A 141723-nucleotide genomic window follows, 5' to 3' on the forward strand; every position below is an offset into this window, starting at 1 on the left:
CATCACAGGAGGTTCGGAGGAACGATCCTCTAAACCGCCGCCTGTTCAGCGACCCGCCGTCTTCGACTTTCCGATTCCCGAACCAGCACGTACCATCCGTACTAGCATCAGGGACGCAGCCTCAGCTGGGGCAATCCTCTCAGAGAGATCCGGCCACACCTTCCTGCCCCGAGCTGGAGGAAATGAACCTCAGGATCAAAGCTATGGGGTCCCTCCTCCACCGAGCTGTAAGCTCGGCACCTGAGATCGACAGAATGTTCGAGGCCACGCAGCGATCTCCATTCACCCAGCGCATCTTGGGAACATATGTTCCGAACGTAAAGATAAGGGTTCCAACTTACGATGGAACGAAGGATCCAGTGCAGCACTTGACCTCGTTCATGGCTACTATCGCAAAAGCTAGGTTCACCGAGGAGCAGAAGGACGCCGGCCAGTGCCAACTGTTCGTCGACAGTTTGATCGAGAACGCTCTAATATGGTTTTCCCATATCCCTCCGGGCACTATCGACTGTTTCGAACAACTGTCAACAGCCTTCCTGCGAAATTATCGGGTGTTCATAGAACGCAACGCTTCCAGCGCCGAACTATGGGAAATAGTCCAAGAGCCCGACGAACCCCTGCGAAAGTACCTCACCCTATTCAAGGAAAAATACGCCACCATAACGGTCGCTGAGGACGTCGCAATCGCTGCTTTCAAGAAAGGACTCATTCCCGGATCCCGACTGCACGTAGATCTCAATATCAGGGAAGCCACTGACCTGGACGAAGCCCTTCACCGAGGATCTCGCGTCGCTTACGTGGAGGAAGATGAGGAGAAGCGAGCTAACAAGCTCCCTCCTCCTTGCCCGGCCCTGGCCAAAGAAAAAAGTCGGGAAACCTATCAGGAACCTCGGAAGCATCACGACCAGAGGGACCCCAAGCGCGGAGTAGTCAACGCGATATCCGAGGACGAAGGATAGAACACCGCTTCTTCCGATGCACAAGAGGAGCTGTACTGCGATTTTCATATGTTCGGCGGCCATTCAACAGCCGAGTGCAAGCACCTGTCCAATTATTTATATGAGAAGTACCTGTCCGGTGAAATCAAAGCCGTCTATCAACCAAAAGCTTCTCGCGGCGGCCGCGGTGGCAGAGGTCGAGGAGGAAGGTTCGGACGATCCAACCCCGGCCGAGGTCAGAAGGGTACCAACCAATCCAATAACGCACCAGATACTCCGCAACAGCCACCCCCCACCGAGCAGCAGGCGCCGTTGCCAGGGACAGTGGAAGTCCCCCAGACACCGTCCAAACGTCAAAAAGGACAGCAGAGCGATCAAGCAGCACCTCGGGGTCGTATATCTATGATCATCGGCCAGACCGATGAATGCCCGGACTCTGTACGAGCCCTGAAAAAGCGAGCGCGTCAGGTCTTTAACGTCCAAGCGATTTCCGAAGAAGAAGCGCTAAGCACGAACCCCATCGCGTTCACCGCGGAGGACGCCAAGGGGATCCACCACCCTCATAACGACCCCCTAGTGGTGGAAGTCAGAATGGGCGAATTTGACGTAGAACGCGTCTTAGTGGACACCGGTAGCATGGTTAACGTCCTGTTCTCGCAAACACTGGAGAAAATGGGCGTCACGCCAGAACAAATCAAACCAGGGGGCAGAACGCTGACCGGGTACGACCTTAGATTGTTCGTAGATTTGTGAAATAAGAAATTCAAGTGTGTTAATAAGACCTTAGATTGTTCGTAGATTTTAAGTTGTTTTTTTGGATTCTGACTTTTCAAAAAAAAAAAAAGATTTATTACCCATTCAAGATTTCATATAATTTATTACCCATTCAAGATTTCATATAATTTTATTACCCATTCAAGATTTCATATAATTTATTACCTATTCAAGATTTTGCATTAGTAGTTTCCCTATAAAGGTTAAGAAATCTAACTTTTTTTTTTACTATTTATTGGAAAGAAAAAAACATAACCCCAATTTTATAAGTTTGTTTTATCAACTTGCCACTTGTTTTTCTCCTTTATTTTTGTTTACAAACTGACAAAAACTAACACATATATTATATACCATTCAAAACAACAATCGAATACCAAATAGCAAAATTCAAAAAGTATTCATGACCTTCCTTGAAACTTTCGGCTTAGGGTTGACATTCGTTTATTCAGTTTTCTTGGATTCAAGTTATTCTGATATTGGATTATTTCAGATTTCCGAAAATAGCTTTATTAGGGACTGAATTTTGTTTTGTTACAATCTGTTTTTTGGACAAAAGCTATAAGAAAATAAACATAACTAATTAATATTATATATAGATTTATTAGTATATTTAAATTTTCTTATATGTATATGGTATATCTAACAAAACTATTGATGTTTAATAAATTTCAGTCAAATGGTTCATGTTTATATATATAATTCGGATTCTCTTAAACCATTTGATTTTTTTTTGAATTTTCGATGCGGAGTTATTTCGTTTGGTAGTTTTGATTTCCAATTTGTATTTAACATTGGGTCAATCAAGCTTAGTCAAATGGTTCATGTTTTCTACGGTTTAAAAGACCAAAGAAACAACACATGTCTATCGAAACTACGTACTGAAAAGAGGGCAGGAACGAACGAGTTCATTAATTTCAAGTCTAGACACTTGTCATCATTGCATTTTTTGCAATGGCCTAATCCGCTTATCCTTATCTAGTCACAAGACGAGTCGTGCGTACGTTGTAGACGACGTACGTACTCACCCCTGATATAAGTATCTCACAACTTTGATCTTCTCGGAATACCGCTTCTCTAAATTCTTAACAAGTTTAACATTGAAGTAAAGGTGTCCACCACATAACTCAAGATGTAACAAGTTCGGAAAATTGTCAAATATGGCTTTTATGCCGGTTTTGGATAATCCGTTCCCAAAAAGCTGGAGGTGGCAAAGAACGGGTATTGTTTTAGCGATCGCTAGAGCAACGTCATCACCACTATTTACGTAACTATTGTCGTATGCCTTCAACGTTCTCAGATTGGGACAAGACTGACCTACATCTTGTACTCATTCTACTCTACTCTATCTTTTAATACAATGTCATTTTCATTCATTTCTGTTGCTTTGTTATTCGTTTCTATGTCCGAGTAGTGTAGTAAAGTTTCTAGGGATGGGATATATGATTTTGTATTCTTGATCGGTTAGGATGCCTTAGTTGATTGTAAATGATTGATAGATTTCCTTCTAGGTTGGTGTTCTTAATGCTGTCAACAGACCGAGAGGTTGAGATTAGATCTAGGGCGTTTACCAATGCTACAGGCTGAAAGGAGTAGATAAAATGCTTGATTTAGCCAATGCTAGAGGTTTACTTGACTCTGAGTAAGAAATTAGATGAGTTCGAGTCTACTGACAATAATGGATCGACCTTAATGCCTGCTTGTTCATATTGCTAGTGCGACAGTGTGGTAATGTGTTCAAGGTTGATTGTTGCTAGTGCGAGAGTGTGGTGACAAGGTTTTAGAGGTTCATTGTCTAGGAAATAATTGCTTGAGGCATGTAAGGAATTTGTACTGGTCTAGAACACTTAGGATTCGATTACCCCCATCCTTAGGAACTTTCGTATTTTAATTGTTTGCATTTTCTTCACTTACTCGACTATCTACCCAATCAGGTACACGATAACCAGTATCGAGTAATACATCGAGCTGTTCATATCTCACTTGCATACTCGATCACCCCACTCGATCATGTACTCGATTGCTTGCATCGAGTGCTTAGGTCATGTGGTTTCTTTGTTTATATTCTTTTCTTTTGTTTATTTTAGGACTGTTAGAACCAAAACCCTATCTGCTTGGCTTGACTTGTATTGTACTGATCATATCCTTCCTGCTAGCAATAAACAACCATTTGGATTGATAACCCTTTGTACTACAACTGCATAGGGAATTGATACTTTGGTGAAAACCTGTCTATCATCTCTAGAGACTCTTCGTCACGATCTACACACTTTACGAGCTATGCCAAGTATCTCTTCAACACTAAGACGGAGCAGAATCGAAGACATTAACTCCGGTGGAAGCTCCGCCCAGTTTCTGTATTTTCCGTTCTCAACTTTTGAGCCTCTCTATATATGAATATTCTTCCACGAAAGTTTCTCACCATAACATTCCTTTTTACTTGTTTACTTCTGTTACCAGGAAATCTTTCAATACTCGAAATCAGAACCAATACTGCTTCAGTTCCGTCACCTATCCCGTCTGAATGTTCAATTTACTAAATCTGATATTGAATTATTGCCACTCTTTCTTGAGAGCTGCCCAAAACTAGAATCTTTAGTAATGGTAATGAATAATTGTAACCCTCTGATTTATGCCATATTGTTTGTGAAAATCTTTTGTCTATATTTCTTCTCTAGTCAACTTGTTTTCTTCTGTTTTTGCAGGAATTGGTTAAGGACCAATCCATGCGTGGTAAGAAGGAGAAAGAACCAAAGGTGATGTTTTCAACAGTTCCCCAGTGTTTGGTATCATCGCTCAACTTTGTGGAATGGAAACGTTCGATCTCAGGGTATGAAGGAGAAACAGAGCTAGTAAGATACTTCTTGAAGAATTCAAAAATCTTGGAGAAGTTAAGGCTCGATATTTACTATACCGAAAAGGCTAAGTGTGCCTTCCTTCAAGAACTCCTTACAATGCCAAGATGCTCTAGTGTTTGTCAAATCCATTGCTCTGTGATTCCTAAAGATATATAGTTCATTCGTTTAAAAGGTTGATCATTTGGTCTTTAAATTAGTTGATTTTAGATATTAGGGTCTGAGCCACAAGCAAATATTGCTTTTTTAGTCTTTCTTATGTTACTTGGTGGTTGCTACTCATGTAACAGTCATTACCAGCTTTATCTCTTATTTGATGGATATCTCTACAAATTGTATAAGCACTAGTTAGGCCTTTGTGTATATGATTTTTTTTTTCTAGTTGTTGGCTTGTTAAAGGCACTAATTAGGTTGTAAGCTATGTGTCCCTTTCAGTACCTTTGCATTGCATCTAAATCGTCTCTTTAGTACTCGTACGATGAGCTCAAAGACCCATTGCTTTGACTCTGATTGAGTTGTCTTTTCTTTTCATTTCATTTTGTTTACAACTACATGAGTCGCTTGTTTAATTTTATATATTAAACAACTAGAAGATAAAAACAAAAAATGGAACCTCAGTACGTAAACTCGACAAAGTGTTTCTATAGTCTGGCTTTGCATTCTCAAGCGGTCAAGCAAAGCTCACTCTCTGCTCTCCCCGCGTATGAAAGTCAACATAAATATTGAAACTAGTTTATATGCTTACATGCGCTGATATATACAGATGCTTTAGGATTATGTAATGAACATCAACACTTGAAATATGTATCGTTGATGAGTAAATGCTAACAAAGTCTTCAAGAATGGTATGCACATAGTTCACCAAAGGAGTATTATGAGTTTATTTCCCAAGTCTTGGAAACTCAAATTCAAATATGTGAATGAGGGCATAAAAATGGATGCGTACTACATAACTCCTACATGTAAGAAGGTCAAGACACGCACTAAGATTGCAGCCTTCATTGATGCCAATCAGGATTATAATAATGCACCACTTGGAGATTTCAGTCTCACAGTCCCAAAGGTGATGGAAGACACTGTATCTAGTGGTATATTTTCAGTACCCGTAACCCATCCAAGGAAAGCTTCTGAGTATGTAAGCTTCTTATGATGTTGAAGTTGTTCTCAGTGTGATCAGGGATGTCTAAGTACTAGCTGGTTCAGTCTTTTGAATGGGGTTAGCTTGGACTTCTGACTTTTAGAATGCTTTTTAAACCCATCGTTTTCACTCTGATTGAGTTGTTATTATATAATGAAGAATGACATTTTTCTAGTATTTAGATCTAAGTTATAGCTGCTGCAATTCTTGGTGGTGTTGATAACATTTGGATCGTAAGTCACATCTATACACATAAACATATTGACTCTCTTGGCATGGTTGATGTCATATTCTCTTATGTTGCTCAATCAGATCAGGTTTGGTTCTTTATTTCATTCGAAGTTTATCTTTATAAGTTTACTTTATACTGCATTGCATCTTTTTGTTTTTAAAACCAATCAATACATGAAATCGGCAGATGATGATTTTACCTGGATTCCCCTTCAGAACATTATGAATGTTGCAAACTCCAAGTTCTGATGCTACTTTGAATCTTTTTTACCTTATTTTGTTTGTTTTCAGCCACCAAGTTGGCTGCTCCGAACTTGCAAATTTGTTTTTAAGTCCCAAAGTCCTTTTCACTCGTTTTCTTAATTTTCCTTAAAAGGAAGATCTTCAGTTTTACACTATACAAATTCTAGGAGTTTTCATATTATCAATGTCTTGAATTGGAGATACAGTTCCGGAAGGTTGACTCCTAGTCATGCACTACAAAATCCAAAAACATAAACTAAAAGAAAATAGAGGTTATCGAAAAACAAGAAAATTAAAACTAAATTTGAAAAATTCAAAAGAAAAATTCAAAGTATCTTAGACGAAAGTTCTTATCAAATTCAATGGGCAGCTAGTTACTTCCCGGCAACGGCGCCTAAAAGCTTGTGATGAGTGTGATTTTTTGCTTCAAAATCTTTTACCTTAAAAGACCACACGACTACTGCAAGTGTACAGTTAATCGGTTGAAGTATTTAAGGATCGATCCCAGAGAGAGTAATAGCTAACACAAATTGAATTATAAGAGAAAGAACTATGGGTAAGACTAAATAAAAGATTGGGATCGATCCATAGTTTTTAAGTCCCCAGTCTTTTATTTAGTCTTAGCCATAGTTCTTCAATTTGTGTTCGCTATTGAACACTATTATCATAGAATGAAAATCTTACACTAATGAACTAACAAGCTATTATCATATAATGAAAATCTAAAGTCTTCATACTCTGTTACTCAACTTACGCAGACAACGACGCATGTCAACCAGCTAGTAAAACAAGTTCGATACATTCACCGAGCTCCCATTCTCTATATCAGCACTTGGTGATCAATCTAAGCACATGCATTAAAATAAAGATGTCCCAAAAGAACTCTAATATAGAACCGAAAATAAGATCTAACAACCTAATTGAAGCGAACCATGAATTCCTCTTAAATCAACCCATAAAACCAAACAAGTAAAACTACTCGCTCATAATGCAAAGAAACGACATTGATATTATAAAGTATAGCATAAAAACCAAATGAAATATCAAAATACGTTCAAAGGAAACTTCTCTACGGGTTCAATTATGTCAAACTTTTCTTTCAAAAACGTCACATCCACTGCTATTACATTTCTTATAAATTCAAATACTCTTAAACATTGACCTAAGGCAAAAAAAAACAGGTACTTAAACCTTTGGTTACCTACAAGCTCTAGGTCAGCAATTGTACCAGGATTTGCTTTCTTTATCTTGTAGATATACTTGGGGAGTTGCTCATAATCACTTTTATGAGAACCTCTTAATAACTCACGAGATTGCTCTAAAGCATCCCAAAGTTGGTGAGATAAGTGAGCGTTAAACCATAATTTTTAAGTAATGGTTTCTCCAAGTCCCTTGGTTTCAGTCCATGGCTGATACCACCAAAAAGATCCAATATGAGTTGGCTTATAATTTTTTGCATAATTGATCCTAATGAAAAAATTATAATCCAAAAATACTATGTTGTTTCATCTTTTGTTGTTGCTCGCACCCATTATTTTTGCACACAATAACAAAACTTTTAGTATCCGACTTAGATACTTTTCAGCCAAACGTATATTTTACTGAAAGCGTCCATAACCTTTGTTGTAACTAGAGATGAAATCCGCGCGTTGCGCAGGGTTCTTTGTTATTTTATTGACCATTCTATTTTATTTTTGAAAAAATATCAATAAAAGCATGAAGTTAGCAAAAATATTAATTAAATTGTCAATTTTTATTATTTTTTAACGTTAAATCGCAAACTTTTGTTAATTTTGCCAAATAAAACACATAGTTAAGTCAACTGACGGATACATTTTATAGTATTAAGTCAACATCGGTAAAATCCGTTAAACAGTAAAATGACGTCGATTTGTAATATTAAAAGAAAAAACATGATATGGTGATTTGAACCTGCCACCTGTTAGATGAGTTAATCAATACTTAACCAAACACATATTTATATATTTTTTGGTAATCTCTTATTTGGACTTTCTCCTTCTCACGATCGATAGAACCGCGTACTTATCAGTAAAATTTTCTTTCTTCCTCATTTAAGCATTTCCATTAACCAATTCCAATATGATTTTTTTTTCTATTTCTCCATTACGATTTATCAAATTTTAATTCTATCTCACTTTCTAGATTTCGTGGCGGAGATCACCATCTCCTCGCTGAGACATTCCCAGGGATGGCGGTGGAGTTTAGATGACGATTCCCACGGAATCCATTGGCGGCTTAAATCTGAATTTGAGAAAAAGCTAAGGTTCAAATTCTTCGACAATATATATATTTTTTGTTATGTAAAATTGTCAATATACGCAGCGGCTCTGTTATTTTATTTTTAACTTACAAACGACGTTGTTTCACTGTTTAACAGAAGTTATCAACGTTGACTTACATTGTAAAATTCATCTGTTAATTGACTTAACTATGTGTCTAATTTGGTAAAGTCAATAAACATTTGTGATTTAACTGAAAAAATAATAAAAATTGACAATTTAATTCACCATAAGCAAAGTTGAGCCTTTTTAAAAACGTTTTTACTATATAACTTCATGTTTTTAATGTCATTTTTCTCTTTTATTTTTATACACATTTTATTTATTTTTCCTTTCCTATGTGTTTGTGTATGGTGTAAGCTGTTATTCTCTTTCATATATATCTATATTGTATTATTAAGGCCTCAATATATATGTGGCCAAAATGGGCCATTTTTACTTGGCGATTATCCAAAGATCATTTATTACCTTGTTGGGCAGTTCTTGTTTTATTATAGGATTTTACCGTATTTTGTGTTAATTTTCTGGTAGCTTTGTTCTGAAATGAGAGTGTCCGTACTTAATTATCTTCTTCATCCAGTCATTCTTCGTGACTATTTTTGTCCTTTTCCTTTGAATTCAATTGTTCATCATCCACATATGCATTTTTCTTTCAATTTAGGAGAGTGGTTGATTGTTTGATTGGTGATGCTTCTGGTAAGTCATGGGAAGACTGTTCATTGAGTCTATTTTGGTTTCGCTTGCTGGTGGAAGCTAAGTAGGTTGTTTAGTAGATTAGATTGTTGTTATTTTTATTTTGATGCTCGTTGATAGTGTATTATTCTATGTGTTGTTGTGAAGAGTTTCGTTTCTTTTTGTTTGGTTTATCTAGTTATTAAGTTGATTTCTATGAATCTAAAAGATTAAACTGTGTTGGTCCAACCTCCATTTTGTTTTAATTTTGTTTTCTATGAATCTAAAATATACATAGAAATACCATTTTATTTTCTTTTCCTGTATATTTCGAAAATTTTTTACTGGTTTTGATGTTTTGGGCTGATGGTTTATCTTAGAATCATGTCGATTAAAAATGTCTTGATAGTGATATTTCTACGTTTTTAATATTTTGTCATCAAAATACTTATGTTATGGAAAATTAAATAAAAAAGAGTAGGCTTATAAAACTGGATAAAACCCACATAATTTCAAATTAGAGACAAAGTCCACAAAATTTATAAAAAATTATGCTGAGGTGGAACTCTCTAATGAGAGAAAACTCTGCTATTATATATATGATTCATATTTGCTATTGAATTTTTCTTGAAAACCGGTTAGATTTTTTAAACTTGTAGAATCAAGGAATGTGATTTTGTTTTATGGGCTTCGTTACAGGCCTGAACTAAATTGAAAGCCCAAAAACAAGAGACGGTTATGTCCGAAAATAATAAGGTTAAAAGATAAATATGAATCGTACCGTAAGAAAAAAACACGAATCGTACCTTGTTCATCAATCCTAAAGCCCTAGATCTACAAAAATCCTTGTTAGCAGTCGTTCTTGTGAAATCAACCATGGACGAATCCGCCATCAAAGTAAGTAATCTTCTTCTCTTTATGGATCTCCCTATTTGCTTACGCTCCTCTGATTCTCTCTCTCTCTCTCTCTCTCTCTCTCTCTCTCTTAGATGATTTAGGTCTTCATATTTGAGGTAGTGGAGAGAATGTCTGATTAGATTTTTTTTTTTTGGGTGTACATTAGGGTCAGGAATCGCTGAAATTGAACAGTGAAAAACGGTAAATTTCATTCATTTGATTTTATTATTTTTGTTTTGTTTTTTTTGGGAACCATGAGATGTTTGTCATGTTAGCTAATAATAATATTATCTCCTGCAAACAAATTCTATTGTAGCATTAGCTCGATTTCCGTAGAGGGATATGAAACTAGGATTCATCATCAGTTTGCTCTCAGTCTCGCGTTGACAAAGCATTTCGCTAAATGCGGAAAGATCGCGCGTTTCTTTATTCCCAGAGACAGAAAGGGTATCCTCAGGAGTCCTGCCTTCATTTATTTTTGGGGAGAAGGTGCGAGAGACAAGGCATTGAAACTTAGTGGACGTGACCTGGGAGGATGGACTGCAGTCGTTAAGCCTGTACCCCAGCCGGAAGAACCTGCGGAGTTAAGCAACTACCCCTTGGATCGAGAATTAAGCAAGTAAGTTGATTAATATTATTATTATTATTTATTTTAATCTCCTGCAATGCTTTTAGTATCTGTTCTTGTGATCATGCGTGCTATTTATAATCTTCTCTCCTTGTTAATTAGGCTGATGGTTAAGGTAGATGGTTTACCTTCTTCGGTGCGTAATATTGATTACATGATCGGGTTGTATGAACATTTCTCTTCATGTGGAGAGGTCACCGATATTAGTGTTATTCCCACAGTTGATTTGGTCGACGGAATCTTTGTTCCCACTAGGTTGTTTTTCCCTTCTTACTTCCCCAAATTGGTGAATATTTTTCCCAGCTCTCCCTCTCCCTCCCTGTCTCAAGTTATTAAATTATAACTAAAGAATCGAATTTTCCAGACTTGCTGAGATTTCTATTATGGGAGAAGGATGTGTAGAGAAGGCGCTGGAACTAAGTGGACGTACCGCACATGGATGGAATATAGTAGTTCGTCGTCTTGACCCGCCAATTCTCCGTAAAAGACAGCGTACCGGCTGTGAACATCCATGTACGTAAATTTTGCTCTTTGTTCTTGGTTTTCTTTTTTTTTTTTTTCTTTTTTTTTTTTATAATTTTTTTTCCAGCGACTCTTGCATAATTATAACCTCTCTCATTAATTTCGTTGTTTATGATATTTGAGAAGGCTAAGATGGAGAAGGCTAAGAAGATGGAGAAGGCTAAGATGGAGAAGATGGAGAAGGGGAAGAAAAGGAAGAATACTGCGGAGTAGAAAGCTCTCTCCTTAATTAGGACAAGACAAAAGCTCTTTGGTTTTTTTAGTTTGTGTGATACAAAACCTTTCGTGTTTTTTTCTTTTTCTTTCTTGTTTTCATGTATGGCTTCATGAAATTATAAATCGAGCAATACTTTACATGTTTCACTGAAATATATTTGTACATGTATCTGATTTTAAAAGTTGTTCTTTATTGGTTTCTACTAATGGTTATCGATCGTTGTGTTACCACTTGTACTTTAGATTTTCTTTTTTAAGCACTACAAGATATATATATATATATATATATATATATTGTAATAATTTAGAGTCGGTGTACATTCAGTAGATATAATTGGATTGTTGTATGAATTTTACGATGAATAGGCGTATGGGGAATGAGAGAGAGAGAGAGAGGGGGGTATAAGAAAACCCATAGGCGAGGAGACAATGGCAAAGCTTTTGCTCGTTGTAACTAAAATGACTCGTGATGTCTACGTGACTGGTTCATACATAATGTCATCATCCTTTTTCTATTCACTCTTTCTAGAATGTCACACATACCTTAAGATTATGTACAATGGTTCTAAAATTACAACACCCACTTTTTCTTTTTTAACACTCCACATCACCTTTTCTCTCTTCCACATCATAATTCAACACCTACATTATTTTTATCTTCTACAATGGTTTTGTTTAACAAAATTACAACACCTTACCCCACTAATTTTATTTCATATTTTTAACCTTATTTATGTTTATTTTTGGTGAACACATATTATTAATCATAGTTAATATCAAATAAATTAAAATAAGTAAAAATTAAATAAATTTATAAAATAAATTGAGATTTTGTTTTATTTTTGAAAATATATAAATGATTAGGATCCATTAAAAAAACGGATAAACAATAAACAAGAGTTTATGAAGACTGATAGCAAAAATATAATAGAAAGTTATGAGTTTTTTTTTTGTGTCCAAATTAAATGAAACAAATCTTTATTTATAGAGAATGAAAAATGATAAATTTTGGTATAAAAATAATAAAATAAATTTTGGTATTCTATAAGATAATTGATCTCAAATAATTGGGTTGGGTAAATAATACTCCCTCCGTTTCATAATATAGGATGTTTAGAGAAATATTTTTGTTTCATAATATAGCATGTTTCCAACTTTCTATGCAACTTTTAGATTAAATTTATATTTTATATTATGCAGACTTGTTTATGATTGGTTAAACTTTTTAAAAGTAACTATTTCTTAATATGCGTGTTTTCACTAAAACATCCTATATTTTGAAACGGAGAGAGTATTTGAAATCTAACCATCCAATAGAAACAAAACATGTTTCTTCTAAATATTATTTTATAATTAAAAAAGTAAACCATTCACAATGTGCCACGTGGCGAGCCAACCCACTACTTTTGGGTTTCAACGGAGTTGAATGTTTTCAACTGTGTTGTCTCCACCTCATCTCTTTTCTTTTTTACAACACCCCATTGCATTGCTTCAACTGTTGAATTTTTTATTCAACAGCTTAAAAATACACCATTGTAAGTAGTCTAATAAGTTACCGTCGTATTTAATTTTATTTTCCTAAATGATGCCTATGAAAAAGCAACAGTTATATAATCATTATGAGCTGACAGAAATAAAAATGAAATCTATAACTACATTAAGATTATTAAATGAGCTACTCGATTTAACTATGCAAATAATACGTAACAACCCGCACATAGTGCGGGATAAATCGATTTAAAGAAAATTATCGTAAAATTATTATCATAAAACTAATATATATTTGTGTTAAATATAATATGTAACTAAAGTTTTTTATTAATTTATTCAAAGCTGCGTTTTTCGTGTAAAAATCATAATATATTTAAATTGCGTGATTAGAACATATATTCCTATTCGGTTATTAATATTTTTATTTTTAATGAATAATCACACTAAATATTGAGATTAATTAGTTTACATACTTAGATATATATATATATATATATATATATAAATAATCATACATCATGATATCCCCTAATTTGTTGTCATTTTTATATTTATTCATCTATATATAAATTGATATTTATTGGGAATTAAGTTTCTGTTAATGAGTTGGAGATAATTTAGGGGTAATATACTTTTTTATAATCAATTATAATAACTATTAAAAGCTTGTTATTTAAATTATTATGGTAATAATACTAACATAAAAAATAACATTTCGTTTTTATATGATTACGTTAATAAGTTATATGTTTAATAAGTTATATATTCTTTATTTTTATTAACTTTATATTAATTGATATGTTTTTATAGCCTTTTTCGAATGTTTAACTTATATTGATTTTAAGAAATCAATATAACTTTGACTTGTATATATATTTGTAAGTAAATTTTAGTGAAATTTTGCCTTAAAATAGTATGTAATTATTTAATTAGTTTTAATATGTGATTTTTATATTTGTGTGAACAATGATAATATATCTAATTATTATTCAATTAATTTTAAAAAATATATAATGGCATGTCAATGTAATTAAGTAGAAAATTTAAGAATATTTTTCTAAAAGGTACACAGATCTCTCTGGCGGTGACACAATAGCTTTTTCAAAAGTGTGCTTCTCTAATAATATATAAGGAATATAAAAAAGTTCATGTGTATTGGAAACTAATGAGAGATAGAATTTATTTATTTGTTTATATTTTACAATCTTTTTCTATAGTGAAACATCGATGTAATTTTTGTTTTGATGTATATTTATTCTGCAAGGATTTTTAAAATCTACTAGAAAATTATATTTGTTCTGCAAGGATTTTTAAAATCTACAGTACTAGAAAATTATATTTGTTCGTCGTGCAGCCAAAGTTGGTGTTATGGGTTACTAGTCAATGGTGAGGAAGGGTACTTTGGACAATGGTGTAGTTTCTGGTTACAACTCAATCGTAAAAGGATCAAATCAAGATGGTGGTAACTCCTGCAACAACTGAAAAACATTTTCAAATTCCCGAACCATAGAGATTTCACCCACAGCAACCTGTCCTACAGACTCCGTCATCAATATCGTAGCCAAATACACCTCCCGACCCTTCCTGTTCATCTTCTCTGCCTGCACAGCTGATATAACCAGACTCCCCAAGGTTGGCCTCACTCTCTCATAAAACCAACTCCTCACTCCTGGCCTCTCAAATACAACTCTACCCTGATGACAATCCAAATATACTCCATACAGGTGTAACCAATCCATGCCCAAAATCACATCATACAACTTCACTGGACTAATAACCAGGTTTGCCGGCATTGACTCCCCAGCCACCTGAATATCCCTACTCTCGCACGTCCATGGACCTGGATCATCCCGCCTCCAGCAATCTTAACGCTCCTGAACTGCTCTATGGGATCTCTATGAATGTTGCCCCTCTCAGCACACTTTGGGGTAACGAAGCAATGAGTAGCTGTGGAGTCGAACCCTATGCATTAAGAACCCTATGCATTCATCACAGACACCTATAATATCGAAAAATGACAAAAACCACAAAGTAAAGTTTAGAAATTATACTTGTGATCGCGTTAGATGATTTAAAAGGTTGATATGCTGGTCGCTAAATTAGATGATTTTAGATATTAGGCTCTGAGCCACAAGCAAATATTGCAGTTTCAGTCTTTCTTATGGTACTTGGTGGTTGCTGCTCATCTAACAATCATTACCAGCTTTATCTCATATTTGATGGATATCTCCACAAATTGTTCAAGCACTAATTAGGCTTTTGTGTATATGTTTTTTCTGCTAGCTGTTGGCTTGTTAAAGAATTTGATTAGGTTGCAAGCTATGTGTCCCTTTTAGTACCTTTGCATTGCATCTAAAAATAGTCTCTTTTCAAACTTTCGTTTTCAATTTTGCTAATTTCTTTCGTGTGTCTCTCTCTCCTCAACTTTTTATTATTTTTTGGTTTTTATTAGTTTGACATCCATTGGCGTATGATCAATGGAGATGGTCTAACGCTACTCCAAGGTAAAAGACCATAGACACATATTATGTCAATACAACTTGTCAATTGTCATCATTACATTCTTTACACTGATCCAATCCCCTACTTAAAAATGGATGTGTACTACATAACTCCTATTAGGAAAAGTTCAAGACGTGCAGCCTTTATGAGCAATCATGATTATAATAATGCACCGTTTGGAGATTTAAATTTTACAGTCTTAAAGGTGATGGAAGGCATTGTCCCTAGTGGTATACATGTCAGGACCCCCAAGCCATCCAAGGAAAAATTATGAGACAAAAGTTGTTCTCGAAGTTGTTCTAGACTTCTAGTGGATCTCAAGATTATAACTGCTTTAGTCTTTTAAAGGAGGTTAGGTTGGAGTTGGACATATGACTTTAGAATGTTTTTTAAACCCATTGCTTTGCCTCTGATTGAGTTGTGTTATATAATGAAGGATGACATTTTATTTTCTTTTCTTTTCATTTTGTTCACAACTACATGGAGTTGCTTGTTTAATTTAATATATTAATCAACTAGAAGATAAAAACAAAAAAATGGAACCTCAATATGTAAACACGACAAAGTGTTTTTATAGTCTGGCTTTGCATTCTCAAGCGGTCACGCAAAGCTCACTCTCTGCTCTCCCCGCGTATGAAAGTCTACATAAATATTGAAACTAGTTTATATGCTTACATGCGGTGATATATACAGATGCTTTAAGATTATGTAATGAACATCACCACTTGAAATATGTATCGTTGATGAGTAACTGTTAACAAAGTCTTCTCGGGTTAGGGGGTTCAACACCAGGTCAATCTCAAGAATGTAGAGTAAAGTGCAAAATAAACTTTACATGGAAGAATGGTACGCAGATAGTTCACCAAAGGAATATCTCTATATGCTTATTTAAACAATGTTGTTAAAAGTTTAATCCTACTATCATGTGACATATTACAAAAAAAATTGTTGTATTTTAATTAATTTAATAAGTAACCAAAGAAAAGTTTATATTGGTTTATAAAATAATAAAATAATATTTTTGAAATTATTTAACATATTCTATTTATTGTTTCAAAAACTTTAAGAAACTATAACAAACTATTTAGAATAATTATAAAACTTAATTTTATTTATAAAACTAAGATTAAATATATGCATCCCTAAATCTTTTAATAATGGCGTATTTTAAAACTAAGATACAACATTGCTTATGTTTTAAAAATATAAAATATTAGATCTAATTTATTAAACATTTTTTTGCACTGCAATTCAACGCAGTGACATTTTATTAAAATTTAAGAAATTACAAATATTATATTTTATTCATCATAGTATATATAACTAAAAAATCAAAAAGTTAAATCGAGATTTCTAAACACGACCGCGTTTCAATACGGATTTTGTTTTATTTTCTGGAATTGACCAAATTTATATGATTCACGGATTTGAACATTGTATCATATACCGAAGACGAGTTGAAATAAGAGTATGAAACTAAGTAAATTACATGTAAAATATTATAAAATGTATATAGTAACTCAAATAAAACTTCTATTATAATTTTATAACTAACAAATTACAGTAACATTTACGCTTCCCCGTGATGTACAGCACGGATAACTATCTAGTTATTAGTTTATTGTCTTGGAAACTCAAATTCAAATATGTGAATGAGGTCATAAAAATGGATGCGTACTACATAACTCCTACATGGAAGAACGTCAAGAAGTGCAGTAAAATTGTAGCCTTCATTGATGCCAATGGGGATTACAATAATGCACCGCTCGGAGATTTCAGTTTCACAGTCCCAAAGGTGATGGAAGACACTGTCTTAGTGGTATCTTTGTCAGGACCCCTAACCCATCCAAAGAAAACTTCTGAGTATGTAAGCTTCTTACAATGTTGAAGTTGTTCTCTGTGTGATCAGGGATGTCTAAGTACTAGCTGGTTCAGTCTTTTGAATGGGACTAGCTTGGATTTATGACTTTAGAATGCTTTTTAGACCCATCTCTTTGACTATGATTGAGTTTGTTATTATATAATGAAGAATGACATTTTTCTTCTCTTTTCATTATGTTCACAATCCAATCAAAGTCAAACCAATGGGTATAAAAAAACATTCTCAAATCATAATTCCAATCTAGCCCCCTTCAAAAGATTAAACCAGCTAGAACATAGAAATTCATGATTACTCCGAGAACAATATTAGAAGCTTAAAGACAAAAGATTTATTTGGATGGTTTGGGGGTTCCGACAAGTATATCACTAGGGATAATGTCTTCCATATTCTTTGGGACTGTAAAATTGAAATCTCCAAACTGCGCATTATTGTAACTCTAATAGGCTTCAATGAAGACTGCAATCTCAGTGTGTGTGCGTCTATAACTTCTTCCCAATAGGAGTTATGTAGTTTAAATCCATTTTTATGCCCTCATTCACATATTTGAATATGAATTTCCAAGACTGCAAAACTGACTGTTGCGTCATCATTATTATTATAATTAACGGGAGAGTGCGTGCGGTTTAGCATCAATGTATTCAGATTTGAACAAGACATGCATGCAAGTTTTAGAGACTCTCCTAATAATTAAATTTCTGAAACCTCAGGTCTTTAAGCAGTGGAAGTTTCACAACTGCTTGAGCAAATCCCTCGAATGTTAATTTCAGAGCACATTAATTACAAGTCTAATTGTTTCTCAGATTACTTGACTTTGTAAGATGCATTTCATATACAAGTCTAGAATTCCTTTAAATTCAAATCATGTTGACCGAGTTTGATTTTTTGTACTTACAAGGAATTAAACAAGTACGTTATGTTTTGGTTTTGGATTTAAAAAAATTCAGATTTTATTTTTTTCATTATTATCATTTTTTATATGGCTTTTCTTTTAAAAACTTTTCTTCTATCATCATTTTGAATTTTTGACTTAGGATTTAAATGTTTTTACTTAGGAATTAAACAAGTACGTTATGTTTTGGCTTAGGATTTAATTTTTCTTTAAATATTCTTAAAATATATACACGACTAGCGCTAAAGCAATTTAGAACACTGGTAACAAGTTGAAAACATATAATCTAACAATCTCACCCGACACACATATCTTATCACTTAAACCAACGATAGTACTAGATTTGCTTGCGACTGTTAAGGATAGAATTAAAAGAGTACCTGTCGGCGATCTTGTGCCCAATAGTGATCTGACATGGCCACAAGATCGATCACCTTTGGTTTGAGGTGATGTAGATCTTACGCCACATCGATGGGTCTTTAGAGACATGTCGCCACGGTCTGCACACCTTCTGAGCGTTGTCTAGTATCTCAGTCACGCTGAGATGTTGCGGAATCGAAGACGTCAAATCCGTCAGAAGATCCGCCTGGTTTCGGCTCTCCGCCTTTCATCAACGGTGGCATGGAAGTAGAAGACGGCGAAGTCATTTCTGAGGATCAAATGTCAAATCTGTGAAATAAGAAATTCAAGTGTGTTAATAAGACCTTAGATTGTTCGTAGATTTTAAGTTGTTTTTTGGATTTTGACTTTCCAAAAAAAAAAAGATTTGTTACCCAGTCAAGATTTCATATAATTTATTACCCATTCAAGATTTCATATAATTTATTACCCATTCAAGATTTCATATAATTTATTACCTATTCAAGATTTTGCATTAGTAGTTTCCCTATAATTAAAGGTTAAGAAATCTGACTTTTAGACTTTTAACTATTTATTGGAAAATAAAAACATAACCCCAATTTTATAAGTTTGTTTTATCAACTTGCCACTTGTTTTTCTCCTTTATTTTTTTATTTATTTACAAACTGATAAAAACAACAATCGAATACCAAATAGCAAAAGTCAAAAAAATATTCATGACCTTCAGACCTTCCTTGAAACTTTCGGCTTAGGGTTGACATTCGTTATTCAGTTTGCTTGGATTCAAGTTATTCTGATTTTGGATTATCTCAAATTTCCGAAAATAGCTTTATTAGGGACTGAATTTTGTTTTGGTACCATCTGTTTTGGACAAAAGCTTATAAGAAAATAAACATAACTAATTAATATTATAGATTTATTAGTATATTTAATTTTTCTTATATGTATATCTAACAAAATTATTCATCTTTAATAAATTCCAGTCAAATGGTTCATGATTATATATATAATTCGGATTCTGTTAAACCATTTGATTTTTGAATTTTTGCTGCGGATCGAGTTATTTCGTTTCGTAGTTTTGACCAACCCCTATTTCGGTTTTGGTTTTGGTTTCCAGTTTTGTCCTCGTAGCATATACGTACAGTATTTAATGTTGGGTGAGGGTCAATCAAGCTTACTCTGACAAGGAATTTACACGGTAAAAAAGCTACTTGTTGGTACGGGAATTAGCATCCCCGACATATCGATCACGACCCGTTAAAGAACCAGCTATCTAAACCGGGAATTCGACCTAGGATTGGATTTCATCCCTGAAAGCCCAATAACGTTAAGAAGCCCATGGATGAGGTGACGAATCGGCACTTCAGCTCGCCCTTCGGCTGACCTAGTGAGAAAGGAAAGACTTTCCTTATTAATTCGCCTGTAGTTAGGAAAGTCAATATATTCAATATATTTGATATATTTGAGTATATTGAGTAGATCTTTGAATACCTATAAATAGAGGGCAATCCTCTCATTGTAAGATCATCGAATCATTAATACAAAACCCTAAATTCTTCTTTGTTCTTGAGCAAAACCTATCTTGTTCCTCAAGAGATTTCATTTCTTCTTTTCTTGCTTACTTTGATCTAAATCCTCCAAGAGATTGTTATTGAATTTGTTTCCCTTCTAAACAAATTCATTGTGAGAAACCTCAGTTTCTACAATTGGCGCTAGAGAGAGGGGGGCCTAAGTTCTACAAAACACTTATCTTCTAGATCTCATCAAAAGCAAAAGCCAACACCATGTCTTCAATCCTCAACAACGGTGCCAACGCAACTGCCCCACGACAAGACGATCCAACCAACCGAGAGACCAAATCTCAGGACGTCGCCGCGGATCCACCTGTCGCCGCACCCACCACGCGCGTCTACGCGCGGACGGGTATTCGCCGAACTTCGGCCAACCCAGCAGATGAGTCCGCAGCACTTGCCGACGGGGTGGAGGAAGTTGAGATACCCCGCCAGGGGGATCAGGAGGCCGACGAGGTGCCACCAGTCAATGGAACTGTCGATGGACTGAGATCGCCTGCGCAAGTCGCCCAACCATCCCAGTTCGTCACGATGGACGACCTCCGTCATGTGTTCGGAACGGTATCCAGGGACCTCTTCCAGGCTATCTCCGCAACAAATCAACGGCTGGACGCGATGGGACACAGCGCACCCCCGCCACGTCAACAGAACGAGGCAACATCACAGGAGGTTCGGAGGAACGATCCTCTAAACCGCCGCCTGTTCAGCGACCCGCCGTCTTCGACTTTCCGATTCCCGAACCAGCACGTACCATCCGTACTAGCATCAGGGACGCAGCCTCAGCTGGGGCAATCCTCTCAGAGAGATCCGGCCACACCTTCCTGCCCCGAGCTGGAGGAAATGAACCTCAGGATCAAAGCTATGGGGTCCCTCCTCCACCGAGCTGTAAGCTCGGCACCTGAGATCGACAGAATGTTCGAGGCCACGCAGCGATCTCCATTCACCCAGCGCATCTTGGGAACATATGTTCCGAACGTAAAGATAAGGGTTCCAACTTACGATGGAACGAAGGATCCAGTGCAGCACTTGACCTCGTTCATGGCTACTATCGCAAAAGCTAGGTTCACCGAGGAGCAGAAGGACGCCGGCCAGTGTCAACTGTTCGTCGACAGTTTGATCGAGAACGCTCTAATATGGTTTTCCCATATCCCTCCGGGCACTATCGACTGTTTCGAACAACTGTCAACAGCCTTCCTGCGAAATTATCGGGTGTTCATAGAACGCAACGCTTCCAGCGCCGAACTATGGGAAATAGTCCAAGAGCCCGACGAACCCCTGCGAAAGTACCTCACCCTATTCAAGGAAAAATACGCCACCATAACGGTCGCTGAGGACGTCGCAATCGCTGCTTTCAAGAAAGGACTCATTCCCGGATCCCGACTGCACGTAGATCTCACTATCAGGGAAGCCACTGACCTGGACGAAGCCCTTCACCGAGGATCTCGCGTCGCTTACGTGGAGGAAGACGAGGAGAAGCGAGCTAACAAGCTCCCTCCTCCTTGCCCGGCCCTGGCCAAAGAAAAAAGTCGGGAAACCTATCAGGAACCTCGGAAGCATCACGACCAGAGGGACCCCAAGCGCGGAGTAGTCAACGCGATATCCGAGGACGAAGGATAGAACACCGCTTCTTCCGATGCACAAGAGGAGCTGTACTGCGATTTTCATATGTTCGGCGGCCATTCAACAGCCGAGTGCAAGCACCTGTCCAATTATTTATATGAGAAGTACCTGTCCGGTGAAATCAAAGCCGTCTATCAACCAAAAGCTTCTCGCGGCGGCCGCGGTGGCAGAGGTCGAGGAGGAAGGTTCGGACGATCCAACCCCGGCCGAGGTCAGAAGGGTACCAACCAATCCAATAACGCACCAGATACTCCGCAACAGCCACCCCCCACCGAGCAGCAGGCGCCGTTGCCAGGGACAGTGGAAGTCCCCCAGACACCGTCCAAACGTCAAAAAGGACAGCAGAGCGATCAAGCAGCACCTCGGGGTCGTATATCTATGATCATCGGCCAGACCGATGAATGCCCGGACTCTGTACGAGCCCTGAAAAAGCGAGCGCGTCAGGTCTTTAACGTCCAAGCGATTTCCGAAGAAGAAGCGCTAAGCACGAACCCCATCGCGTTCACCGCGGAGGACGCCAAGGGGATCCACCACCCTCATAACGACCCCCTAGTGGTGGAAGTCAGAATGGGCGAATTTGACGTAGAACGCGTCTTAGTGGACACCGGTAGCACGGTTAACGTCCTGTTCTCGCAAACACTGGAGAAAATGGGCGTCACGCCAGAACAAATCAAACCAGGGGGCAGAACGCTGACCGGGTACGACCTTAGATTGTTCGTAGATTTGTGAAATAAGAAATTCAAGTGTGTTAATAAGACCTTAGATTGTTCGTAGATTTTAAGTTGTTTTTTTGGATTCTGACTTTTCAAAAAAAAAAAAAGATTTATTACCCATTCAAGATTTCATATAATTTATTACCCATTCAAGATTTCATATAATTTTATTACCCATTCAAGATTTCATATAATTTATTACCTATTCAAGATTTTGCATTAGTAGTTTCCCTATAAAGGTTAAGAAATCTAACTTTTTTTTTTACTATTTATTGGAAAGAAAAAAACATAACCCCAATTTTATAAGTTTGTTTTATCAACTTGCCACTTGTTTTTCTCCTTTATTTTTGTTTACAAACTGACAAAAACTAACACATATATTATATACCATTCAAAACAACAATCGAATACCAAATAGCAAAATTCAAAAAGTATTCATGACCTTCCTTGAAACTTTCGGCTTAGGGTTGACATTCGTTTATTCAGTTTTCTTGGATTCAAGTTATTCTGATATTGGATTATTTCAGATTTCCGAAAATAGCTTTATTAGGGACTGAATTTTGTTTTGTTACAATCTGTTTTTTGGACAAAAGCTATAAGAAAATAAACATAACTAATTAATATTATATATAGATTTATTAGTATATTTAAATTTTCTTATATGTATATGGTATATCTAACAAAACTATTGATGTTTAATAAATTTCAGTCAAATGGTTCATGTTTATATATATAATTCGGATTCTCTTAAACCATTTGATTTTTTTTTGAATTTTCGATGCGGAGTTATTTCGTTTGGTAGTTTTGATTTCCAATTTGTATTTAACATTGGGTCAATCAAGCTTAGTCAAATGGTTCATGTTTTCTACGGTTTAAAAGACCAAAGAAACAACACATGTCTATCGAAACTACGTACTGAAAAGAGGGCAGGAACGAACGAGTTCATTAATTTCAAGTCTAGACACTTGTCATCATTGCATTTTTTGCAATGGCCTAATCCGCTTATCCTTATCTAGTCACAAGACGAGTCGTGCGTACGTTGTAGACGACGTACGTACTCACCCCTGATATAAGTATCTCACAACTTTGATCTTCTCGGAATACCGCTTCTCTAAATTCTTAACAAGTTTAACATTGAAGTACAGGTGTCCACCACATAACTCAAGATGTAACAAGTTCGGAAAATTGTCAAATATGGCTTTTATGCCGGTTTTGGATAATCCGTTCCCAAAAAGCTGGAGGTGGCAAAGAACGGGTATTGTTTTAGCGATCGCCAGAGCAACGTCATCACCACTATTTACGTAACTATTGTCGTATGCCTTCAACGTTCTCAGATTGGGACAAGACTGACCTACATCTTTCAAAAGGTCTTCTTCGATAAGCCGAAATGAAAACTCAACTTCTTCAAGCAATGGGAGTTTTACGACTGCTTCCAAAATCCCTCTTGTCGTTATTCCAAGGAAGTCAACAACTCTAAGGCGTCTCAGATTACTTGATCTGCAAATACTTACAAGTTACAATACAGAGTTATAACATGATTTGATCATGAGAACAACAAACTAAAGTGCAGAAATTTCATTCATAGAATCTTTCCAAATATATTTAATTATCAAACTAGACATAACTAACATTAAACTAGACATAACTAAGATTAAACTAGACATGAGTTACTCGCAGAACATATACTATTAAGGAAAGAATATCATCATATCACCTATGATTACTCAAATCCCATATATCACTCTAATATACATTAATTATATTATTCTATGTAATCCCTTTAATTATATCTTTTGATTATGGTTTGTGCTTATATATAAGTTGTATCATTCCATTTGATAATACACAACACAAAAACTAATAATACAATCATATTCTCTCCATTCACAGATACCACCAAACAAACCTTATTGAACACTGCGAAATAGAATGCATTAAAAATGTTGAACCGTTCAACAAATTTTTCACCTCTTAAACTTGCAAAGCAAGTAATAGTAATTAAATGTTTCAAGTGATATATAGGAAGAAACAGTTATAATCTTGATAAGTTTGGCTCTAATCCTCACAATTTAGGGGCAAATCATATCACTTAAAATATTAATGAAAAAAACTAGAAGATATATTTAATCAAGTCAAGGTCAATTAATCAAAATATTTCAGGAAGAAATTTGCATAAAACCCTAGAAACCTGTTGGCGGTGTAAGTGAGGAGAGAATCGCTCCCTATGTTCACAAAGTTGATCTCCAGCAAGCCGCCACGGCTGAGATCGATGGCCTGGAGATCGTAGAACCGGGTGTGGAAGTATCTTGGGAGCAGCAAGTCGATTTTACGCCATATCCAGAGGTCTCTTGATAACTCTCCTTTTTATATGTTTTTAGCATCTATTTTGTCCATATTTTGCATTGTTCATACTTCTAACTTAGCATTTTTAGGTCATTAACTGCAAGAATTCACTTTTAGAGCATTTAGGGTGTTGCATTTCTGCATTTGCATATTTTGGATGAAAACAGGTGCTAAAGAGCCAAAAATGGGGAAAAACAAGGACAACTCGAGCATTTACCCGAAAGAGCCATCGAGCTGCAAGAACAAGTCTGAACCCCAACACGATCGAGGAGGATCCAAGAGCATGAAGAGCAACCCGAAGATCCACCCGAGGAGTAACCCGACTTCACCCTCTTGTACCCCATCGAGTAGACCATCGGGCAGGTCTGGGAAGCTAGGTCAAAAGGTTTCCATATATAAACCCCCTCTTCCCCTAGCTCGCAAACGAGCACGCCGCAGACCCTCAAACCAGAAAAAGCGAGAGCTTCTGTGAGAGAACTGAGCGACTCAAACATTTTCTTTTCGTTTTGCATTTTTATTTTGTAGTTTTCTTAGATTTCTATCTTGTACTCATTCTACTCTACTCTATCTTTTAATACAATGTCATTTTCATTCATTTCTGTTGCTTTGTTATTCGTTTCTATGTCCGAGTAGTGTAGTAAAGTTTCTAGGGATGGGATATATGATTTTGTATTCTTGATCGGTTAGGATGCCTTAGTTGATTGTAAATGATTGATAGATTTCCTTCTAGGTTGGTGTTCTTAATGCTGTCAACAGACCGAGAGGTTGAGATTAGATCTAGGGCGTTTACCAATGCTACAGGCTGAAAGGAGTAGATAAAATGCTTGATTTAGCCAATGCTAGAGGTTTACTTGACTCTGAGTAAGAAATTAGATGAGTTCGAGTCTACTGACAATAATGGATCGATCTTAATGCCTGCTTGTTCATATTGCTAGTGCGACAGTGTGGTAATGTGTTCAAGGTTGATTGTTGCTAGTGCGAGAGTGTGGTGACAAGGTTTTAGAGGTTCATTGTCTAGGAAATAATTGCTTGAGGCATGTAAGGAATTTGTACTGGTCTAGAACACTTACGATTCGATTACCCCCATCCTTAGGAACTTTCGTATTTTAATTGTTTGCATTTTCTTCACTTACTCGACTATCTACCCAATCAGGTACACGATAACCAGTATCGAGTAATACATCGAGCTGTTCATATCTCACTTGCATACTCGATCACCCCACTCGATCATGTACTCGATTGCTTGCATCGAGTGCTTAGGTCATGTGGTTTCTTTGTTTATATTCTTTTCTTTTGTTTATTTTAGGACTGTTAGAACCAAAACCCTATCTGCTTGGCTTGACTTGTATTGTACTGATCATATCCTTCCTGCTAGCAATAAACAACCATTTGGATTGATAACCCTTTGTACTGCAACTGCATAGGGAATTGATACTTTGGTGAAAACCTGTCTATCATCTCTAGAGACTCTTCGTCACGATCTACACACTTTACGAGCTATGCCAAGTATCTCTTCAACACTAAGACGGAGCAGAATCGAAGACATTAACTCCGGTGGAAGCTCCGCCCAGTTTCTGTATTTTCCGTTCTCAACTTTTGAGCCTCTCTATATATGAATATTCTTCCACGAAAGTTTCTCACCATAACATTCCTTTTTACTTGTTTACTTCTGTTACCAGGAAATCTTTCAATACTCGAAATCAGAACCAATACTGCTTCAGTTCCGTCACCTATCCCGTCTGAATGTTCAATTTACTAAATCTGATATTGAATTATTGCCACTCTTTCTTGAGAGCTGCCCAAAACTAGAATCTTTAGTAATGGTAATGAATAATTGTAACCCTCTGATTTATGCCATATTGTTTGTGAAAATCTTTTGTCTATATTTCTTCTCTAGTCAACTTGTTTTCTTCTGTTTTTGCAGGAATTGGTTAAGGACCAATCCATGCGTGGTAAGAAGGAGAAAGAACCAAAGGTGATGTTTTCAACAGTTCCCCAGTGTTTGGTATCATCGCTCAACTTTGTGGAATGGAAACGTTCGATCTCAGGGTATGAAGGAGAAACAGAGCTAGTAAGATACTTCTTGAAGAATTCAAAAATCTTGGAGAAGTTAAGGCTCGATATTTACTATACCGAAAAGGCTAAGTGTGCCTTCCTTCAAGAACTCCTTACAATGCCAAGATGCTCTAGTGTTTGTCAAATCCATTGCTCTGTGATTCCTAAAGATATATAGTTCATTCGTTTAAAAGGTTGATCATTTGGTCTTTAAATTAGTTGATTTTAGATATTAGGGTCTGAGCCACAAGCAAATATTGCTTTTTTAGTCTTTCTTATGTTACTTGGTGGTTGCTACTCATGTAACAGTCATTACCAGCTTTATCTCTTATTTGATGGATATCTCTACAAATTGTATAAGCACTAGTTAGGCCTTTGTGTATATGCTTTTTTTTTTCTAGTTGTTGGCTTGTTAAAGGGACTAATTAGGTTGTAAGCTATGTGTCCCTTTCAGTACCTTTGCATTGCATCTAAATCGTCTCTTTAGTACTCGTACGATGAGCTCAAAGACACAATTTCTTCAGGGAATTAAGCGAGATGTCCTTGGTCAGCCAGCGACGTGGACGAACAAAGGGTAAAAGAAGAAACCTCATTGTAAAAGACTATATTTTGTCAATACAACTTGTCATCATTACATTCTTTACGCTGATCCTATCTCCTACTTAAAAATGGAATGTGTACTACATAACTCCTACTAGGAAGAAGTTCAAGACGTGCAATGAAATTGCAGCTTGTATGAGCAATCATGAGTATAATAATGCACTGTTTGGAGATTTCAATTTTACAGTCTCAAAGGTGATGGAACACATTGCTCCTACTGGTATACATGTCAAGACCCCCGAGCCATCCAAGGAAAACTTATGAGACTAAACTAATTATGTTGTTAAAGTTGTTCTCGAAGTGATCAAGGATCCCTAGATTATAACTGCTTTAGTCTTTTAAAGGAGGTTAGGTTGGACATATGACTTTAGAATGTTTTTTAAACCCATTGCTTTGACTCTGATTGAGTTGTCTTTTCTTTTCATTTCATTTTGTTTACAACTACATGAGTCGCTTGTTTAATTTTATATATTAAACAACTAGAAGATAAAAACAAAAAATGGAACCTCAGTACGTAAACTCGACAAAGTGTTTCTATAGTCTGGCTTTGCATTCTCAAGCGGTCAAGCAAAGCTCACTCTCTGCTCTCCCCGCGTATGAAAGTCAACATAAATATTGAAACTAGTTTATATGCTTACATGCGCTGATATATACAGATGCTTTAGGATTATGTAATGAACATCAACACTTGAAATATGTATCGTTGATGAGTAAATGCTAACAAAGTCTTCAAGAATGGTATGCACATAGTTCACCAAAGGAGTATTATGAGTTTATTTCCCAAGTCTTGGAAACTCAAATTCAAATATGTGAATGAGGGCATAAAAATGGATGCGTACTACATAACTCCTACATGTAAGAAGGTCAAGACACGCACTAAGATTGCAGCCTTCATTGATGCCAATCAGGATTATAATAATGCACCACTTGGAGATTTCAGTCTCACAGTCCCAAAGGTGATGGAAGACACTGTATCTAGTGGTATATTTTCAGTACCCGTAACCCATCCAAGGAAAGCTTCTGAGTATGTAAGCTTCTTATGATGTTGAAGTTGTTCTCAGTGTGATCAGGGATGTCTAAGTACTAGCTGGTTCAATCTTTTGAATGGGGTTAGCTTGGACTTCTGACTATTAGAATGCTTTTTAAACCCATTGTTTTCACTCTGATTGAGTTGTTACTATATAATGAAGAATGACATTTTTCTAATATTTGGATCTAAGTTAGCTGCTGCAATTCTTGGTGGTGTTGATAACATTTGGATCGTAAGTCACATCTATACACATAAACATATTGACTCTCTTGGCATGGTTGATGTCATATTCTCTTATGTTGCTCAATCAGATCAGGTTTGGTTCTTTATTTCATTCGAAGTTTATCTTTATAAGTTTACTTTATACTGCATTGCATCTTTTTGTTTTTAAAACCAATCAATACATGAAATCGGCAGATGATGATTTTACCTGGATTCCCCTTCAGAACATTATGAATGTTGCAAACTCCAAGTTCTGATGCTACTTTGAATCTTTTTTACCTTATTTTGTTTGTTTTCAGCCACCAAGTTGGCTGCTCCGAACTTGCAAATTTGTTTTTAAGTCCCAAAGTCCTTTTCACTCGTTTTCTTAATTTTCCTTAAAAGGAAGATCTTCAGTTTTACACTATACAAATTCTAGGAGTTTTCATATTATCAATGTCTTGAATTGGAGATACAGTTCCGGAAGGTTGACTCCTAGTCATGCACTACAAAATCCAAAAACATAAACTAAAAGAAAATAGAGGTTATCGAAAAACAAGAAAATTAAAACTAAATTTGAAAAATTCAAAAGAAAAATTCAAAGTATCTTAGACGAAAGTTCTTATCAAATTCAATGGGCAGCTAGTTACTTCCCGGCAACGGCGCCTAAAAGCTTGTGATGAGTGTGATTTTTTGCTTCAAAATCTTTTACCTTAAAAGACCACACGACTACTGCAAGTGTACAGTTAATCGGTTGAAGTATTTAAGAATCGATCCCAGAGAGAGTAATAGCTAACACAAATTGAATTATAAGAGAAAGAACTATGGGTAAGACTAAATAAAAGATTGGGATCGATCCATAGTTTTTAAGTCCCCAGTCTTTTATTTAGTCTTAGCCATAGTTCTTCAATTTGTGTTCGCTATTGAACACTATTATCATAGAATGAAAATCTTACACTAATGAACTAACAAGCTATTATCATATAATGAAAATCTAAAGTCTTCATACTCTGTTACTCAACTTACGCAGACAACGACGCATGTCAACCAGCTAGTAAAACAAGTTCGATACATTCACCGAGCTCCCATTCTCTATATCAGCACTTGGTGATCAATCTAAGCACATGCATTAAAATAAAGATGTCCCAAAAGAACTCTAATATAGAACCGAAAATAAGATCTAACAACCTAATTGAAGCGAACCATGAATTCCTCTTAAATCAACCCATAAAACCAAACAAGTAAAACTACTCGCTCATAATGCAAAGAAACGACATTGATATTATAAAGTATAGCATAAAAACCAAATGAAATATCAAAATACGTTCAAAGGAAACTTCTCTACGGGTTCAATTATGTCAAACTTTTCTTTCAAAAACGTCACATCCACTGCTATTACATTTCTTATAAATTCAAATACTCTTAAACATTGACCTAAGGCAAAAAAAAACAGGTACTTAAACCTTTGGTTACCTACAAGCTCTAGGTCAGCAATTGTACCAGGATTTGCTTTCTTTATCTTGTAGATATACTTGGGGAGTTGCTCATAATCACTTTTATGAGAACCTCTTAATAACTCACGAGATTGCTCTAAAGCATCCCAAAGTTGGTGAGATAAGTTAGCGTTAAACCATAATTTTTAAGTAATGGTTTCTCCAAGTCCCTTGGTTTCAGTCCATGGCTGATACCACCAAAAAGATCCAATATGAGTTGGCTTATAATTTTTTGCATAATTGATCCTAATGAAAAAATTATAATCCAAAAATACTATGTTGTTTCATCTTTTGTTGTTGCTCGCACCCATTATTTTTGCACACAATAACAAAACTTTTAGTATCCGACTTAGATACTTTTCAGCCAAACGTATATTTTACTGAAAGCATCCATAACCTTTGTTGTAACTAGAGATGAAACCCGCGCGTTGCGCAGGGTTCTTTGTTATTTTATTGACCATTCTATTTTATTTTTGAGAAAATATCAATAAAAGCATGAAGTTAGCAAAAATATTAATTAAATTGTCAATTTTTATTATTTTTTAACGTTAAATCGCAAACTTTTGTTAATTTTGCCAAATAAAACACATAGTTAAGTCAACTGACGGATATATTTTATAGTATTAAGTCAACGTCGGTAAAATCCGTTAAACAGTAAAATGACGTCGATTTGTAATATTAAAAGAAAAAACATGATATGGTGATTTGAACCTGCCACCTGTTAGATGAGTTAATCAATACTTAACCAAACACATATTTATATATTTTTTGGTAATTTCTTATTTGGACTTTCTCCTTCTCACGATCGATAGAACCGCGTACTTATCAGTAAAATTTTCTTTCTTCCTCATTTAAGCGTTTCCATTAACCAATTCCAATATGATTTTTTTTTCTATTTCTCCATTACGATTTATCAAATTTTAATTCTATCTCACTTTCTAGATTTCGTGGCGGAGATCACCATCTCCTCGCTGAGACATTCCCAGGGATGGCAGTGGAGTTTAGATGACGATTCCCACGGAATCCATTGGCGGCTTAAATCTGAATTTGAGGAAAAGCTAAGGTTCAAATTCTTCGACAATATATATATTTTTTGTTATGTAAAATTGTCAATATACGCAGCGGCTCTGTTATTTTATTTTTAACTTACAAACGACGTTGTTTCACTGTTTAACAGAAGTTATCAACGTTGACTTACATTGTAAAATTCATCTGTTAATTGACTTAACTATGTGTCTAATTTGGTAAAGTCAATAAACATTTGTGATTTAACTGAAAAAATAATAAAAATTGACAATTTAATCCACCATAAGCAAAGTTGAGCCTTTTTAAAAACGTTTTTACTATATAACTTCATGTTTTTAATGTCATTTTTCTCTTTTATTTTTATACACATTTTATTTATTTTTCCTTTCCTATGTGTTTGTGTATGGTGTAAGCTGTTATTCTCTTTCATATATATCTATATTGTATTATTAAGGCCTCAATATATATGTGGCCAAAATGGGCCATTTTTACTTGGCGATTATCCAAAGATCATTTATTACCTTGTTGGGCAGTTCTTGTTTTATTATAGGATTTTACCGTATTTTGTGTTAATTTTCTGGTAGCTTTGTTCTGAAATGAGAGTGTCCGTACTTAATTATCTTCTTCATCCAGTCATTCTTCGTGACTATTTTTGTCCTTTTCCTTTGAATTCATTTGTTCATCATCCACATATGCATTTTTCTTTCAATTTAGGAGAGTGGTTGATTGTTTGATTGGTGATGCTTCTGGTAAGTCATGGGAAAACTGTTCATTGAGTCTATTTTGGTTTCGCTTGCTGGTGGAAGCTAAGTAGGTTGTTTAGTAGATTAGATTGTTGTTATTTTTATTTTGATGCTCGTTGATAGTGTATTATTCTATGTGTTGTTGTGAAGAGTTTCGTTTCTTTTTGTTTGGTTTATCTAGTTATTAAGTTGATTTCTATGAATCTAAAAGATTAAACTGTGTTGGTCCAACCTCCATTTTGTTTTAATTTTGTTTTCTATGAATCTAAAATATACATAGAAATACCATTTTGTTTTCTTTTCCTGTATATTTCGAAATTTTTTTACTGGTTTTGATGTTTTGGGCTGATGGTTTATCTTAGAATCATGTCGATTAAAAATGTCTTGATAGTGATATTTCTACGTTTTTAATATTTTGTCATCAAAATACTTATGTTATGGAAAATTAAATAAAAAAGAGTAGGCCTATAAAACTGGATAAACCCACATAATTTCAAATTAGAGACAAAGTCCACAAAATTTATAAAAAATTATGCTGAGGTGGAACTCTCTAATGAGAGAAAACTCTGCTATTATATATATGATTCATATTTGCTATTGAATTTTTCTTGAAAACCGGTTAGATTTTTTAAACTTGTAGAATCAAGGAATGTGATTTTGTTTTATGGGCTTCGTTACAGGCCTGAACTAAATTGAAAGCCCAAAAACAAGAGACGGTTATGTCCGAAAATAATAAGGTTAAAAGATAAATATGAATCGTACCGTAAGAAAAAAACACGAATCGTACCTTGTTCATCAATCCTAAAGCCCTAGATCTACAAAAATCCTTGTTAGCAGTCGTTCTTGTGAAATCAACCATGGACGAATCCGCCATCAAAGTAAGTAATCTTCTTCTCTTTATGGATCTCCCTATTTGCTTACGCTCCTCTGATTCTCTCTCTCTCTCTCTCTCTCTCTCTCTCTCTCTTAGATGATTTAGGTCTTCATATTTGAGGTAGTGGAGAGAATGTCTGATTAGATTTTTTTTTTTTGGGTGTACATTAGGGTCAGGAATCGCTGAAATTGAACAGTGAAAAACGGTAAATTTCATTCATTTGATTTTATTATTTTTGTTTTGTTTTTTTTGGGAACCATGAGATGTTTGTCATGTTAGCTAATAATAATATTATCTCCTGCAAACAAATTCTATTGTAGCATTAGCTCGATTTCCGTAGAGGGATATGAAACTAGGATTCATCATCAGTTTGCTCTCAGTCTCGCGTTGACAAAGCATTTCGCTAAATGCGGAAAGATCGCGCGTTTCTTTATTCCCAGAGACAGAAAGGGTATCCTCAGGAGTCCTGCCTTCATTTATTTTTGGGGAGAAGGTGCGAGAGACAAGGCATTGAAACTTAGTGGACGTGACCTGGGAGGATGGACTGCAGTCGTTAAGCCTGTACCCCAGCCGGAAGAACCTGCGGAGTTAAGCAACTACCCCTTGGATCGAGAATTAAGCAAGTAAGTTGATTAATATTATTATTATTATTTATTTTAATCTCCTGCAATGCTTTTAGTATCTGTTCTTGTGATCATGCGTGCTATTTATAATCTTCTCTCCTTGTTAATTAGGCTGATGGTTAAGGTAGATGGTTTACCTTCTTCGGTGCGTAATATTGATTACATGATCGGGTTGTATGAACATTTCTCTTCATGTGGAGAGGTCACCGATATTAGTGTTATTCCCACAGTTGATTTGGTCGACGGAATCTTTGTTCCCACTAGGTTGTTTTTCCCTTCTTACTTCCCCAAATTGGTGAATATTTTTCCCAGCTCTCCCTCTCCCTCCCTGTCTCAAGTTATTAAATTATAACTAAAGAATCGAATTTTCCAGACTTGCTGAGATTTCTATTATGGGAGAAGGATGTGTAGAGAAGGCGCTGGAACTAAGTGGACGTACCGCACATGGATGGAATATAGTAGTTCGTCGTCTTGACCCGCCAATTCTCCGTAAAAGACAGCGTACCGGCTGTGAACATCCATGTACGTAAATTTTGCTCTTTGTTCTTGGTTTTCTTTTTTTTTTTTTTCTTTTTTTTTTTTATAATTTTTTTTCCAGCGACTCTTGCATAATTATAACCTCTCTCATTAATTTCGTTGTTTATGATATTTGAGAAGGCTAAGATGGAGAAGGCTAAGAAGATGGAGAAGGCTAAGATGGAGAAGATGGAGAAGGGGAAGAAAAGGAAGAATACTGCGGAGTAGAAAGCTCTCTCCTTAATTAGGACAAGACAAAAGCTCTTTGGTTTTTTTAGTTTGTGTGATACAAAACCTTTCGTGTTTTTTTCTTTTTCTTTCTTGTTTTCATGTATGGCTTCATGAAATTATAAATCGAGCAATACTTTACATGTTTCACTGAAATATATTTGTACATGTATCTGATTTTAAAAGTTGTTCTTTATTGGTTTCTACTAATGGTTATCGATCGTTGTGTTACCACTTGTACTTTAGATTTTCTTTTTTAAGCACTACAAGATATATATATATATATATATATATATATTGTAATAATTTAGAGTCGGTGTACATTCAGTAGATATAATTGGATTGTTGTATGAATTTTACGATGAATAGGCGTATGGGGAATGAGAGAGAGAGAGAGAGGGGGGTATAAGAAAACCCATAGGCGAGGAGACAATGGCAAAGCTTTTGCTCGTTGTAACTAAAATGACTCGTGATGTCTACGTGACTGGTTCATACATAATGTCATCATCCTTTTTCTATTCACTCTTTCTAGAATGTCACACATACCTTAAGATTATGTACAATGGTTCTAAAATTACAACACCCACTTTTTCTTTTTTAACACTCCACATCACCTTTTCTCTCTTCCACATCATAATTCAACACCTACATTATTTTTATCTTCTACAATGGTTTTGTTTAACAAAATTACAACACCTTACCCCACTAATTTTATTTCATATTTTTAACCTTATTTATGTTTATTTTTGGTGAACACATATTATTAATCATAGTTAATATCAAATAAATTAAAATAAGTAAAAATTAAATAAATTTATAAAATAAATTGAGATTTTGTTTTATTTTTGAAAATATATAAATGATTAGGATCCATTAAAAAAACGGATAAACAATAAACAAGAGTTTATGAAGACTGATAGCAAAAATATAATAGAAAGTTATGAGTTTTTTTTTTGTGTCCAAATTAAATGAAACAAATCTTTATTTATAGAGAATGAAAAATGATAAATTTTGGTATAAAAATAATAAAATAAATTTTGGTATTCTATAAGATAATTGATCTCAAATAATTGGGTTGGGTAAATAATACTCCCTCCGTTTCATAATATAGGATGTTTAGAGAAATATTTTTGTTTCATAATATAGCATGTTTCCAACTTTCTATGCAACTTTTAGATTAAATTTATATTTTATATTATGCAGACTTGTTTATGATTGGTTAAACTTTTTAAAAGTAACTATTTCTTAATATGCGTGTTTTCACTAAAACATCCTATATTTTGAAACGGAGAGAGTATTTGAAATCTAACCATCCAATAGAAACAAAACATGTTTCTTCTAAATATTATTTTATAATTAAAAAAGTAAACCATTCACAATGTGCCACGTGGCGAGCCAACCCACTACTTTTGGGTTTCAACGGAGTTGAATGTTTTCAACTGTGTTGTCTCCACCTCATCTCTTTTCTTTTTTACAACACCCCATTGCATTGCTTCAACTGTTGAATTTTTTATTCAACAGCTTAAAAATACACCATTGTAAGTAGTCTAATAAGTTACCGTCGTATTTAATTTTATTTTCCTAAATGATGCCTATGAAAAAGCAACAGTTATATAATCATTATGAGCTGACAGAAATAAAAATGAAATCTATAACTACATTAAGATTATTAAATGAGCTACTCGATTTAACTATGCAAATAATACGTAACAACCCGCACATAGTGCGGGATAAATCGATTTAAAGAAAATTATTATACGTAAAATTATTATCATAAAACTAATATATATTTGTGTTAAATATAATATGTAACTAAAGTTTTTTATTAATTTATTCAAAGCTGCGTTTTTCGTGTAAAAATCATAATATATTTAAATTGCGTGATTAGAACATATATTCCTATTCGGTTATTAATATTTTTATTTTTAATGAATAATCACACTAAATATTGAGATTAATTAGTTTACATACTTAGATATATATATATATATATATATATATATATATAAAAATAATCATACATCATGATATCCCCTAATTTGTTGTCATTTTTATATTTATTCATCTATATATAAATTGATATTTATTGGGAATTAAGTTTCTGTTAATGAGTTGGAGATAATTTAGGGGTAATATACTTTTTTATAATCAATTATAATAACTATTAAAAGCTTGTTATTTAAATTATTATGGTAATAATACTAACATAAAAAATAACATTTCGTTTTTATATGATTACGTTAATAAGTTATATGTTTAATAAGTTATATATTCTTTATTTTTATTAACTTTATATTAATTGATATGTTTTTATAGCCTTTTTCGAATGTTTAACTTATATTGATTTTAAGAAATCAATATAACTTTGACTTGTATATATATTTGTAAGTAAATTTTAGTGAAATTTTGCCTTAAAATAGTATGTAATTATTTAATTAGTTTTAATATGTGATTTTTATATTTGTGTGAACAATGATAATATATCTAATTATTATTCAATTAATTTTAAAAAATATATAATGGCATGTCAATGTAATTAAGTAGAAAATTTAAGAATATTTTTCTAAAAGGTACACAGATCTCTCTGGCGGTGACACAATAGCTTTTTCAAAAGTGTGCTTCTCTAATAATATATAAGGAATATAAAAAAGTTCATGTGTATTGGAAACTAATGAGAGATAGAATTTATTTATTTGTTTATATTTTACAATCTTTTTCTATAGTGAAACATCGATGTAATTTTTGTTTTGATGTATATTTATTCTGCAAGGATTTTTAAAATCTACTAGAAAATTATATTTGTTCTGCAAGGATTTTTAAAATCTACAGTACTAGAAAATTATATTTGTTCGTCGTGCAGCCAAAGTTGGTGTTATGGGTTACTAGTCAATGGTGAGGAAGGGTACTTTGGACAATGGTGTAGTTTCTGGTTACAACTCAATCGTAAAAGGATCAAATCAAGATGGTGGTAACTCCTGCAACAACTGAAAAACATTTTCAAATTCCCGAACCATAGAGATTTCACCCACAGCAACCTGTCCTACAGACTCCGTCATCAATATCGTAGCCAAATACACCTCCCGACCCTTCCTGTTCATCTTCTCTGCCTGCACAGCTGATATAACCAGACTCCCCAAGGTTGGCCTCACTCTCTCATAAAACCAACTCCTCACTCCTGGCCTCTCAAATACAACTCTACCCTGATGACAATCCAAATATACTCCATACAGGTGTAACCAATCCATGCCCAAAATCACATCATACAACTTCACTGGACTAATAACCAGGTTTGCCGGCATTGACTCCCCAGCCACCTGAATATCCCTACTCTCGCACGTCCATGGACCTGGATCATCCCGCCTCCAGCAATCTTAACGCTCCTGAACTGCTCTATGGGATCTCTATGAATGTTGCCCCTCTCAGCACACTTTGGGGTAACGAAGCAATGAGTAGCTGTGGAGTCGAACCCTATGCATTCATCACAGACACCTATAATATCGAAAAATGACAAAAACCACAAAGTAAAGTTTAGAAATTATACTTGTGATCGCATTAGATGATTTAAAAGGTTGATATGCTGGTCGCTAAATTAGATGATTTTAGATATTAGGCTCTGAGCCACAAGCAAATATTGCAGTTTCAGTCTTTCTTATGGTACTTGGTGGTTGCTGCTCATCTAACAATCATTACCAGCTTTATCTCATATTTGATGGATATCTCCACAAATTGTTCAAGCACTAATTAGGCTTTTGTGTATATGTTTTTTCTGCTAGCTGTTGGCTTGTTAAAGAATTTGATTAGGTTGCAAGCTATGTGTCCCTTTTAGTACCTTTGCATTGCATCTAAAAATAGTCTCTTTTCAAACTTTCGTTTTCAATTTTGCTAATTTCTTTCGTGTGTCTCTCTCTCCTCAACTTTTTATTATTTTTTGGTTTTTATTAGTTTGACATCCATTGGCGTATGATCAATGGAGATGGTCTAACGCTACTCCAAGGTAAAAGACCATAGACACATATTATGTCAATACAACTTGTCAATTGTCATCATTACATTCTTTACACTGATCCAATCCCCTACTTAAAAATGGATGTGTACTACATAACTCCTATTAGGAAAAGTTCAAGACGTGCAGCCTTTATGAGCAATCATGATTATAATAATGCACCGTTTGGAGATTTAAATTTTACAGTCTTAAAGGTGATGGAAGGCATTGTCCCTAGTGGTATACATGTCAGGACCCCCAAGCCATCCAAGGAAAAATTATGAGACAAAAGTTGTTCTCGAAGTTGTTCTAGACTTCTAGTGGATCTCAAGATTATAACTGCTTTAGTCTTTTAAAGGAGGTTAGGTTGGAGTTGGACATATGACTTTAGAATGTTTTTTAAACCCATTGCTTTGCCTCTGATTGAGTTGTGTTATATAATGAAGGATGACATTTTATTTTCTTTTCTTTTCATTTTGTTCACAACTACATGGAGTTGCTTGTTTAATTTAATATATTAATCAACTAGAAGATAAAAACAAAAAAATGGAACCTCAATATGTAAACACGACAAAGTGTTTTTATAGTCTGGCTTTGCATTCTCAAGCGGTCACGCAAAGCTCACTCTCTGCTCTCCCCGCGTATGAAAGTCTACATAAATATTGAAACTAGTTTATATGCTTACATGCGGTGATATATACAGATGCTTTAAGATTATGTAATGAACATCACCACTTGAAATATGTATCGTTGATGAGTAACTGTTAACAAAGTCTTCTCGGGTTAGGGGGTTCAACACCAGGTCAATCTCAAGAATGTAGAGTAAAGTGCAAAATAAACTTTACATGGAAGAATGGTACGCAGATAGTTCACCAAAGGAATATCTCTATATGCTTATTTAAACAATGTTGTTAAAAGTTTAATCCTACTATCATGTGACATATTACAAAAAAAATTGTTGTATTTTAATTAATTTAATAAGTAACCAAAGAAAAGTTTATATTGGTTTATAAAATAATAAAATAATATTTTTGAAATTATTTAACAGATTCTATTTATTGTTTCAAAAACTTTAAGAAACTATAACAAACTATTTAGAATAATTATAAAACTTAATTTTATTTATAAAACTAAGATTAAATATATGCATCCCTAAATCTTTTAATAATGGCATATTTTAAAACTAAGATACAACATTGCTTATGTTTTAAAAATATAAAATATTAGATCTAATTTATTAAACATTTTTTTGCACTGCAATTCAACGCAGTGACATTTTATTAAAATTTAAGAAATTACAAATATTATATTTTATTCATCATAGTATATATAACTAAAAAATCAAAAAGTTAAATCGAGATTTCTAAACACGACCGCGTTTCAATACGGATTTTGTTTTATTTTCTGGAATTGACCAAATTTATATGATTCACGGATTTGAACATTGTATCATATACCGAAGACGAGTTGAAATAAGAGTATGAAACTAAGTAAATTACATGTAAAATATTATAAAATGTATATAGTAACTCAAATAAAACTTCTATTATAATTTTATAACTAACAAATTACAGTAACATTTACGCTTCCCCGTGATGTACAGCACGGATAACTATCTAGTTATTAGTTTATTGTCTTGGAAACTCAAATTCAAATATGTGAATGAGGTCATAAAAATGGATGCGTACTACATAACTCCTACATGGAAGAACGTCAAGAAGTGCAGTAAAATTGTAGCCTTCATTGATGCCAATGGGGATTACAATAATGCACCGCTCGGAGATTTCAGTTTCACAGTCCCAAAGGTGATGGAAGACACTGTCTTAGTGGTATCTTTGTCAGGACCCCTAACCCATCCAAAGAAAACTTCTGAGTATGTAAGCTTCTTACAATGTTGAAGTTGTTCTCTGTGTGATCAGGGATGTCTAAGTACTAGCTGGTTCAGTCTTTTGAATGGGACTAGCTTGGATTTATGACTTTAGAATGCTTTTTAGACCCATCTCTTTGACTATGATTGAGTTTGTTATTATATAATGAAGAATGACATTTTTCTTCTCTTTTCATTATGTTCACAATCCAATCAAAGTCAAACCAATGGGTATAAAAAAACATTCTCAAATCATAATTCCAATCTAGCCCCCTTCAAAAGATTAAACCAGCTAGAACATAGAAATTCATGATTACTCCGAGAACAATATTAGAAGCTTAAAGACAAAAGATTTATTTGGATGGTTTGGGGGTTCCGACAAGTATATCACTAGGGATAATGTCTTCCATATTCTTTGGGACTGTAAAATTGAAATCTCCAAACTGCGCATTATTGTAACTCTAATAGGCTTCAATGAAGACTGCAATCTCAGTGTGTGTGCGTCTATAACTTCTTCCCAATAGGAGTTATGTAGTTTAAATCCATTTTTATGCCCTCATTCACATATTTGAATATGAATTTCCAAGACTGCAAAACTGACTGTTGCGTCATCATTATTATTATAATTAACGGGAGAGTGCGTGCGGTTTAGCATCAATGTATTCAGATTTGAACAAGACATGCATGCAAGTTTTAGAGACTCTCCTAATAATTAAATTTCTGAAACCTCAGGTCTTTAAGCAGTGGAAGTTTCACAACTGCTTGAGCAAATCCCTCGAATGTTAATTTCAGAGCACATTAATTACAAGTCTAATTGTTTCTCAGATTACTTGACTTTGTAAGATGCATTTCATATACAAGTCTAGAATTCCTTTAAATTCAAATCATGTTGACCGAGTTTGATTTTTTGTACTTACAAGGAATTAAACAAGTACGTTATGTTTTGGTTTTGGATTTAAAAAAATTCAGATTTTATTTTTTTCATTATTATCATTTTTTATATGGCTTTTCTTTTAAAAACTTTTCTTCTATCATCATTTTGAATTTTTGACTTAGGATTTAAATGTTTTTACTTAGGAATTAAACAAGTACGTTATGTTTTGGCTTAGGATTTAATTTTTCTTTAAATATTCTTAAAATATATACACGACTAGCGCTAAAGCAATTTAGAACACTGGTAACAAGTTGAAAACATATAATCTAACAATCTCACCCGACACACATATCTTATCACTTAAACCAACGATAGTACTAGATTTGCTTGCGACTGTTAAGGATAGAATTAAAAGAGTACCTGTCGGCGATCTTGTGCCCAATAGTGATCTGACATGGCCACAAGATCGATCACCTTTGGTTTGAGGTGATGTAGATCTTACGCCACATCGATGGGTCTTTAGAGACATGTCGCCACGGTCTGCACACCTTCTGAGCGTTGTCTAGTATCTCAGTCACGCTGAGATGTTGCGGAATCGAAGACGTCAAATCCGTCAGAAGATCCGCCTGGTTTCGGCTCTCCGCCTTTCATCAACGGTGGCATGGAAGTAGAAGACGGCGAAGTCATTTCTGAGGATCAAATGTCAAATCTGTGAAATAAGAAATTCAAGTGTGTTAATAAGACCTTAGATTGTTCGTAGATTTTAAGTTGTTTTTTGGATTTTGACTTTCCAAAAAAAAAAAGATTTGTTACCCAGTCAAGATTTCATATAATTTATTACCCATTCAAGATTTCATATAATTTATTACCCATTCAAGATTTCATATAATTTATTACCTATTCAAGATTTTGCATTAGTAGTTTCCCCATAATTAAAGGTTAAGAAATCTGACTTTTAGACTTTTAACTATTTATTGGAAAATAAAAACATAACCCCAATTTTATAAGTTTGTTTTATCAACTTGCCACTTGTTTTTCTCCTTTATTTTTTATTTATTTACAAACTGATAAAAACAACAATCGAATACCAAATAGCAAAAGTCAAAAAAATATTCATGACCTTCAGACCTTCCTTGAAACTTTCGGCTTAGGGTTGACATTCGTTATTCAGTTTGCTTGGATTCAAGTTATTCTGATTTTGGATTATCTCAAATTTCCGAAAATAGCTTTATTAGGGACTGAATTTTGTTTTGGTACCATCTGTTTTGGACAAAAGCTTATAAGAAAATAAACATAACTAATTAATATTATAGATTTATTAGTATATTTAATTTTTCTTATATGTATATCTAACAAAATTATTCATCTTTAATAAATTCCAGTCAAATGGTTCATGATTATATATATAATTCGGATTCTGTTAAACCATTTGATTTTTGAATTTTTGCTGCGGATCGAGTTATTTCGTTTGGTAGTTTTGACCAACCCCTATTTCGGTTTTGGTTTTGATTTCCAGTTTTGTCCTCGTAGCATATACGTACAGTATTTAATATTGGGTGAGGGTCAATCAAGTTTACACGATAAAAAAAGCTACTCTAAGGTTTAAAAGACCAAAGAAACAACACATGTCTATCGAAACTACGTACTGAAAAGAGGGCACCAACGAACAAGTTCATTAATTACAAGTATAGAGACACTTGTCATCATTGCATTTTTCGCAATGATATTAGCGGTATATTATGGGCTTAGTGTTTTGGGCTTTAAACGTGTAATGTACGTCAATAACGATTTGTATAAACCCTAGTTAAACATGTATATATAAAGTTGTAATCAAGATTAATAAAATCAAGGCAGTTCAATACCTAATTCTACATGGTATAAGAGCTAGAAAAGTTTTAAAAATTCTTGTTGTTCATCGATAGTCCCGATTCGTTGTGTTCATCGATAATTTTGATTTGTCTTGTGTATCGAGTTCTTTATGACTACTCAAGGAGAACAGATGTCTTCGTCTACAGGGGCTATCATCACTTCCGCTGCTTCCACGCTGGTGTCACCGTATACTCTGTCAAGCTCCGACAACCCCGGGACTGTTATCACCTCTGTTTTGCTAAACGGAGACAACTACAACGAATGGTCTGAGGAGATGCTGAATGCTCTTTAAGCCAAACGAAAAACAGGCTTCATCAACGGCACAATCCCAAAGCCTGCAAGCACCGATCCCGATTTTGAGAATTGGAAGACCGTAAATTCCATGATCGTGGGTTGGATAAGGGCTTCGATTGAGCCAAAAGTTAAGACCACCGTAACTTTTATCTCTGATGCTCATCTTCTTTGGGATGAGTTGCAGCAGCGTTTCTCTGTTAGTAACAATGTTCGAGTTCATCAAATCAAGACTCAGCTTGCCTCTTGTCGCCAGCTCACTGGGATGCGGCTCTCCGGGTTGTTAAGTTCTTAAAAGGTTCACCAGGCCAAGGGATTCTTCTTCTATCTGATCCTGATTTATCACTCACGGTGTACTGTGACTCTGATTGGTCTACTTGTTCGATTACACGACGCTCACTTACTGCTTATGTTGTTCTCCTTGGTGGTTCTCCGATTGCTTGGAAGGCTAAGAAGCAAGATGTCGTCTCTCATTCTTCTGCCGAACCAGAATATCGCGCCATGTCTGTTGCATTTCGTGAAATCAAATGGTTGCGTAAGTTGTTAAAAGAATTTGGTATTGAGCAAACTGTGCCAACTCGTTTGTTCTGTGATAACAAGGCTGCTTTACACATCGCTGCTAATCCAGTCTTCCATGAACACACTAAACATATCGAAAATGATTGTCATGCAGTTCGTGATGCAGTTCCTGATGGTATCATTACCACTCACCATGTTTGGTCCGAAGATCAACTTGCAGACTTACTGACTAAAGCACTAGGTCGTCCGCAGTTTCTCTATTTGATGTCCAAGTTGGGTGTTCATGACCTTCACACTCCAACGTGAGGGGGAGTATTAGCGTTATATTATGGGCTTAGTGTTTTGGGCTTTAAACGTGTAATGTACGTCAATGACGGTTTGTATAAACCCTAGATAAACATGTATATATAAGGTTGTAATCAAGATCAATAAAATCAAGGCAGTTCAATACCTAATTCTACAAATGACCTAATCCGCTTATCCTCATCTAGTCACAAGACGAGTCGTGCGCACGTAATCACCCCTGCGATATAAGTATCTCACAACTTTGATCTTCTCGGAATACCGCTTCTCCAAATCCTTAACAAGTTTAACATTCAAGTACACGTGTCCCCCGCGTAACTCAAGATGTTCCAAGTTCGGACAATTGTCAAATATGGCTTTTAAGCCGGTTTTGGATAATCCGTTCCCAAAAAGCTGGAGGTGGCAAAGACCGGGCATTGTTTTAGCGATCGCTAGAGCAACGTCATCACCACTTTTTACGTAACTATTGCCGTACACCTTCAACGTTCTCAGATTGGGACAAGACTGACCTACACTTTTCAAAAGCTCTTCTTCGATAAGCCGGAATGAAAACTCAACTTCTTCAAGCAATGGGAGTTTTACGACTGCTTCCAAAATCCCTCTTGTCGTTATTCCAAGGAAGTCGACAACTCTAAGGCGTCTCAGATTACTTGATCTACAAAATACTTACAATACAGAGTTATAACATGATTTGATCATGAGAACAACAAATTAAAATGCAAAAAAATTATTCATAGAATTCCTAGTATATTTATCAAACTAGACAAAACTAAAATTTGATTATGAGTTACTCGCAGAACATATACCACCAAATAAACCTTATTGTGAACACTTAGAAATCGAATGCATTAAAATTGTTGAACCATTCAACAAATTTTTGACCTCTTAAACTTGCAAAGCAAGTAATAGTAATTAAAGAGATCAAAGAAACTTTCCTGTCCTTGCCCCGTAACAAAGCCAATGGCCCTGATGGTTACCCAGCAGAGTTCTTCACAGGAAGCTGGAGTGTCATCGGACCTGAGATCACTGATGCAGTCTTGGAATTCTTTGAATCAGGGAAACTTCTGAAGCAGTGGAACGCCACAACCTTGGTTCTCATTCCGAAAGTTCCCAACGCCTCTAGAGTATCCGACTTCAGGCCTATTGCTTGCTTAAATACGGTCTATAAAGTCATCTCTAGGCTTCTAGCTGATTGCTTAAAATGGCTACTCCCAAGTGTGATCTCTCCTTCGCAGACCGCATTCATGCCAGGAAGGCTTCTAGCTGAGAATGTTCTTCTAGCCTCAGAAATAGTCCAAGGTTACAATCGTAAGAGCATTGGGGAAAGAGCTATGTTAAAGGTGGACATTCGCAAAGCTTTTGACTCTGTAAACTGGAACTTCATCCTCGCAGCCCTTCAAGCAATTGGCGTTCCTCATCGCTTCATTGGGTGGATATCTGAGTGCATCTCAACACCTTCCTTCTCAGTCTGTGTAAATGGAAACTCCAGTGGGTTCTTCAAAAGTGCTAAAGGTCTAAGACAGGGCGACCCCATCTCCCCGTACCTCTTTGTCCTGGGTATGGAGGTCTTCTCAAGGCTCCTGCAGTCAAGATTTGATCAGGGTTATATCGGTTATCATTCTAAAACATCAGGTTTGTCCCTTTCTCACTTGATGTTTGCGGATGACATTACGATATTTTTTTATGGCTCTGAAGCATCTCTCCATGGAATAAATGAAACCCCGGACGACTTTGCCTCCTGGTCTGGACTCCACACAAACAAGGAGAAAATCCAGCTCTTTCATGCTGGCCATAGAAAGGCACGGTTTCCCAACTGCCTCTCTCCCAATTCGCTATCTTGGTCTGCCTTTAATGCACATGAAACTAAAAATATATGAATATCAACCGCTCTTGGACCAACTTAACGGAAGGTTCAATAGCTGGTCAGCAAAGGCTTTATCTTATGCGGGAAGATGTCAATTACTTGCCTCAGTTATTTCAGGGACTATCAACTTTTGGATCTCAGCCTTCATCCTCCCTAAGGGCTGTATAAAAAGATCGAATCTATGTGCTCAAGGTTCTTATGGTCAGGACGCTTAGATGGGAGCAAAGGGGCAAAGGTTGCCTGGGACACCGTTTGTTTGCCAAAGAAAGAAGGTGGCTTGGGGTTAAGGCGTTTTGCAAAGTGGAATACCACCCTCTGTCTTCGGTTCACCTGGATGTTATTCTCTGATTCCGGGTCTCTGTGGGCTAAGTGGCATCACTACCACAGCATAAAGAACAAGAGTTTTTGGGAACTCAAGGCTAACCCCTCGGATTCTTGGATGTGGAAATCTATCCTCAAACTTTGACCACTTGCGGAGCAATTCATTAAAGTATCGGTGGGAAATGGTTCCAAGGCTCGTTTCTGGTTTGACTCATGGACGCCCTTTGGTTCTCTACTAAAGCACATTGGCCCCTCGGGTCCCTCTTTGCTTCGGGTTCCACTGTCTGCTTGTGTTAAGGATGCCTGCAGTTCTGAAGGTTGGACTCTACCACCACCAAGATCTGAAGCCACTGCGGAGCTCCACGCTCATTTATCCACAGTCGAGCTTCCAACAACGTCACAAGTTCCTGACGAGTTCTACTGGTGTGTGAATTCAGCAAAATGCAAAGAGTTCTCCTCGTCTCAAACCTGGGAATCCCTTAGGCCAAAAGCCGAGGAAACAAACTGGCATGATGTGGTTTGGTTTAGAGGTTACATCCCTAAACATGCTTTTAACATGTGGTTGTGTCACTTGAACAGGCTCCCTACAAAGCAACGGCTCTGCGACTGGGGCTTACTGCAAACGGCGAACTGTACATTCTGCTCCACAAACGCTGAAGAAAGAGATCATATGTTCCTGTCCTGCTCCTACTCTCAAGAACTCAGGCAACTCCTTCTCGCAAAACTCGACCCCTCCAGAAGACTTCTCCTCTCCTGGTCTAAACTCCTCTCGTGGGTCCGAGCCTCATCCCAACGCCCCCTCACTTCTACGCAAACTAGTCACTCAAGCCGCCATCTGTAGCATCTGGAGACAAAGGAACAATCTTCATCACAACAACCAAGTAATCCCACCGTCAGCCCTATTCAGATTACTTGACAAGGACATTAGGAGCATCATTCACGCAAGAAGCCACTGCAAGAGGTTTTCTCGCCTAATGGAGCTCTGGCTAGCTTAATTCTCACAGACTGAGATTTTCCCAAATTTGATTTCCCTTGTTTTTATTATTTTTGCCAAGGAATCAAAACCTTAAGGCTCTTCATTGTAATGGCCAAACCTTTCATTTATTTCTAATGATATTTACAGTTTAGCAAAAAAAAGTAATTAAATGTTTCAAGTGATGGGAAGAAACATTTATAATCTTGATAATTCTGACTCTAATCCTCACAATTTAGGGGCAAATCATATCACTTAAACTATTAATGAAAAAAACTAGAAGATATATAGCAATCGAAATCAAGTCAAGGTCAATTAATCAAAATATTTCAGCAAGAAATTTGCTGAAAACCCTAGAAACCTGTTGGCGGTGTAAGTGAGGAGAGAATCGCTCCCTATGTCCACTAAGTTGATCTCCAGCAAGCCGCCACAGCTGAGATCGATGGCCTGACGATACATGGCCTGGAGATCGTAGAACCGGGCGTGGGAGTTTCTTGGGAAAGCAAGTCGATTTTACGCCACATCCATGGGTCTCTAGATACTCTTCGCCACAATCTGCACACTTTCCAAGCTATGCCGAGTATCTCTTCAACACTAAGACGCAGCAGAATCGAAGACATTAACTCCGGTGGAAGCTCCGCCCAGTCTCTGTATTTTCCGTTCGTCATCGCCATACCTGACGCACACACAGCTATCCAAACAATGGTATCCAATTTTTAGAAGCATATTATTTTAGAAAAATAAATTTTGACTTTTTAATTTATGTAAAGAAAAAATATATTCTAAGATATTTTATTATGAATAAATTTTATGGATTTTTTTTTACCTATGTTTGTGTCTTTAATCCAAGTTTTGATTTCGAACAAAAAAATTCAAGAAAATAATTTTAGTATTACTGTTTTTTTTACAAACTGTAGTATATGTTTTGTGTTTTTCTTGTATGTATAGAACATTTAATTAACTTCGGACCGGCCCGAAAGAAAACCACAAGTAAAGTTTAGTTTCAGTCTTTCAGACCTCTACAATAAATACTAGGTCTAGGCGTTTGGATATTGGATCGAATTCGGTTAGGATATTTTAGATTTTGAATTTTTTTGGATATTGATTTTATTATCCGTTCGGGTATTTATAAAATTTGGATTGGCTTCGGTTCGAGTAATTTAGATTTTGGATCGGTTCAGATATATTAACGATTCAAAATTTATTAGATAAAGTTTTGTTCAGATATTTTTAAATCTGATTGTATCCAAAAAATCATACTAACCGAGTATTTAGAAAAAATATAGAAATAATGCAAATGACAAGTTCAAAGTTCAAACTAACATAAAACTATATCAACACATAAAAGTGCGACATATTAACATCCAAGGTGAGACATAAAATCGTGTCAATGAAAAATAATCAAAACCAAAGTAAACAATAATGTAGATATAGGAGTATCAATGATTCATGTATATCATATATAGTTAGACCTTCTCCAACGGTAGCCTCTTAGAGGAGGTTTTAGTGCTTTGAAGCAAAAAAATAATTCAGAAGAAAAAACAAAAGTGAAGGGAGCCTCTTATATAGTATATCCGATTGTGTTGTAAGGGACGATACGTGTCGTTTTTCTGTTGGCTGATAGAATAATACAAAAGGAAAAAAAAGAATTTGGGAAGCATCGATTTTTTTTTTTTCTCTCTCTTTCTCTTTTCTCTCGCGATCGAAGTCCCGAAACGACAAAGGTTTGTATTTGGAATCAAAGGATCTGGAATCAAAGGATCTGGAATCAGAGGAGATGCATAACGGAGGCGATTGGCCTCACACAGATTCTTTTTCTCTATCATAGTCGTCGTTGAAATCAAGAGGAAGATGGTGTCGCCGAAGATCGCTCTGTCGATGTTGTCATCAGATTTTGCTAATCTTGCGGCGGAGGCTAAGCGAATGGTCGATTTGGGCGCCAATTGGCTTCACATGTACATTATGGTTACCCACCTTTATTGCTTCCTTTGCTTATTCAAATCTGAATTTTTGATTTTAGTCGATAAAGTTACTTACTTGGTGATCTAAAGGTTTCACCTTTGCTATGAATATGATAAAGTTGTGAATCCGGAATAGTGTACCAAGAACAGACTAGATGATGTGTTGAATGAATGTTGTGGAATTCTAATCTGAAACTTGTATCTCTGCTCTTATTATGAATGATAGAACGAAGATACCAAACTCTCTCACTCTATCTCTCTTCTGAACTTGTTAACGGAATACGAGTACTATTTATTTCTCAAAGATAAATGAAGTACAAAGTAATGATCAGAGCATTATATTCTCTGAATCATCACCCTTAAATCTCACGCAGGAGAAGTCTCTACAACATTCAACATAATTCCTGTAAAAGTCTAAACGATATATTTATACTGAATCAACAACAAGTCAGTTGCAGATTTTATTCTTCTTCTTTTCAAAATATCTCCAACGGCCATCACATGTGCTGATCCCCACTTGATTTCCTCTTCCGCACGTACACACGATGAAGCTTATCAATACCCCCCCCCCCCTGCAACATCAAGCTTGTCCTCAAGCTTTAAACCGGGAAACTCCTGTTGCAACTCCTTAACTGGCTCCCACGAGTTCTCATGATCCGGAAGTCCTTGCCAAGCCACCAATGCTTCCCACACCACATGATCACTGTAGCGTGTATCCAGAATAGCTGCAGGCTCCAGAATCAGCTCGCCTTTATCCGAAAAAGTCTCTGGTAACGGAAGCACCTGGTGATTCGTGCCTAACACTTGCTTGAGCTGCGAGACATGGAACACGGGGTGTATCTTCGATCCTGCAGGCAATTTAAGCTTATAGGCAGAAGGACCAATGCGAGCTAACACCTGAAATGGACCAAAATACTTCGCAGACAGTTTCTGACAAATACGCTTGACCACTGAATGCTGTCGGTAAGGGTGAAGCTTCAGGAAAACCCACGAGTCCACCGCAAACTCGATATCCCACCTATGCTTGTTTGCATTGTTCTTCATCAACTGCTGAGCATGCACCAAATGATTATTAATATCAGCCAACATGCGATCCCATTCCTGCAACATGGTCTCCAACTCGAAATTCTGAGTAGAGCGAGGTTCATAGTATAACAGAGCTGGAGGATCACGCCCATACAACACCTTGAAAGGAGTAGTCTTCAATGCTGTATGAAACGAAGTGTTGTACCACAACTCTGCCCAAGATAAGAACTTATACCATGTGCGAGGATGTGCCGAAGCAAAACGACGAAGGTAGGTCTCCATACATCTGTTAAGGACCTCCGTTTGTCCATCAATCTGCGGATGGAAAGCAGTACTGAACTTCAACTTCGCACTTGCCAACTTAAAACAATCCTTCCAAAAATGACTCAAGAAAATCCTATCACGATCAGAGACCACCGAGGCTGGAAAACCATGCAGGCGCACCACTTCAGTCACAAATTTCTGTGCCACATCAGACGCAGTAAAAGGATGTTTTAACCCGATGAAGTGACCATACTTACTCAAGCGATCGATCACCACCAGTATCGAATTGTAACCTTGAGAAGCAGGCAAGCCTTCTACAAAATCCATGTTGATGTCAGACCATACCGCCTGTGGAATAGGCAATGGTTGAAGTAAACCCACAGGAGACAAGGTCGAACTCTTGTGCATCTGACAGGCCACACACTCCGAAACAAACTTTTGCACTGCTTTCAACATTTCGGGCGAATAGAAGGACAACTGGATACGCTTAACTGTCTTCAACACTCCAGAATGACCCCCAAATTGACTATTGTGACACACTTCCAGAATCAATGGTATTGACTTCGAAGTCGAAGGCAGAACCAACTTGTTCTTGTACCATAGTTTCCCATCCTTTATAGTAAAGCCATGTTGAGCCAACTGTAGGGAATCAAAATCGCGAATCCGTCTCTGGATCTCAACATCTTGCTTAATCTCCTTAAAATATCCTGCATCTGTAGTACTGCTGGAACAGTCACTGCAAACTACCGCTGGGACTTAATATCCGATATCCGGTATCCGCTCCGGTATCCGGTCCAATCCGCTCCAAAAACCGGATATCCGGTCCAACCGGATATCCGGTCCAACCAGATACGGATTCGGATAACTAAAATTCAAATCCATCTAAACCGGATACGGATCCGGATAAGATAGTTTTGACCAACCGGATATCCGGAAATCCGGCTTATTCACTCACCCCAAAATAACTTGACCTTTGAGTATAAAACACATATATATAGGAGGGCTGGGGGAGTAAATATTAAGTGCTGGGCGATGTGGGATTCAATATTTTTTGTCTTTTCCTTTTAGCTTTATCCCACATCGCTTGGGAGACAACTTTTCACACTTAAATGCATCTATAAATAAGTCTGCCTTTACTCTTTCTTTCTACTTTCTCTGAATGGGCCTTAATATATGTTTGAAGGCCCAGTTTTTTTTGAACCGGATACTTTGACGGATATCCGCGGATATTATAGTTTTAGTCGGGTATCCGCCGACCGGATATCCGGAATAACGGAGCCGGATTCGGATTCGGATTCAGATATGCCTAAAAAGGCCGGATATCCGGCTCCGTCTCAGGGCTACTGCAAACAACGCCATAGTGGAGATCATCAGTGGAGAAAGTGCCATACGAGACAGACCATCAGCCGCCTTATTGTCAATGCCAGCTTTGTATAAAATTTCAAAATCATAAGGCAACAGTTTTGTTAACCATTTCTGGTAATCCATAGAAACTTCACGTTGCTCCAACAAAAACTTCAGACTCTTCTGATCAGTATGCACCGTAAAACAATGCCCCATCAAGTAATGTTTCCATTTCTGCACCGCAAGTACTATAGCCACTAACTCACGCTCATAGACCGGTATAAGCTGCTCCCGAACAGTCAACCCCACACTGAAAAAAGCAATAGGACGCTTATCCTGCATCAAGACCGCACCAAGCCCAAAACCAGAGGCATCAGCCTCCACCACAAATGTCTTTGCAAAATTAGGTAAGGCCAAAATTGGGGCCGTAGACATAGCAGTTTTAAGCATGTGAAACGCCAGCTACGCTTTCTCACTCCATTCAAACATATCCTTGCGTAGTAACTCAGTTAAGGGCCTCGCGATCACTCCATAACCACGCACAAAACGCCGGTAATAACCAGTAAGACCAAGGAACCCCCGAAGCTCCTTCACTGAACCCGGAGTTGGCCACTTCATCATAGCAGCAGTCTTAGCAGGATCAGTGGAAACCCCTGAAGCTGAAATGATGTGACCAAGATAATCCACTCGAGTTTGTGCGAACGAACACTTCTTCTTATTAGCAAACAAACTATGCTCCGCAAAGATCTGCAATACCACTAACAGATGTTCCACATGCTCTGTCACAGAAGAACTGTAAATCAGAATATCATCGAAAACCACTAAAATGAACTTGCGTAAGTAGGGACGAAAAAGCTCATTCATCAGTGCTTGAAACGTAGCTGGGGCATTGGTTAAGCCTAAAGGCATAACCAAAAATTCGTAATGTCCATCGTGTGTGCGAAAAGCAGTCTTCTCAATATCACACTCCCTCATGCGTATCTGATGATATCCAGCCCTCAAATCCAACTTCGAGAAAACTTTAGCACCATCCAGTTCATCCAATAGCTGGTCAATCATAGGGATAGGGAACTTATCCGGTATAGTAGCTTGATTCAAAGCCCTATAATCGACACAAAACCGCCAGCTTGCATCTTTCTTCTTGACCAACAAAACTGGACTCAAAAAAGGACTGCGACTAGGACGTATAGTACCAGCCTGCAGCATCTCCTTGACTAACTTCTCCATAATCTCCTTCTGAGCATGCGGGTAACGATAAGGCCTGACGCTGACTGCAGTGACTCCAACTACCAAATTAATCGCATGCTCCCTGCCACGAATAGGAGGCAATCCCGTAGGCTCCACAAACACTGAGTCGTACTGCTGCAACACCTTCTCAATGATCTGTGGAACCTGCACCGATGGATCAGAATTCACCTCGTGAGCTAAGAGACTGGCATCACTCGGACCTGCCAAACACGAAGCAGAACCCTGTAATGCACAACCTGCGAGCTGGAACTCACTCTTACCAACCAAATTCACCAACTGGTTCTTATAAGTGAAGGAATATTCATGAGTGTCCCAGTTCACACTACACTGCCCCAATGTGCGCAACCAGTAAACTCCCAAGATCACATCCACCTGTCCAAGCTCCAATACAATAAAGTCATATGGAAAAGACCACCCTTGTATATGAAAGGACAAGTTGCAACACACTCCCACTCCTTTAACCATCACTCCCGTTTCCAGCTTAATATTGAGATTTGCACAAGCTTGAACCTGTATCTGCAAACGCTCCACCATTTTTGGAGTAATGAAGTTGTGTGTTGCTCCACTGTCAATCATCATCAACACTTCACCACGATTGATTAACCCTCGCATCTTAGTAGTCGAAGGGGAAGAGAGTCCCATGAACGAACTGTAAGATAACTCCATCAACTGTCCTGCAGCCACAATCTCAGTCTGCTCCTCCGATGGACACTGATCCTGAAGGACTTCAACCAAGTAATCATCCAAAACCGTGAGGATCTGCAGTTCCTTATTTGGACATTCATGACCACAGGACCATTTTACCCTGACACTTAAAACAAATTCCTCGCCTTCGCATATCATCCAAGTCAGCATTAGAGTGGTGTTTCTGAGGCCGCTGAACTGTATTAGGCGCTTGCCTCTCAGTAACCTTGCTAGGCTCAGATATCACCGGTCTCCCTTTCCAAGTCACCACGGACTTAGAATGTTGCACATGCATGGACTGATCTGCCACACTCACCACTGCTCCAGGCTGCATCACTTTACGCAACTAGCTAGTTTCCATCGACAAGGCTACCACTATCACCTCAGGTAAACTCTGCGGCTTCATCATATACACCAATTCCTGCATCTCAGGAACCAAACCATTTAAGAAAATACCTTCAAGTTTATGATCATCAAGTCCCTGCACTTGAGCAGACAGATCTTCAAATTGGCGAACATAATCAGCGATCGAGCCAGTTTGCTTGATGCAAAACAAACTCTGGCTAGGGCCTTTCACGCGCAAGTTCCCAAATCTGAATAACAAACGATCCTTAAACTGAAACCAGCTATCAAAAGGCGAACGATCATCCTGCCAATTGAACCAACCCAAGGCATCCCCAGCAAGATGCACCGACACTAGATCTAACTTCTCCGACTCCGAAAAACCTCCAATCCGAAAATATCGTTCCGCTAAGGCTAACCAGCTATAAATATTTTCACCGGAAAAAATAGGGATCTCCGAGTTCTTAAGCAACTCCTCTCGCGAACTAGGACCTATCTCCCGATGATGTGAACCCAGGGGAGTCAAAAGTACCTTGCGACGGAAATTAACCGACGGATCTGCCGATTTAGGCTCCGATGAATCGCAATCGACATCGCGCGGTGATGGATGCGCCAAAAGTAGCTTCATCGAATGTCGCAGCTCCGCAATCGCCTCCTTCACAAATTCCCGATCAGAAACCATCTCCTTCTGAATCAAATGAACACTCCGAAACAACTCCTCCATCTGCTTCTCTTCGAATTCTTGAGAAGTCTCCGAAATGATAGGCGAAAGCTTTGGATCGAACCCTATCTCACTCACAACTTGTGATTTCTCTTGATCAAACGTCACGACGCACCAATTTGATAGAACTAAGATACCAAACTCTCTCTCTCTATCTCTCTTCTGAACTTGTTAATGGAATACGAGTACTGTTTATTTCTCAAAGATGAATGAAGTACAAAGTAATGATTAGAGCATCATATTCTCTGAATCACCACCCTTAAATCTCACGCATGAGAAGTCTCTACAACATTCAACATAATTCATGTAAAAGTCTAAACGATATATTTGTACTGAATCAACAACAAGTCAGTTGCAGATTTTATTCTTCTTCTTTTCAAAATATCTCCAACGGCCATCACACGTGCTGATCCCCACGTGATTTCCTATTCTGCACGTACACACGATGAAGCTTATCAATGAAACAACAAGAATCTGCCTTTATTCTTGTTCTGGACTTATATTATGCTACACAACCTTTGCTTGTTTCATACTAATTATTTACCTTGTTATTTTCCGTGAAGACCGTGCACTCCTGTAAGTGCACTGTATCCTTATATATGAGTTTCATTCATATCAAAGTCTTTAAAGATTCAGAGACCAATAGGGTTATGTTTTTTGGTTGTAGGAACGGTGCACAGAAGCTGTTAGGACTCCTCATCGCGGTTGGCCAAGCAGTTGCATATGTTCTCTCAGGGATGTATGGTAGTGTTGGAGAACTAGGAGTTTGGAATGCTATGCTTATCATTATTCAGCTCTGTTTTGCTTCCATTATCGTCATTTGTTTAGATAAGCTTCTCCAGAAAGGTTATGGCCTCAGTTCTGGAATTTCCCTTTTCATTGCTACTAATATCTGGTGAGTTTAACTCTAACGTCTAGCTCTACTTTCTCCGTGAAGCATTTTTCAGACAGAACCTCCTGAATGTGACTAACCTGCTCGCCACAGTCTTGGTCTTTCTGATTGTGGTTTACTTTCAAGGCTTCCGGGTTGTTTTACCTGTGAGATCAAAGAATAATCATGGACAGCAAGGCTCTTATGCTATCAAGTTGTTCTACACCTCGAACATGCCTATCATCTTGCAGTCAGCTCTTGTCTCCAACATCTACTTCATCTCTCAGGTAGCAGTCTATACAAAAACCCTTAATCTGAGCTAAATTAAAATATATATTGAAGTTTTTAACTTTAAAGCATTGTGAATGTGTTTAGGGCATCTCCAACCCCACTCTATTTTAGAGTCAAAACTCTATTATAGAGCAACATTTGCTCCAACCCTACTTTATATTTTACTCTAAAATAGAGAAAATGATAGGATTGCTCTATATATAGAGCAACTCTATTCTCACCTCTATTTTTTTACACTACCTCTTCAACTCTAAAATAGAGTAATACATTGGAGAAAAACAATGCTCTATTTTAGAGTTACTCCATTTTAGAGAAAAAAATAGAGATATACATTGGAGATGGTCTTATGTAGCTATTATACAGAAAGTTTTGTGGAAACGTTTTGGTGAACTTTATCGGTATGTGGAAGGAGTCAGAATACAGCGGGCAGTCTATCCCCGTCGGTGGTATTTCGTACTACATAACCGCCCCGTCAAGGTAAATTTTTGTTCTTTGGTTCGTTTCTTGATTTGTACGTTGTCCACATTTTGGTTAACTTCATCTGCATTTTTCTGTGCGTTTCTGTTTTGCAGCTTAGCTGAGATGGCAAGTCATCCTTTCCACGCTCTGTTCTACCTTGTGTTCATGTTAGGCGCGTGTGCGTTGTTCTCTAAAACTTGGATTGAGGTCTCCGGTTCATCAGCCAGAGATGTCGCAAGACAACTAAGAGTATGTTTGTTTGTTGGATCAACCTTGTCCTAAGCAAAGTTGCTGATGATCCAATCCTTATCCTTATTCTATACTACTTCTATTCTATTTGAAATTTTTAAATTTCAGAAAATTATATTTTAAAAAATAAGAGACCCAAATTAAATCCTACCATTGGAGTAGATAATTTTAATTAAAGAGATCAAGGGTTCTTATTTTTGAAACAGTACACAATTAATTCATAAAAAATTCAAACAGTATATAAGATCCTCAAAATTAAAACCCTCCATTGGCCTTGTCTTAGGTGTGTATATCTATATCTATGATTCATGTATATCATATATAGTTTGTACTTATGTGTATATATATCTTTATCAAGTTATTTCTCATATTTTCGGTTATATTTGGATATCAGTTCGGATTGGATATTACTCCATATCTAAAAAGTAATGAAAACAAAAACCCGATCAATTATTTTCTCAATATCAATTTGGTTTTAATTCCATTTTTTCAACCAGAGTTGGTTCGGATTTTTGGATTCGGATTTTATGTCCAGGCCTAAAATATATTATATTGATAAATAGAAACTTTCCAATTTTATCGAGAAAATAAATTAAACCTTTCCTATTCCAACTTCAACCCAAATTCCAATAGGTAAACATTCTTAAAACCCTATGAACGCCTCCACTAAAAAAAAAAAAAGCATTAATCACGAAAGCTTCAACTTCTTCATCAATCTTCTCCTTTGTTGCTTTCGCTTCTTCCTTTTAGTCCCGTCGCTCTCGATCTATAGCAAATATGACACATCCCCAAAGAAGTACGTACCCTAAAAAGCGTTTTATTTATACTTGTTTCTCTGTTCGACCTAACATATAGGGTTGCGTTTATTCGAAATTCGTTTTACCACAATATCTCTAGCTGACTTGCTTGTTACGTATACTATTTTGATTCCTCACCGCTTCAATTCAAGTTTAGAGGGAGATTTAGTAATACTCTTTTCTGATTCGGTTTTGTGTATATATGATTATGCTCAGGACGTGGTGGTGGTGGCCGTGGAAGAGGTTTAGCCACAGGCGGTGGAGGAAGTGCCGTAAGAGGCCGTGGAAGTGAATCCGGCGGAGGAATTAAGGGAGGAAGCAAAGTGTTAGTGGCGCCACACAGGCACGCAGGAGTGTTCATTGCCAAGAGTAAAGGAGATGCTCTTGTCACCAAGAACTTAGTTCCTGGTGAAATCATTTACGATGAGAAGAGAATCTTTGTTCAGAACGAAGATCGATCTACAGTTGAATACAGGATTTGGAACCCTCATAGATCTAAGTTAGCTGCTGCTATTAACATTGGTGTTGATAACATTTGGATCGTAAGTCTCATCACATCATCAAGGTAACAATCTCTTTTATTCCTCTGTTCTTGAAACTGATAAAAACGCTTTTGTTTCTTGAATTTGTAGAAACCTGGTCTTAAAGTTCTTTACCTTGGTGCTTCTTCCGGATACTCTGTATCTCATGTCTCCGACATTGTTGGCCATGTAAGTGAAACCCTAAACCTTTAACACATTTTTCTTCTTCTCTGTATGTTACTTATGTTTGCTTTTCTGATTGGTAGGAGGGATGTGTTTACGCTGTTGAGCATTCTCATATATGTGGTAGCGATTTGGTGAACATGACTGAGAAGAGAACTAATGTTATCTGATCAACAGGTCAATTAAAACCTAATGTGTACTCCACCACGATCTAGTGGTATCGTTGTAACACTTCAGGATCGAATCCACAGGGACCAAACAATGCACTATGAAATTGTATAGATCAAATATAGCTAAGGCAATGAGAAATATTGTGTTTTAAGTAATCGATTAAAAACAGGAAAGTAAATAAGTTGCTTTAAATCAAAAAGGAAATATTGGGCGCAGGGAATCAGTTAGGGGACATGACCACGAAATTAGATGATAAATTGGGATAGCATTAAACACCGTTCTTGAACTCAAATCTCGAATGTAAAACTAACCTACTGTCGCAGCATTAGCTATCTATGCAAGGAATTAATAATACTCTAAACTGTCGTTTGAATCTAAACAATCCTAGCAAGCAATAAGTTCAAGTTTGATTATGTTCACAAGGTGCCTCAACTTCAACTGTCGTTGGCTAAGGATCACCTTGCTCACCTATGTTCTTTTCAAGCAACTCAACAACACTTTTGGTGCCCAGATGAATTAAACCTAAGATCTTAATCTAGGTGATCAATCTAGCTTAAGCATTAAGAACAACTATAGATGAAGAACAATAAGATCAATCCCTAATCTAACAAATCTAGCATCAATAAATCATAGAAACCCTTCTGAAACCCTAAACCCAACAGTAAAACTACTCAGACATGGAGAAGCATAAACAGCAAATCAATAATGAAGAAAACATAATTGAATTGCAAAAGAATAGAAAATAGGGTTTAGAAATCTTCTCCAAAGTGTCAAGAAGGATTAGAGATCTTCTCCCTTTTGCTCTCAATACAAAATAGTCTTAGAAAATAAAGCTTATGTCTCTGGAGGCCGTGCCTCTAACTTAAATATCAAAATAAAACCCTAAAAGTCGGTTTAAAACGAAAAAGGAAAACTTGCGTCGGGGACGGGAATGGTCGATCTCGAAAGGATCAGTCGATCCGGAACGTATTTCTGCTCTCATTCCATCTGCCTTCTAGCTCGATCAGTCTTCAACCAATTGGCTCCAGATGCATGTTTTCATCCCCAAAACACTTAGATTCCTTCCAAAGTCACCTAGGACCTGTAAAGACTCACAAAGGACTAAAAGGACTCTAAAAGCACACTTGGACCTAGGAAAAGACTCAAAACAATCCTTAAAACTATGGTTAAAACCCTATAAAATGCAGACACATCAATTCCCCCGGACTTGAATCTTTGCTTGTCCTCAAGCAAGAACAGACAAATACTCAAGAACAAAGAAAAGGTTTGAAAGTGGAAACTCACATATTCTTGGGAACTTCTTCTTTACACTCTTCATCACATCAAATTAAGAACTACATTTTGTACTCTGCCCATGATTAGGATCAACACTCCCTACTCTGAACTCCACGGCCTTAGAGAACCTTCAATCTCCCCATCATTGTCTCTCTACATCAGATTAGTAAAAAGGTGCAGTCTTACCATGGGAGTATCGATCATCGAACTGTTGACTCCTTCAACCTTTTATCGCCCAAGACTTCCTTCATATGCTCCCTTTCCTCTCTCTTTTCTCACTTCCAAAGGATTGATTTCTCCCTAATTTTCTAGGGTATCATTTTATTTTTTTTTACCAATCCTTTGCTCTTTTCTTGTGGACAGGTTTCCATGAGTTCCGAAGGATACACGGGTTTACGCACAACCCTCGGTTCACTTCTTTCACTACCTTTATCCTTTTCTTCTTTCTTCTTCTCTTTTTTTTTTAACTGAGTACTGAAGGGAAGAGAGAGGGGAAGCATACTTTGTGAGGAGATGCACGTCTTGTAAGGCTTGAAGGGAGGAGTCTTGTCCGATGTATACCAAGCCCCAAGGTAAGAAATTAAATCCGGTTAAGTCTTGTCAAAGCTAGAGACAACTTCTGGTTCAACTTAGTGTTCTCCTTGGCGAGTGTCTTCTGGGGCGTGTTGAGACTGCTCATGTTCATTCCAAGCTTCATTCAAAAATCAAAAGTACTAAAGAAATCATAAGAGTGTTAGTTCAAAACAAAAGATTCCTAGAAATGATCATAGTTTCCCATTTTTTTTGTTTTTTTTTTAGACTCGATAAACTGACTCAAACAAAAGAAAAATCAAAAGAAATAGCCAAAGAAAACGACATTAGTAACTTGGAGACATCCCTCCCCCGGACTTACTTCACACCGTCCCGGTGTGAAAGAAAAACCAAGAAAAGAATGAATCCGACAAAGAAAATAAGAAAAATGAAAAAGAAAAAGAAAGGAAAAGAAACAAAAACCGGTGATCTCGCATCTGGTGTTGGAGTGGTGTTGGCAAGGGTGGTGATGGAATCGACCAATCTCAGGGTGGGATCGACCGATCTGCAACATTATTGAACTTGGAGATACCCACAGCAAACCAACAGGATCGGTCGATCTTTAAGGAGGACCGATCGATCCGAAACTCTTGGAACAAAAAATTTCGCATCTTCTGCGTTTGGAACCTGATCCTGAAAACACTTAACACCGGACGTGATTTCACCGTAATAAATCCTAAAAACAAAACCAAAATCCTAAGATAAATAAAAATAAAAGGGTAAGCCAGCACAAACCCCATGGGTTGCCTCCCATAAGCGCTTGTTTAAGGTCTATAGCTTGACCGTGGTTTCAGGCGTCAAGTGATGGGAGGATGAGAACTCATATCAGAACAAGCTCTCCAATTCGTCAGCTTAAGCTCCAGAACCTTTTTCAACATACCATCCACTGCTTCTTGGCCTTTCTCTTTAAACTCCGGAGTAAGGATGGCTTTAACTTTAGAGAAAGGCCGAGATATTCCTTTGTACTTCACCTTGTACTCAATGGTGTCTCTAACATATTTCTGGGGTACCAAGGTTATGTGAAGATCTGGTATTACTCTCTCTATCTTCGGCTTGTCTCTCTTCTTAACCTTCTTAGACCTCTTCTTAGAAGAATGAGTGTCTCCATCCAAGACTTCGTTGACCTCATTCTTATCATCATTCTCTCCCAATATCACGACATCCACCTCCTTCTCATGTTCTACAACTAGACAAGAGCCATGTTGTATAGCTTTATTTGCAGTGATTGCATTGTAGAAGACTTTATCATCAATGTTAGAGAAAGTGATCCTCTTATTAGGCAAGTCAACAACTGCTCCCACTGTTGCTAGAAAAGGTCTCCCAAGAATCAAAGGCATAACAGAACCCTCGCTCATTTCCACAACATGAAAATCTGTAGAAACCAAGCAATTCCCAACTCGAACATCTAAATTGTTAATGAAGCCTTGTGGAGTTGCGGTGACAGCATTTGCAAACGTGAGAGATACCTTAGAAGCCTTCATATCATCAATCCCCAATCTCTCTGCAATAGCCTTAGACATTACGTTCACACTGGATCCAGTGTCACAAAGGGAATCCTCAAAGTTCACTCCTAAGATGGAGCATGGAACAACAAATTTTCCTGGATCTTCTAACTTGGGTAGTCTTTTCAAAGATGGAGCATGAATGTTCTTCTCTCTAGCCAAAAACGCCTTAACCTCCACCAAATCCTTTTCTTCAACCACAACATCATTGTAAACCTTCTTAAACAAAGATATATGCTTTACTGCCTCTGTAAAGGGAATGTCAGCGATGAACTCACTTATAGCTTCTTTGTACCGACCATACTTCTTTTCATCGAGAGGTTTCTTCTCATGTCTTCTTGGAAAAGGAATTTGTGGCCTATAGGGCTTTGGTTCCACAAGAGGTGTTTCCTTGGAATCTGCATCAGGGACCGACTGGTCTGGACGTGGAGCGGTCGATCTAGGACTTTTTGAATCTGGTTCTGTGTCAATGACGGGATCGATCGATCTATAAGGGGGATCGGTCGATCCAACTTCCCTGGGGATCAAACTCAAATTATCAGAATGGATGGGACCGGCTGGTCTAGTCACAGGATTGACCGATCCTGTCTCTGCGGAAGTCAAACATGAGTTGATCACAGCACAACTCAGCCCATCTTCAATCCCACCATGGAGTGTTATAGCATTGCATGACTCTTTGTTCTTAGAGCTAGAAGAAATAGCAGAGACCCTCTTATCAATGGAATCAACACGTGAACTCAACCTCTCAAATTTCTCATTCAAATCATTGTACATGCTATCAATCTTGACATTAATTTCAGCAGAACTTATCTTATGGCCCTCCAGCAGTGCTTGCATCATCAATTCGAGTTTGTTATCTTGTGGAGCTGCAGATGGAGTGTGGTATCCTTGGACATTTGAGCTACTAAATCCAGCACCTTTGTTCTGAAATCCTTGCGAGAAGTTACCTTGTTGATTATGTGGAGGATACACTTGATCTTGAGGATTCTCAACGTTGGTGCTTCTGTAGGAGAGATGAGGATGATTTCTATAATTCTGATTAAACCCATGATTCTGATAGTTCCCTTGTCCTCCTACATAGTTCAGCTCCTCTGTCCCCTCAAAACCCGAATTTACTCCAACTTGCTGATACGCACCCGTCTGCCCGTCGCACATGTTGACAGCTTGTTGATCTCTCCTCAAAAGAAGGTCTACCTTGGCAGTGAGACTCTTAATAACATCTGTATTCACGGAGCTAACAACACGCACAGAGTGATCATACTCATGGCTATGATTGCTGTTACTTGCTGCAAGGTTTTCGATCAAGAGGTTTGCTTCAGCGGCAGTGTTAGTAGAAAAATCTCCTCTGCTAGCAGTATCGAGTGCCATCTGGTACTTCTGGTCAATTCCTCCATAGAAGATGTTCATAAGATTCTCTTGTGAAAAGCCATGATGAGGACAGTCCCTCATATACTCCTTGAATCTCTCCCACGCTTCACAAAAAGACTCTGTACCACCTTGTGAGAAGGTAGTGATCTTGCTCCTTAACATAGCTGACCGTGACTTAGTGTAGAAGTGGTTTAAAAACGCGGCTCTACACTGCTCCCAAGTGGTAAGTGATCCTCGGTCCAAGAGATTTAGCCATCTCAAAGCCTTATCTCCTAAAGAGAATTGGAACAAAGTCAACATGAGATAATCATATGGAACTCCATTAGACCTTGTTGTACTAGCCAATCTCTCAAAAGCTTCAATATGGTCCAGAGGGCTCTCTGATGCTAATCCATTAAACACACGGTTCTGGACCAAATTGATCAGGCTATGCTTGATCTCATAATCTTGTCTCGCAGGAGCAAGAGGTTGAATCGCAGATCGATTCGCAAATAGTCTGTTGTGAGCATCTTCATCCCTCAAAGTAGTCCGTCTTGCTGGTGGATTCAGCTCAGCCGCATTCTGCCCTTGTGGAACTTGTATTTGTGGTGCAGGAGGAGGAGGCCGAACAAGAACTTCTTGAGGGTTAGGTTGACGAATTTCAGCGTTGTTTGTGTCGTCCATAGTGTATGACCGGGCTTTTGCTTTTCGGTTCTCTCGTTCAAGCTGTGCTAACTCTCCGTTTCGCAGATTACGCAAATCAGTAGGCTTGTGGCTTCTTGTTTGCATGCACCTGAAACACAAGAGAAAGAACACAAGAACTAATTAGTAAATAAAAAGAAAATAAATCTTAGACTAAATTTAAATCTAGAATCTCAAAGGCAATCGTTTTGGTCCCCGGCAACGGCGCCAAATTGATCAACAGGTCAATTAAAACCTAATGTGTACTCCACCACGATCTAGTGGTATCGTTGTAACACTTCAGGATCGAATCCACAGGGACCAAACAATGCACTATGAAATTGTATAGATCAAATATAGCTAAGGCAATGAGAAATATTGTGTTTTAAGTAATCGATTAAAAACAGGAAAGTAAATAAGTTGCTTTAAATCAAAAAGGAAATATTGGGCGCAGGGAATCAGTTAGGGGACATGACCACGAAATTAGATGATAAATTGGGATAGCATTAAACACCGTTCTTGAACTCAAATCTCGAATGTAAAACTAACCTACTGTCGCAGCATTAGCTATCTATGCAAGGAATTGATAAAACTCTAAACTGTCGTTTGAATCTAAATAATCCTAGCAAGCAATAAGTTCAAGTTTGATTATGTTCACAAGGTGCCTCAACTTCAACTGTCGTTGGCTAAGGATCACCTTGCTCACCTATGTTCTTTTCAAGCAACTCAACAACACTTTTGGTGCCCAGATGAATTAAACCTAAGATCTTAATCTAGGTGATCAATCTAGCTTAAGCATTAAGAACAACTATAGATGAAGAACAATAAGATCAATCCCTAATCTAACAAATCTAGCATCAATAAATCATAGAAACCCTTCTGAAACCCTAAACCCAACAGTAAAACTACTCAGACATGGAGAAGCATAAACAGCAAATCAATAATGAAGAAAACATAATTGAATTGCAAAAGAATAGAAAATAGGGTTTAGAAATCTTCTCCAAAGTGTCAAGAAGGATTATAGATCTTCTCCCTTTTGCTCTCAATACAAAATAGTCTCAGAAAATAAAGCTTATGTCTCTGGAGGCCGTGCCTCTAACTTAAATATCAAAATAAAACCCTAAAAGTCGGTTTAAAACGAAAAAGGAAAACTTGCGTCGGGGACGGGAATGGTCGATCTCGAAAGGATCAGTCGATCCGGAACGTATTTCTACTCTCATTCCATCTGCCTTCTAGCTCGATCAGTCTTCAACCAATTGGCTCCAGATGCATGTTTTCATCCCCAAAACACTTAGATTCCTTCCAAAGTCACCTAGGACCTGTAAAGACTCACAAAGGACTAAAAGGACTCTAAAAGCACACTTGGACCTAGGAAAAGACTCAAAACAATCCTAAAAACTATGGTTAAAACCCTATAAAATGCAGACACATCATTATCCCAATCATTGAAGATGCTAGACATCCTGCTAAATACAGAATGCTTGTTGGCATGGTTGATATCATATTATGTGATATTAATCAACCAGACCAAGCTACGATCATAGCTACCAATGCATCATATTTCCTCAAACCTGGAGGTCATTTTATGATTACTATAAGCGTATGTAAACAAACTTGCAACCGTTGGTTCAAATCAAATCACTCTCTCTTTTTTTCAGTGTGTATTGTTTTTCGTTTAACTTATAACCTTTTTTAAAAATTTGTTTCAGGCGAATAGTATAGACTCAAAGTTATCAGCAGAAACAGTGTATCAGAAGGAAGTGGAGAAGCTGCAAATGGAGGAGTTGAGACCAACAGAGATATTGCCTCTTGACAATTGTGAGGGTGACCATGCTTGTGTTTTTGGTGGATATCGCTTGCCTAGGAAGCAAAATAGCTGATCCTGCTGTTTAATTAATCTCTTGACTTAGTTTGGTGGACCAGAACTTGAGTCTGGCGCCTTAGACCACTCGGCCACCCTGACTTTTTGATGTAATGCTTACAAAACATGAATAAGTATCGTTAACAAGACTCGGTAAAAGTATTTGTGCATATGGAGATACTTTCGACTTCGAGACTTTTTGTAAGTCAAGTCACACTGATCAATATTTTTAAGTTAACTGCATAATTTGGAATGCACTTTTTTCAAATTGATGACATTGATGTTTTTTGTGTGTCCATAATAAAACATTTAACCTTCTTTTTCTTTTTTTTTTCTTCTATAATATCGGAATCTATTAATAGATGGGCATGTTTTTGCAGAAATCTTCGTTCTCATCATGTCAAGACCCAGTCTCCTCAAATCTCAAAATTGAAATGAGACTAATATAGGAAAATATGATTTTGTTTACTGAGTCTTGTTCTAACAAAAACTTAACTTGAATTTTTATTTGCCTATTTTTTATAATAACAAAAAAAGAAATTTTAGTAAATATTTAGATAGTTATTATGGGGAAGTTCAGAAAACTCTCTACTAGTTTTATGAGTAGAGAGGGTTTATAGATAGTTAATGAAAAAATGTGGTGCATCACATAGAATTAAAACATAGCTACCTACTCGTACTCGGTAACAGGTTAGTTTTTGTTGTAGCACTGAAAATAAAAGAAACGTAATGGTTGGGACACGTGGAAAAACAAATTGCAGAAAGCAAGAAATGTAAACAAGAGAGAAGAAATGTGTGGATTTCGTGTGGCGACGGTAAGCTTCTCTATCAACTCCTCCATCATCGAGAAGCTCGTGGCTCTCTTATAGTATTTTCTCATTTATGTAAATCTTTTCTTTTTTTGGGTTAACACAAGTAACATGTTCACCAGTTTTTTGCTCTACAAAAATACTAACAGTTTGGTCAATTTAGAAAGAGAACGAGAACTAACCGTAATCAATTCCAAAGCCCCATACCGTTCAAACTGACTAGTCTCTCTTCTCTTTCGATTTCTCATTTTTGCAATAAGACGAAAATTTTAATCTTACGAGAGAAAGTCAGTTTTTAGACTATTACTACAGTATATCTTTTTCTTTTTGTTCGGGAAATGAATACTAGAAATAAGCCCATTGTTTCGTTTATGCAGGTATGCTGCGTGTGCAAACGAGAGGTTTTCTAATATATTAGGGATTTTAATCTATATAGCCCCTTTTGCTTCAATTTTAATTTGAAAAACCCCTACTTATTCTTACTACCCTCTATCTTTTCCAATAGTTTCAGAATCCATCTCTACCCTTCTCCCTTCTTATATTATATAATAAATTTGAATCACAAAAGAAAAAAAGAAAAAAATAACCAATAATTAAAACACTCTCTCCTCTCTCATTTGTAAAAAAAAATCAAATAAAACGGTCATCGTCTTGTTGAGCTTGGAGACTCTCTTCTTCTTCTTCTTCTTCTTCTTCTTCATCCACCATTAACACACACTTGAAAGTAGTTTTAATCTCTCTTATTGTCTAAATTTCCTTAGATATAACATTGTTTAATGAAATTATTGTGGAATTTCAATTTGAATGAGTGAAAAAATTGTAGATTTGTAAATTTATTTGGTCTTTATGCTTGTTAAGGTTAGTAGACTTGTTTTCTTAGTGGATTAAGGTCTTGCGTTGGTTATTATGATTGAGAAATGTTGAATTTGAGATTGAATGCCGGATTTTGTAAACAAATTTGGGGATTTCAGATCTGGGACAAAAATTTGGTGCAACTGAGATAAATGGGTACAACTATGTAGGAAATTAAGGATCCAAAAATTTGGTACAACTGAGACAAATGGGTGCAACTATGTTTATGAACTGCTACTAAAAAATGGAAATTGACTGTTTTTTTTCTCTTTCTTTTTCAGGTGACAATGCCAAAGACTTCAATCATACGCTTTATTTATGATGGATACTATTCAAGTATTGGAAAAGATGTACGATGGATTTCAAGTAAAGATAATGAAGTGTATTCTTTTCTTATGAAGACATCATCTAGTGATGTATCATATGCTAAGTTGGTTGAGAAGATATGCAGCAAGATAAAGGTAGATGTGGCTATGAAAAATCTGAGAATTGATGGAGTGAATAAAGAGATTGCTCTAGTTGGTGGAACGAATGGTAGTGGTGGTGGTGGTATCGTCGATATGTACGTAAGAGAACCATCACTACAAAATCTAGTGGTGGTCGAGAATGAAGATAGAGATGTAGAAGGAAACCAGTCTGGACCTCTTTTATGGGAAGATGGTCTTGATTTCACGATAGGCCAGGAATTTGGAAGCAAAAAAGCAATACAAAGTTTAATTGAAAAGGCTGGACATAAGAATTGTTTTGAGTTTGTTGTAAAGAAGTCGGAGCCAGTAGCAGCTGCAAGAGAAGCAAAGAAGGAAGCAGATCCTGAGATAGAGTTACATGACTTGTGTTCAAAATATTACTGGATTGAGGTTTGGGTTTTGGCGTATTCAAGGACGATTTATCCGGTTCCCCATAGTTGTCAATGGATTGTTCCGAGGAGACCATGAAACGGTTAATCTTGCCTCCGGATTATGATGTTAAACAAGGAAGAAGACAAGAAAAAAGGTTCGCATCTGTTGGAGAACATAGAGGAAAAGGAGGTAAGAAGAAGTCGAAGAAGCCGACTGGTACGAGTGAGTGGTTTGACAAAGATGGTGACCAAAATTGATTTTAGGAACATTGGTGTTTGTATTTGTTCTGTTTCTGATTGAGTTGTTCTGTCTTGGTACAACTAAGTACAACCGGTACAACTATAGTCTATTACCAAAATATAAAATTAAATTAGAAAACTTAGAACCAAAATATAAAAATTTGGTCTTTTAAGGTTACTTTGTATGTAACAACCACAAAATTTTAACATAATCCACTTCACATGCAAAAAACAAATCTAAACCATAGAAATCCAAATTCTTCAATAAACAACCTTAATATTTTAGAGTTTCTTTGTATATAATGACCACAAATTATGAGAATCAAGAAATAATGGTGATTTCAAACATTTATATACAAGATGACATAGGGATTCTATTCTAATTATGTAATATCATAAGTACAACTAGAAAAAATTGATCTAGAGTGAAGAACAACTAATTTTTGTGGTTTTTAGAACAAAGAACAACTATGTTAATTTAAGTACAACTGTGTACAATTGGACAACTATATGAATTTTTTACGGTGCAAACAATTATTTTTTATACATGTGATGTTCTTTGACGGCGCCAGGTGTCACAATGTAGACTTTTGACGGCGCAAAATCAGTTGTAACAGATACGTAGTTGTACTTAACTTTACTCAGTTGTACCAGAATAATAGTAAAAAAACAAAAAAAAAACCAAGAACATAGTTGTCCCTAGAAACACCAGTTGTACCTAAAATTAGTTGCATAATAAACACAGGATAATCCATAAACACAAAACAAAATAACCCAAGAACATAGCTGTCCTTAGAAACACCAGTTGTACCTAAAATCAGTTGCATAATAAAGGATACACAAAAGACAAGTTGGATATCCAGACAAGTTTTCAAAACTACACAAACAAATATCACTTCCTCGTTTTTTTCTCAGCCGTGAAAGGAGTAGTGATGAATTTTGACGGACGGAGCTTCCTCTTCTCTCTCTGGGAGCTTCATGTTCTCCTTCACCATCACCAGTTGGCTCTCTCGGAGTTTCATGTTCTCCTTCACCTTCTTCCCCAACTCCTTCTCATCAAAACCAGTGATGAGAGCATGTTCTCTCATTGAATAGCGTATGGGTACGCCATTCACTACGAACCAGCAGACTTTACGTTTATCTATACGAGCAGTCCGTAATAGAAGCATCCACATTGTCATAACCTTATTATTTTCGTGCCTAGCCATGTGCCATACATGCCTGAACTGCTTTGGTTTCTTAAACCATGCCTTTTCTGATGGTTCGAGCTTCTTTAACATATCAATGTATTAGCAATTTGACACCTTGATGAAAGCTTGGGATGATTTCCATAGACGCTTGGATCACTAAAATATAACTTTGGTTCAATTGGTTGAGTGTCCTCCTCTGTATCCATCTCTGTTTCCTGAAATACAAACACAATTTTACAAAGAAATTAAGTGTCACAGCATAGTTGTACCTAGTTGTAATATGTTGTACTAAACAAAATAAATTACCTCCTGGTCAGAGACATGTCTCGGATGAATAGGTGATGAATTCACTGGACCAGATTCGCCTACTTGATCTTCCCTTACATCATCCACTACATTTTCACCAACTTTATCTCCCACGACATCATCCACTACATCATCCACTACATTTTCACCTGCTATCTCCAATTGCTTTATTCTTTCGGATCTTCTAGTACCACTTCTTACACTAGATCCTCCTCATCTGGTTTTAACCATTTGGATTGGTACCTAAAACAACAAATTTATATCAAACTTTGAAAATCAGTCCCATTATCTACATAAACTCACACAATCCAAATGGGTCCAAAAGAAACTCAAACTCTCACAATTTCATTATCGAAAGCAAAGAGATAAAAACTCACACAAAAACAAACTCAAACTCACACAATCCGAACATAAACACAACACAAACACAAACACAAACTCAAACTCAAACTCACACAATCTCACAAACTCAATCCGAACACAACCTCACATAAACGGATATCATTATCTATCTACACTCAAACTCACAACACATTTCACGAAATCATTTCAAAAACACACTTCCCGATTTCATATCCTTTTCACACAATTCAGAGAACTAAACCCAACAACTAGTCGATCAAAGCAAAGAAATAAAGAGAATGGCTTACAATGACCGGCAGCTGAGAGGAAACGAACGGTGAATTCCGATTTCTCACGGTGAATTTTGATTCTCACGGCGGATTTCTCCAAAGAGAAGAAGAAAGGGGATTGAGAGAAACGGATGACAAAAAAGAGAAGAAGAAGACGAAAGAGTATCGAGAGGAGAAGAGAAGAATAAGATGAAACGAAATTAATCGTCCTCTGCAACTGTCGACTCGAGTCGGAGGAGAAGAAACACGAGAAGAAGAAAAAAGAAAATAAAGAAATTAGGGTTTGGTTATGGATTTGGGGATTTAAGATCCGAAATAGATATGGGTATACCATATCTAGATCCAAATTTAGGTTGGGTCTATAAATATGGAAGAAACCTTAAATTTATTTGTCTTTTACTAATTTTCTAAATAAAAATAAAATTTTAAATACAATTTTTAATTAGAGGAGTTAAATAGAATAGAATTGGAGGAGAAGGGGCCAGAGAGATTTAACTCCATATATTAGTGCTAATTCTCCTCGGATAATAATGATGAACAATGTATTTTATTCGCATGGTAAATTTTAGTTTATCACCAAAAAAATATAGTTATTAACTAGACGAATTTTCATTTATTGTAAATACTTATTATATTCAGTATTATTTCTCCGGTGATATTAAATTTTATCAAAAGACAAAATAATTTATGAGAATATCAAATATTCGAAGAGATACTAAGTGAGGTACAAACAATTGATAACTGAGGAGTCTAATGTCTTTTTGACACAACCGGTTACTGAGAAGGAGACTAAAGATGTTTTGTTTATGATGCATCTGGAATTCTGGATAAAGCCCGAGTATATGATATTAAATGTTGTAGTGATGATTCTATCCCTTTTGAAAATGAATTAATTTGTTTAAAATAATGTTAGTTTGTTAAAAAAAAAATCAATTAATAGTTGGGATTAATCTTTCTATTTAGTAATTTTCTATTTGAATTTGTTAAAAGATCTGTATATACTATATTAATTATAGTCTATATTTAAAGATTTTTGATTATCAGATTAGTACAAATCAAAAACCGAATTTAAAAATTTGAATATGACTACAAAGTGAGATTTTAATATTAGTATTAATTTTAATATCTTGATTTTTTTAAAAAATTTGTTACCAAATTTAAGAAATCTGATTTAATGTAAATATTCGAGATTTATGGAAAGTTCAAGATTATGATTTTTGAAATTTTGTAAAGTAAATAATAAAGAAATTAATACAAAAACAAATAAATTAAGAGTTTTAAAGTTAAAGAAACGAAAATTAAAAAGATTATAGAAATAGTGATCCAAACCAAACATATATTCAAAATTAAGGAATCAGAAGAAAAAAATATCTGGAAAGAAAAAAAGTAAAATTAACCTGTCCATACAACTGTATCGAACTTGAAAACAATTAAACTAATAAAAATAATTTGAAAAGTAAAAAATAAAATAAATTTTATATCTGAAAACGGTGGACAACAAATAAAATGTTTAAACAACAATATAAATGTGTTTTTAAAAACAACCTTTATTAAAAGAGAAAGAATAACAAAGTTGTTGACGCCTTTAAAGATAAAATATATTCCCTCTGTATCATAATAGATGATGTTTTAGGATTTTTACATGAATCAAGAAAAACATTTATTATTTAGCAATAAGTGTATTATTTATTTATAATAATATATTTTTATAATTATTAACCAATAGTATTTCATCAAACTCTTAAATTCTCATTTAATGATTCTTGAACTTTGTAATTTATTAGCATTAATTGATAAAAGTATACAGAAAATCATCTATTCTGATACAAAATAAAATCCTACAACATCATCTATTCTAATACAGAGGGAGTATAAGAAATAAAAGAGACGTTTTGGGTAAAGATCGTGCCAATCCCATGAAATCCGATAATAAGTTGCACCTGTCACCTAATCTTATTTTCCAGTCACTTCTTTATAAACAAACAACCTCTCGACAAAAAAAAAAACACAAAAAAAAAAAAAAACAAACCTCCTCGTCATGATATTTTGAGACTTCTTCAAATCTCAAAACTTCAGAGTTCTCGTATATTTTTATTTTCTTTGTTTTGTTTGTTTGTTTGGTTTTATCATCATAATATGTCTTGCCTCGAGTTTATGTCAAATATGTTTTCCAAGAGTAAACGGCCAATTCCCCCCCAAACTTAGTTACTTTATCGCATTCATATATAAAACTTTCAAGTGTGCTTATAACTACATGAACTAACTAATAATTTGAATTTCTTACATAAACTATATAAATATGGCCAAAACCCACAAATCTAAATATGCCGTTAGTTAAACTGTTAGTGACGCTGATTAGGATGCCACGTGGATGAACCAAGTGACTGTGTTTTACAAAAACAAGTCAAAACGACGTCGTTTCATCTAAATTAAAATTAAAAAAAAAAACAATTTCAACACTCGAACCCGTAACCTCACTAATTCCAAATTCAGTTCAAGACCATATATGCTACCACAATTCTCGGAACAAATCCAAACATAAATAAATATATACCCTCATTTTTCTTTTCTTCTCCCTCCTCACGAGCAATTGATAGGAGGAACAAATCTAGGGTTTCAAATTTAGTCTTTTGGTGTCTTTCAGAAATATTTCCATCTGGTTATGTTATTGAAGCACTTAGTGTTTGAAATTCTTATCAAAATCTGTAAAATTGGGCGTTTTCATATTGTCTCAACTCTCAACTTGGGTATTGATGAAAGGAGTTTTTAGGGTTTTAATGTTTTTTTTGCTAAATTGAGTAAACTATTTGATTCGTTGGTCTTTGATAATGCTTAACGAAACTGAGCTTCGATTGAGACAGATGATGGTGCGTACTCGTAGAGTAAGTGATAAAACGAGATATACTTCACGAGGAGAAGGAGAAGGAGAAAGAGAAGAAAAAGAAGTGTATATATACACTTATTCTTGGAGTTGTAATGAGAATTATTGTAGCACAGTTGGTATTGAACTTAGTTCGATTATTTGTAGGTCACGGGTTCGAGTATTAGAATAGGGCATTTTTTAATCGTTTTGTCCTTCCACGTGGCATCCTAGTCAGCTACACTAACGGTTTAACTAACGGCATCTTTAAATTTGTGGGTTTTGGCCATATTTATATAGTTTATGTAGAAAATTCAAATTATTAGTTAGTTCATATAGTTATAGGCACACTTGAAAGTTCTATGTATGAATGCGATAAAGTAACTAAGTTTGGGGGGGAATTGGCCGTTTTCCCGAGTAAAAGGTATTTCGTTGCTCTTATGAAACGGGAAGTTTTTGCGGGCCAAAGGATGGCTAAAAGTTTTGAACGTCGATTAGATTCAGCGGTCAAAAAATCGTTGTTTTTGCCGCAACCGCAGCCGCGACTATGAAACGCAACATTGAGGAGACTATGAAACGCACCGCAGGGATTTGTCAACCAATAAAGCCCGGTAATCATAGGCCCGTTTATGTAATGATCCGCTAGTAAAATAACCTAACCAAGAAAAAAACAATCATCCTCCCTCTCGGCTCCGCCGCTATCAGCTCTCAGGTAATTTTTTCTATTTATCTTATCTGGATTTTGCGACTCTTAATCAATCAGATCTTGATTTTTTTTTAAAAGATTTTGATTACTTTCTCAAATCAGATCTGTTAGCGACATTATTATTTCTCAGATAAGATCTGAATATTTCTAAATCTGAACAGATCTCCGGTATGGATGTTGGGCGTATGAATAAGTTGCGGGCTCTACTGGGCAACGAGGTATTTAACTGGTATGAAAAGAATGCGGAACTGCTTTGTGCCATCAGAGATCAAGGCTTTTATGGCCTCATTTGCTGGGCCAAATGACTGCTAGACTAAGGCAGCTGGGCCGTTTAAAGGCTAATCAAGAACTATCGATTCAAGACTTTGTGGATCACACGCCAAAAGTGTGCTCTAGGAGATGGTGATTCCTTGAGTCTTGAAGATTTGTCTGGTGTTGAATATGCATGCCTGAAGAGAGGGATTGTGCTTGAGACAGTTGCTCCATCAAATTTTCCGATCAAACAAAGTCGTTCCCGCTATCATTATGAGGTAAATTCTATTCCCAGTTTGTATGAAAAATTTGTAACATCTTTCAAAGTTGTTGTCATTAATTTTACCCTATTCGTATTCTTTTAGAAAGGTGTTGAAATCGTGAAAATGAAAATGGATAGTATGAGACTTTACGATAGAGATCAAGTAGAAAAGGACGGCCGAATCGATTTCGATGCTACCCTAATCAAAACTGCTGTACGGATCCTTCTAACCCCAGATTACTACATCTCTGGAGGCAAAACCATTTACAATCCATCTAGAGAAGAAATCATGCTTGCTAAACGGGGGCGGAAGGAGTATGGTCATGTGATTTTGGTCAAGAAACGAATTTGCCAGTTCTAGAGGCACAAGACTGTTACGGAACGGAATTTGGTAGGGGTGGTCTCATACGTGTAGCGATAACAGACGTCGTTCAGCAGTTTTATGTCTTTAATGAAGAAGAGGACGAGGAGGAGGAAGAAGAGGAGGAGCAGGAAAAAGAAGAGGAGGACGAAAAAGAAGACGAGGAAAAAGAAAACGAGGAGCAGGAAAAAGAACAGGAGGAGGAAAAAGAAGAGCGACAGGAAGGACGAGGAAGAGGAAGGGCCCCTTCCGAAGGGGAGATATTGGCAGCAACCCATGGTTCCACATTGCAGTGGTTATGTGTTGAAACTGGAAATGTCTTGGACACAGCTGAGAAAGCACACGAAGGTGATAGGCTATCTAATTTCTTCGATCAAAATCCTTATACTTGAAAATTCAAGCAAGTGATACTAAAATGTTAAACACTGTCGGTTGTATGTGTAGGGGATATCACATGCATATCTTGGGCACCCAAGGCTATCACAGTTGGTATGTCTCTGTCTGTATGTATGTTTGTATATTGTCCGTACAGAGTACAGTTGGGTTGTGGTCTGAATATTTGGTGGTGTTGTGTTGGTTCAGGAGAGAAAGGCCATGGTATTAGCGACATCAGGCGATGACAAAAAAGTGAAGCTGTGGGAAGCACCAAAGTCGCAATCTTTGTAAAGTTGCATACACATAGTCCCTTAATCACATGAGGAATAGTTAAACGGCGTATAAAACTTGCGAGAAAACTCTTAAAAAGGTTTTTGTCTGGAGTCCTCAAGTGTCTTTCAACTTTTGAATTTTGTTATATTTCCAATCATCTATTCAAAAGAAGAAAAAAACGAGTAGGAGTGGCTTTGTAATTTGAGAACAGAGTTTTCATCTTTTTTCATAATGAGCAATTTAAAAAAAACACACAACATCAAGAAATGTGATGGAGATCAAGAGGAGGTTCCCCCACAGAGAGGATACTAGAAATGGATTTGAATGAATCATGCGACAAACCGAGCGTGAAAAATTGATGTTTTTGGTAGTGGACTCTAATGAACGAAACTGGGCCAGAAGAAACTGTTTAAATATATATAGATTAAACCACCTAAATTATGGTTGTCAAATTATAGTATACTCATCAAATTATAAAAAATAATAGAATTAAAAATATATTTTAAATACATTGTAAATAAAAATACAACTATAAAGGAAATTATATGAATAAAAATTTTAATTTTAATTATTAACCAGCGGGGTCAAACAGTAGATATAGTAGGACTGGGCACGGGACGGGTACCCTTGAATTTTCTCATACTTTTTACCCGATCCGACCCTAACGGGTAATAAAAAAAATTACTCGTACTCAACCCTTAAATAACGGGTACCCAGAAAAACGGATACCCGAAAAAAATAGTTGACCCTTTAAATACCCGACCCTTTACCCTTACCCGGAAAAATGAATATCCAATAAAAAAATTGTCAATAATCGCAATAATAATTTCATATTCCAAAATCCGAAAAAGGAAAAATTCATAAATATATGCAACATATAGGTCCAAAAATTAGAAAATTACAAACTTAAGTATTTCAAACTCGGCAATTGGGCATTCAGTTGGACTAAGTTGAACTTAGGCTTTAACTTTAACTCTATAATATATTTATAAATTAATAATAAATAATAATAATACAAAATATTAAAGGGTTTTTATGGGTCGGGTAACAAAACGGGTAAAGGGACGAGTAACGGGACGGGTATTGAAAACTAAACTAATATCCTATACTTGTTCCTTACTCACGGGTAATATAATTATAATACCCTTTACTCGACCCTAAAGTTGCGGGTACCTTTTTCGAGACGGGTACGAGCCAAGTAACGGGTCGAATATGGGTCACGGGTATTAGTGCCTAAGATATACACAATAAGAATTATACAATATATTAGACTTTTAAAATTATAAAATTTACAAAATATAAAATATAGTAGTTACATATATAGATACAATAATAATTAAATTATTTTATGCATCCCTAAACAAAAATATAGGTCCGCGGTGTAGCGCGAGTGAATATTTAGTTAATATTATAAAGTATAGCATAAAAAAAGAATCAAATAACAAAAGAGGTTCAAAGAAAACTTCTCTATAGGTTCAATTATGTCAAACTTTTCTTTCAAAAACGTCCCATAAATCCACTGCTATTACATTTCTTATAAATTCAAATACTCTTAAACATTGACCTAAGGCAAAAAAAACAGGTACTTAAACCTTTGGTTACCTACAAGCTCTAGGTCAGCAATTGTACCAGGATTTGCTTTCTTTATCTTGTAGATATACTTGGGGAGTTGCTCATAATCACTTTCATGAGAACCTCTTAATAACTCACGAGCTTGCTCTAAAGCATCCCAAAGTTGGTGATAAGTTAGCGTTAAACCATAATTTTATAAGTAATGGTTTCTCCAAGTCACTTGGTTTCAGTCCATGGCTAATACCACCAAAAAGATTCAATATGAGTTGGCTTATAATTTTTGGTGCAATTGATCCTAATGAAAAAATTATAATCCAGAAATACTCTGTTGTTTCATTTTTTGTTGTTACTCGCTCCCTCCAAGAGCACCCATTATTTTTGCATACAATAACAAATTTTTTAGTATCCGACTTAGATACTTTCCAGCCAAACTTATATTTTACTAGAAAGCATCCATAACCTTTGTTGTAATTCATACTTGCTATATATTGAATTTTCTTGAAAACCGGTTAGATTTTTTATACTTGTAGAATCAAGGAATGTAATTTTGTTTTATGGGCTTAGTTACTTGCTAATCAAGGCCTGACGGTTATGTCCGAAAATTATAAGGTTAAAAGATAAATACGAATCGTACCTTAAGAAAAAACACGAATCGTACCTTGTTCAATCCTAAATCCCTAGATCTACAAAAATCCTTGTTAGCAGTCGTTCTTGTGAAATCAACCATGGACGAATCCGCCATCAAAGTAAGTAATCTTCTTCTCTTTATGGATCTCCCTATTTGCTTACGCTCCTCTGATTCTCTCTCTCTCTCTCTCTGATTCTCTCTCTATTAGGTCTTCATATTTGAGGTAGTGGAGAGAACGTCTGATTAGTTTTTTTTTTTTTTTTTTTGGTGTACATTAGAGTCAGGAATCGCTGGAATTGAACGGTGAAAAACGGTAAATTTCATTCATTTGATTTTATTATTCTTTTTTTTTGTTTTTTTGGGAACCATGAGAGATGTTGTCATGTTAGCTGATAATAATATTATCTCCTGCAATCAAATTCTATTGTAGCCTGAGCACGATTTCCGTAGAGGGATATGAAACTATGTTTCATCATCAGTTTCGTCTCAGTCTCGCGTTGACAAAGCATTTCGCTAAATGCGGAAAGATCGCGCGTATGTTTCTTCCCAGAGACAGAAAGGGTATCCTCAGGAGTCCTGCCTTGATTTATTTTTGGGGAGAAGGTGCGAGAGACAAGGCATTGAAACTTAGTGGACGTGACCTGTAACCCAGCCGTTAAGCCTGTAACCCAGCCGGAAGAACCTGCGGAGTTAAGGAACTACCCCTTGGATCGAGAATTACGCAAGTAAGTTGATTAATATTTATTTTAATCTCCTGCAATGCTTTTAGTATCTGTTCTTGTGATCATGCATGCTATTTATAATATTCTCTTCTTGTTAATTAGGCTGATTGTTAAGGTAGATGGTTTACCTTCTTCGGTGCGTGATATTGATTTCAAGATCGGGTTGTATGAACATTTCTCTTCATGTGGAGAGGTCACCAATGTTAATGTTATTCCCACAGTTAATTTGGTCGACGGATTCCCACAAGGTTGTTTTTCCCTTCTTACTTCTAATCCCCCAAATTGGTGAATATTTTTCCCAGCTCTCCCTCTCCCTCCCTGTCTCAAGTTATTAAATTCTAACTAAAGAATCGAATTTTCCAGAGATGCTTGGATTTCAATTATGGAAAAAGGATGTGTAGAGAAGGCGCTGGAACTAAGTGGACGTAACGCACAAGGATGGAATATAATAGTTGAGCATGTTGTCCCGCCAAGTGTCCTTAAAAGAAGGCGTACCGGCTGTGAACATCCATGTACGTAAATTTTGCTCTTTCTTCTTGGTTTTTTTCTTTTTTTTTTTTTTTAATTTATAATTTTGTTTCCAGCAACTCTTGCATAATTATAACCTCTCTCATTAATTCGTTGTTTATACTTTACATTAGCTATTGTACTTGCGAAGATGGAGAAGGCTAAGATGGAGAAGGCTGAGAAGATGGAGAAGGCTAAGAAGATGGAGAAGGCTAAGATGGAGAAGATGGAGAAGGCTAAGATGGAAAAGATGGAGAAGGGGAAGAAAAAGAAGAATACTGCGGAGTAGAAAGCTCTCTCCTTAATTAGGACAAGACAAAAGCTCTTTGGTTTTTCTTTAGTTTGTGTGATACAATGCAACCTTTCGTGTTTTTTCTTTTTCTTTCTTTTTTTTTTTAACTTCGGATTTTCTCTTGTTTTTGTCAGCATGTTTAAAAAAGTTAAGCTCGATAATAATCATCGTATGCCAGTGTGATGTCTTTTTCTTGATGTTAAAAAAATGTAAGCTTAATATATAACCATTATCTGCTTTCGTTATTATTATTACGGTATTACCCATGAGTAATTGATTAGTTAGACAAAAGCATTTTCAAAGTCTTATCGAAGGTACTAGTGGTATGAGTCATGTACTCTTGTGCACGGGCGCGGGCAATCCATCCTCGTGCTTCTATCAAGAAATAAAACTAAGGACAAAGTTCAAATCAGGGAATGAAACAACATACAGACAATAGAGATAGGAAAACTACAGGTGCCTGATATTGAAGCCATAAAGCTCTCCAAGCACTAAATTTTGCAATTAGTCATACAACGGCTATGAGAATGTAATGGTGGCAGATGGAACTTTCCAACCCATCAATCATGTTGGTTCTACTACGCTCACAACTCAACAGGTAATATCTCTCTTTATGATATTCTTTGTCTGTCCAACCATGGAGAAATCTCTGTTATTAGTCTTCAAGTTGTGTGATGACTATCCATGTGGGGTTTTCTTTGATGCTAATTGTATATATGTTATTGATTTACCAACTCAGAGGGTTGTCACAAAAAGACCACGTCGTGGAGGGTTTTATGTGTTGAAGAATGTAGAATTTGCAGCGTTTTACTCAAAACACGAGGTTGTAGCCAGTGATATGGTGTGGCACCAACGTTTGGGACATGCGAACTTTCAGATTCTTTAACTTCTACAATTCAACAAGGAAATTACAGTTAATAAGAGCAGCACTACTTCTGTTTGTGAAGCTTGCCAAGTGGGAAAGAGCACGAAGCTTCCTTTTTATTCTTCTAGTTCTTCAATCAAGGAACCAATTGATCGATTACACCGTGATCTATAGAGTCGATCACCGGTTGTATCTGTTCAAGGTTTCAAATATTATGCAGTTATTTTGGATGAATTTTCTCAATACTCATGGATATTTTCTCTTGTTTTTGTTTTCTTGTCCATCAACACCGGAGCAAAACGGAATGGCTGTGCAGAAACATAGACATCTCACTAAGCTTGCTTGTCTATGTTATTTGAAAGTAAAACTCCATTAAAGTTTTGGTTAGAAGCCTTCTATTTGGCCAACTTCATCAGTAACTTGCTTCCATCTCCATCTCTTAATCAGCAAAGTCAACATGAACTCTTGCTTAAGAACAAACCTGATTACTCTTTTCTCCGTATCTTTGGCTCTGCATGTTATCCATGTATGTGCTCCCTTACTCAACATAAGTTTGAACCAAAATCACTCTAGTGTGTCTTTCATGGTTATCACGCACATTATAAAATGCTACAAGTATCTTTATCCTCCTACCAGACGTGTCTATATCACCGTCATGTGATTTTTGATGAAACTTGATTTCCCTTCACATACAGATACATGGGATTGGTGACACAACACAAGATTGGAACCCTTGGTGCTTAGAAAGCTTCTGATGCCTCTAACCTGATTCCTATCTTGCCTACCCTTTCCTCCCACATCACCAATTCTCATCAAGATTCCCAGTGGCTTGAATATGTTTTGGAATATCCTCAAGGTACTCCTTGTTATGCTGATACGTTTACAAGTGATGAGCCGAGTACTTCTGCTTCACCATCGACATATCATTCAACTGTAACCAATAAAGTACTTGGTTCTCCAGATCAAGCCTCGGTCCAATCTATCCATCAGATGACAACACGGTCTAAAGCTAGTATTCGCAGACCAAACCCACATTATGCCCTTGTTGCTAGTAAAACGATTCCCTCTCTTCCCAAAACTATTGCAAAGGCGTTGAATCACCCTAGCAGGAGGCAGGATATGTTACATGAGCTCAACTCAATATATGAGAATCATACTTGGGACTTGATCCCTCCAACATCCGAGATAAATGTATTGGGTTGTCGATGGGTTTTTACTATGAAACTAAATGCTGATGGCACTGTCAACACGTTGAAAGCTCGTCCTGTGGCCAAAGGCTTCAATCAAGAGGCTGGTCTGGATTTTACTAAAACCTATAGTCTTGTTATATGGTCCAGCCTCCAGGATTTGAAGATCTTAGCAAACCAATTCATGTTTGTTCGTTAAGAAAGGCTCTTTACGGTTTAAAACAGGCTCCATGGGCGTGGTTCGACAAAAGATGGAGGTGGCAAAGACCGGGCATTGTTTTAGCGATCGCTAAAGCAACGTCATCACCACTATATACGTAACTATTGCCGTATACCTTCAATGTTCTCAGATTGGGACAAGACTGACCTACACCTTTCAAAAGCTCTTCTTCGATAAGCCGGAAAGAAAACTCAACTTCTTCAAGCAATGGGAGTTTTCGACTGCGGTCGTTATTCCAAGGAAGTCGACAACTCTATGGGTGTGAATGGTTGCAGCGGTTGGGGCGGAAAAATCCATATGCGGATTAGATCGCTTTTTATTTACCATTCACTATACGTAGTCCGCAGTGGTGCGGTCCACAGAAAACAGAAACAAAACCCCAGTGGTCCAACTGCGGACCGCTTTTCCTTACAAATAGAGCTGGACCGCAGCGGTCCATTGTCCACACTTAAAACATAGCGGTCTGATCCGCAGATAGATTTGTCTGTCCTGACCGCAGTTACCATTCCTGACCGCAGTTACCATTCAGACCCTAAGGCGTCTCAGATTACTTGATCTACAAATACTTACAATACAGAGTTATAACATGATTTGATCATGAGAACAACAAATTAAAATGCAAAAATTTTATTCATAGAATCTTTCCAATTATATTTATCAAACTAGACAGAACTAAGAATTATTCATGAGTTACTCGCAGAACCTATACCACCAAATAAACCTTATTGAACACTGCGAAATAGAATGCATTAAAAATGCTGAACCGTTCAACAAATTTTTGACCTCTTAAACTTGCAAAGCAAGTAATAGTAATTAAATGTTTCAAGTGATGAGAAGAAACAGTTATAAATGTATATAATCTTGATAATTTTGGCTATAATCCTCACAATTTAGGGGCAAATCATATCACTTAAACTATTAATGAAAAAAAACTAGAAGATATATTTAATCAAGTCAAGGTCAATTAATCAAAATAATTTCAGGAAGAAATTTGCATAAAACACTAGAAACCTGTTGGCGGTGTAAGTGAGAGAATCGCTCCCTATTACAAAGTTGATCTCCAGCATGCCGCCATGCCCTGACGCACACACAGCTATCCAAACAATGGTTTAGACTTTAGAGTATCCAATTTTTAGAAGCATATTATTTTAGACAAATAATTTTTGGCTTTTTATGTTAAAAAAAAAATTATAAGATATTTTATTATGATTAAATTTTATTGGACCTTTTGTTTTACATATGTTTGTGGCTTTAAGTTAATCAAATATTTCTTATGTTAAAAAATATATATATTGCGTGTAGTTGATAAATTTATTAGTGAAGTTTTGATTTCGAACAAAATATTAAACGATTACAAAAAATTAAAATATATATAATTTTACTATTACTGTTTTTTTCTACAAAGTGTATATGTTATTTGGTATATGTTTTGTGTTTTGGTTGTTAACATTTAATTACTTTGGACCGGCCCGAAAAAAACCACAAGTAAAGTTAGTTTCAGAGTTTCAGGCCTCTACGAAAAATACTATATTGATTAATATTAACTTTCCAATTTTATCGAGAAAATAAATTAAACCTTTCCTATTCCAACTTCAACCCAAATTCAAATAGGTAAACATTCTTAAAACCCTGGCTAAAACCCTAATGACGATAGCAGGGGCGATTGCGGCGCCGTCTTCCCCAGTCTCTTAGATTTGGTGGTAGCGAGCCTTTTCCTCGGTTTTTCGAGTGTTTTTTTGGTTTTTGCCTTCTTTTCGTTTGGGTTTTCTTGATTTTGAACGGTGTCCGGGTGCAGCTACTAGTTTCTTTAAAGGTTACTGCTTTTTGTCATTGAGTAAGGCTTTGGGTTTGTGAGGCATGGATCGTGCGAGAGAATTGAGGCAGCAAGGGGATCGGTGCGGGGTCGAACAGTATCGGAGAAGCGAAGGAGGCTTGTCTGGGGCAGGGGGAAGCAGATCGGAGTCTCAAAGTCGAAGACGAGGAGTGTCATCAAGCCATTACCGGGGTGAATCATCGAGTGCTTTGTCAATGAAGCGAACTACGGAGGATACAATCATTCGGATTCCAAGGTTCGACAATTTGGATCTGGTGGAGAAATTCCAAAAGTCTCTGGTGGGGAGGATGTTCCATTCAGAAGGTCGTAGTATTGATGCTCTGATAACTTTTATGCCAAGGGCAAGAATATGGGATATTGAAGGAAGGGTCCATGTTTTAAACCTGGGGAATGGGAGACTTCAGTTTGATTTTGATGAGATGGCGGATTTGGAAAAAGTTCTAGAAAGGAGACCTTGCCATTTTAATCAATGGAGTTTCTCGTTGGAGAGATGGGAGGCTAATGTAAGGGAAGATTTCCCAAATACTATGCTTTTTTGGGTGAAAGTATCAGGTGTCCCCCCGTACTATAGGAAGGATGCAGCTTACCAAAGCATTGGTGAGGCTCTAGGTGCGGTAGTTTCTGTGGATGCGGCTGGAGAGAAAGTGCAAGTCTCGCTGAATGGTGACCTGCCCCTTCAATTCGAAAGGCGGGTAGCTTTTGACAATGGTGATGAGGTTAAAGTTAAGTTAAGCTATGAGGGATTGTACCGCTACTGTTTCACGTGTAAGAAATTCTCTCATGAGGAACATACTTGTCCAGAGCTGACTGATGCAGAAAGAGAAAGGAACAGGAAGATGCGCGCAGATGCTTTGGCGGAAACGACAAAATACAAACGCTCTGGGGAACCTAAGGTTAGAGGGGCTTTGGCCAGTCGGGGGAGTCGAGATGATTCCGTTAGCAGTTTCCCACGACATGATGGAAGGAGGGAGAGAGACCTTCGAGAAGACCTTCAGTTTAGAAGAGACCATCGTAGTAAACAGGTTTGGAACAGATTAGAGGAGCCAACCCTTAATTATGGTACCTGTTATCGGGAGCGCTTTCATCCTTATGGAGGAGACAGTTTTCGTTCGCGGGGCTATCTGAAAGAGGATATTCATTTCTCAAACTCCTATGCCCGGCGAAGACATGAGATTAGGAGTCCCCTGAGGGAGAAAGCTACGAGAGCTGACTCTAGACGACGATGTAAAGATCCGGTCGAAGCCTCAGATTCACAAAGAACAGTTTCAGACCTTCCAACTGATGCGTATAGGTCGCTTCGCTATAGAAAGGAATATCGAGATAGTCGTCATGAGAAAGTGTATAAGAAGTCTGATGGTTTTGTCCCTAACAAAGAAGGGTATGTATCACGAAAGGAGTATGTCCCAAAAAAAGTTGATTCTCATGTTAAGGAAAATGTTCTAGTGGTCAATGCTGAGAAAACTGCTGAACCAGAAGAAACGAGACTTCCCCCTCCCCCACCAATTCCGAAGTTTGTGGCTCCTTCTGCCCCTTTGGGTAAGGATTGTCCTAGAACGGTGCCTGCGAATGGGGAGGATATTGTTATACAGCAGCCGGTAATCTCTGAGAGGCTAGACGAGGAAAACTTGGGGTTTGAAATGTATGCGGAAATGGTGGACAATGATGATCTTCTTGAGGAAGAGGAAATGGAAGTGGATGAATATCTACAAGCTGAGGGTTTATTGATTGATAGTGTGTTAGTGGAACAAACGCCAGAAGTGGGAGCTGAGAGATCTGAGGCGATAAGTCTTTTGGACCCTGCGATGCCAGCTTCCAGCTCTCGAAAATTGACCAAGAAACAAGGTAAGAATCCGCCTGTGAAAAAGAAAGATAAAGATCATCTTCCCTCCTCAACGACTAGGGAGGTCCCTGCAAGAGGCTTGGAAAAAGATCTTCCACCAGGCTCACGAAGAGCGGTAAGAAGTCCAGAGATTGTTGGCATGGCTTCTAGAAAGACCAATGCCCTGAGGGGTCGTTCCTCTCCCAAAAAAAGGTCCGTTTCGAGACGACCAAAAACTGTTGCTGTCCCTCGTAGTGAGGTGTTTCCTTCTGCGCTACGCAAGAAGTCTTCTGCTAAACCAGGTTCTGTGGGGTCCCAGAAACCACCCAGTACTGATAAATGACGACAATCTCTTGGAACTGTCAAGGAGCAGCTGCTTACTTGACAATCGAGCACCTGTGGGAGCTCCGCCGTAGTTTTTTTCCTGATTTCTTTTTTCTTTCAGAAACAAAATAGTTTTTCTTTTATGCAAGACATTCAATTTCATTTTGGTTATGATAGTTTATTTACCGTTGAGCCTTCGGGCAGAAGCGGGGGTTTAGCTTTGTACTATATGAATTCTTCAGCAGTTACTATTATTTTCTCTAATGATCGGATGATAGATATTGAGGCTTCTATTGAGGGACATACCGTGTTTATGACCTTCATCTATGGTGATCCGGTTGTTGCTTACCGCGATGTGGTGTGGGAACGGTTGGTTCATGATCGGAGATTTTAATGAGATTACCGGAAACCATGAAAAGAAGGGAGGACGACGTCGCTTGGAGAACTCTTTCATCCCGTTTCGTACCATGCTTGCGGACTGTGGAATGCTGGAATTCCCTTTCAAAGGGAATCATTTCTCATGGGTAGGAAGACGAAGCAATGGTAAAGTTCAATGTTGCCTTGATCGAGCTGTTGGTAATGAAGAATGGCATAATCTCTTTTCCCACACGAATGTGGAGTACCTAAAACTATGGGGATCAGATCATCGGCCGGTTTTGGCCAGAATCAAGTCTCGAGATAGACGGATTCAGAGGAGTTTTAAATTTGACATACGTTGTTTGGGAAAGCCAGGGTTTAAGGACGCAGTGGCGGAAGGATGGGGTGGAAAAGAGAGTTTGGATGATGGAAATGTGTTTGAAAAGATTGTAGCATGCCGCAAATCCATCTCTTCATGGAAAAAAAAATAACTTGTCCAATTCGGAAAAAGACATAGAATTATTGAAATCCAAGCTCGATGAAGCTCAATGCAGTGATAGTGCTACCTCTGACGAAGAACTTGCTTTGAAATGGCGTTTATGCGGAGCTTTAAGAGATGAGGAGATCTACTGGAAACAAAAAAGTAGAGCTACTTGGATGCGGGAAGGAGACCGCAACACAAAGTATTTCCATGCCACTACCAAGCAAAGAAGAGCTCGTAATCGGATTATTAGCATCAAAGACGAGAATGGGCTGTTAGTGGAAACTGAAGATGGCATTGAGGAGGTTGCAACACGGTATTTTCAGACCCTCTTCACAGCCTCGACCACCAGTGGTTCGGAAGATGCTCTCCGTTATGTGGATAGCCGTGTCTCCCCAGAAACTAATGCCGTTTTGTCTCGCGACTTCTCTGACTCTGAAATTAAAAAGGCGGTTTTTAGCATTAACCCTGATAAAGCACCGGGCTCGGATGGTATGACCAGTCTCTTTTTCAAAAGTTTTGGGGTGTCATAGGGAAGGATATCATCAAAATGGTGCGTACTTTTGGGGAAACAGGGATACTAGACCCGAGGATTAACCAGACGAACATATGTCTGATCCCGAAAAATGAGAGACCAAGAGCGATGTCAGAATTCTGTCCAATCAGCTTATGCAATGTTAGCTACAAGATTATCTCAAAAGTCCTCTGCAACCACTTAAAAGGAGCCCTCCCGAACCTGATATCGGAGACACAATCAGCCTTTGTGGCTAGGCGTTTAATTACGGACAACATTCTGCTTGCACAAGAGAATTTCCATGCTCTCCGAACAAACCCAATATGCAAAGCAAAGTTCGTGGCGATCAAAACGGATATGAGCAAGGCCTACGACAGGGTGGAATGGTTGTTCCTTGAAGCTCTGATGGATAAGCTGGGATTCTGTGAGAAATGGAGAAGGTGGATTATGAGTTGTATCTCGTCGGTCTCTTATAAGGTCCTGCTAAATGGAGAAGCAAAATGGTCTATCACCCCATCTAGGGGGCTTCGTCAAGGAGATCCTTTGTCCCCTTTTCTGTTTATTATCCTCACTGAAGCCCTAATCTCCCAGCTCAAGGGAGCTGAAGAGGAAGGAAGAATTACAGGGCTTAAGATTGCACAAGGCAGCCCTCCTATCTCCCACTTACTCTTTGCAGACGATAGTTTATTTTTCTGTAAAGCTGATATCCCGCAATGTGCGGAGCTCCTGCGAATCATCAATATATATGATTTGGCTTCAGGCCAACAACTAAATGCAGAGAAATCAGCGATCTTGTTTGGGAGCAAAGTGGACAACAGCTTAAAAGTTGACATCAAGCGAGCGATTGGCATCGCAAAGGAGGGCGGAATGGGCATGTATTTGGGTCTCCCTGAAAAAATTTGCGGGTCCAAACAACAAGTGTTTTCATATGTACACGAGCGCCTAAATAATCGAGTAAATGCTTGGTCGGCCAAGTTCCTGTCCAAGGGGGGAGAGAGGTTCTTATCAAATCAGTTGCACAAGCCCTCCCAACATATGTAATGTCTTGTTTCCTCCTCCCAAAAAAAATCATCGACAAACTGCGAGGTGCAATTGCAAAGTTCTGGTGGAGCACCAAAGGGAACAATCGTGGTTTACACTGGCTCGCATGGGAAAAGATTAGTGTTCCTCTTTCGCAGGGGGGTTTAGGCTTCTGGGACTTAAAAGATTTCAATATTGCATTGTTAGCAAAGCAGCTCTGGAGACTTTTGCGGTATCCTGACTCTCTTCTTGCCCGGGTCCTCAAAGGTAGATATTTCAGATACTCAAATCCGTTGGAGGTAAAAACAGCAAGTTCCCCGTCTTTCGGGTGGAAAAGTATGATGGCTGCAAAGTCTCTATTAAATGATGGGCTCAGGAAGAACATTAAATCTGGCTTTAATACCAAAGTATGGAGCGATAATTGGATCCCAACAATCCCGGCACGTCCGGTGGTGAGTCGAGACCCGGTCCAGGACCCCCATTTGTATGTTAATCACTTGATTGATTTCAATACAAAATGTTGGAGAGTAGAAAAGTTAGAGGAACTTATTGATCATATGGACATCCCTCTTATCTTAGGACTAAATCCAAGTCGCACTTTCCAGTTAGATGACTATGTCTGGGTACACTCTAAATCAGGCCAATACACGGTCAAATCGGGTTACCTGTTGGCCACATTGCAGAATAATGACAAAGAAATGGTGTTGGAGCCTAGTACCACCAAGTTAAAAAGCTACGCATGGAAGCTGCAAACCTCAAGGAAGATTCAACATTTTATTTGGCAAGCCGTGTCAGGGTGTGTCTCCACATGTAGCCGCTTAGTGGATCGTCATTGCGGGACAGATCGGACTTGCGCACGGTGTGGTGCAGCTGAAGAAACCATAAACCATGTTTTGTTCAAATGTCCCCCCGCCTTGCAAGCTTGGGCTCTCTCGGGTGTACCATCTAATCCGGGAATTTTCCCGTGTGACTCACTCTTTGCTAATTTTGACTTTCTTTTCTGGCGAATTCAAGATTTGGGACTGGATGCATCTACGCTACAAATGATCCCATGGTTAGTATGGTACATATGGAAGGCGAGAAATGAGAAAGTATTCAATAATCGGGACATTGGGCCGCAAGAGTCCATCAGTATCGCAAATGCGGAAGCACAAAGGTGGAAGCTTGCACAGCTGTTAGACGAAGAGGAGGAGGCAGACGAGGTGTACCCTTCCCAATCTTTTTCAGCAGTACAAAGTGCGCATCGAGTATCGGTAACTTGTCAAGTGGACGGTTCGTGGGCTCCGAGGGATTCATTTTCAGGTATAGGTTTCTATCTTGAAGGGTCTTCGCAACCTCTTGTAGGTCTTAAGAGTTTACCACGCTTGTTATCGCCGCTGCATGCGGAATTGGAGGCTCTTACATGGGCTATGGAGAATGCTCTAGAGAAAGGTTTTATGGAAGTTCATTTTGAGACAGACTGTAGCGAGCTCGCTTCCGTCCTCGATGTTACGAACGATTGGCCGGCAATGGCCTCGGAATTGGACGTTTTCACGACACTTCGTGCTAGATTTTCTTATTTTTCTCTTGGTTGTATTCCTCGCTTAAATAATGTCCGAGCAGACCGACTTGCAAAAGCGGCCAGAGCTCGTGGTGTTCTTATTTCCCATGTAAGTTTTCAGGTCCCGGAATGGATAGCTCATAGGCTAGCCTATTTGAACCAGCTTAATAAAATGTGGTGACTGTGATGTCAAAAAAAAAAAAAAAAAAAAAACATTCTTAAAACCCTATGAACGCCTCCACTAAAAAAAAAAGCATTAATCACGAAAGCTTCAACTTCTTCATCAATCTTCTCCTTTGTTGCTTTCGCTTCTTCCTTTTAGTCCCGTCGCTCTCGATCTATACCAAATATGACACATCCCCAAAGAAGTACGTACCCTAAAAGCCGTTTTATTTATACTTGTTTCTCTGTTCGACCTAACATATAGGGTTGCGTTTATTCGAAATTCGTTTTACCACAATATCTCTAGCTGACTTGCTTGTTACGTATACTATTTTGATTCCTCACTGCTTCAGGACGTGGTGGTGGTGGCCGTGGAAGAGGTTTAGCCACAGGCGGTGGAGGAAGTGCCGTAAGAGGCCGTGGAAGTGAATCCGGCGGAGGAATTAAGGGAGGAGGCAAAGTGTTAGTGGCGCCACACAGGCACGCAGGAGTGTTCATTGCCAAGAGTAAAGGAGATGCTCTTGTCACCAAAAACTTAGTTCCTGGTGAAATCATTTACGATGAGAAGAGAATCTTTGTTCAGAACGAAGATCGATCTACAGTTGAATACAGGGTTTGGAACCCTCATAGATCTAAGTTAGCTGCTGCTATTAACATTGGTGTTGATAACATTTGGATCGTAAGTCTCATCACATCATCAAGGTAACAATCTCTTTTATTCCTCTGTTCTTGGAAACTAATAAAAACGCTTTTGTTTCTTGAAACTGTAGAAACCTGGTCTTAAAGTTCTTTACCTTGGTGCTTCTTCCGGATACTCTGTATCTCATGTCTCCGACATTGTTGGCCATGTAAGTGAAACCCTAAACCTTAAAACCTTTTTCTTCTTCTCTGTATATTACTTATGTTTGCTTTTCTGATTGGTAGGAGGGATGTGTTTACGCTGTTGAGCATTCTCATATATGTGGTAGCGATTTGGTGAACATGACTGAGAAGAGAACTAATGTTATCCCAATCATTGAAGATGCTAGACATCCTGCTAAATACAGAATGCTTGTTGGCATGGTTGATATCATATTATGTGATATTAATCAACCAGACCAAGCTACGATCATAGCTACCAATGCATCATATTTCCTCAAACCTGGAGGTCATTTTATGATTACTATAAGCGTATGTAAACAAACTTGCAACCGTTGGTTCAAATCAAATCACTCTCTCTTTTTTCAGTGTGTATTGTTTTTCGTTTAACTTATAAGCTTTTTTAAAAATTTGTTTCAGGCGAATAGTATAGACTCAAAGTTATCAGCAGAAACAGTGTATCAGAAGGAAGTGGAGAAGCTGCAAATGGAAGAGTTGAAACCAACAGAGATATTGCCTCTTGACAATTGTGAGGGTGACCATGCTTGTGTTTTTGGTGGATATCGCTTGCCTAGGAAGCAAAATAGCTGATACTGCTGTTTAATCAATCTCTTTACTTAGTTTGTGACCGACTATAAATGAGATTTTCACATTCACGAGGCTTGATTAAAGATTTTTGTTTTTTTCTCTGTTTTTAGCTGATTTGTCTTTTTACACTAGTATGAGTCTTCAGAAGTGGAGTTTTGTTAGAAACACAAGTACATTTTGAATTGGATTCTACCTAATATTTTGATTTGTTTAGTTATATTCCTTAGCATTCAAAACTTCGTTACATCCGGTTATAGGACCCTGTTAGGTTGAACATGTAGAAGTAAATAATAAAATTTGTTACAAACTTGAATACTAAAAAAAGAGACAATAATTTGAAGGTTTTAAATCAACCACATGTCTGATCTAAAAGAGAGAACTAAAAAAAAGAACTGTCAGAAGTGGGATTTGAACCCACGCCCAGTAAATAATAAAATTTGTTACAAACTTGAACAGATAAAAAAAAAAGAGACTATAAATTGAAGTTTTTAATAAACCATATGTCTGATTTAAAAGAGAGAACTATAAAAAAAAAAGAATTGTCAGAAGTGGGATTGTTACCACGCCCTCGTTAGAGGACCAGAACTTGAGTCTGGCGCCTTAGACCACTCGGCCACCCTGACTTTTTGATGTAATGTTTACATAACATGAATAAGTATCATTAACAAGACTCGGTAAAAGTATTTGTGCATATGGAGATACTTTCGACTTCGAGACTTTTTGTAAGTCAAGTCACACTGATCAATATTTTTAAGTTAACTGCATAATTTGGAATGCACTTTTTTCAAATTGATGACATTGATGTTTTTTGTGTGTCCATAATGAAACATTTTACCTTCTTTTTCTTTGTTTTTTTTTTTCTTCTTCTATAATATAGGAATCTATTACTATATGGGCATGTTTTTGCAGGAATCTTCGTTCTCATCATGTCAAGACCCAGTCTCCTCAAATCTCAAAATCGAAAGGAAACTAATATAGGAAAATATGATTTTGTTTACTGAGTCTTGTTTTCACAAAATCTTAATTTGAATTTTTGTTTGCCTATTTTTATAATAAAAAATAAAATAAAATAAAAACAAAACAAAAAAGTAATTTTAGTAAATACTTATTTAGATAGTTATTATGGGGAAGTTCAGAAAATTCTCTACTAGTTTTATGAGTAGAGAGGGTTTATAGTTGAAGAAAAAATGTGGTGCATCACATAGAATTAAAACATAGCTACCTACTCGTACTCGGTAACAGGTTAGTTTTTGTTGTAGCACTGAAAATAAAAGAAACGTAATGGTTGGGACACGTGGAAAAACAAATTGCAGAAAGCAAGAAATGTAAACAAGAGAGAAGAAATGTGTGGATTTCGTGTGGCGACGGTAAGCTTCTCTATCAACTCCTCCATCATCGAGAAGCTCGTGGCTCTCTTATAGTATTTTCTCATTTATGTAAATCTTTTCTTTTTTTGGGTTAACACAAGTAACATGTTCACCAGTTTTTTGCTCTACAAAAATACTAACAGTTTGGTCAATTTAGAAAGAGAACGAGAACTAACCGTAATCAATTCCAAAGCCCCATACCGTTCAAACTGACTAGTCTCTCTTCTCTTTCGATTTCTCATTTTTGCAATAAGACGAAATTTTTAATCTTACGAGAAAAAGTCAGTTTTTAGACTATAGTATTAGTACATCACATGCAATATACTATATCTTTTTCTTTTTGTTCGGGAAGTCAATACTATATATATATGGCATTGTGTTAACTATAATCTCACGCCAAAATCAAGAAGAAGAAGAAGAAGAAGAAGACACATTAGAGCCTGTTGATGTGAAATTCAAATGGTTTTTTTAATCAGATTTAAGTAGTTTTTGTTACTAATTATATATTATGTTCTAATTTTTGTTATTTTTTCACAATGTAATTTTGGGATCAGTTGCATTGATTAGAAAGTTTAAAGTTGTTTGTTTTTCTTAAGTCGCTTTACGGCCGAAAAAATCAAACGATTATAACCAGTAATTTCCGGTTAGTATGAATGAACAGTCGACCACCGCCACCAAATCAGGACCTACCCACTCTTTCATATTTTTGCTTTATGATAACCAGCCCTCACCTGGTCAACTTCACTTTTTAATTTCTTTTCGTCTGTATGTATTCTCCAATATAAATCCATCTATTCCCCTTACAAAAGGTACAATCCTATAATCTTTAGTTCTATACATCATTACTGGAACAACGTTGTCACGTTTCTTTAATAAAAAGAAAAAATATTATTTTAATTATTTATATATATTTATTACCTTTAATTAATAATAGCCATTTAAAAGCAGACACATGTTTATTTGAGAAGAGTAACGTTGCTTTCCTTGGTAACTTCAGTACCGTTTCTCTCCCTTGTTTCTTTTTTTTTCATTATTATATATATATTTTTAAAGAACCCTTTGAATTAGTACCCCTCAATAAAGATGACCTTATATTTCTATATTAATCACATCATTTAGCCATTATTGTTTTCATTCAACTTAAAAGTCCAAAACCATCTACGCTCGAACTTGGGTTTATGGAATTGCCATGTGTGGTTTGCTCTTAAGTTTGGGTGATAGGCCACAACTCTACATGCTTTAATTGGGGATCACATATTTTAATGATGTATTTGTCTACATATCTTAACCAACCAATATTAACTTAGCATGCATGAAGAAGATTACGTTATACACAAATACAACTAATAAAGCTAGAGTTCCTTTATAACAGAAAAAAAAAATTGGTTGGAACTCCGTATTTGTGTTAACAACCCCTTATTATATATGGTGGAGAAGACTCGAGTTAGGCAAGGCACAAGTAAGACACGTGGTGAGACTAGATTTAAGAGATCATTAAGAAAACATAAACTAAAGTAGCATAGTCAAGAGATAAAATATAAACTAAGGTGGAAAATTAAAGTATTATAAATGATATATAGTTGCTAAGCGAAATTGTTACTCATTAGGTTTTTGCCTTCACGCAACCTGCAAGAAAATGTCAAAAACTTTATGTTGTGGTTTTATCTTACGAAAGCTTGGGAGAATTGTTTGATCACATATAAAACATTTAGGAATAAAACTATATAATGATCTATCATTGGAGACAAGAGATTGATGTTAAATGCAATAGAATATAATTTGCATTATTAATAGAATCAAAGCTGACGAACTCTTCACCAATTCTCATTATGTTCCATATCTTTATATACTAATTCACTACAATGCTTTCATCGATGATGGTAATATATTCTTTCGCAATGAGATCTTCTTTAAAGCTTTACTGTTTCAACTCGAAGAAATTAAAGAGTTGTTAACAAAAATTAACTGTTGAATCGCTTTTATTAATGAAAACTAAAAGCTTAAACGACCAATTAAAAATCTATATTAAATGGAAAAGATTATCTCTTCTCTCCATCTCCAACAGCTATGCAACAATACTATTAGACTATTATGCAATTTGTACCTATGTATCAAATCAATAGCATCTCTACTATGTTAATATGTGTCAAAACTATGTACATCCAACTAAGTACAGCAATTAATTCTGAATTATATATAACTAGAGAGACATGTAAGTTTGTGGTTCAAACCTTTTCTTAAAAGTACATGAACAAACCCATAACTCTTAGTCCCCAATAAACCATTTTTTTTCTTTTAATCCTTGTTTTTTCAAATATGTCCTTTAAATATTAAATAAGCAGCTTTTGGATTTTCGATAGGGCCAACTTAAGTTGTTTAAAGTGGCAATTTGCTTCTACAAGTTTGGAGGGTCCCTCTATCTCATAGGCAATTTGAAACCTATATTTTTTTTTCCCATCCATTTTCTTGTGTGTCTCTGTATATATATTACATATTGTTAAAGACTTTAGCAAAGTTATGGAAGGTAGGGCTATTATAAAACCAATTATTTGTTTGAAAAAGTACGAAAAAAATGAGAACTTTATAAAACTCGAGATAGCTTAATATATATGAGGATTAATACAATTTTATTTTTCTTGCCGGCGATCTTTTTTTTCTTTCTTAAAGGTCAACCTGGTTATGACCATAATAAGAACATAATTTTCGTGCTAATGGCTTTTAAAATTAATTATTGCAATTGGCACAATAAAAAAGTGATGAATATAACATATAATTTAATACAGTTTGCCATAAGAAAATAAGAAAAACGTTCTCAATTTCCAATTTATTATTTACGACAGAAGAAAAGTTAAAGAAAAAAAGAGTTTAACTTACTAGAATTAAAAAGTTGTCTTGTGACAGTGTTTTATGTTTTATCGGAAGAGGTAAAAGAAAAAAAAATGGTACGAAACGGAAACATCGCACTTGCATGTGAAAATATGATGCTACTTTGAAACCCAAGTGGGTTTTGTTATTATTTTAAGTTCAAAGGATACACAAAAACTGAGCTCTTCTTTTGTGTTTTGTCACATTAGATTTCCTAAACATATGTGTAACAAACAGTACTAGGTAGATAGACTACATTACATGTAATGCTATGGTATAGTTGGATTTGTTCATTCTTATTTTGTAAACTCATTTGTTTGTTTAATTTTCTTGAGGAGAATCGTATTTTAAGATGATGGAAACATTAATCAAGTTATAAATTAGAATCGTATTTTAATCGTATTACCCTGATTACAATAATTCTTATCTACCTTTATAAAATTAATTAATATTGTGCTATGCTTAATTATATTTTAAATTAACTAATGTCTAAAAATAATTAATTACACAGAATTATAAGTAATTCAATGATAATTTCGAGTATCCAATTTAAATGTAGATGTCAAAATACAATTAGAAATAAGTATTGTTTATATATATAAGATCAGTAATAGTATTTTTTGAATTTATGAACGGTGACATGTAAAAATGCGTTGAAGTGTGGTATATCTACATTATCCGCATTTTGTAACAATTCAAAAGGAAATATTTGTGAGGCGGTGTGGAACGGTGATGTGCGGTTCAATTGGAAAGTGAATTTTGTTGTTATGTTTTGCCTATCCAAATTAAGGCAGTTCAAGTATCGTCCAACTACGATCTTTAGAGTTAAAAAAAAAATTCTTAATTTTGAAAACGATTGTATGAAATTAGTTTTGTCGATGAACGTAATTATATTCTTAAAAAAATTATTTCACTCACTTGAATTTGAATAAATATTAATTAGAGTTTGTTAATTATAATATCTACACAACATTCATAATAAATCATTTATTATGATCATTATTAAATTTTGTTTCGTTCGATATATTTGATAAACCGTAGTCATATTTTATTGCTTCTTTGCATTTTTTGTGTCTCATATTCTGATATTATTATTTTTATTTATATCTTTGTTTGAACTTTTGTGGTGATTGAAATTTGTCACTAAAAGTTTTAGTAAAAGAAAATGATTATTTAAACTAAAAGCTAAATTTTTCAAAAAATAAATCTAAAGTGATGAATTTTTTCTTTATAACAATCAACAACATAAAATTACAAACTAACACATGTTATATCATTGTCTGGGAAAAAATGGATATTTTTGTTGAAGTAATATTTCTTAAAATTTATTTATTTCCAAATTAAAAAAGTTTGTATTTTTTATTAATTGTAAATATTTTGGAAAACATTTGTTACCGTAATGGTGACAACTATTATTATTACTCGAATGCGCAATTTAAAACTGCTATTTATTTCTTAATTAATGTTGATCAGTATAAACGCTTTGTAATTGAACCACTCGAATTCAATTACAGTAACAAAAATATTGTAGAACCGATCTCTTTACAGTAGCGCAGTAACAAAAATATTCTAAAGTATTATAGTAACAAAAATATTCTAAAATATTACAGTAATATTTTAGAATATTACAGTAATATTTTAAAAGAAAAAAAAAAGAAGTATTCTAAAATATTATGTTATTTAATTACAGTAACAAAAATATTCTAAAATATAACAGTAATATTTTTAAAGAAAAAAAGAAGTATTCCAAATGCAAATGCAAGTAAATGACCGACACGTGGTAGATAATCCTAGCGAGATTACCCGGTAATTTTGTTAAGTAAATTACCAAAAAAGTAAAGAAAAGAAAACAAAGGGTATCCACACAAGCCCCCCCAAAGTATTATAAATTTTTTGAAAAGACCAAACTCCAAACTCAGTTACATACACACACACACCAAACACAGAGTTTATAACGTAACAGACTGTGATCACAATCCAACGCCACAGATCTATCCAAAAACAAACACGTGTCGTAATCATACCCCAATGGTTTCGTAAATGACAGAAAACATTCGGTTAGAAAACGGTGAAACGAAACTATTTAGACAGATGCAGGTGTTTGAGGAGTCTCAAACAAGGAATCCTGACCGTCCGATTAATTTCATCAAGGGTAAAAAACATAAATCTAAAAATCTGATCCAACGGTCGTAAAGCCACTTACTCTTTCCATTTATATTATCGTCACTATCACCTCAAAATGCCATAAGAGAAAGCAACTCCTTCTCTCTCTACATATTTCTCAGAGACAGAGAGTATCTAATCTCTCTCTTCTCTCTTTCCTTATTATTTATCATGCGTTTCATCAAAATTCAGTAATATTTTCACAATTTTTGATCTCTTTCTTTATTTTCTCTTATCTTCTTAACTTTTGAGAGGAAAGAAAAAAAAATGTCATCTGGATTCCCCGGAGGCGGTGGTGGACCGGAGTTTTACGGCGGTGGTGGTGGTAGATCTATGATACATGGAGGTCCTGGTACTGTAATCAACGTTGGTAGTAATAACAATAATAATCCTCAACCGACGTATAGGAACCAGATTCCTGGTATTTTTCTTGATCAGATCGGGAACAGAGTCTCCGCCGGTCATGGATTCGCCGGAAAACGTACTTTAGCTGATTTTCAAGCGGCTCAGCAGCAACATCATCAACAGCAACAACCGTTTTATAACCAAGCAGCTCTCAACGCGTTTCTTCTAAGGTCCGTGAAGCCAAGGAATTATCAGAACCATCTTCAATCTCCGTCGCCAGTGATCGATCTCACGTCGTTGAATGATATGAGTTTCTCTCAGCGTTACGGCTTACCGGTTCTCAGGTCTCAGACGACGCAGCAACCGGATTTAGGTTTATTTGGTGGGATCCGGATGGGATTCGGGTCGGGTAATGATAATAATAACATGACGTTAACCGGCGTTCCTTGTATTGAACCTGTTCAGCAAAACCGGGTTCGTGAATCGGAGAACAACAACAACATGTTGAATAGTTTAAGAGAGCTTGAGAAACAGCTTTTAGATGATGACGAGGATGAGAGTGATGCACAAGGAGGAGGAGGTGGTGATGATGACGTGTCAGTTATCACTAATTCAAATTCCGATTGGATTCAAAATCTCGTGACTCCGAATCCGAACCCGAACCCGATTACGTCTTCTTCACCGAGCTCTTCTTCTTCGTCTTCTTCGCCATCTACAGCTTCAACGATGACGACGACGGCATCGGTATGTACGAGGCAAACGGTTATGGAAATCGCGACGGCGATTGCGGAAGGGAAGACGGAGATAGCGTCGGAGTTACTAGCGCGTGTTTCAGAGACGCCGAGTTTGAGGAGGAACTCGGAGGAGAAGCTTGTGGATTTCATGGTGACGGCGCTTCGTCATCGGATTAATAATAATCCGGCTGAGGGATTAGCTTCTCCGGCGACTGAATTGTACGGGAAGGAGCATTTGCTCTCGACTCAATTGCTTTACGAGCTCTCTCCTTGTTTCAAACTCGGCTTCATGGCGGCGAATCTCGCAATTCTCGACTCCGCCGGAAACAACGACGAAGGGATCATGAACCTCCACGTCATCGATTTCGACATCGGAGAAGGTGGACAGTACGTTAACCTTCTACACGCGCTTTCCACGCGCCGAAACGGTATCAATCAGGGGCAGAGACAGAGTACGAAGACTCCGGTGGTTAAGATCACCGTCGTAACGAACAGCGAGGGGTTTGTGGTCGGAGATGGAGGGGAAGAGAAGTTGAAAGCCGTCGGAGATCTGTTGAGTCAGCTCGGTGATCGACTCGGTATCTCCGTGAGTTTCAACGTGGTGGCGAGTTTAAGACTCGGTGATCTGAGCCGTGAGTCGCTAGGATGCGAACCCGACGAGCCTTTGGCTGTGAACTTAGCTTTCAAGCTTTATCGTGTTCCGGACGAGAGCGTGTGCACGGAGAACCCGAGAGACGAGCTTCTCCGGCGAGTGAAGGGACTTAAGCCGCGCGTGGTGACTATAGTGGAGCAGGAGATGAATTCTAACACGGCGCCGTTTTTAGGGAGAGTGAGCGAGTCGTGCGCGTGTTACGGTGCGCTTCTTGAGTCGGTGGAGTCGACCGTTCCTAGTTCGAATTTGGACCGTGGCAAAGTCGAGGAAGGGATGGGCAGAAAGCTTATAAACGCGGTGGCGTGCGAAGGAATCGATCGGATAGAGCGGTGTGAGGTGTTCGGGAAATGGAGAATGCGGATGAGCATGGCGGGGTTCGAGTTGTTGCCATCGAGTGAGAAGATAGCTGAGTCGATGAAGAGCCGACTTAGTAACGGAAAACGAGTTCACTCGGGTTTTACCGTTAAAGAAGATAACGGAGGTGTGTGCTTTGGGTGGATGGGACGGACACTCGCTGTCGCATCCGCTTGGCGTTAACTTCACATTCTCTTTTTTTTTTTTCTTCTTATAATTACCATATTATTATTATAATAATTGTTGCTATTAATTTTCCAGGATATTTCTGATATTATAATCATTGTGATTTTCCATTTTCGAAAAGTGTATTAATATATATATATATATATATAAATGGAGGATCGAAGAAGAAAAAAAAAGGCAAGGTAAGGAATCTTTATGTAACAAAGAAAAAAGGACTTTTGCCATATTTTTACTAATAATAAAAGAAAGAGTGATTGGGTTTTATGGAATTTTCTTAAGGTTCTATGTATTGTAATAATATATCTTTGGAATGAATGACTAAGATATTACAGAATTTATGCCCTAAAAAAGATAAATATCTAAGGAAATTTTGTACTAGAATCTTGCAGGTGTGGCAATAACAACTTGACAAATCCTAATGATTCTCTTTAGACATTATTATTATACCTGCTAATTATTTTTATACTATTAACAAGCAAGCAAATAAACTACATGGCCTTGTAACTTGTAACTTGTATTTGTATGTATGCGTGTGATAATTATGATTGGACTTGGTTTTAACGTGAGTGAATATGTTGGTGAGAATATAAGAAAACAATATTTTAACTTCTTTTTACTTTTTGGAAATTAGAGGAAACAAAAAATAAAATAAAATAAAAGTTGGCGATGGATGGGTCCATTTCCCATGGCATTCGATGTTCTTTCTTCATACTACTACTATTTTAGTATTTAATTTGTGAAATTCTCTATAAAACTATTTTTCTTTACGCGAGACTTGTAAACTCCGTGTCCTTGGAATATTAATTTAATGCATAGTTTATAGATAACTAAACTTGGTCCTTAGATAGAAAAGATAATATTATTATTGTTTGGTGCAAGCTGTTTGCGGCTAAATATATGCAAAAATCTTTTTTGAAAGACCTCTTTTCTTAAATTAATCTCTTGTTTGGTTAATTAAGATGATTACTTTCTAATATACGCAACTAATACCGTGTTGAGCGAGTGTTTTGATTGGATTGTTCGATCTTCCTTTTCCTTTGCCAACAATATCACATAGATAGAATCTGAGCCATAAAGATGAAAATTGTTGATCAAGCATGTAATGTAATAATACCAAATATATAGAATGTGCTGGCCTAGTGGGTTAGTGTAAAGAGTTGGTTTCCATATCATTAACGTTTTATGAATAATCCATGTTAGTAAAAATATCAGAAATTTAATCTTCTATAACTCAACCGAGTAAATCAAGTGTTAAATAAGTGTATTGTTTTGTAATAAATAGGAGACAAGAAAAAAATCATTTATTCAATTGAAATGGCGTATGAGGTCGTAAAGACGTAAACACTTCCAGGTCCTTTCTGAATTTGTGATGTAACAACTTTCACGATGACGACATTACATTAGATACATTTCATATGAAATAAATGAGTAGATTGAACTTTATATTCATTTTGTTACAGAATTTTTATGAAAAAAAAAATATTGAAAATAACTGTGAACAGTTCATTTATGACAACTCACAGATCTTATGCAATATACGTTTTGGCATATCATTCACTTGATAAGTAAAGGGGTGAACATACATACAATAAAAAAAAAAAAAGTAACAAAAGGCTTTACCTACACACGCTTGCAATAAATGTAACATGGTTAAGACTTAAGAGTCATGCTGTCATATACATGTATGTATATGTAAGCCTAGTACATTATATTGGACCACTAAGTTAATATTCATTCTTTAAAAAAAAAATTATACTAAATAAAAGTATGAGCTATAAGCTTCTAAACTATCCACCTAGGATTTTAAACATCTAATAGGGATTCGACATGTCACTAATTAACATTTCCTAAATTTCCAGAATTTTATATATTAAGAATTATTTTAAACAACTTATCAGGGCTTGACATGTCATTCATTAACATTTTCTAAATTTCCAGAATTTTAAATTTATAGAAATAAAAAAACTATGTATAATGTCCCACATCGGCTAGAAGTTCTTTAAACAATGGTTCATAACCAATATAAATAAGATTAATATGCTTCCAACAACGAATGAGCATGAAAACTTGATTTATCAGACATCCAAGTTTAAAAGTTTTATTCGGTTTGATCCAGTTTTTTATTTGATCAAATTAAAATTTTAAAAAGTTTCAAAAAATATTATAATATTTAAAAAATTTAAAACTTTAAATATTATAGATATTGAAACTTTTAAAAAGATTTTAAATATTATAATTTTAAAAATTTAAATAGTTTAAAATATTATAAATATTGAAACTTTTTAAAAGGTTCAAATATTATATTTCAAAACCTTTTAAAAATTTAAAATATTATAAATATTGAAACTTTTTAAAAGGTTCAAATATTATATTTCAAAACCTTTTAAATGTTTAAAATATTATAAATATTGAAATTTCTAAAAGTCTTAGCTTTAGAAAGGTTTCAAAATATTATAATTTATAAATTTTTAAAATTTTTTAGCTTTTAAAAGTTTTTAAGAGAATTATAATTTATAAATTTTAAAAGTTTAAAATATTATAAATATTGAAACTTTAAAAATTTTCAAATATTAAAAATATTTAAACTTCACAGAATATTTTAAAATATTACAATTACTTATCCTCCATAGAAATTTTAAAATATTATATCTATACTAATAAAAAGTTGAAGCTATAAACTCCTAATGGTGTCCATATAGGATTTAAAACAACCAATAAGAATTAGATATTTAACTAATTAACATTTATGGAAATATAGTAGTAATCTATATTATTAAGATGTTTTAGAAAAAAGTAAAAGTAAAATCTATATTTAAAAATATTTAAACTTCACAGAATATTTTAAAATATTATAATTACTTATCCTCCATAGAAATTTTAAAATATTATATCTATACTAATAAAAAGTTGAAGCTGTAAACTCCTAAAGGTGTCCATATAGGATTTAAAATAACCAATAAGAATTAGATATTTAACTACATTTATGGAAATATAATAGTAATCTATATTATTAAGATGTTTTAGAAAAAAAAAGTAAAAGTAAAATCTATATAAATAAAAGAAATATGTACAAGGATTTTAGTTTGAGAAGTTTCAATATATGTGGATCTAAAACCGAATAAGTATATGTATGAAATTATCAATAATTGGGTGCATGTGTTGACTATTCTGGTCTTTATGAATTGCACAAATTTTATGAGAAAATAAATGATTTTGGTCTTGGAGTTTTATGGGTTAATATATAAGTTGTGTGGTAGTCTAAAAAAAAGGTTTTCCAGTGGAAGAATGTGAAGAAGTTGACAAAGAAGAAGAAGAAGAGTATAACGAAGAACCTGACGGTAAAAGTAACGATGACAATTATCATAGATTTTGACAATGAAAATGACAAGAAAAAATATGAAAAATAAGAAAACATTGAATAAAAAACATGAAAACATAGGTGGTAGCAATCAATTAAATATGAAAACGATATAAATTCATGATTATAAAATTGTTTTGTTTTTCTGGTGGTCAAAGAAATGGTTTAGGATATGTGAGGTCACCAGTTTGATCCGTCTCACCGGGACGTTGAGTTAGATTCATGATTTTTTTGATCAGATTTGATTTTATAACATAACTTATTTTTATATTTTTCAAAATGGTGTATCTGAAATTTATTTTTATCCTTAATACTAATTAAAATTTTTATAAAATAATATTTCATCAAAGGTCATCAATCATATATAAATTCATCAAAATATATCAAATAAACCCACGCGTAGCGTGGGTTCAAAACCTAGTAATAATAATAAGAAAACACATTCTTGATGATTTAGTGTCCTTTTTCTTAAATAAATTACAGAAAAATAGAAATAAATTGAAAAAAAAAATATTTGTTTCAAAGGATCAAGCAACATAATAGATTAATAGACAAATGCCTTTTTTTTAAAGGTAAATCAGTTTTTAATCTATGCAAGCATGGGTTTCTTGAGAGTTTTTTTTTTCTCATCTGAAATTTTATTAATGAACTAGTTTTGGTACCAAAGTGAAATACAAAATTTAAAAGAGGGAGAACTTAAGCCGGCGGACGACATAAATATTCTCGAAGTCAAAGCCGGCAAAAAACGAGAATTTCCCGAAGTCTAAATTTTATCCAAAAGAAGAAAATACTTAAAACAAAGCCGAAAAACTCAAACCTAAAACAAAAAATGACGAACCAGTAAACTAAAAGCATAGGCTACTACTAGGCTTAAAACTTACAAAACACTAGTCTCAAGATGTAAGAAAACCTTTTCTCTGAAGCACAAACAAAAGAGATTTATCAAAGGTGCCCACGGTTAACCCGAAGATAACAACAACCTTCTCCTATCATTATTAGAGCTAATCTTGAGAGTTTTCTAAATTGTTAGTTTCTTGTTTTTAAAAAAAACTCATAGTTTACCAAATGCCTTATTTATATTAATGTGGGTCCAGGTAATTTATCATGATATTCTTGCTTAAAAAGCTAGAAAAAAATCCAATTATTATTATTATTATATAAATAGTACAAATATTACGATAGCAACTAAACTAACAAGTACAAGATGGAAGGAGAGAATTATACAAAAATATGTGCACGCATTATTCATTCACTTTCACTCAAACATATATATATTCCCATCATCCCATGTTTCTTTTTATTATCATCCCCATCGTTTCAAACTATTACTTTTGGTATTCAGAAACAAGATCTGGCCATTTCAAGTTGAGATTTAAATTTTTTTTTGAAATACGAGAAATATGTCTTGAGAAAAAAAAAAAAAAAAAAGAATCAAACACATTTGCTTTCTTTTGCACAAAATTTTAGGGTTGGTGTACTCTCTTCCACTTTTTTATGCGTTTTATTCCAAAATGGTTCATTGTCTAAAGAAGACCTTCGAGAGTCATCATCTCTCTATAAGCAAGAAAAGTTTAAAAATGATATTGGGCTTATAGGTCCATATAAAGCTTAATGGGCTTATCCACACATGAGCTTACGAGGACTGAGAGAAGAAAGCTTTCACAGTCATCATCATTCATCTCCAAAGAGAAGAGAAGAAAAAAACCTCACAAAACTTCTCCGAAAAGAAGATAAATGGTGGCGTCTCTGAGACTCCCTTCACTCACTTCCCTTCTATTTCCCGCCACAACTCGTTACCCAGCTTCTCTCCGACGAACCGTATGTCTACCGAACAGACGACCTCTCTCTGGATTCGCGACGGCGCCGAGTGGTACAACTGCTTCGACGGAGACTAAGTCTGCGGAGGTTGACCGGCTTAAGTCGGACAGAGCCGTTACGCCTCGCTCAAAGGACTTCAATGCTTGGTACCTTGATGTTATAGCTAGTGCTGAGCTCGCTGATTATGGTCCTGTTCGTGGTACTATGGTTATCCGTCCTTATGGTTACGCGATCTGGGAAGCGATTCAGGTTCGTGGATTCAAATTGATTTTGAAATGTTAATTGATGTTTTGTTTGAATTGCTTGAGATTGTTTTGTTCTGATTGTTGATGATTTGCAGGAGTATTTGAATGTGAAGTTCAAAGAGACTGGCCATAGCAACATGTACTTCCCACAGGTATCAATTTGAAGCTGGAATTAAGAAATGTGTTTGTGTTCTTGATGAATTTATAGATTAATCATAGTTGAAGTTTATTTTCTTTTACTTGTTATTGCAATCATTGTTGTATTCTTATGTTTTGATGTTACATTGGGGGTTTATAGTGATGGTTTGGTCATTTGTGCAGTTTATACCATACTCGTTTATTGAGAAAGAAGCTTCACACGTTGAGGGATTTAGTCCTGAGCTAGCCCTTGTCACTGTAGGAGGAGGAAAAGAACTTGAGGAGAAGCTTGTGGTAGGCATTTTTCCGGCGTTACTATGTTTTATAACAAAGCTAGAATTGTGAAAGTTCATTACCTAAGTTTTGGCTTTGATTGTTGCATTTGTTGAGGTTGTGGCAGGTTAGGCCTACTAGTGAAACAATAGTGAATCACATGTTTACCCAGTGGATTCACAGCTATCGTGATCTTCCTCTTATGATCAATCAGGTATGGATAGACATCCAAATTGTTCATCATTCTTTAAATTATTAATCTAGCACTTATAACAACTGCTCCTGGTTATATTTCTTCTTTTTAGTGGGCTAATGTCACTAGATGGGAGATGCGGACAAAACCATTTATTAGGACTCTTGAATTTCTTTGGCAAGAGGGTCATACTGCTCATGCTACTCCTGAGGAGGCAGAAAAGGAGGTTTGTTCTCTATTTTGTTATCGTCAACTTGTGGAGTCGGTTTTTGGTACTCTCCTGTGAAAAATCTTTAGTGTTGTATTGCAGGCAAAACAAATGATCGAAATCTACACCCGATTTGCTTTTGAGCAAACTGCAATACCTGTTATTCCAGGTCGAAAATCAAAATTAGAAACTTTTGCTGGTGCTGATATAACCTATACTATTGAGGCTATGATGGGAGATCGGAAGGCTCTGCAGGCTGGTACCAGCCACAATTTAGGGCAAAACTTTTCTCGTGCCTTTGGAACTCAGGTACATACATAACTATTAATCTTAGAAGTATGTCATGCACGGACATTTGAATTTGTTTAGAGTTTAGTTCTCTCATCTTTATTTAATGACGGCAGCATAAGTGACGTATATGAGCATGCCAGTTTGCAGATGAGAATGGAGAAAGGCAACATGTGTGGCAGACATCATGGGCAGTCAGTACACGTTTTGTCGGTGGCATTATCATGACTCACGGAGATGACACTGGTCTTATGCTTCCCCCCAAGATAGCTCCAGTACAGGTTCATCTTCTATTCGTTTGGGAATTTTGTGAAGCAGTTTCCGTTGCTTATATATAAACTTTCATTCGTTAGCTAAGGAGGATTAGTTGTAGGGAGGGGTCAGGAACAGTAGTTATTTTCTTTAGCAAAAATGATAGTTGTTATACAAGTAACTCACTTGGTTGGAAGTGATGATCTAGAGTTGAGATTAATCTTCTCTTTTCTTCTTTTTAAGGTAGTAATTGTACCTATTTGGAAGAAGGAGAATGAGAAAACAGGAGTTCTCAGTGCTGCATCATCAGTGAAGGAAGCTCTGCACACTGCTGGATTTAGAGTTAAACTTGATGACACAGATCAACGAACTCCAGGATGGAAGTTCAATTTCTGGGAAATGAAGGTTCGTTACTCTCGTACAAAAAACACTAGAATCATTTTTCTGGGGTGATAAAAATTTCATAATATTTCAAGTTCTGATAGCGTTATTCGTTTTGAAAACATCGTTTTGCAGGGAATTCCTCTAAGGATTGAAATTGGTCCACGCGATGTATCTAGTAACAGTGTTGTTGTCTCAAGGAGAGATATACCAGGAAAGGCAGGTAAAGTTTTTGGAATATCAATGGAGGCATCAACGTTGGTGGCGTATGTAAAAGAGAAGCTGGATGAGATCCAATCATCGCTTCTAGAAAAGGCTGTATCGTTCAGGGACAGGTACTCATTTTGTTATCTTTTCTCCCACAGACGTTTACCATAAGTTTGCAACATTATTAGCACATGCTCACATTTTGATATGATTATGCAGTAACATTGTTGATGTGAACTCATACGATGAGCTCAAAGACGCAATATCTTTAGGGAAATGGGCGAGAGGTCCTTGGTCAGCGAGTGACGCGGATGAACAAAGGGTAAAAGAAGAAACCGGAGCAACCATTCGTTGTTACCCGTTTGAACAGCCGAAAGGGACTAAAACATGCCTCATGACTGGAAACCCAGCAGAAGAAGTTGCAATCTTTGCCAAGTCTTACTAAAGAAACGTCCTTTCACTTTCACACATTTCTCCAATCATATCAAATTCTCTCTTTATTAAAAAAAGGAAAGGTCCAAAAGTGACATTAGATTCTATTTCCATGGCTACTGGAGTTGAGTTATTGTAGTCCTTTGGTCGGATTTGTGGTCCCCTCTCTTTTAGTACAGAATCAGATGCTACTTTGAGGACAATCACATCCGTATAGAGAAAATTCTCTAGAGGCTTTTTTTTTTTCTTCTTTCTTCAATTTGTTTTGTTTCACAATTGCAATATATAACACTTATATCATTTGCGTCTTAAAAAGTTCAATGTGGTAAACAAAAACTCTGGAAAAGAAAAAAATTCATATTCTTTAAAAAAAATGGAACCATTTTGATTGCTGATTAAAGTTGTGATAATAAATTCTGTTTTTGAGTTTAAACTATTCATGTTACCACCAGTCCAAATGATCTCTTGGAAGAGTGATTTTGTTTGAAGTGGGTAATGAGTTGATTTGATTAGTTTAATAATATGATTAGTTTATTTATGAGCAATGAGTTGCTCTAGTGGAGATGGTCTCAGGTACTCTTAAGGTCCTTCCATATTTGAATATTTTATTTATATCTCAGTTGGCTTTAATAAATTTTGATTTAAACTGTTTTATTTAAATCACGATGACATTATTATTTGGTTGGGTTATTGTTTACTTTTATAATCTTTGTATTTATCAAAATCATGGTAATATTCTTATTAGACTATTGAATATGTTATTTTTTATAATCAAAATATTTATTACATCCTTTTATTAAAATCTAGAATACATGTAAACTCATAGAGTAGTATTATTTCAAATTGGAAAGCAAAATTACAATGGCTTTCATTTGTTTTTATTGTAGATTTGAATCTTTATGTGAAAAATGTGATGAAACAAAATGTTTATTGTCAAAAATATAGTAACATTTTAAATAATGTAGTTGACTTTCTTTTATTTTGATTTAACCAATTTTGTTAAGATCGCGGTAACATATATATTTGGTTAATTGATAATTAACTTTTATGATATTTGTAGTTACCAAAATCACTGTAACATTATTATAAGACTATTCAATATGTTACAATTTATTTCTTTTTATCTATAAATTTATTGTATCCTATCATTAAATGTAGATCCATTTTAACTCAAGACTAATATTGTTTCAAAATTGGAAAACAATATTAAATTAAATTTCATATATATATATATATATATGTGAAATGCAACGGAAGAACCATTGTTGTTAAAAATATTGTAAAAATATAGGCCGTGTTCTTGTGCGAGTCACTGCGACTGCGACTATAGCAGAACAAAATCACTTTAATGACGTTGGGGGCAGGGGCAAATTTTGTGTCGCTGCGACTGTTGCAGTCATTGTTTTGCACATAGAAGATGTCGCTGAAATTTGCAGCTACTATGGTAGACGATATGAACAACACCAGTAACTACTTTTAGTGACTCTTTAAATTAAATCTATTTTCGTCTAAGGCTATTTTCTTTGTCACCGTCGCAATCACAGCGACACGCACAAGAACATGGCTATAGTTGACTTTGATTTATATTGATTTGACCAATTTTACTAAAATCGCGGCAACATTTGTAAGTGGTTTATAGATTATTAACTTTTACGAGCTTTGTATTTTCAGATTTACGGTAACATTCTTATTAGATGTTACATTTATTTATTTGATTTTTTACCACTATATTTATTACATCTTATCATTAACATTTGGAGTCCATTTCAACTCAAAATTGGAAACCTAAACTACGTTAATTTTTATTTATTCTTATTGTGTTTTGAAATTTTTATGCAAGAAATTTGTTGAAAATTATGTTGACAATTTTTATTTGTCGTATTATAGTTATACAATGGAATTTCATTTATTTGTTTCTCATTGATTTTATCAAAATCACGGTAACATTTTTATTTAATCTTGATTATTAGTGTTTAGAATTTCTGTATTTATCTAAAAATCACTGTTATATTCTCATTTTACTGTTAAATATGCATCTGAAGTGTGTCTAAAATTATATTTGGTGATAAACTTTTTGTTTATTTTACCAGTAAGTATTCTACAACTTATCATTAAAACAAAGTCCATACAAATTCTAATTCATTGTTTTGACTAGGGTTGAACATGATAACCAACGATATTAGTAGGAATTGTATATGTCATATCAATTGGTTAATTATTAAATACTATTCAAGCTTTATAAATCAGTTGATAAACTTTTACACTCATTATAGCAAGTTTAATTCTTAAAAAATTGGTAATCTTAGATTCTTTTGATAAATATTTGACTAAAGAAAACTATATAAGGGCTTGTACTAGAGAGGCCAGCCATATACGTGCATTAGTGCTTATGAGTTGGTAAGAAATGAGTTTTCGACATGACGACAATGTCGACAATTTATATTGAAATATAAAAATGTCTGCATAAGATGATTGATTTATTTTATATTTTTTTATTCTTAATCTTTTAGATAGTTGATAAAGAGAAAATATCACAAGAGACTGCATATATAAAAGGTAAAGAAATATATATCATCTTATTCAAATATATAATCTATTCAGTCTAGTTTTCCCTTTATTATTATATATGTTTTTGATTATTTGTAGACTTTGCAGATTCGATTAGATATTTTTGTCATACATTGTTGTCATAATAATCCATCTTAGACATACATTTTATGGTATGAAAATATTGATGGTGAAAACACACAAAAGTTGTAATTTTCTAGTAATAATAACTATAAAGTAATATATCAATAAATAGGAAGGAAATGGATTCAAATATCATAATAGTTTTAAATATTCGAATCCTGATCCGAGATACTATTATCTCGATCACATGATCCGAGATATTATTATCTTGATCCGGACATCTAATTTTGGATATCCACCAAAAATATTAGATTATGCATGGATAGAGATGAAATCAATAATTTATATATTTTAAAGTAAAATAATATATGTAAATTTTATATTGAAAAATATATTACATAATTTTTTGCGACAACAAAATCTTTACATAATATTGTAATTGGTAAAAAGTTATTTATAAAAAGCGAGAGGCTAAATATATACACTATCTATTTACTATATATATTTTGGATAAAAAACGCGTACGTGCGAATTTTACATAGCTATTAATAAATTCTACTTTTCTCTATATTATAATTTTCTATATATATATTTTTGATCAAACTCACGCACGTGCGGATTTTAATATAGACACATTCATAAATTTAATTTTTTATTTATTAAACTTTTCTATATATCGCCATATGTGTTTATATACCCACAAAGTTTTTTTTTTTAATATATAAAAAAATAGCTCTTAATACAATTCAAATCTTCCAAAAATTTTTGATGAAACAAATCATTTCAATTGAATAAAGATGTTTTCTTTTAATCTCCATCAATATCGTTAAAATGATTCATGTTTGTAGTAACAAAAAAAACTTAGGGGTAAACACAAAAGAATCACTATCACCACCACGTCCTCATTCCTCAGCCACCAAAAAGTTTTCACTTTCACACGAACCCATGTCTCTTCTCTATACTCTTCTTGACCGTTGACTTTTTTTTGTTAAAGAGATAGAGAGGTCTACTCAATCTTGCAAAATGGCAAGATCGTAATAAAACAGCGATATAGAGGGTAAAATAGTAAATAGTAAGATACAGAAGAGGGTAGTTTAGGTATAAAGAGGATGATAAATACGTGGTGATAGGGCACCTCAACAAAGCTTTGTTTGTTTTGTTGTTCATCCCAAAAAGCAAAGATAGACCAGCCAATCCTTTTAATATTTTCATATAATAATAATCGAAGAAGACGACGACAACGTTGGGAAGAAGAAGAAGAGGGTGAAGACCTAGCTTTCGCCGTCGATTTGATTTTTAGTCTGAGATATCTCTCTCCGGCGAGGAGACCTACTAGTTTTCAATCGATCTTGGCTTTTGAAAATCGCCTCTCCTAAGACTTTTTAAGGCGCTGGATTTGAAAGAAAGAAAAAAAATCCGAGAAGGAGCCGTTTGATATATATACGGCGGTGGAAAAAATAGTGAAATTACGGCGGAGGAGTTGAATCGGATCTGTGATTTGAGTGAGGAAGGGGAGAAATATTAAAAGGAGTAGGTGGATTCAGGTATATGAAAACCCTAAGTTCTTTGATTACTCTGCTCTTTGTTTTTGGTTCAATGAAGGAGATAGAGAGAGAAATCGATTCTGGTTCTGGACTCTGTCAATGTCGGCTTGGCGATGATTTATCTTCTTTTGGACATGGAAGATCTTATAGAAATCACGAGAATCGAATCTTCTTTTACTTCCTCAGAGGAAGGTCGATCTTGTTTTGATGTGGTCATGAACCTTAGTGGCTCGTCTGTGTATGATAGACTTAGGGATACGATGATACTCTCTGGTTTCGATGTGAATTGGGATCTTTGGCTTACACACGGCCGGCCATTCAAGAATCTTTCGATATGGCCAAGGCGAGAGGCCGACAGTGTGATCTGGAGTTGGATTTAGTCGGGACTAAAAACATGAAATAAATGCTAGTTTTGTTTGCTTTTAATTCCCCCACCCAAAAAAAACAAAAAAACGTACACCCAAAAGCTCTGGAGGTTTTTTTTTCCAGACTTCAAAAACTGTATAGCGCAATCTGTCTTAAGGTAAAGGCTCATAGAGTCTTTAACTTTGACTGTCTAGCTCTAGTTATTCTATACTAGAAGTAGGCAATAGCTCTTTGCTTATGTTTTGTGTGAATTTTTTTTTTTTTAAATGGTTTGCTAATGGGAATATCATTGCTTGCAGGTGAGGTGAAGGTTGGTAGGAAAAAAAAAATCAAGTTTTTCCGGGAGTGGATGGTAGTGCGTTGAAGCATGAAAAGCAATGATGGTGTAGAGGTTCCTTGGAAAGTGGTGGCTAAAGGTAGCAGAAGTTCAACAAGGCGTAGTAAGAAACCAGTTGTACGTGTTGCAGCTTCAGGTATTGAGGCAGAAGACAAGAGTTCAACTGGCTCAGCAGTAGCTGGAAAATCAAAGCCTGAAAAGGTTCCTCTTTTTTTTTTTAATTTTTGTTTGGCTCTTTTTCTGATTTCGTTGCAACCTCTTGATCCTTTTCTATTTATTGCAGCTTGGGGTTTCTGTTCAAAGTCAGCATTTCCCTGAAAGAGTAGAGCATGTTCCGATAAAGAAACGGAGATTTCTGGTTCGCTCCCTGTCACCTTCAAAGAGGTCATCTGGTCAATGTGAAGGCTCTGAAAATAAGGCGCAGATCAACCGTGTTTCGCCTGTTTCGAGATTAAACCCTAATTTGATCTCAGACGTTCATGATGAAAAGCCTGATTGCAGTGGTCATGACTTTTCTGGTATCAAGATCCTTGCTGATGCTGCTTGCAGTACGGAATTGAATAATGATCTTGCACCAGCTGTTGACCGGCTGCTTGCCGAAGAATCTGTTGTTCAGCAACAAGATGCCTCGACCATTTCAACTCATGCTGAAGGTAATGATTCATCAGCTGGAACTGCTTATGTCTCGCATACTGCAGTTGATTCCAGTGATCAGGGTCGGGAAAGCAATAGCGATATTGTAGCGCCTCAGAGAAATCCTTTAAAAAATTTGGTCAAAGAGTTGGCTGATGTGCAGAGCGTAGAGCACAGCAGAGTGACCTCTGGAGGGATGATAGCACCTAAAAAAACCAGTATTGCTCTTTCAGATGAATCCTCAACAGAAAGACCGACGGCTAATGTTGCAGCAAGTGAAAGTGAAACTTTAGCACCTGATAGTGGAGTTGTAACGATGTCAGAGAAATCATCTGCCGATGAGCCCACTGAAAGGAACAAGGGTGAAGGCCTTAAAAATGTTATCTTCCACTGGGATTTAAATGAACCTTGTGGTGTAGAAGATGAAGCCTCTGGAAGGGATGTAGAGGGAGAAATCACAGAGTCTATTGCCCCTAAAGAGAGCGGACCTATTGATGGAAGTAAGGACAGTATGGGTGGGGTAATTGCATCAGATGATCATACAAAATCTTCATCACCATCTGGGCCTAAGGCTGATGCAGCTACTAAAAATGAAAAGGAGTGCCAATCTGGTTATGACTCCCAGTTTGAGGATGGAGAGTTGAGAGAACCATACCCTTGGGAAGAGACTGAGGGAGAAACGGGAGAGGTTGAACAGTTGGATTACGGGTCTGAGCCAGAGGATGAGAGATTCTACTCAATGGATTCTGAGAAGGGAATCTTGGCAGACAAGAATTTCAGACATGTTAAGTGTGAACCTGGTGATGCACCGAGAATTGGGGAGGCTAATGAAGGAAGTGACATAGAGAAGCAAGTTGTTGTTAACATGAGTGATTCACATCCTAAGAAGGGCTCTTCGTCTCCTTCAAGGAGCTTTGGGTCAAAACCATACAGGAAGTTGCCTTCACATGATGCCATCCAGAGGAGAAGGCAAGTTTTGCTTTCCCTGAGCCGCCTTCTTTGTGTTAAACTCAAAACACTTATAAATAATTTGTTTACTAACGGAGTCATGGTTATTTTGTTTCAGGCCTGATAATTATGAAGGGTTGAGTACGCTCCCGGATAGGTTTGTTGGGAGAGATGACCGGTCAGGGATGCGTACTCCTGGGAGAGGAGGGTTTTTTAGTGGTTGGGATTCCAAACGACGCTTCTCCCAGCCTAATTACAAAGGCGGTTCCTCTGGTTTCGGGCGTCCACGGCCTAGAAGCATGGCAGATGATCAAGGTATGATGAACGGCTTTGATGAATCAGGGTCAGGACCGGGACCAGGGCCAGATGGTTATGAACGTAGGCAATTCTCAAATGGTGGATACCGAGGTCGGTTTAGGAGATTCCCAGATGATAGGGATCGTAATTTCAGGGGTCCTCACAGTGATACCAACCAATTTCCTAGTCGGATGCACAACCGGATGAGTAGTAATAGGAGAGAGAGAGGTGGCTCTCCGGTATACAGGAGATTGCACAACCCGCAATCAGAGTCAAGATCCAGAAGCCGTTCTCCAGTCTCGTGGAATGGCAGAAACAGATCATCTCCTCCTCCTACAGGTGGGTTTAGAGCAGACGAGAGGATGATGGAAAGAGTGAGGTTGCCTTTCCAGAAACGGTTTCCTGCAGATCAAGAGATGGGTTACATGTCACCTCCGAGAAACAGAATGTCGTCGCCGAGGTTCTTTGAAGGGAGGAACAATGATGCTGGAGAGAATCATAATAATGGCTTCAGGGGAAGGAAGTTCCGGCCTGGACAGAGATTTGATGTTGGAAATTCTATGAGAAGACCCAATTCTGACAAAAACAACGACAACAACAACTTTAGACCATTTATTCGGAACAGAAGATTTGACGTTGCGGAAGAGAACAGTACAGGTCTGAACAGGTTTGAGATGGCTCAGCAGGAGCGGGCTCGACGGTCTGAGGCCACAGCAGATGGAGGTGGTAATGATATTCGACGGTTCAAGTTTAATGAAGAACAGCCACTGGTGGTAGCCAACAACGACAACAACAACAAAGAGTCATGATAACAGATAACGTAAGGGACTCATTTTGGTTTTTGCCAATAGAAGAATCTCTCTTATGTTAGTTTAGTTTTGTTTGTTATGTTTGTTATCGTAATTTTAAGACATCGGTTTAGGAAGAGGGGAAAAAAATGCCATGACGCCATCCTGGTATTTTTTGTTTTTTTTTTTTTGTTTTTTTAGGAGAGTTTGATTTCTCTCTTCTTTTTCTTTCAAATTTTCAAATTTTCTTTCTACAGAGGTTTTAGGGTTTTCTAGGTTTTTAAAATAGCTGCTGGTTTCCTTTTCTGGAAATGATTTCTATATTTGTAGAAAACCAACAAAATGAAATCAAATATTTTTTTTCTTACCCATTTTGGTAAGCTGAATTTGATTCTGCTAATAACAGTGAGAGCAAAGAGCAAATGAGATAAAAGGCTTGTAGACGAATCACATCAACTTTGAGGACTTTTAACTCCAAATGCAATTCCTACAAGAAGCAAAAGTCCAACCTCGCCTAATCCTAACAGAGCCCAATTGACAGCTATAAGTAACACCCCAAGATGTATGCTTGGACCTGTGCTTATTACACACCTTATGTTTTAATATTATACCCTTTCTTATGGTCCAAAAGCTTAATCAAATGGAATATATCAAAATTTTGCAGGAAAAAACTTCCAAACGAGAGGAGGCTTCTTCAAATCTGACCCTCTGCTTTCATGGACCAAGGGGAACCGGAGTAGAGGGGGAGATGGTGAAACATATGGGGACACGACAGCCCTTACCTAGTCTCTAGAGTCATCACGAGACTAGGAAACAAACCTGGATACAACTTCACGGTCTTTCTATCCAGTGAATTGGATAAACATGCCAAAACTTTTTCAAGAAACCTGCAACTAGAAGAGAGGCAAAATGGGTAGAGAAGACGGTAAAGGACATGAGCAAAGGGAGTTACATGATTCATCTATGGAACAAAGTCACAAGGAAGATTAAGACTGAAGAAGGAAGCGTCATGTACAATCTCATCTCCACTCACTGCACAGTCTACAGAAACATCAAAAACTCTCATACCGTCTAAACAGACACAAGGGTTCTAGTCTCAACTCACTGCACAGTCTACAGAATCATCACAAATTGTCATACTTTCTAAACAGTTACAAGGGTTCTCGTTTTTCAAAAGAAGCATCATCCTGTACATGTACAGTCTCGTCTCTACTCAGTCTACAGAATCATCTCGTCTCTAGTCTCTACTCATTGCACAGTCTACGGAATCATCACAAATTCCCATACTTTCTATAAACAGATACAAGGATTCTTGTCTCAACTCATTGCACAGTCTACAGAAACATCACAAATTCTCATCTCTACTCAATGCACAGTCAACAGAAGCATCACAAATTGGATTCTCATCTCTACTCAATGCACAGTCAACAGAAGTAGATACAGTCTCGTATCAACTTACTGCACAGTTTGAAGACACATCACAAATTGGATTGTTGTTCTTCTTTCTTTTTTAATGTTCATATTTGCTTTACTTTTTCTCTTTGTAAATGACTCAAATCAGAGAAAAAACTGATTCAGGAAGAAGCAAACTTTCATATAAAGGAGATGTTTCAGCAAGAAAAGAGAGTCGCAGCATCAGAAGTAAATTCAAATTGAAATTACAGTGAGAGACAAGAAGTGACTAATCTCATTTATTTTTTTTTCGAATTAGAGAAGAGAGACTCGTCGATGTCGATCTTGATCTTTCTCCTCGGAGGAACCTACTCTCTCCTCTCCGGTCCTCTTCCTTTGTTCTTGTTTCGTTGCCTCGCCTCTTCACATCATAAACTCAAAACTCAAAACCCCTTGGTCAGAGAATGCTCTCTGTTTCAATTACTTGTTAGGGTGAAAATAAGAAGATTCAGAATGGCTAACAAGCCCTATCATATTCCAAAGCTATATAACAAGGAAAGTTTTAACAGTAAAGAGCTGTATAACAATTAGAAATTCACCGAGGATATGGATAATCTTGTGCTTTACACAACAGAACACATCGGAAAGATGTTTGTCTTTTTGAAGCATAATTGCGAGTAAACAACATGATGCCTTCCATATCAAGGTAAGGAAAAAAACACAACAACAACAACAGGATGACTCTAAGAGCTGATTGAGATGCAACCCCCATTATTACTGATAGCATTGAGGTAGGATTGAGGTGGAATGTAGTAAGGGGCGGGGTAAGTGACGAATCCACCAATCACGTACTTACACCTGATATCGAATAGTCCGCGTTGGCCGCTGTCTGTGAAATAGACGTGGTTTTCAAGTACGTCATACAAGCTAGCCTGGAGACAGAAAGGTTCACCTTTGGAGGAGAGGAAAATGCAGAGGTCTCCAATATCTTCAGTGTACAAAGCGTTTCCATTCCCGTCTAGCTTGAACACCAGCATTTGCTTCTCCTCCATCCTCATAACCTCATAGTTCTTTCTCTCTTTGAACCTCTTCACCATGAAAACTTCTCCCGTCGCGCGTGACTCCACCAAATCTTCGATCCTGCTACACTTATCTAATTTCACCCACTCTGACTGCACGAACTCAGGATGGTTTGGAAAGCGCAAGGTTTGAAGCTTGGGTTTGTGCCTGTGTTTATCAAGATCCCAAGAACATATGTGGGTGCCTCCTGAGGCAGGCATGGAGAACATGTCATCTCTCTTTGAATACATGACTTTGGAGGAGGAGAAGCCAGGATCTTCGACTCTGATGTTGACCCACTCGGGGTTTTTCTGAGCAGGTCTGCATAAGCTGAGCTGAGGACCGAGGAACTTGACAGCCACAATGCAGTCGTCGTCCTCGGGAGAAGAGGAGGACATGGCCACGTTGGTTACCAATTGGGTTTGGCAATGAGGCAGAGTTACGAGTGGAGGCAGTGAGATTCGTTTTGGATCTGAATCTGAAGCACTCGGGTTGAGGTCATCTTGGAGACGCACTACACCGTCTTTCAAAGTAGCTACCCAGCCATGAGATGCTCCTATCGTTCCTGTTTCTGTCATCAGCTCCATTGGTACCTTCTTTTCCAAAACCTCAGTCCCATAAGAAGATTCAGAAACATCTGTAACCACGAGTCTACCGATATCCCCGTCTCTCGGAGTAGATCCACAACGTTCAGCACCGACAATGCGACAGAGAGGGGTTTGCGACAAGTACCGAGCGCCACCGAGGTGTCCCTGAGGAGTAATCAAATTCAAACATCATCAGAAAAACAAGTAACAATAACATAGAGAGAAGACAAGAGGATCTTACGAGCGCAGGTGGTTTCCTCAGACTGAGCCTTGAGAGTTGGCTGAGAAGCAGAGACCTCATGGTGCTCTCTTGGTTAAGAGAGATAATGCCAAACAAACCTAGATTGAAACATTTCTATGTCCCCTGATTTTTCTTAGAAAAGACAAATTGCCTTGCCCACCAAGTCTGTGATTCGTGGAACCGTATCTCGGTATTTATGTTTAAATCACCATTGTTATCAAAAAATAATTTTTTTTTTTAAAAACAATATAATTTAGGAATGTATTGAATGAATTGTTGGAAGGTGATCCTGTGCTTAATCCTAGATAAGACAAGACAAAGAGAAAGGTGAGATGTTGATGAAGAGCAGAGATTGCGTAAGCAACGAAAGAAGAAGAAGAGAAGAAGAAACGTTGTCTTGTGTCGTAGTAGAAGGAAGAAGAAAAAGGCCATGGGCCAATATTGTAGTAAAGGCTCATTAACATTAGTGGGTTAAGTGTGCTGGTTATAGTAATTAGGTTAACAATGAAACATAAGTATATAAGTGTTGTGATGTCGTAATAGAACCTGATACAAGTTGTAAGCAATGTAGTCTCAAGTTGAAAAGCGCTTTCTATCTCTCTAGAACAAAGTAACCAAATCAGTGTGAGAGATAAACCAGATAGATCTAACCTAAGAGAGGTTAGAAGTGAGAATTCCAACATGAATGAATGCGGAGGGAATAAGTAATATTACAAATCAAATTTTGGAAAGTTGTTTATAATCATTTTGATTAAAATAAATCATAAAACGTGATTCAATGCTAAACACGATTGATAGAAAGATTTGGGTACGAAAAGAGCAATACCTATCAGTCGGTTAATCTTTTCTATTTTTTTGTAATTATAACTTTCCACAGGTTTATCATGGACCATTCAATTCAAAATCGAGACCCATTTGTGCATTATACGTCATTTTTTATGTGAAATAACAAAAAAAAAAAAAATGTAAAATATGGGCCTAAAGTTTATTAAAACTGATCCATAAAATTCCATCATAATGGGATTGGGTAAACAAAACTAAACCCAAGAATCCAAATAATAAATCAGAAGGCAAATATACAATGGGAAAAATGTCATTAAAATCCCCAAGTCTACATTTTCGTTGATTTAAAGTCTGAACTCTGCTTTTGGTGGAAAAAAACACCAATTATTTGTTGACTTCCAAATAAATCACAAACTCTCGTTGACCTAGCCTTTTAAGGCATAACATTATATGATCAAACGGAGAAATTAAACGGAGTTAATTATCCGTTAACGAGATTCATTAATAGCAAAACGATGTTGTTTATAACACTCTAAAACCCCCAAATTAAGAAATCGATTCTCAATTTCCCCATTTACAAACCCTAATCGATCTCAGTTTATCTTTTCTTCTTCAATTTCTCTTTTCTTCTTTGATTTTTCTCTTCTTCTTCGAGTTGACAAGATGAGTTCTAGCTTAGAGACATCGGTGGTAGCTTCGTTCGACCGTGGAGTGCCATTGAAGTGTGTTTGTGGAGCCGGTGTAACGATCTTTATATCGAGAACTGAAGAGAATCCTGGTCGACCGTTCTTCTGGTATATAACAAAAGATATCTGGAATCTTCTCGTCATCAAAGATATCATGTTCGATTAGGGTTAGATCGATAAGGGTTTGTAAAATGGGGAAATTGAGAATCGATTACTCAATTTGGGGATTTTAGGGTGTTGTAAATAGCGTTGTTTTGCTATTAACGAATCTCCTTAACGGATAATTAACCCCGTTTAATTTGTCCGTTTGACCACTTAAAGTTGTGCCTCAAAAGGCTAAGTCAACGAGAGTTTGCGATTTATTTGGAAGTCAACAAATAATTGGTGTTTTTTTTCCACCAAAAACAGAGTTCGGGCTTTAAATCAACGAAAATGTAGAGTTGGGGATTTTAATGACATTTTCCCAATATACAATATGCAACAATCACAAAGAAACTACAAACAGTACTACCACTATGCATACTATTTGTAATACAATACTAGGTTTTGAATCCACGCTATGCGTGGGTTTATTTGATATATTTTGATGAAATTATATATACTCACTCCGTTTCAAAATATAAGAAATGACCACTTTTAAAAAGTTCAACCAATCATAAATAAAACTGCATAATAAAATATATTAAACTAATATAAAAGTAGCATATAAACTTGAAAACATCTTATATTATGAAACAAAAAAATCTTCTCTAAAACATCTTATATTATGAAATGCATGGAGTATGTGATTGATGACAGTAATGAAATATTATCTTATAAAAATAAATTATATTAGTATTAAATAAAAATTTAAATTTCAGAGACACAATTTTTAAAAATAGAAACATGAGTTGTATTATACATTCAAATCAGATCAAAAAAATCATGAATTTAACTCAACGTCCAGGCAACGCGAATCAAACTGATAACCTCACATATCCTAAACCATTTCTTTGACCACCAGAAAAACGAAATAATTTTGTAATCTTGAATCTATCTCGTTTTTCATATTTAATTGATCGTTACCACCTATATTTTCGTGTTTTTATTCAATGTTTTCTTATTTTTCATATTCTTTCTTGTTATTTTTATTGTCAAATTTTATGGTAATTGTCATCGTTACTTTTATCCTGTTCTTCGTTATACTCTTTTTTTTTTTTTTTTTTTCTTCTTCCTCGTCAACTTTTTCACATTTTTTCACTGAAAAACATTTTTTTTAGACTACCATACAACTTGTTAACCCATCAAACTCCAAGACCAAAATCTTTTATTTTCTCATAAATTTTGTGCAATTCATAAAGACCAGCATACTCAACACATGCATCCAATTATTGATAATTTCATCCATATACTTATTCGGGTTTAAGATCCACATGTATTGAAACTTCTCAAATCAAAATCCACATGTATAAACACATGTATAGTTAAAATAATATTTATGCTTTTCGTTGATCCTTTTTCTTTAAACTCAAATAACATCAACTCAAGATCTTGCGACGTCAATCCTTCTTTTTTAGACTTAAAAATAAAAAATTTACTGCAAGAATATCAAATCATATTTCTTTTATTTCTATAAATTTTAATTTTTTTCTTCTAAAAATTCTTAATAATACAGATTACTAATATATTCCAAAAATGTTAATTAGTGAAATATCTAATTCTTATTGGTTGTTTTAAATCCTATATGGACACCTTTAGGAGTTTATAGCTTCAACTTTTGATTAGTATAGATATAATATTTTAAAATTTCTGTGGAGGTTAAGTAATTGTAATATTTTCAAACATTCTATGATTTAAATTTTTTTAATATCTGAACCTTTTAAAAGTTTCAATATTTATAATACTTTAAACTTTTAACATTTATAAATTATAATTTTTTAGAAACCTTTTATAAGCTAATAAATTTTTAAAATTTAAAGATCATAAGATTTTGAAGTTTTAAAAGGTTTCAAAATATAATATTTGAACCTTTTAAAAAGTTCAATATTTATAATATTTTAAACTATTTTAAAAACTTTTTAAAAGCTAAGAACTTTTAAAAGTTTCAATATTTATAATATTTAAACTTTTAAAAATTTTCAATATTATAATATTTTTTTTGAAACTTTTTAAAGTTTTAGTTTGATCAAATAAAAAATCGGATCAAACGAATAAAACTTTTTAATTTGGACGCCTGATAAATCAAGCTTTCCTGCTCATTCGCTGTTGGAAGCATATTAATCTTTATTTATACTGGTTCTGAACCAATTTCTAAAAGATTTCTAGCCGATGTGGGACGTTGTACATAGTTCTTTTATTTATATAAATTTAAAAATTTTCCTTTTTCTAAAAATTCTGGAATTTTAAAAAATGTTAATGAATGACATGTCAAATCCTTATAGATTGTTTAAAATAATTTTTAATATTGAATATTTTGGAGATTTTAAAAAATGTTAATGAGTGACATGTATTATCTCTATTGGTGGTTTAAAATCATATGTGGACGTCTTTAGGAGCTTATAGCTCCTACTTTTTATTAGTATAGACTAGGTTTTGAACCCACGCTACGCGTGGGTTTATTTGATATATTTTGATGAAAATTATATATACTCACTCCGTTTCAAAATATAAAAATCATAAATAAAGATGCATAATAAAATATATTAAACTAATCTAAAAGTAGCATATAAACTTGAAAACATCTTATATTATGAAACAAAAAAATCTTCTCTAAAACATCTTATATTATGAAATGCAGGGAGTATGTGATTGATGACAGTAATGAATATTATCTTATAAAAATAAATTATATTAGTATTAAATAAAATTTTAAATTTCAGAGATACAATTTTTAAAAATATAAAAATGAGTTGTGTTATACATTCAAATCAGATCAAAAAAATCATGAATTTAACTCGACGTCCAGGCAAGGCGAATCAAACTGGTGACCTCACATATCCTAAACCATTTCTTTGACCACCAGAAAAACGAAATAATTTTGTAATCTTGAATTTATCTCGTTTTTCATATTTAATTGATCGCTACCACCTATGTTTTCGTGTTTTTTATTCAATGTTTTCTTATTTTTCATATTCTTTCTTATCATTTTCATTGTCAAATTTTATGGTAATTTTCATCGTTACTTTTATCCTGTTCTTTGTTATACTTTTCTTCTTCTTTTTCTTCTTCCTCGTCAACTTTTTCACATTCTTTCACTGAAAAACAGTTTTTTAGACTACCATACAACTTGTTAATCCATCAAACTCCAAGAACAAAATCTTTTATTTTCTCATAAATTTTGTGCAATTCATAAAGACTAGCACAGTCAACACATGCATCCAATTATTGATAATTTCATCCATATGCTTATTCGGTTTAGGATCCACATGTATTGAAACTTCTCAAACCAAAATCTTTACTCGCGGAGAAAGTAATATGAACACATGTATAGTTAAAATAATATTTGTGCTTTTCGTCGATCCTTTTTCTTTAAACTCAAATAACATCAACTCAAGGTCTTGCGACATCAATCCTTCTTTCTTAGACTTAAAAATAAAAATTTTACTGCAAGAATATCAAATCATATTTCTTTTATTTCTATAAATTTTAATTTTTTTCTTCTAAAAATTCTAAATAATATAGATTACTACTATATTTCCAAAAATGTTAATTAGTGAAATATCTAATTCTTATGAGTTGTTTTAAATCCTATATGGACACCTTTAGGAGTTTATAGCTTCAACTTTTTATTAGTATAGATATAATATTTTAAAATTTCTATGGAGGTTAAGTAATTGTAATATTTTCAAACATTCTATGAAGTTTAAATATTTTTAATATTTGAATCTTTTAAAAGTTTCAATATTTATAATATTTTAAACTTTTAAAATTTATAAATTATAATTTTTTAGAAACCTTTTATAAGCTAATAAATTATTAAAATTTAAAGATCATAAGATTTTGAAGTTTTAAAAGGTTTCAAAATATAATATTTGAATCTTTTAAAAAGTTCAATATTTCAAATATTTTAAACTATTTTAAAAACTTTTTAAAAGCTAAGAACTTTAAAAAGTTTCAATATTTATAATATTTAAACTTTTAAAAATTTTCAATATTATAATATTTTTTTGAAACTTTTTAAAGTTTTAGTTTGATCAAATAAAAAATCGGATCAAACGAATAAAACTTTTTAACTTGGACGCCTGATAAAACAAGCTTGCCTCCTCATTCGCTGTTGGAAGCATATTAATCTTTATTTATAGTGGTTCTGAACCAATGTCTAAAAGATTTCTAGCCGATGTGGGACGTTGTACATAGTTCTTTTATTTCTATAAATTTAAAAATTTTCCTTTTTCTAAAAATTCTGGAAATTTTAAAAATGTAATGAATGACATGTCAAATCCTTATAGATTGTTTAAAATAATTCTTAATCTTGAAAATTCTGGAGATTTTAAAAATGTTAATGAGTGACATGTCTTATCCCTATTGGTGGTTTTAAATCATATTTGGACGCCTTTAGGAGCTTATAGCTCCTACTTTTTATTAGTATAGATGATTTTTAGAAGAAAACTTGCAACAAACTACAAATTAACAACAACATAACTTGCGGGACTGAATCTAGATTTGATTAAAATAAATCATAAAACGTTTAAGTGATTATAATGAAAAGTAAAAAATATCTATATATAATAGCAAACCCACTTTTTTGTGTCAACTTTTAATCCAGCGGATGAGATTAGTTCCAGTTTTAATCCAACGGTTTAAAATTATTAATCTTGTCTTTTCGTCGCACCCCCATCTTTCAAAAATCACACCTCTTAGTCTTTGCATCTCTTTGTTGTACCTCCTGGTTTCAAAAATCACATCCATTAATTTTTACACCTTTTAAATCACACCTCTTAGTCTTTGCATCAATTTGTTGTACCTCCTGGTTTCAAAAATCACATCCATTAATTTTTACACCTTTTAAATCACACCTCCTTAGTCTTTGCATCTCTTTGTTGTACCTCCTGGTTTCAAAAATCACATCTATTAATTTTTACACCTTTTAATTTCACACCTCTATGTGTTACACCTTTTTGTTGTATCTACATGTTTCACATCTATTAATTTTTACACCTTTACATTTCACACCTCTATGTCTTACACCTCTTTGTTTATTATATATAAACTTTTCTTGACTACATAAACAAGTTTCGAAAAATTGTTTTCTGAGTACTAAAGAATTGTATTTTTGAAGTGTTTTCTAACTTTCAAGCATCAATCTCTAATTCAAGATAATTTAATATTTTTGCTGCGAATGATCTGTAGTGTTTCTCGGTTAGATTATTATTACTGTGAGTCGACACTATTAAGTTCATACATTAATCTTAGTTTTGTTAACTTTTAGTCTCTTCAAACGGTTTAAAATTATTAATCATGTCTTTTTGTGGTACCCCCATCTTTCAAAAATTACACCTCTTAGTCTTTGCATCTCTTTGTTGTACCTCATGGTTTCAAAAATCACATCCATTAATTATTACACCTTTTAAATCACACCTCTTAGTCTTTGCATCTCTTTGTTGTACCTCCTGGTTTCAAAAATTACATCCATTAATTTATACACCTTTTAATTTCACACCTCTATGTGTTACACCTCTTTGTTGTACCTCCATGTTTCACATCTATTAATTTTTACACCTTTACATTTCACACCTCTATGTCTTACACCTCTTTGTTTATTATATATAAACTTTTCTTGACTACATAAACAAGTTTCGAAAAATTGTTTGCTGAGTACTAAAGAATTGTATTATTGAAGTGTTTTTTAACTGTCAAGCATCAATCTCTAATTCAAGATAATTTAATATTTTTGCTGCGAATGACCTGTAGTGTTTCTCGGTTAGATTATTATTACTGTTAGTCGACACTATTAAGTTCATACATTAATCTTAGTTTTGTTAACTTTTAGTCTCTTCAAACGGTTTAAAATTATTAATCGTGTCTTTTCGTGGCACTCCCATCTTTCAAAAATCACACCTCTTAGTCTTTGCATCTCTTTGTTGTACCTCCTGGTTTCAAAAATCACATCCATTAATTATTACACCTTTTAAATCACACCTCTTAGTCTTTGCATCTCTTTGTTGTACCTTCTGGTTTCAAAAATCACATCCATTAATTTTTACACCTTTTAATTTCACACCTCTATGTGTTACACCTCTTTGTTGTACCTCCATGTTTCACATCTATTAATTTTTACACCTTTACATTTCACACCTCTATGTCTGACACCTCTTTGTTTATTATATATAAACTTTTCTTGACTACATAAACAAGTTTCGAACAATTGTTTGCTGAGTACTAAAGAATTATATTATTGAAGTGTTTTTTAACTTTCAAGCATCAATCTTTAATTCAAGGTAATTTAATATTTTTTCTGCGAATGACCTGTAGTGTTTCTCGGTTAGATTATTATTACTGTTAGTCGACACTATTAAGTTCATACATTAATCTTAGTTTTGTTAACTTTTAGTCTCTTCAAAATTTTTAGCCTTTCCGGTTTTCATGTTTTTGCATGGCTAATGTTATTAAGTACGTGTGCCATATTTTTTGCTGGCTAATGTTTTTGATTCTCAATGTGCAGATTTTATTTTTTGACTTTCTGGAAAAACCAAAACCAAGATACGAGAGGCATGATGATATGCAGTGATGCTAGAGCTACGGATAAGCCAAATTTTTTTAACAAACATGGTATAATTATAATTTTATATATGTTCTTATTTAACCTATTCATTTTTTCTAACAAATATGGTATAAATGTTAATTTTTTTTTTGTAGGATGTCCATTAGATGTAATCCAGGTTAGTTTACAGTTTTTTATAAATAAAGTTTTTAAAAATTTTAATTGAATTATAATTTCTTATACTTTCTGGGTATCAAACATTTTGATAATATATAGAAATATTACAAATGAGCATAGAAATAGAGAGTGCCGAAAAAAAAGCCAGACATACTTGTGACAACACAAAATCAAATTCTAGAAAGCGTAAGCACGACCAAATGACAAGTCAAGTTAGAAAGAAAAGATCTACTAAAGGTAACTTATTTAGTCTTTGATGACTTTCTGTAACATCCGCGAACCAATTTTTAAGGTTTTGGTGTGGGTGTCGATCGACACCCTTGGTGTATCGATCGACACCATGTTTTCTGGTTTGGTCCGGTTCGTTTTAATTGCTGTTTGGTTCGGTTTGGTTCAAGGAAAATCCCTAAATCGTGTTATAAGTGGAGAAGCGACAAATTAAGGGTTTTGAGGGTGTCTTGTCGCCGTTTTCAGAGATAGAGAGAGAGAGGAGAGAGCCTATTGTGGTGTGAAGGAGATTAAAGGAGAAAGATCAGAATCGTTAGGGTTTGGGAGGAAACAGTTTCGGCATATCAAATCGTTCTCAAAGTTTCGTGAGACACGTTTTCTCAGACGCGAGTTGGGACCATCGGAGATTGTAACTGAGATCGTGGTCTCGTGTGGTGTCTGATCGTGCTGAAATTTTGTGGGAAGCTTCGTGACGTCTAGGGGTAGCTTTTCACCGGAGTGATTTGATAGTTAACGGGCGTTTCTGGGCTGTTTCAGACGTTAGGAGGGTCTCAACTGGTTGTATTGGTTGTTATAATCAGTTGTTAAGGTGAGTGCATGACCATGGCTTATCTAAGCCTTAGAATCCTTTGTTGTTCTTACTTGATTGGTGGTGCTTTGTGGTGTGGTTCTTGCTTGATTGGTTGTGTTAGTGGTGTTGTTCTTGCTTGTGGTGGTTGTGTTATGGTTCTTATAGGTTCCTGAAGGTTTTGGGTGAGGTGGGAACGGATTGGAGATGATTGGAAATGGAGGTTCGTCGTTCGGATTCGTGCAGTTCGCGTCTGCGAAGGGAGTGTCGATCGACACCAGTTAGGTGTCGGTCGACACCATGTTTGGTCAGTGTCGATCGACACCTCTCTGGTGTCGGTCGACACCAAGTTGCTTGTTTCGTGATTTTTCCTGGTTTGTTTGTGTTTGGTTGTCATTTGTTAAGCATTGGAAATCTCAGTTGCTTGTGTGTATAGCCCAGTAGATGGGAGGATTGCCTCACTAAGTATTTGTGATCATACTTACGCATCTCAATTGTTGTTTGTGGTGTGCAGGTTTGTGACGTGGAATCATAGCAATGAGGAGGAGGATTATCTAGGGTCTCGTTTGTGTGTTATTGGATTTGTTGGTTATGTTGTTGGAACCTGGGTTAGTGTTATGGTAGTTTGCCGGATAGAATGGTTAGGAATGTTATTGTCTTGATGATGTTGTTGGTTTTGTATTATTGGTATGTTTCCGCTGTGCTTAATGTTATTGCTAGTTTATTGTTGAGTTGTGGTTTGGGTTGGTTAATTAAGTAGTATGGGATGCTTAATTATATATTGTTTTTAATTATTAAAAAAAAAGGGGGTCGGGTTGTTTCATTTTGGTATCAGAGCCTTTACGGTTCTAGGATGGTTAAATGGATGGTTAGAGCGGTTAGGAATTTAATTGGGTGAATTATTTTCCTTTTGCTTGATGCATGATGTTGTGTGATGGAATTGATTATGAGTAGTTAGTAAATTTGTCTGCGATATGGAGTCCTAGTATAATCCTCTTCGAGCCTTCAATGAGATTCCACGGTGAGTTATTGTTATGTTTCTTTGTGTGGTATTGATTTGTTTTCTGCTTGTTAGCCTCTGTTCTTGGAAGATCAGTGGTTAAGGTGTTTGAGTAGTTGGTCGTGGACGGGGACGTGGTCGTGGTCATTGTCGGGCGGGTCCCGAGGCCAGCGAGTGTGTGGTCTAGAGTTCCACGAGGAGGTACGTCAGAGGGTCGCAAGCGTATCATGAGGGACCAGAGGGGATTAGCCGGTGAGCGTGCCGGGGGTGCTGGGAACCCAGGTGTGGGGTTGCAGCAGGTGGAGCCCAGGGTCGAGATGATCGCTTGGCGGATCTGTTGGCGTGCTGTTGGAGCGGTTACCGAGAGGGGTACCAGTGTAGGCTCCTGTTGTGCCGCATGTGGCGGGGTGCAGTCGAGGACTGCAGATGTTGAGGACTTTCCACCTTATGTTAAGAGGATGGAGCGGTTGTAGATGACCGGTATGAGATTATTCTCAAGAGGTATCGGGCCTAGAGAGGCGGATAGGTGGACATATGCAGTTGGAGCAGATATTTCTCTGCTTGGTGGTTAATCCAGTTGGATATAAGTTGAGTGGGCAGGTGTAACATTGCAATGTTATACTCGGACCACATGAGGTAGTTGTGTCGAGAGATGTTTATAGTCGTTAAGGATTGTTGCTCCTGAGGGGATGGTGATTCCCCTGAATACCGATAGCTCGAGGGGCTGAGCGCTCCGAGAGTGGCAGAGGGGATGTTGTTCTCCTGAGGGAATGAGTAGTTCCCCTGATACCGAGATCTTGAGGATTGTGGTCCAAGAGTGAGATGGTATAACTCGAAGACGCTGGTCTGAGAGTGAGATCGGTATGACTCGAAGGTTGCGACCTAAGAGTAGAAGAGTTGGGAGCAAGAAATTCCTAGGACGTGAGTATAAACATAATGATGTAGACCTTGAGAGATTGACGGTGGTTTAATCTCGGGTTTTGAATGTGTTGACTTTTGGGACAAGGTTTTATGACCATAGCGGTTATGAATGTTTGGCTGTGCCCCATGATTGTGAGGCCGGTGGTGCCGGAGTCCCGGGAAGGGGAGTTACAGCGGGATTGAGCCGGGAGAGGCATGTTTGCCAGATACATAAGTTCACAAAAAGCCTTCATGGCAGGATAAACTAATCGTTGTAACGATGCTGGATGAAGTTCATTGGAGTTGGACAGGGTTGCTAGATCCAAGGTTTTGGTAAACTTGTTGGAGGGAATAAGTCAAGTGGTTTGAGTTAGCTGCCTGCAAAGCATTTGACGCGGTGAATCAGAATATGCGAACGTATGGTACTTGTTTGTTTTATTACGCTCGTATTGATGATTTACTGTGGAGAATTGCCAAGTGGAAAAGCTATTTCTGGAATAAGTTATCTTGGGGAAGTTTCCCTAAGTGGCAAGTTACTAGAGGTTCTTGGACGAACAAGAGGGTTGATATTTAGGTGGCGGCGAGTTGATGTCGGCATACTTAAGTATTTGTTTAGTTGAGCTGAGGAAGCAACTAGAGGATTTATGGAGCAAGGGATTTATACGTTCTAGTGTATCACCGTGGAGAGCACTGGTGTTATTTATTAAGAAGAAGGATGGGAGTTTCCGCTTGTGCATTGACTAATGGGGTTTGAACCGGGTCACTGTAAAGAACAAGTACCCTCTTCCCAGGATTGATGAGTTGTTGAATCAGCTGGGAGGTGCTACTCGGTTCTCTAAGGTAGATCTGGCGTCGGGTTATCATCAGATACCGATAGATGAGGCAGATGTGAGGAAGACTGCTTTCAGGACGAGGTATGGGCACTATGAGTTTGTGGTGATGCTTTTCGGATTGACTAACACGCCAGCAACGTTTATGAGATTGATGAACAGTGTGTTTCAGGAGTTTCTGGATGTATCTGTCATCATTTTCATCGACGATATCCTGGTTTATTCTAAGAGTCCTGAGGTGCATGCAGTGCATTTGAGGGCAGTTATGGAGAAGCTGCGGGAGCAGAAGTTGTTTGCTAAGTGGAGCAAGTACAGTTTTTAGCAGCGTGAGATGGGCTTTCTGGGTCACATTGTTTCTGCATAGTGAGTTTCTGTAGATCCGGAGAAGATTCAGGCTATCAGGGATTGGCCTAGACAACGGAATGTCACTAAGATCAGGAGTTTCCTTGGTTTGCCAGGTTACTACAGGACCATGAGATGAAGTCTCTGGTAGGAGAGGTCAGTGCGTTGAGCTTGTGTGTGGTTCCTCGAGAACCATTGGGTTAGGAGGCGGCTTATGGAGCGGATCTTCTAAGCAGGGTGTGGTTGGCTCAGGAGAAGGATTTGGGGCTGGTGAATGTCTCTAAGGATGTTGATTCAGAGTATCAGGTCTCAACTAATGGTACTATCTTGGTGCACGGTTGGATTTGTGTGCCCAAGGATGAGGATTTGAGATAGGAGATCTTGAGGGAGGCTCATGCGAGCATGTTTTGCTATTCATCCAGGAGCGACTAAGATGTACCGTGATCTCAAGAGGTACTATCATTAGGTCGGGATGAAGAAGGTTGTAGCCAGTTGGGTCGCGAGGTGCGACGTGTGTCAACTGGTGAAGGCTGAGCATCAGGTTCCAAGCGGATTACTAAGAGTCTACCCATTTCAGAGTGGAAGTGGGATATGATCACGATGGATTTTGTGGTAGGATTGCCAGTGTCATGAACTTTTGATGTTATTTGGGTCATTGTGGACCGGTTGACTAAGTCAGCATATTTTTTATCCATTAAGAAGATTGGTGGAGCAGCGGTCTTGGCTAAGAAGTATGTGAGAGAGATAGTCAGATTGCATGGGGTGCCAGCAAGCATTGTGTTTGACAGGGATTCTAAGTTCACTTCGGTGTTCTGGAAGGTATTTCAGGCAGAGATGGGCACTAAGGTGCATATGAGTACAGCTTATCATCCCCAGACAGATGGACCGTCTGAGAGGACGATCCAGACGCTGGAGGATTTGTGTGTTGGATTGGGGTGGCCATTGGGCAGATCACCTGAACCTGGTAGAGTTGCTTACAACAACAGTTATCAGGCAAGTATTAAGATGGCTCCTTATAAAGCTTTGTATGGGAGACCATGTCGTACACCGTTATGTTGGACTCAGGTGGGGGAGAGGAGCATATATGGTGCGGATTTTTTTCAGGAGACCTCAGAGAAGATTCGGGTTCTGAGGCTGAACATGAGGGAGGCTCAGGATCGGCAGAAGAGCTATGCTGATAAGAGGAGAAAGGATCTTGAGTTTCAGGTTGACGATAGAGTGTACCTCAAGATGGCTATGTTGCGGGGTCCTAACATGTTATTGACAGAGACTAAGTTGAGTCCGAGGTACATGGGTCCGTTCAGAGTGGTTGAGCGGGTGGGACCAGTGGCATATCGGCTGGAGTTGCCTGAGGTTATGCGTGCGCTCCACAATGTATTTCATGTGTCGATGCTGAGGAAGTGTCTTCACGAGGGTGACCGGCTGTTGCCTAAGATTCTTGAGGATCTTCAGCACAACATGACGTTGGAGGCGAGACCGTTGAGGGTACTCGGGAGGAGAGTCAAGGAACTTCGGAAGAAGAAGATTCCTTTGATGAGAGTTCTGTGGGACTGTGATGGAGTAGAGGAGTAGACTTGGGAGCCTGAGGCGAGGATGAAGGCAAGGTTTAAGAAGTGGTTTGAGAAGCAGGCCGCGACTTGAGCTTGTCTAGCCGGGTCTGAGTTGTAGTCCGTGGCTGGAGCGGGTACGGAGTATTCCAGCCCATCTCTCTTGATACTTGGTCGCTTAGGGGTGGTTGGTTGTGCGACTCAGTACTAAGATGAGGTGGTGCTCGGAATGCGGGTTGATGGATTGGATTGTTGTATCTTATTGTTTCTGTTGTATTTTCGTTGAGGTTGTAACGATTATGACATTTTGAGATTAATAAGATGAGTATTTTTCTTTATGTTTGACAGTTGTCGTCATGGGAAAAAGAGAAATAGCTCGGGCTTCTATTTTTGGAAGTTTCCATAAATAGAAAGTTTCCACAAAAGGAAAGTTTCCAAAATTAGAAAATTTCTAAAAGGGGAATTTTTGTGGGAAGTGTTGAGGTAGATCTAGCCGGGAGATACTCGATGGCATCAGGTTTGTTTTGCTCAAGGCCGTGTGGGCCCAACTCATGTGATACCGATAGCTCGATGGACTTTGTGGCCAGAGAGTGGGAGTGGTATGAGGCTTCGGATGACGATCCGAGAGCGTGCTTGAGGGTGACGACCCAAGAGCGGGATATTTGAGACTCCCTGGATACCGTAGCTGTGAGCCGCGGCTTAGCAGTGAGCCGGTATGTCTCGAGGGTTGCGACCCGAGAGCGGGGGGAGTGTGTGTGAGTGACTTCCTGGATGTCGTAGCTTAAGGCGGTTGGCCTGATAGCGAGCCGGCATGATTCGTTGGTTGCGACCACGGACGGGGGAAGCACTGAGTTGTGAGCAAATAGTGTCTTTGATGCGAGTATATTGGCTAGAGGGAGACCTCATGGTTCAGTCGGAGGTGTGCGGGCTGTTGCGACAGTGCACGGGAAACCTTGGCTGACGGTATTTAGTCCGGTTGGGGACGTGCGGGCCGTGTTGACGGTGGCACGGAGGTCCTTGACAGTTGGACGGTTTTGCGGGATTCGAGGATGAATCCTTGTTGGTGGGGGAGAATTGTAACATCCGCGAACCAATTTTTAAGGTTTTGGTGTGGGTGTCGATCGACACCCTTGGTGTATCGATCGACACCATGTTTTCTGGTTTGGTCCGGTTCGTTTTAATTGCTGTTTGGTTTGGTTTGGTTCAAGGAAAATCCCTAAATCGTGTTATAAGTGGAGAAGCGACAAATTAAGGGTTTTGAGGGTGTCTTGTCACCGTTTTCAGAGATAGAGAGAGAGGAGAGAGCCTATTGTGGTGTGAAGGAGATTAAAGGAGAAAGATCAGAATCGTTAGGGTTTGGGAGGAAACAGTTTCGGCATATCAAATCGTTCTCAAAGTTTCGTGAGACACGTTTTCTCAGACGCGAGTTGGGACCATCGGAGATTGTAACTGAGATCGTGGTCTCGTGTGGTGCCTGATCGTGCTGAAATTTTGTGGGAAGCTTCGTGACGTCTAGGGGTAGCTTTTCACCGGAGCGATTTGATAGTTAACGGGCGTTTCTGGGCTGTTTCAGATGTTAGGAGGGTCTCAACTGGTTGTATTGGTTGTTATAATCAGTTGTTAAGGTGAGTGCATGACCATGGCTTATCTAAGCCTGAGAATCCTTTGTTGTTCTTGCTTGATTGGTGGTGCTTTGTGGTGTGGTTCTTGCTTGATTGGTTGTGTTAGTGGTGTTGTTCTTGCTTGTGGTGGTTGTGTTATGGTTCTTATAGGTTCCTGAAGGTTTTGGGTGAGGTGGGAACGGATTGGAGATGATTGGAAACGAAGGTTCGTCGTTCGGATTCGTGCAGTTCGCGTCTGCGAAGGGAGTGTCGATCGACACCAGTTAGGTGTCGGTCGACACCATGTTTGGTCAGTGTCGATCGACACCTCTCTGGTGTCGGTCGACACCAAGTTGCTTGTTTCGTGATTTTTCCTGGTTTGTTTGTGTTTGGTTGTCATTTGTTAAGCATTGGAAATCTCAGTTGCTTGTGTGTATAGCCCAGTAGATGGGAGGATTGCCTCACTAAGTATTTGTGATAATACTTACGCATCTCAATTGTTGTTTGTGGTGTGCAGGTTTGTGACGTGGAATCATGGCAATGAGGAGGAGGATGATCTAGGGTCTCGTTTGTGTGTTATTAGATTTGTTGGTTATGTTGTTGGAACCTGGGTTAGTGTTATGGTAGGTTGCCGGATAGAATGGTTAGGAATGTTATTGTCTTGATGATGTTGTTGGTTTTGTATTATTGGTATGTTTCCGCTGTGCTTAATGTTATTGCTGGTTTATTGTTGAGTTGTGGTTTGGGTTGGTTAATTAAGTAGTATGGGATGCTTAATTATATATTGTTTTTAATTATTAAAAAAAAAGGGGGTCGGGTTGTTTCACTTTCTAATCTGTATATACAACTTTTAAAAAACATAATGTATAACAGTCACTTTTAGAGTGATATGGAATCTGCCAAAAAAAAGAAAAAGCAAGAAATTTATAAAATTAGTGTTTAACCTAAAGAAGAGAACATCAAAAGGTGAGATATTATTATCACATGTTTCACCACATCGACTTCGTTTTTGCTGTCGTTTATTGAAGAACATGATGGTACCGATTCATAGACATAAGTGAGAAATCAAATAGAGGGGGATGCAGCCTGGAAGGAGAGCAGCCGACACGGTGGAATGGGATGGATTGGGAGAGACCAACATAAAATCCTATGTTCTATATTTATTAATTTTCTGAACTTTTGTAGTTTAATTGAATTGCTTTGATTGAATCGCTGATGAGTGTACAAGTTTTTGTCTATATGCATTCTTAGTCTGTTACGTCTTGATTTTTTTTCTTTTCCAAAGAGGAATATGTGATTTGAAGCAAATATTACAAATCCATGTATCAAATGTATTAGTAGGAAATAAGGTAATCAAGATTAACCCATTAAAAGGGAGGAAAGAAGGGGGTCTTTTGAGGGAAAATGTGAGACCAATATGCATGTAACTGTGGAAAGCATTATAGCCAAATATATATTTCTAAAAGTTGTAGCTGAAGAATGTGAGTTACTCTATACTAACCAATTAGGTTTGATTGGTCGGTCATATAAAACTCGGTTTTGTACATATCTAAAAGTGAGAGAAAAAAACATCCACAAGCATAAGTGAAATTTTATATATGGTTAAAAATAATGTTCATAGTAAATCATTTGTATACAAACTCCACCTGCTTACAGCATCGGAATATTGATTGTGATTTGTGAATCAGTAATCTATGGAAAGAGAAATCGCGTATCAAAGTGAAGGGGAAACAAAATTCAATCCAGCCATCTACTCCGATCCCAATCTTCGACCTTCCTTCGACAAGTGGCATTTAGTATTTTCTCAATACAATAAATAAACCAAGAGAGAAGCAGCCTCGTATGTATTTCGATTGATAATGATCAACAACAAAGACAATTTCTAATAGCGAATTAAGAAAGGATACCAATATATAGCACCATTTGGTCGGAGACAAGCATAAGTGAAATTTTATATATGGTTAAAAGTAATGTTCATAGTAAATCAAGCTCTAAAAAAGGTTCACTTTTGTGTGTGACAACATAAAATATAATAACATTGAAATGAATCTTTGGCTTTTTAATCAGCAGAAGGCAATAGCAAGAAGTGAAAATGATCAAATTGATTGAGAAAAAAAAGAATTTAGGATGAATTACAAATGTTAAATTTCAATTTAGAATTTCATCTCCCCGTGCGGCAACGCACGGTCGCTTTCCTAATTTATTTAATTACAAATAAAAACCACTTATTTTATAGAAGTAAAACTAGATAGGGTAATTGTAGTTCGTGTATGACTCAGTGGGACATGATTATGGTTCCGAATAAGTTGGCTAAGGGAGTGTGAGATGAGGATGGTCTTACTTAACCTGAGTATAACATAAAAGAATTTACACTTCTTAAGAGGAAGATGCAAATGGGACTTTTAATTCATGTTTTGGAACACTTTGAGCCAAGAGGTCAAACATGATTATATGACACTGTTGTAGCCCTCATTTGTAAGAAGACGCTTGACGGCATGAAGAGAAGAGCCCCGCCAATCAGACCAAGAACCACACGGCTACGAGATTAGCTCCACCTGTTCAAGCTTGACTCCAGATCCGAACCCATAAACGCTTTTGAGGAGGAGGATGAGGGTGTGATGAGTCTGCAGCGCAGGTGCGAGTAACACAACACAACACGATGACTTTAGAATTTTCCATTTCCAATATAAATGCAAAGTAGAAGAGAAAAATTGAAGCAAGAGCTGGTTTATAATAAAGAGAATCATATACTCAGGGGCAAACTAATTATAACTACTAAAGTTGAGGAGGTGGAATGAAGTAAGGGGCGGGGTTAGAGGAGAATACAGCATCCATTGTTTCCTTATAGCCCAAATCGAATACTCCGCTTTCGCTCTGGTCTATGAAATAAACTGACTTATCTAGTGCGTCATACAAGCTAGCCTGGAGGCAGAAAGGTTCAGACTTGGAGAGAAAAATGCAGAGGTCTCCGATGTCTTCAGTGTACCTAGCCAATCCAAACGTGTCTATCTTGAACACCAGCATTTTCCTCTCCTCCATCCTCATCACACCTTCATTGTTGTTTCTCTGTTTGAACCGCTTCACTATGAAAATTTCTCCAGTCGGGCGTGACTCCACCAACTCTTCACTCCTGCAACACGTATCTAATTTCCCCCACTCTGACTGCACGAACTCAGGATGGTTTGGAAAGAACAACGTTTCAAGCTTGGGTTTGTGCATGTGTTTATCAAGATTCCAAGAACATATGTGGGTGCCTCCTGAAGCAGGCATGGAGAACATGTCATCTCTCTTTGAATACATGACTCTGGCGGAAGAGAAGCTAGGATCTTCGATTCTGATGTTGACCCACTCAGGGTTTTTCTGAGCAGGTCTGCATAAGCTGAGCTGAGGACCGAGGAACTTGACAGCCACGATGCAGTCGTCGTCCTCAGGAGAAGAGGAGGACATGGCCACGTTGGTTACCAGTTGGGTTTGGCAATGAGGCAAAGTAACAAGAGGAGGCAGTGAGATTCGCTTTGGATCTGAATCTGAAGCACTAGGGTTGAGGTCATCTTGGAGACGTACTACACCGTCTTTCAAAGTAGCTACCCAACCATGAGATGCTCCTATCGTTCCCGTTTCTGTCATCAGCTCCATTGGCACCTTCTTTTCCAAAACCTCAGTCCCAGAAGAAGAAGAAGATTCAGAAACATCTTTAACCACGAGTCTACCGATATCCCCGTCTCTCGGAGTAGATCCACAACATTCAGCGCCGACGATGTGATAGAGAGGGGTTCCCGACAAGTACCGAGCGCCACCGAGGTGTCCCTGGCGAGTACAATTTGTAATTGTGTGAATCTGACTATCTGAGTACGTACTCATTGATCACGTATTATAGGCTTACAAGTGATAAGGCTATATATCGAAACCTAACTATGTCAGATATTTGCAAACCCAAGATTCTCATATATATTCAATCGAACAACAATAACAAAGCGAGAAGACAAAGAGGATCTTACGAGAGCAGGTGGTTTCCTCAGACAAAGCCTCGAGATCCGGCCGAGAAGCAGAGAAGATCTCATAGTCCTCTCTCTTGGTTAAGAAAGATAGTGCAAAATGAACCCTAGATTGAAACATTTCTGTGTCCCCTGATTTTTATTAATTAAGACAAATTGCCTTGCCTACCAAGTCTATGGTTCTTTTCTCGTTTCCTCGGTTAGAATTTGATTTATGTTTCAATTTTATTTCTTCAGTCATTTTACAGACAATAACGAGTGGGTCCATCACTGAGTGTAAAACCTAAGCCCACACAAGTCATCATCATTCGATACTGTTTTGTTTCTTTTCTTTTCTCTAATGGATCGCCACATCTATATTTTTAGCATGTGTTTACTTGGACTAAAGCCTAGTCAACAATGTGAAATGGAGGATCAAGAACTGTTTGTGATTTTATTAGATTTTGGGGATGTTAACTATAGTGAATGTTGTTTGATATCCAAATGGCTGATATGATGAGTTATACTTATGTTTTTTTACTCAAGGCCATGGAACTTGATCTTCTCTCTCCGGATTTTGCAATATGTGGAACGCAAGACTATCCGCTTTTGACATCATTCATATTTAGACTTGATGAACCCCATTGGCAAAACTCATCTAAAAACATTTTTATATTGTCTGAGATATCTCATTATAATCACTTAAGCGTTTTATGATTTATTTAATCAAAATGATTATAATCAACCTTCCAAATTTTGATGATGTACGTAATATTACTTATTCCCTCCGCATTCAATCATTCATTCATTCACAGTATATGCCTAAATTGTTCAAAAAAAAAAAAAAAATTGAAACATAAATCAAAACCGAAGGTTCCAAAAATCACCGACTTGGTGGGCAAGGCAATTTGTCTTTTCTAAGAAAAAGCAGGGGACATAGAAATGTTTCACTCTAGGGTTTGTTTGACACTATCTGTCTTAACCAAGAGAGCACTATGAGGTCTTCTCTGTTTCTCAGCGGGCTCTCGAGGCTTAGTCTGAAGAAACCACCTGCGCTCGTAAGATCCTCTTGTCTTTCTCTCTCTGTTATTGTTACTTGTTGTTCTGTAACACTTGTTCTTCTAATGATGTTTGAATTTGATTACTCCTCAGGGACACCTCGGTGGCGCTCGGTACTTTTCGGGAACCCCTCTCTATCGCATTGTCGGCGCTACACCTTGTGGATCTACTCCGAGAGACGGGGATATCGGTAGACTCGTTGTTACAGATGTTTCTGAATCTTCTTGTACTTCTGGGACTGAGGTTTTGGAAAAGAAGGTGCCAATGGAGCTGATGACAGAAAGGGGAACGATAGGAGCATCTCATGGCTGGGTAGCTACTTTGAAAGACGGTGTAGTGCGTCTCCAAGATGACCTCAACCCTAATGCTTCAGATTCAGATCCAAAGCGAATCTCACTGCCGCCTCTTGTTACTTTGCCTCATTGCCAAACCCAACTGGTAACCAACGTGGCTATGTCCTCCTCTTCTCCCGAGGACGAGGACTGCATCGTGGCCGTCAAGTTCCTCGGTCCTCAGCTCAGCTTATGCAGACCTGCTCAGAAAAACCCCGAGTGGGTCAACATAAGAATCGAAGATCCTGGCTTCTCCTCCTCCAAAGTCATGTATTCAAAGAGAGATGGCATGTTCTCCATGCCTGCTTCAGGAGGCACCCACATATGTTCTTGGGATCTTGATAAACACGAACCACACAACATACGGATTCCATTTCATGAAGAGTTGTTGCAGTCGGAGTGGGAGCGGTTGTCTCGGTGTTGCAAGAGCGAACACTTGGTGGAGTCACCCACAGGTCAAACGTTTTTGGTTAAGTGGTACACACGTTGCTGCGAGAAGACACAGAGGGTGCTTACGAAGCGGTTCATGGTGTTCAAGATAATTGAGAACGAATGCGCTATCTGCACTAATGAAATTGGAGATTTCTGTTTTATTCTTTCCTCCAAAGGCGAACCTTTCTGTCTCCAGGCTAGCTTGAATAACTTAACCCCAAACTGCATCTATTACGTGGGAGGCTATGACTTCGGAAAAGTCAATATTGGCAATAATGTTAAGGTTGATGGAATTCAGATTTCTCCAGCCCCTTACGTCATTCAACCTCAATCCTAGTTCCACTTTTCTGTTCTATAACGTGGGCTCTGTTTTTTTTTGTTTTGTTTCTTGGCGTTAGGCTTTGCATTATTACAATGTAATCTCTAAAAATATATGTGATGACACTTGCACTTCAATTATGTAATGCTTCTTCCGAAAAAGAAAATCTGAGTTTATGTAACAGTGTTGAGTTGTTAAAAGTTTGTTCATTGTTGTGGTTATGGACCGTTCCACTAATCATTGGAATGAGCAAACTTATCAAAATTTCTACATTCACGGGACTTAATTGAAAGTTGAAACATCACATGAACTTGAGGACTTTAACCCCAAATACAATCCCTAGGAAAGTTGCAATGGCGATCCCAAATATTCCGACAAGAATCCCGGGAACTATCAACGAGCTCCATCCCTTTTCCGTAGCCATTCCCGCAGCAGTTGTTGGTCCACCAACATTTGCGTTTGATGCAAGAAGCAAAAGCCGTAGCTCTATCTTCATCACCTTCCCTATTCCTAGTAACACCCCAAGATGTATTACTATTTGTAACAAAGCAAACATAAATATGCTTGGACCTGTGCTTATTACACTCCTTATGTTTCCACTTGCTCCCAACACTGCAAAGAACACCTGTTTTTTTGTTTTCCATACAATTTGAATAGCTCTTGATCAACACACATACAATTATGCAAATGGTACGTAAATATATAGATAACTATGTATTGATCACATCTCTCACCTGCATCAGAACTAGAGCCATTGCTTCTCCAGATGGTGCGAGATGGTCGAACTGAGACGGAAATATAGTTGCTAAAACAACAACTATAGCAGTTATTGCTGGTAAGCTACCGCCCGAAATCCCAAAGTACGTTGTGAAAGCAGTTGCAGCTTTGCATATAGCTAAGGACACAACTATTCCTGTAGCCATTTGTATCACAGTAATTTTGTCTCTGCTTTTGTTAACCATCACACCATCATCTGCCATTATATTAAAAAGGCATCATCAAGTTATTATAAATCAAACACACAACTTCGAAATTGGTTATGTGATCTTGCTTACCACTAGTACTTTCTGCTTGTGCAGATTCAGCGGGTATCTTAGAGGCTAAAGCAAACAATGACATGAAATATAACGCGCATATAACACTATCAGCAGCAAGTCCAGCAGCTATCACTGAAGGAGATACATTGAGAGCTTTCGCTATAGCAATGTAGTTTCCAGCTGCACAAAAACAAACAAACTAAGCAAAAAACAACTTTATATAGCAAAATATATATATGAATGGTTTATTATTATTACCTCCACCAATATGTCTTCCCATAAGAGCAGCTGCTATTTTCCAACTATCCGAACCAAGCGATTTCATCGGTACGAGTAAGTAAGCCAAAACCGTCCCAACCGTTGTAGCAACTGTATTAACGAACAAAACAAAAATTGGATTTAGATGAAACAGAGTCATGGTCGTGATCATGCAGATAAAGTGAAAAGAGAGATGAAGCTTTTGTTACATGATCCGATGAGAAAAGCAAAGAGAAGTTTTCCAGTAGATTGAATCACACGGCGAAGATCTGCTCTAAACAAAAGCAGAGGAACAGCTAACGGGAGCAAGAAGTTCATCATTACAGAGAAAGCAGGAGCTTCTGAAGAAATGATCCCTAAATTGCTAGCTGCAAGTCCTATTAGAGTGCTCACTAGTGCACCGCTCATCGCACTTCCTATTTTTGTCTTTTCCGACCTGTAAGATCAAATGACAATTAGAGCGGACGGATGATATGAACACATATCCTTTATAGATTACTTTTATGCGTACCAAATACCGAAAGCTCCAGTGGCGAAGAGAGCAGTCCACATTCCCCATTCATCGTTGGGAGAAATGAGAGGCGTGCTTAACTGCGATCTTACTGTAACTGATCGGATCAGATCCTGTCTGAGAAGTTTCTCGTTTCGGTAACGAAACGGTGAGAACAGAGATGAGTGTGAAGAAGGAGAGGAGCTAAGGTGAGAAGAGTCAGCTTTAAAAGAAACGGTAGGAAGAGTGTTTTGGCGGGAAACAATGTTGAAGATATATTGGTCTTGTTACTGGTTATAAGAATCAAGAGAGATGATCAAGAAGCAATGGGTAAACCTGATACAACCGAAA

The 141723-nt window shown here is 36.6% G+C and overlaps 13 protein-coding genes, 3 long non-coding RNA genes, 3 other non-coding genes and 3 pseudogenes across 26 annotated transcripts in view; 15 read left to right on the top strand and 7 right to left on the bottom strand.

Moving 5' to 3' along the window:
- Positions 1-6114: 6114 nt before the first annotated feature.
- On the top strand, positions 6115-6186 carry LOC147948999 (small nucleolar RNA snoR60). The gene has a single exon (XR_015586399.1). It is a non-coding gene; the product is annotated as a small nucleolar RNA snoR60 (small nucleolar RNA).
- A 3754-nt stretch (positions 6187-9940) lies between these two features.
- On the top strand, positions 9941-11639 carry LOC147949000 (uncharacterized). The gene is made up of 6 exons (XM_087477637.1): positions 9941-10045; positions 10212-10246; positions 10362-10664; positions 10776-10928; positions 11038-11186; positions 11322-11639. The coding sequence occupies exons 1-6, from the start codon at positions 10025-10027 to the stop codon at positions 11324-11326; spliced, it is 666 nt and encodes a 221-aa protein (XP_087333763.1). The 5' UTR covers positions 9941-10024; the 3' UTR covers positions 11327-11639.
- Positions 11640-15830: 4191 nt separating this feature from the next.
- On the bottom strand, positions 15831-19003 carry LOC147949001 (uncharacterized). Its single transcript, XR_015581537.1, has 2 exons — positions 18556-19003; positions 15831-16045 (listed from the first exon to the last, which is right to left on the bottom strand). It is a non-coding gene; the product is annotated as an uncharacterized LOC147949001 (long non-coding RNA).
- A 4494-nt stretch (positions 19004-23497) lies between these two features.
- LOC104773925 (putative F-box/LRR-repeat protein 9 pseudogene) lies at positions 23498-25990 on the bottom strand (annotated as a pseudogene).
- Positions 25991-28878: 2888 nt separating this feature from the next.
- Positions 28879-28950, top strand: LOC147949002 (small nucleolar RNA snoR60). Its single transcript, XR_015586403.1, has one exon. It is a non-coding gene; the product is annotated as a small nucleolar RNA snoR60 (small nucleolar RNA).
- A 3753-nt stretch (positions 28951-32703) lies between these two features.
- Positions 32704-34402, top strand: LOC147949003 (uncharacterized). Its single transcript, XM_087477640.1, has 6 exons — positions 32704-32808; positions 32975-33009; positions 33125-33427; positions 33539-33691; positions 33801-33949; positions 34085-34402. Exons 1-6 carry the CDS (start codon positions 32788-32790, stop codon positions 34087-34089), a joined length of 666 nt encoding a protein of 221 aa, XP_087333766.1. The 5' UTR covers positions 32704-32787; the 3' UTR covers positions 34090-34402.
- A 2659-nt stretch (positions 34403-37061) lies between these two features.
- On the bottom strand, positions 37062-41604 carry LOC147949004 (uncharacterized). 2 transcript variants are annotated; one of them, XR_015581543.1, is made up of 2 exons: positions 41315-41604; positions 37062-37660 (listed from the first exon to the last, which is right to left on the bottom strand). It is a non-coding gene; the product is annotated as an uncharacterized LOC147949004 (long non-coding RNA). The 2 variants fall into 2 exon arrangements; XR_015581541.1 differs by lacking the exon at positions 37062-37660 and adding an exon at positions 38590-38804.
- Positions 41605-44056: 2452 nt separating this feature from the next.
- LOC109126873 (putative F-box/LRR-repeat protein 9 pseudogene) lies at positions 44057-47702 on the bottom strand (annotated as a pseudogene).
- A 7367-nt stretch (positions 47703-55069) lies between these two features.
- LOC104753312 (uncharacterized) lies at positions 55070-56527 on the top strand (annotated as a pseudogene).
- Positions 56528-57271: 744 nt separating this feature from the next.
- LOC104753322 (putative rRNA 2'-O-methyltransferase fibrillarin 3) lies at positions 57272-65421 on the top strand. The gene is made up of 6 exons (XM_087469532.1): positions 57272-57290; positions 57508-57833; positions 57924-58001; positions 58079-58155; positions 64973-65141; positions 65251-65421. The coding sequence occupies exons 1-6, from the start codon at positions 57272-57274 to the stop codon at positions 65419-65421; spliced, it is 840 nt and encodes a 279-aa protein (XP_087325658.1).
- Positions 62937-63043, top strand: LOC147949005 (small nucleolar RNA R71). The gene has a single exon (XR_015586154.1). It is a non-coding gene; the product is annotated as a small nucleolar RNA R71 (small nucleolar RNA).
- Positions 65422-66330: 909 nt separating the features above from the next.
- LOC104727517 (uncharacterized) lies at positions 66331-68319 on the top strand. Of its 2 annotated transcripts, XM_010446619.3 has the most exons (3): positions 66331-66498; positions 66589-66935; positions 67345-68319. In XM_010446619.3, the coding sequence occupies exon 3, from the start codon at positions 67351-67353 to the stop codon at positions 67996-67998; it is 648 nt and encodes a 215-aa protein (XP_010444921.1). In that variant the 5' UTR covers positions 66331-66498; positions 66589-66935; positions 67345-67350; the 3' UTR covers positions 67999-68319. The 2 variants fall into 2 exon arrangements, with proteins under 2 accessions (XP_010444921.1, XP_087333769.1); XM_087477643.1 differs by lacking the exon at positions 66589-66935 and having other exon boundaries at positions 66331-66588.
- Positions 68320-73751: 5432 nt separating this feature from the next.
- On the top strand, positions 73752-75512 carry LOC104727527 (uncharacterized). 2 transcript variants are annotated; one of them, XM_087486916.1, is made up of 5 exons: positions 73752-73841; positions 73997-74365; positions 74453-75058; positions 75155-75199; positions 75293-75512. In XM_087486916.1, exons 3-5 carry the CDS (start codon positions 74792-74794, stop codon positions 75374-75376), a joined length of 396 nt encoding a protein of 131 aa, XP_087343042.1. In that variant the 5' UTR covers positions 73752-73841; positions 73997-74365; positions 74453-74791; the 3' UTR covers positions 75377-75512. The 2 variants fall into 2 exon arrangements, with proteins under 2 accessions (XP_087343042.1, XP_087343045.1); XM_087486919.1 differs by having other exon boundaries at positions 74457-75058.
- A 2143-nt stretch (positions 75513-77655) lies between these two features.
- Positions 77656-78569, top strand: LOC147949006 (uncharacterized). Its single transcript, XM_087469542.1, has 4 exons — positions 77656-77676; positions 77837-77871; positions 77989-78201; positions 78383-78569. The coding sequence occupies exons 1-4, from the start codon at positions 77656-77658 to the stop codon at positions 78567-78569; spliced, it is 456 nt and encodes a 151-aa protein (XP_087325668.1).
- LOC147949007 (uncharacterized) lies at positions 77994-79286 on the top strand. Its single transcript, XR_015573919.1, has 4 exons — positions 77994-78283; positions 78383-78528; positions 78644-78792; positions 78922-79286. It is a non-coding gene; the product is annotated as an uncharacterized LOC147949007 (long non-coding RNA).
- A 17583-nt stretch (positions 79287-96869) lies between these two features.
- On the top strand, positions 96870-99626 carry LOC104727554 (scarecrow-like protein 8). Its single transcript, XM_010446652.3, has one exon. It carries the CDS (start codon positions 97511-97513, stop codon positions 99509-99511), a length of 2001 nt encoding a protein of 666 aa, XP_010444954.1. The 5' UTR covers positions 96870-97510; the 3' UTR covers positions 99512-99626.
- A 4551-nt stretch (positions 99627-104177) lies between these two features.
- Positions 104178-107607, top strand: LOC104727564 (proline--tRNA ligase, chloroplastic/mitochondrial). Of its 2 annotated transcripts, XM_010446661.3 has the most exons (10): positions 104178-104939; positions 105031-105087; positions 105257-105367; positions 105474-105560; positions 105652-105765; positions 105850-106056; positions 106179-106316; positions 106531-106692; positions 106804-107003; positions 107095-107607. In XM_010446661.3, the coding sequence occupies exons 1-10, from the start codon at positions 104607-104609 to the stop codon at positions 107318-107320; spliced, it is 1635 nt and encodes a 544-aa protein (XP_010444963.2). In that variant the 5' UTR covers positions 104178-104606; the 3' UTR covers positions 107321-107607. The 2 variants fall into 2 exon arrangements, with proteins under 2 accessions (XP_010444963.2, XP_087343056.1); XM_087486930.1 differs by lacking the exons at positions 104178-104939; positions 105031-105087 and having other exon boundaries at positions 105258-105367; positions 105464-105560.
- Positions 107608-110632: 3025 nt separating this feature from the next.
- LOC104727574 (uncharacterized) lies at positions 110633-116473 on the top strand. 4 transcript variants are annotated; one of them, XR_015581569.1, is made up of 6 exons: positions 111068-112005; positions 112148-112386; positions 112469-113787; positions 113885-114883; positions 115258-115413; positions 115516-116473. XR_015581569.1 is itself a non-coding variant. In XM_087486934.1 (4 exons), the coding sequence occupies exons 2-4, from the start codon at positions 112216-112218 to the stop codon at positions 114870-114872; spliced, it is 2478 nt and encodes an 825-aa protein (XP_087343060.1). In that variant the 5' UTR covers positions 110633-112005; positions 112148-112215; the 3' UTR covers positions 114873-115222. The 4 variants fall into 4 exon arrangements, 2 of the variants coding, with proteins under 2 accessions (XP_087343060.1, XP_087343058.1); XR_015581565.1 differs by having other exon boundaries at positions 111068-111482; XM_087486934.1 differs by lacking the exons at positions 115258-115413; positions 115516-116473 and having other exon boundaries at positions 110633-112005; positions 113885-115222.
- Positions 116474-116803: 330 nt separating this feature from the next.
- Positions 116804-118541, bottom strand: LOC104727581 (uncharacterized). Its single transcript, XM_010446676.3, has 2 exons — positions 118131-118541; positions 116804-118054 (listed from the first exon to the last, which is right to left on the bottom strand). Exons 1-2 carry the CDS (start codon positions 118188-118190, stop codon positions 116987-116989), a joined length of 1128 nt encoding a protein of 375 aa, XP_010444978.2. The 5' UTR covers positions 118191-118541; the 3' UTR covers positions 116804-116986.
- Positions 118542-135685: 17144 nt separating this feature from the next.
- On the bottom strand, positions 135686-137585 carry LOC147949008 (uncharacterized). Its single transcript, XM_087477654.1, has 2 exons — positions 137470-137585; positions 135686-137278 (listed from the first exon to the last, which is right to left on the bottom strand). The coding sequence occupies exons 1-2, from the start codon at positions 137530-137532 to the stop codon at positions 136247-136249; spliced, it is 1095 nt and encodes a 364-aa protein (XP_087333780.1). The 5' UTR covers positions 137533-137585; the 3' UTR covers positions 135686-136246.
- Positions 137586-138440: 855 nt separating this feature from the next.
- Positions 138441-139605, top strand: LOC147949009 (uncharacterized). Its single transcript, XM_087469548.1, has 2 exons — positions 138441-138503; positions 138598-139605. Exons 1-2 carry the CDS (start codon positions 138441-138443, stop codon positions 139603-139605), a joined length of 1071 nt encoding a protein of 356 aa, XP_087325674.1.
- Positions 139606-139778: 173 nt separating this feature from the next.
- Positions 139779-141723, bottom strand: part of LOC104753361 (uncharacterized) — a 3008-nt gene continuing 1063 nt past the window's right edge. The window contains exons 4-9 of the mRNA XM_019232073.2: positions 141394-141655; positions 141092-141318; positions 140883-140993; positions 140643-140804; positions 140322-140560; positions 139779-140212 (exon numbers count right to left, since the gene is read on the bottom strand). Of these exons, the coding sequence (XP_019087618.2) occupies positions 139889-140212; positions 140322-140560; positions 140643-140804; positions 140883-140993; positions 141092-141318; positions 141394-141655 (1325 nt within the window). The 3' untranslated portion in view covers positions 139779-139888. The remainder of the gene's footprint in view (positions 140213-140321; positions 140561-140642; positions 140805-140882; positions 140994-141091; positions 141319-141393; positions 141656-141723) is intronic.

Source organism: Camelina sativa, chromosome 2, assembly GCF_030686135.1.
Source record: "Camelina sativa cultivar CO46 ecotype springtype chromosome 2, ASM3068613v1".
NCBI lineage: Eukaryota > Viridiplantae > Streptophyta > Magnoliopsida > Brassicales > Brassicaceae > Camelina > Camelina sativa.

Bases quoted from the DNA above. Each gene is read 5' to 3' on its own strand.
- LOC147949000 (XM_087477637.1), top strand. From the start codon at position 10,025: ATGGACGAATCCGCCATCAAA. The intron at 10,046-10,211 runs GTAAGTAATCTT...GGTGTACATTAG, and splicing joins TGGACGAATCCGCCATCAAA to GGTCAGGAATCGCTGAAATT. The intron at 10,247-10,361 runs GTAAATTTCATT...ATTCTATTGTAG, and splicing joins AAATTGAACAGTGAAAAACG to CATTAGCTCGATTTCCGTAG.
- LOC147949003 (XM_087477640.1), top strand. From the start codon at position 32,788: ATGGACGAATCCGCCATCAAA. The intron at 33,010-33,124 runs GTAAATTTCATT...ATTCTATTGTAG, and splicing joins AAATTGAACAGTGAAAAACG to CATTAGCTCGATTTCCGTAG. The intron at 33,692-33,800 runs GTTGTTTTTCCC...CGAATTTTCCAG, and splicing joins GGAATCTTTGTTCCCACTAG to ACTTGCTGAGATTTCTATTA.
- LOC104753322 (XM_087469532.1), top strand. The intron at 58,002-58,078 runs GTAAGTGAAACC...TCTGATTGGTAG, and splicing joins TCTCCGACATTGTTGGCCAT to GAGGGATGTGTTTACGCTGT. The intron at 58,156-64,972 runs TGTTATCTGATC...ATGCAGACACAT, and splicing joins ATGACTGAGAAGAGAACTAA to CATTATCCCAATCATTGAAG.
- LOC104727517 (XM_087477643.1), top strand. From the start codon at position 66,550: ATGAATACTAGAAATAAGCCCATTGTTTCGTTTATGCAG. The intron at 66,589-67,344 runs GTATGCTGCGTG...TTTCTTTTTCAG, and splicing joins CCATTGTTTCGTTTATGCAG to GTGACAATGCCAAAGACTTC.
- LOC104727527 (XM_087486916.1), top strand. From the start codon at position 74,792: ATGTCTTTAATGAAGAAGAGGACGAGGAGGAGGAAGAAGAGGAGGAGC. The intron at 75,059-75,154 runs GTGATAGGCTAT...TTGTATGTGTAG, and splicing joins AGCTGAGAAAGCACACGAAG to GGGATATCACATGCATATCT. The intron at 75,200-75,292 runs GTATGTCTCTGT...GTGTTGGTTCAG, and splicing joins ACCCAAGGCTATCACAGTTG to GAGAGAAAGGCCATGGTATT.
- LOC147949006 (XM_087469542.1), top strand. From the start codon at position 77,656: ATGGACGAATCCGCCATCAAA. The intron at 77,872-77,988 runs GTAAATTTCATT...ATTCTATTGTAG, and splicing joins GAATTGAACGGTGAAAAACG to CCTGAGCACGATTTCCGTAG. The intron at 78,202-78,382 runs GTAACCCAGCCG...CTTGTTAATTAG, and splicing joins AAACTTAGTGGACGTGACCT to GCTGATTGTTAAGGTAGATG.
- LOC104727554 (XM_010446652.3), top strand. From the start codon at position 97,511: ATGTCATCTGGATTCCCCGGAGGCGGTGGTGGACCGGAGTTTTACGGC.
- LOC104727564 (XM_010446661.3), top strand. From the start codon at position 104,607: ATGGTGGCGTCTCTGAGACTCCCTTCACTCACTTCCCTTCTATTTCCC. The intron at 104,940-105,030 runs GTTCGTGGATTC...GATGATTTGCAG, and splicing joins CGATCTGGGAAGCGATTCAG to GAGTATTTGAATGTGAAGTT. The intron at 105,766-105,849 runs GTTTGTTCTCTA...GTTGTATTGCAG, and splicing joins CTGAGGAGGCAGAAAAGGAG to GCAAAACAAATGATCGAAAT.
- LOC104727574 (XM_087486934.1), top strand. From the start codon at position 112,216: ATGAAAAGCAATGATGGTGTAGAGGTTCCTTGGAAAGTGGTGGCTAAA. The intron at 112,387-112,468 runs GTTCCTCTTTTT...TATTTATTGCAG, and splicing joins GAAAATCAAAGCCTGAAAAG to CTTGGGGTTTCTGTTCAAAG. The intron at 113,788-113,884 runs GCAAGTTTTGCT...ATTTTGTTTCAG, and splicing joins GATGCCATCCAGAGGAGAAG to GCCTGATAATTATGAAGGGT.
- LOC104727581 (XM_010446676.3), bottom strand. From the start codon at position 118,190: ATGAGGTCTCTGCTTCTCAGCCAACTCTCAAGGCTCAGTCTGAGGAAA. The intron at 118,055-118,130 runs GTAAGATCCTCT...ATTACTCCTCAG, and splicing joins TGAGGAAACCACCTGCGCTC to GGACACCTCGGTGGCGCTCG.
- LOC147949008 (XM_087477654.1), bottom strand. From the start codon at position 137,532: ATGAGATCTTCTCTGCTTCTCGGCCGGATCTCGAGGCTTTGTCTGAGG. The intron at 137,279-137,469 runs GTAAGATCCTCT...TGTACTCGCCAG, and splicing joins TGAGGAAACCACCTGCTCTC to GGACACCTCGGTGGCGCTCG.
- LOC147949009 (XM_087469548.1), top strand. From the start codon at position 138,441: ATGAGGTCTTCTCTGTTTCTCAGCGGGCTCTCGAGGCTTAGTCTGAAG. The intron at 138,504-138,597 runs GTAAGATCCTCT...ATTACTCCTCAG, and splicing joins TGAAGAAACCACCTGCGCTC to GGACACCTCGGTGGCGCTCG.